At 49.0% G+C, this 121896-nt stretch overlaps 4 protein-coding genes and 1 long non-coding RNA gene across 17 annotated transcripts; 4 read left to right on the plus strand and 1 right to left on the minus strand.

Annotated features, from left to right (window-relative positions):
- Positions 1-4393: 4393 nt before the first annotated feature.
- Positions 4394-18043, plus strand: LOC138843207 (uncharacterized). The gene is made up of 3 exons (XR_011379570.1): positions 4394-4584; positions 12117-12267; positions 13521-18043. It is a non-coding gene; the product is annotated as an uncharacterized lncRNA (long non-coding RNA).
- A 2847-nt stretch (positions 18044-20890) lies between these two features.
- ZNF502 (zinc finger protein 502) lies at positions 20891-40859 on the plus strand. Of its 5 annotated transcripts, none has more exons than XR_011379569.1 (5): positions 20891-20965; positions 26982-27095; positions 27595-29323; positions 36436-36516; positions 39430-40859. XR_011379569.1 is itself a non-coding variant. In XM_008260503.4 (3 exons), the coding sequence occupies exons 2-3, from the start codon at positions 27041-27043 to the stop codon at positions 29163-29165; spliced, it is 1626 nt and encodes a 541-aa protein (XP_008258725.1). In that variant the 5' UTR covers positions 20891-20965; positions 26982-27040; the 3' UTR covers positions 29166-29709. The 5 variants fall into 5 exon arrangements, 2 of the variants coding, with proteins under 2 accessions (XP_008258725.1, XP_069907040.1); XR_007921585.2 differs by having other exon boundaries at positions 39562-40859; XR_001793849.3 differs by lacking the exons at positions 36436-36516; positions 39430-40859 and adding an exon at positions 32700-32830.
- KIF15 (kinesin family member 15) lies at positions 32705-115538 on the plus strand. 6 transcript variants are annotated; one of them, XM_070050937.1, is made up of 35 exons: positions 32705-32830; positions 55738-55780; positions 56266-56449; positions 57349-57425; positions 62468-62505; positions 68524-68621; positions 70102-70281; positions 76270-76479; positions 79053-79178; positions 79322-79444; positions 83380-83503; positions 84224-84300; positions 84583-84792; positions 85485-85659; positions 87535-87670; positions 88680-88821; positions 91268-91465; positions 92534-92641; positions 92818-92923; positions 94333-94498; positions 95462-95612; positions 95827-95912; positions 97101-97170; positions 99306-99392; positions 100999-101103; positions 101464-101586; positions 104383-104529; positions 106920-107021; positions 107310-107474; positions 108786-108895; positions 112527-112599; positions 112990-113027; positions 114247-114412; positions 114593-114724; positions 114940-115538. In XM_070050937.1, the coding sequence occupies exons 4-35, from the start codon at positions 57394-57396 to the stop codon at positions 115000-115002; spliced, it is 3867 nt and encodes a 1288-aa protein (XP_069907038.1). In that variant the 5' UTR covers positions 32705-32830; positions 55738-55780; positions 56266-56449; positions 57349-57393; the 3' UTR covers positions 115003-115538. The 6 variants fall into 6 exon arrangements, 4 of the variants coding, with proteins under 4 accessions (XP_069907038.1, XP_008258729.3, XP_002713252.4 ...); XM_008260507.4 differs by lacking the exon at positions 32705-32830 and adding an exon at positions 49740-49895 and having other exon boundaries at positions 112497-112599; XM_002713206.5 differs by lacking the exon at positions 32705-32830 and adding an exon at positions 49740-49895.
- Positions 42410-49710, minus strand: KIAA1143 (KIAA1143 ortholog). Of its 4 annotated transcripts, none has more exons than XM_051851688.2 (4): positions 49510-49710; positions 46465-46609; positions 45301-45542; positions 42410-42625 (listed from the first exon to the last, which is right to left on the minus strand). In XM_051851688.2, the coding sequence occupies exons 1-3, from the start codon at positions 49615-49617 to the stop codon at positions 45328-45330; spliced, it is 468 nt and encodes a 155-aa protein (XP_051707648.1). In that variant the 5' UTR covers positions 49618-49710; the 3' UTR covers positions 42410-42625; positions 45301-45327. The 4 variants fall into 4 exon arrangements, with proteins under 4 accessions (XP_051707648.1, XP_008258728.1, XP_008258727.1 ...); XM_008260505.4 differs by lacking the exon at positions 42410-42625 and adding an exon at positions 42955-43319; XM_008260506.4 differs by lacking the exon at positions 45301-45542 and having other exon boundaries at positions 49510-49704.
- A 521-nt stretch (positions 115539-116059) lies between the features above and the next one.
- On the plus strand, positions 116060-119027 carry TMEM42 (transmembrane protein 42). Its single transcript, XM_002713190.5, has 3 exons — positions 116060-116297; positions 117784-117930; positions 118429-119027. Exons 1-3 carry the CDS (start codon positions 116106-116108, stop codon positions 118567-118569), a joined length of 480 nt encoding a protein of 159 aa, XP_002713236.2. The 5' UTR covers positions 116060-116105; the 3' UTR covers positions 118570-119027.
- The last annotated feature ends 2869 nt before the right edge of the window (positions 119028-121896 follow it).

Consider the following 121896-nt stretch of genomic DNA (forward strand, 5'->3'; position numbering starts at 1 on the left):
TATTTGAAAGAGAGAGAAGTTGTCTATCCACTGGTTCACTTCCCAGATGTCTGCAACAGCTGGAGCTGGGCCAGGCCAAAGCCAGGAACCAGAAGCTTTTTCTGAGTCTCCCACATGGGTGCAGGGGCCCAGAGACTTGAACCATCCTCTGCTGTTCTCCCAGGCACATTAGCAGGGAGCTGGATAAGAAGTGGAGCAGCCGGGACTCAAACCAGCACCATATGAGATGCCAGCACTGCAGGCAGCGGCTTTACCAGCTACGCCACAGCGCCTCTCCTCCATTAGCTTTCTATCCCCTGTGCCTCTGCAGTCTCTTTATTGCTCATTGAACTTGGGGACATCTGTGACCTCAGGCCTAACTGGAGACCCGCCTAGATCGCTGCTTCAGTCTATGCCAGTGTGCTTTCTCTCTCAGGCTGAGCCCGGCTTGTTACAGTAACCCATGTGAGGGAATTTCATTCATCTTTTGACTTTCAAAATGTGTGCATAGCTAGCATTTGCCCAATCTGCCAGTTTCCCTGGCAGCTCTTTCTAAGCTGGAATGTAGTAGAAATCACCGGAGAGTCTTTCCTCTGTGACCAGTGGTTCCTATTTCAAGAGCAAGTCTTCATGTCTACCCTGCCACACTGTGGTGGTAATGCACATTGGCTCAGGGCTGGTGCTGTGGCATAGCGGGTAAAGCCCGCTGCCTGCAATGCCAGCATCCCATACGGGCGCTGGTTCGCGACCCGGCTACTCCTATTCTGATCCAGCCCTCTGCTGTGGCCTGGGAAAGCAGTAGAAGATGACCCAAGTCCTTGGGCCCCTGCACCCGCATGGGAGACCCAGAAGAACCTCCTGGATCCTGGCTTTGGATTAGTGCAGCTCTAGCCATTGCAGACATTTGGGGAGTGAACCGGCAAATGGAAGATATCTCTCTCCCTCTCTCCCTCTCTCCCTCCTTCCCTCCCTCCCTCCTGTAACTCTGCCTTTAAAATAAATTCACAAAAAACTTCAAAAAAATGCACATAGGCTCATCTGAAGAACCTACCGCTGGACCATCAGTACTAAAAATAGGAAGCAGTGAACACAAGAAAAAGTGATATCTAATTTAACAGTCAAGTCTCTGTTTTAAATAATTTTTCCCTTCCTACCCAGAGGAAAAACTGCTACAGGACATGAATTTCTAAAAATATTTTTATTAGAGAGTGCATTCCCAGTTGCTGCTTCACTCCCCAAATGTCCCCAACAACTGGGACTGGGCCAGGGCGGAAGCCCAGAACCAAGAACACAATTCAGGTCTCCCATGAGAGTGGCAGGAACCCAATTACTTGAGCCATCATCCCTACCTCTCAGGATGTGCATTGGCGGGAAGCTGGAGTCAGGAGCCAGAGCTGGGAGTGAAACTCAGGGACGCTAGTGTGGGAAACGGTCACCTTACCCACACTTAGGGTATGAATGTTGTGCAAGCAAATACAATCCTAACTGATGACAGATGGAGGAGGTAGAAAAGTTATTAGAAAATGAAATTCTAGGGCCTGGTTCTGTGGTGTAGCAGGTAAAGCTGCCGCCTGCAGTGCTGGCATCCTATGTGGGCGCTGGTTTGAGTCCCGGCTGCTCCACTTCTTATCCAGCTCTCTGCTATGGCCTGGGAAATCAGTGGAAGATGGCCCAAGTCCTTGGGCCCCTGCACCCATGTGGGAGACCTGGAAGAAGCTCCTGGCTCCTGGCTTCAGATCAGCGCAGCTCCAGCTGTCGCTGGGGAGTGAACCAGCGAATGGAAGATCTCTTTCTCTCTCTGTCTCTCTCTCTCTTTCTCTCTCTGTAAGTAAACAAACAAAAACTTTTAAAAAGAAAAGAAAATGAAATTCTAGCACTTAGGTCAGTAGCTTAAGTCAGTATTGAAGAACCAGCAATTGTACAAAGGTACATAGCAACACAATTCCTATTAGCAAATGTTAGCTACATAGTTACTTACAGCTAGAGATAACCAACATCAAAGTAAAACTACCCTGTCACTGTTGATCCCAAACTGGATTGCATTCAGTATCCTTTTGTGTGGTACAATGAATAGATTTAGTAGTTTTGAAAATACAAAGATACAGGTCCTTAGCTGTGTTTTAGATCAGTGTATTTCAGAATGTGCGTTACTGCTCATTTAGGTGATGAAATCAATTTAGGGTGGAACAGGATTATTAAAAAATGAGAGATGACAGAGAGTACAGTGTCATCAGGGTTAGTCTCCTTCTGTGGAGGAAGGTGTCCTGGATCATAACTTAAAATGCCTTTCTTATGGTGGGTTAAGGCCAAGGGTTTGAGGCTCCCTTTGAAATGATGCGGCAAAAGGACGGGTCGGAGTTCACATCTCTGAAGAAACCACGCAGCTTCTCCGCAGCACTGCTGACTCTGTGAGGTGTTCGCTTCGTAGGTGTGAAGAAAGCAAACCCCGCGGCAAGGACAGCTGCCAGGTGCTGTGGAAAGGTTAGTTTTGGCTTCTTGTCTCTCAGACCCAAAGCAAGGAGTTTTCTGCAGCCTGGAACAGTTGCAAGAGAATAGGAAGTGAGCTGGGAAAGTCTGGCTTTTCAGTAACCATTAGGCTTTTTACTATTATTATTATTATTTATTTGAAAGTCAGAGTTAGAGAGAGCAGGAGAGGCAGAGAGAGAAGAGAGAGAGAGAGAGAGAGAGAGAGAGAGAGAGAGAGGTCTTCCATCTGCTGGTTCACTCCCCAATTGGCCGCAATGGCCAGAGCTGTGCCAATCTGAAGCCAAGAGCCAGGAGCTTCTTTTAAGTTCAAGGAATCATTGTTGAAAATAAAATGCAATGGGGGCCAGTGCTGTGGCATAGTGGTTAAAGCCTCTGCCTGCAGTGCCAGCATCCCATATGTGTGCCAGTTTGTGTCCCGGCTGCTCCTCTTCTGATCCAGCTCTCTGCTATGGCCTGGGAAAGCAGTGGAAGATGGCCCAAGTGCTTGGGCTCCTGCACCTGTGTGGAAGACCCAGAAGAAGCTCCTGGCTTCTGATCAGCACAGCTCCAGCTGTGCAGCCACTTGGGAAGTGAACCAGTGGATGGAAGACCTCTCTGTCTCTCCCTCTCTCTGTCTATAACTCTGCCTCTCAAATAAATAAGTAAATCTTTAAGGAAAAAAAAAAGGCAATAAAATTAAAGACAGTTTTCACTATATTCAGCTTTTGCTCTTCATTCATATGAAGTAAGCTAATAGGTTTTCAAACTCTGAGAATTCTTATTGATATATTTGATAAGTAATGATTTCATCCCCACTGAAAAGCAATTTTTAAAATTTTGACTTTTTTCAGGACTTAAGTGTAATAAATATCCATTCTGAAATACAAAGCCAATGAGCATCACAGACTGAACACTGGGCAGCTCTCAGTAAGAGGGAAGCCATGCAGACAGGTAACTGGTGTTTCCAGAAAACTCTCAGGGGGCATGTAACAGTGTAGTCTCAGTCCAGTCTCTGAAGGTGTTCTCCATCCACAATCAAGAATAGCAAAATAGCATCAAAGAATGACTCAGACACCAAAATTCTAGAGTAGCTTCTGAATTATGTCAAAAGTTTAAATTACCTTCTGATCGGTTTTCCTTTAGTATTTCTTAGAACACTATTTTTGGAAATTTGTCGATTATGTATTGCTGCATTCGGGTATGAGTAAAGAAAACACTTTTAAATACAAGCTTCTAGAAGATAGATTTCGTATGGTTATATATTATATGTGTGTATATATTTATAAATTCCAGATGATAGCTTTTATGTGGTTCTGTATTATATATGTATACACACAGATTCTAGAGGGTAGATTTTGTGTATAAGGAGAACTCCTTGCAGACCATTTTAGGAAGCCAAACTCCTTTGCTGAAGTCACCCACAAAGTCCACATTCTCCAAGGTAGAAATCCCCACCCTGGATACTTCAACCAGAACTTAGAAGCGTTCTCAAAATAGGGCAACGGCACCTGCGCTGGTCTGCTCAGACGGGGACAGCTGCGTCCCCGCGCCCACGACTGCACTGCGGGGCGCCGGCTTCGCGAGCGGCTCACGGGGGCCCCCGGGCGCGAACGCACCGGGCACCGAGCACTGGGCACCGAGCACTGGGCACCGAGCACGGGGCACCGAGCCCCGGGCACCCGTAACCGCCGTGACCGACACGCTCGTCCGGGCAGACAGGCTGACGAGCGGAGGGCTGTGACGCTAGTCACTCCTCCAAGGGGTGACGGAGACCCCAAGAACAGGCTGACACCGGCGAAAGCTTACATGCTGGGGGCAAGCATGCAGGAGAGCGGGTGCCTGGGGAGGGAGACCCGCGCCTGACACTAAAATTCAGAGCCGCCCTGAGGCGGCAGCTCGGTGAGCCGGGCGGCCGCACGCCCGCCCGGCGCACGCGATCGAGGACCACGGGGACGGCGCGGCGCATGCGCGCGCCCGCCAGGCTCCGGCGCGTGCACGGTCGTCCGGCGTCCCTGGCCCTCACAAAACGGGCCCTCGAGCCGGGCGTCACCGACTAACGGTCAGCGGTTGTTCCAGCGCCCTCCGGCCTCGTCCCGCACTTTTCTGAAAAGCCTCCCCCGGAACCCCGCAGGGCGGCCGGTAAGGGGGCAGAGGGGCCAGGGCCGGGCTGGGCGGTGGCAGGGAGCGGTTGGACCCGCCTCGGACTGCGTGGAGGAGCCGGCACAGCTGCGGCCCGCCCCCTGTGCGGGCTCACCTGGAGCCCGCCTGCGGGCCCCGCTGCAACCTGGGGGTCCCGGCTGGACGAGCGCTATAGGAGGAGAGGGTCGGAGTGGGCCGAGTGGAGGAACAGGTGGACGGTGCCCTGGCCCGGACTCTTGCCAGAGCTGCCAGGCGCAAGAAGTGGGGGCTCCAGCAGAGCGCCCGGGGTGCTCTGAAGGGCGAAGGGGGGTTTTGGAACGAGAGGTTTCAGAACAAGGACGCCCTGAGGTCACGTCCACTCATCTAATTGGCTTTCCTGCTTTTGCTCCTTTTTCCTACCCTAAAAAGTATTCAACTAAAAAGCAACGAAAAGTTGCCTGCTCTTTACAATGCAAACCTTCGTGTTTTCCTTTTTTTTAAAGACTTACTTTATTTTAAAGACTTAATTCTTTATTTGAAAGAGTTATACAGAGAGGGCAAGACAGATTTCCGTCTGCTAGTTCACTCCCCGGATGGCCACAACTGGCCAGGGCTGGGCCAGGCTGAAGCCAGGAGCTTCATCAGGGTCTCCCACTTGGGTGCAGAGGCCCCAGCACTTGAGCCGTCTTCCACTGCCTCTCCCAGGCCATCAGCAGCAGAGCAGCCGGGACTCCATCAAGCGCCCATACAGGATGCTAGATCTGCAGGCATTGTCTCTGCGCACTAGGCCACAACACCACCCGGTGCAAACTTTGAAAAACCTCACCCAAGTCCTTGCCCTCACAGAGGTAAGAATCCAAAGCAGAGGCATAGATTCATGTGTGAGTGTGGGCCGCCTCGCATCATGAGTGGCCAGAGGGTTGCCCAGGAAAGAGAAAGAGCAGCTCCTCCAAGCATTGTCCGTGGTGAAGAGACTTCTCCATTCTCAGCCTCTTTTATGAGGTGGGGGCAGTACCTTAATCAGATAAGCACATGTGTGGGGTCTTGGCAGGCATCCTGGTCCGTGATGAGACACTGGTGCATCCCCAGAAGATAGATGTGTCGAACTGAAGGTTGAAGACAAAAGATTGCAAGAATTCCCGCTCTCCTGAAGGCATCTGCCTGCCTGGTTATACCATATCAGTTCCTAGTGACTTGTAAAAGAATTGGAACCCGGGGCCGGCATTGTGAAGTAGCTGGTAAAGCCACCGCCTGCAGTGCCAGCATTCCATATGGGCACCAGTTCGTGTCCTGGCTGTTCTACTTCTGATCCAGCTCTCTGCTATGACCTGGGAAAGCAGTGGAGGATGGCCCAAGTCCTTGGGCCCCTGCACCCACGTGGGAGACGAAAGAAGCTCTTGGCTCCTGGCTTCAGATTGGCCCAGCTCTGGCCATTGTGGCCATCTTGGGAAGTGAACCAGCAAATGGAGGACCTCTCTCTCTTTCTTTCTCTCTCTCTCTGCCTCTGCGTAACTCTTCCTTTCAAATAAATAAATCTTAAAAAAAAAAAAAAAAGAATTGCATCCTTCCCCAAAGATCTTCTGTCTTCTTTCCAGGGCATCCTCCCCACCCCTGCCCCCCATTCTAGGTGAGCATCTGGGAGTTTCCCATAATACCCTGTGCGTGTCTGTATCATTGCATTTCTGCCATTGTTTTATAATCATCCTCTATGTCTCTTTCCCACTTCTCCTTCCCTCTCTGCTAGACTGTAAGTTTTCCAAGGGCTGGAATTAATATTTTTCTCTTCCTGGTGCTTTAGACAGGACCTGGCACACGAGTGTTCCATAAACACCTCCTGATGTTAGTTAGGGCCTGGTGGGTTAGGGCCTGGTGAGCCTTTCCCATCTGGTAAGCCAGTGCAGCCTCTGTGGTTACTTGGTAACGGGCCATTATGTGAGCCAGCGGGCCAAGTGGAAAAAGGACAGCAGCCACTCATGTAAGAATTTTTTTTTTTTTGAGAGGTAGAGTTACAGACAGTGAGAGGGAGTAACAGAGAGAGAGAGAGGTCTTCCCTGCACTGGTTCACTCCCCAGATGACTGCGACGGCTAGAGCTGTGCCGATCCATAAGCCCGGAGCCAAGCGCCTCTTCATGGTCTCCTGTGAAGGTACAGGGGCCCAAGTGCTTGGGCCATCTTCCACTGCTTTCCCAGGCCATGGCAGAGAGCTGGATCGGAAGAGGAGCAGCCAGGACTCGAACCGGCATCCTCATGAGATGCCGGAGCCACAGGATTAACAGGATTAACCTGCCGTGCACCACTGTGGCCCCGTGCGCCAGGCTTTTGAAGTTGGTGTCACTAGCATATGCGCTCACTCCGCTCTGAAGCAGCGTCTTCAGTCTGCTGATGTGATGTGAGTTTCTGTGCAGCTAGTCCTGTAAGAGGAAGAAAGTTGGATCCAAATCTTCTAGTCTTTGTAGCGGTTATATTTCTGAAGTAAATTAAAAAGTTGGCATTCTGTAATCAGCCAGCCAGGCCCCTTCTAATTGAGCTTTTGCAGGGCCTGCTTGTTCCTGTGATAAAGTTGTGTGTTTTTTTTTTGAGATTTATTTATTTACTTAAAAGAGTTATGGTGGCGATTTGGGGGGCGGGGCAGGGGATCTTCCATCTGCTGATTTACGCCCCAAATGGTTGCAATGGCCAGGACTAGGCCAGGCTGAAGCCAGGAGCCAGGAGCTCTATTCTGGTCTTCCATGTGGGTGGCAAGTACCAAGCACTTGGGGCTCTCCTGCTGCTTTCCCAGTCCCATCCGCAGGGCGCTGCAATGAAAGCAGAGCAGCCAGGACCCAGCCAGCACTCAGGTACGGGATGGTGGCATCTCAGTAGCCCAACCTGCCGTGCCACAGCACCAGCCCCTCTTATGGCTGCCTTTTCCTGCCCCCGATCACTGTGTGGGCGTGGGCTTTCCAGTGTACGAGTCTGTCTGCCGTCCTCCACAGCGCAGGCTCCGGCCGTTCCTGAGCGCCACGTGCCGGGCTCCCCACCAGACACAGCAGTCATGCTCTGCAGAGAACATAAGGCTGGGGCTGGCCCTGGCTGCCGGCTGGAGCAAACCAAAGTCAAAGCTTATAGCCGTGGTCTTTTTTTTTTTTTTCATTTAATTTTTATTTATTTCATTTATTTGAAAAACAGATCATCCATCTGCTGGTTCACTCACCAAATGCCTGCTACAGCCACGCCTTAGCCGAGTCAAAGCCAGGAGCCCAGAACTCATCCAGGTCTCCCACATGGGTGGCAGGGATCCAAGTACTTGAGGCAGCACCTGCTGCCTCCCAGGTGCACGTTAGCAGAAAGCTGGATCAGAAGCTGAGGGGCCAGAACTCATACCAGGCACTCACTCCAATGTGGGGTACAGCTGTCCCTGTGGCATATGCCTGCCCTCCACCCTGTGCCCTGAACCTCTGTGGCACACGCTCATTCTCTGAGCAGGGACAACCCCTTTGGCTCTGAAGGGCTGCCTTCTTGGCTCCTGACCTGTCCTGTCCTGGCTGTGCCAGTCTGCCCCTCAGTGTCTGCATGGCTCAAACAGAGCCTCCTGGAGGTGAGGCAGGCTGGGCCCTGCCCCCTCTTAGTGGAAAGCCCACTCTTAATGGAAAGCTTGTTGGAAATACTCAGAACACTCGTAGAAGGATGTTAACTGAATGTCATTTTTAGGTATGTGGGCATTTTCATATAGAACTAGGACTCGGCCACCATCGTGAGAGAAGGGAGAATTTGGGAAAGGAGAAGTCATACTCTCTCTTTGCTCCTCTGTGCCCCAGAAAACACTGTCTTAAGACACATCTGTGTTAATTTCTACAAAGGCAATTCCCAAAGCACAAAACAAAGGGTCTTCCAGGGTTTGTGGGGAAAATTCATACTATGCGAAAACTACGCCTGGATTTCAAGAAGTGCTTGTGTTTTAATTTGGTGTTTCCATGGACACTCTGAAGTGCGCTCGTATGCAGCCTGGGCGAAGATCCGTGCTGCGTGGTGATTTTTAAGACTTTCAGACCTTGATCCCTTACCGCAGTAATTCTGAGTTTTCCACTCACAAAGTTTGTTTTCGGGTAAAATATTATTTCTAACTGCATGTTCCTTCTATATGGAAGCCCTCACTGGGTGGAAAAAAGAATCCTGCAGTTTTTTTGTGTGTCCTCCATTGTGTAACAACAATGGCTGCCACTTTTGTAAACTGTTTTTGCCAAAGGTTGCTAAGTCCCTGATTTACATTATTTTTATTACGTTTTTATTTATTAATAATTGTGCATATTTCTGGATTCTAATGCATATACTAGGCACTGGTCAAATGGGGTAACCGGCAGTTCCCCTTCTTTGACATTACTTTGTGCTCGGAGCTCCTGTCTTCCTCCTGCTCATAAAATGTGTGCTGGGTTGTTGTGAACGACCGTCTTCCCACTCTGCTGTCGCATCTCTGACTTGGTGGCCAGCTTCCTCCCTCCTCTGTCAGCCCCAGCCCTCCCGGCCCTGGTAGTCACTCTGGTGTTCAGATGGAGGTTATCCACCCTTGCGTAGGAAGGGCTGCATCCTGTACTGGTCTTTCCATGGCAGCACCGGGAACTGTGCTGGTGATGAGCCCGGTGAGGACACCGCAGGAACAGGACACGCAGGGAGCCACCTGGGGAAGAGATCTGCCCACAGAGATGACTGCAGGGGGCATTGAAACTGCCCAGCTCCTCCATGAAGCCCTCCCTGAGGCCCACGTCGCTGACCGAGGCTGCTGTGTGAGCGTGTGCAGGAGCTGGGCCAGGGCGCAGCAGGCTGGGGGGAGCAGGGCAGCAGGCAGAGGCCAGGGGACTGTACAGGGCACGCACTGTCAGCTGTCGCTCAAAGAAAGCAGAAGCTACGGGCACCTGGTGCTGGGCTTGTCTCCCCGCCCGTGTCCTGGCCGGTGGGGGACAAACAGGAGGAAGAGTGAGGAAGGAGACCAGTGCTGGCGTCCCCAGAGGGGAGCTAGCACCCTTGTCTTTTCCAAGAGAGCCGCCCGTCTGCTGCCCCCGCCCCCAGGGGAGAGTGCGGATGGGAACGCATTCGCCCCTGGGCTGTGGGTGACGCAGATGTGCAGGGGTCAACTTATAAGCATCATGTCATGAGGCCAGCGTCACTTCTAGGTGCCCCTTCAGGCCACCACGGGCAGCAGCAACTCCAGTAGGTCTTTACCCTCCATACGCCCAGGCCAGTGCTGGGAGAGAAGGAAGGAGCTAACGCTGGTCATACCAGCTGGCCGCTCTCTGGAAGCATCTCGACAGGGCCCTCAGCAAATCCCGCCTCACTCCTCAGGAAGTGAACGAGTGAGACTAGGCCGTTTCTGACATGGCCGTAAAGGGAGCAGTGATGAGGCTGGGGAAGTTTTAGTGCCATTGATCAAGTCTATAGCAGTGGCCTCAAGCAAGTCCCCTCTGCCTCTGGCCCTCAGGAGCTGGGAAGACCGGGGCTGAGCCATGTCTGAGGGCCACTGGTCAGGCCAAACTGCAAATGCTCCTCCACAGTGTGGGAATGTTGTCCACGGTGGGGATGCAAATGAGCCACAGGTTTCCAGGTTGGCCGAGTCTTGTGAATCCGGAGACCTGGTGACTCGTGGCAGGACCAGCTGCACTGCAGCGTGGCACTGCCTCACAGGGCCCGTCCTCACCGGGCTGCCACAGCCCGAGTCCCTCTGCTGCCAGGCAGTGCGGCTGAGCAGAAGGGTCAGAAACATCTGCCTGACAGAGACCTGGGGTCTCCATTGGACATAAGCGAAATGAAAGAGCAGCCACGTGGAGCCGATCAGATTAAAGTCAGAGCAGTGGTTGAGACTGGGTGGGGCGGGGAGGAGCCTGCTGCGGACTACACAGGTGCATCTCACAGACGTCTGAGCTGCACGGCTTTCTGAATCTCTGTGCTACACTTCAGTGAAACAAATAATGATTTTAAAACCAAAAGTGCCAGAAGAACCACCACCGCCTCGCAGGCATTGTGAACGCGATGCCCTGAGCAGAGCAGGCAGTGCCCCTCCCCGCCGGTGGGTGCCCCTGTCCCCGCGGCAGCAGCCCGCACCCCGCCACCGTCCGTTCACATCTGTTCATCCACATCTCGTTGCCTGCAATGTTTTCATCTTGCGTGGCATCCCAGATACTGCTCCCTTATTCTAGAGGCCCAGGGCACAAACGGACCACAGGAAGTAAACCATCTCGCCAGACGGAGACCCCGCGCCTCCCTCCCCCGGTCCTCAGGCAGGGCTCTCAATGTGGTCCTTCACCCGGGGGCTCTGAGAGGCGTGGCCATCACAGCTCTGCCTGGGCCAGAGAGTGCCTGTCAGCCCAGGGACTGCTGCACTCAGTCACCTGGTCCTCGGCACTGAGTGAGGCAGCGCCTTCATTGTCCTTAGAGAAGGGGAAACTGAGGCTGCTACACTACGGAAGCCTCTGAGCAGCAGACCCTGCCTCGGGTCCACAGCCCTGGGAAGGAAGCGGGTAGAGCCCCTGGGAAGATGGGGCTCCCGCAGCAAACCTTCAGGGGTCGTTGTGTGCGGACACGCGTTCACTTGGGAGCTCTCCGTGCATTCAGCACATGCTTGGTTCCTGCCAGGGCCTGGCTAGGCGTGCGTCTCCCTGGGAGACCCAGCGAGAGGTCCCCTCCTCCACGGAGCCCTGCTGGATCGCCAGCGTTCCGGCTTCAGCTGGGACCCTCTCGAGTACTGGGATCACACTTGGGTCACAGCCCGTGAGCTGTGTGAACACACTGGGTGAGACGTAAAAAGGGGCTCACAAAACACGCGGATGGATAAGTGACTGAGTCGTGAAATGATCCAGCCCAGCCACGTGGAGGTCAAGTTCACCAAAGTGAGACTCCTCCTCCCCTGCTTCCTGAAGTCCCTTCCCAAGACCCAAGTGACCTTGGCTCACCCTGGTCACATGGATCCCATGAACAGCTGGGTGGGGTAGGAGGAAGAAGCGAGTTTGGGGCTTCCATTCTCACCTTGTCACATCCTGACCCTGCAGCCTGCTGAGGGCTCCCCTCAGCTGAACGGAATGCCTGAGAGTCGTGCTCTTTGGGGAGAATTTTTGAGGCCAGCAGCCCTGGCTCTGAGGCCTCGGGGGGACCTTGGGAAGTTCCTGTCTCTTTGGAGCCTTGGCTTCCTCCAGAAATGGTGTGATTGTGGGCGCCTCACGGACGTGCTGGGCTAGGTGAGCTGAGAGCTGACGTGGGCGTTGGGCAGGTGCTGGCCCTCGGTCACTGTTTGATGCTGCTGCTGTCCCTGTGGACTTGGGATGCTGACTGTGTGCAGGGGACACAAGGAGGGGACAGAGCAAGGGTGGGGGCAGCAGTGGAGGACACGTGGGGACTCACCCGGCCTGGGGGGACACTGCCCAGCTGTGTCTTTTCAGTCTCGCAGCCTCCGGGTCCCCGGGCTCGCCCACCCTGGCCCTTCTCTGCTGCCCCTGTACCATCTAGAAATGATGGGGTTGAGGGCTGCATCTCAGCCCCTGGTACTCCCTCGGGGCAGAGCAGCGGGCTGACTCTCCACCCTCTCCCAGGTGACAGGAGTGACAGCCCCAGGCCGGCCTCACCACGTCTGTGGCCCACTGCTGACCCCACAGCCTGAGTCCTGACAGCTCAGTGGGCCCACGTCTGCCTCTGCTGAGACGCTGACCATGTGGTCCTGCTGGAGGTGTGGCAGAGAGGGAGGTGAGTGTGCTCCCAAGGGCCGGGTGGGGGCGGAGAGGAAGAAGGGGACGCCCGGGCTGGAATTCTGGGGAGGCTCTCATCAGAGGTGGGTGGGGAGAGGCTGTGCCTGGGCTGCCCCGATCTGGCCTCCATCACTTGCTCACCATGGAGGACTCTGGAGGACTTAGTCACGAGGCAGGGGCCCAGCTCAGCTTGGGATCTGCTGATCTTGACAAGCTCAGCACACCCGGGCAGACACATCTGTGAGGGGCAGGGCACAGGGGATGAAGGGTGAGGGGTCCTGGGGGGAGCTGGTGACAAGGTGGGGAGAGGTGTTTGAAAGACGCTAGAGGACGTGGAGGAAGCTCATGAACTGGTGCTACCCAGCTACACTGGGGGAAGATGTAGGTGAGACCCAGAGCCACAGGGAGCAACGGGAGGTTGTTCTAGAAACCAGGGGGCTGGGCCTCCTATCACATGGGCCTCCTGCTGCCTGGACGCCTCCATCCTGTACACACAGCCCTGTCTCATCTTCCCAGCTGGACATGGAGGCTTTCACATGCGGTCTGTGACTGATTGCTCTCAGGGAGCCCAAGTGAGCTCAGGCCCATGCCTGCCCTGTGGGCTCCCTGGAGAGGAAACCACATGCAAAGGCCCCGGGGGTGGCCCGGTATCTGCAGCAAACTGGACGGCTCAGTGTGCAGAGGGAACGGTGGGGGTGGGGGTGGGGTGGGGTGGGGAGGGGTTTGCAAGGGTCTGCAGGGGACAGGAGAGAGAGGTCGTGGAAGTCGGAGGGGACTGCTTCCTGCACTGAAGGGAGGGGTGCCAGGCATGGTGAGAAGCACAGCAACACTGGGGACCAACATTGGGCTGCTGGGCAGAGAGAAAACCCACACTGGGGACAGAGGGGAGCGACAAGCTGCCACCCCGTGCCCAGCCTGCTGGCTTCCCCTGGCCCTGCTCTCAGGCTGAAGGACAAGCTGACCTGAGCGGGGAGGCTCCAGGGCCATCCCTGGCTGCGATCACTGGCGGTCACGGCACATTAGAGGCTGTGCACAGGGCAGGCCAGGCCATGCCCGAGGGCCGGGGGCCTTCCTGGGTGCTCTCTGGGCTTCTGATGATCCCGGAGGGAGACCTGAGGGACTTCCCCTCCACATATTCATGCTCACATGGAAATAACGGTAACTGGGACCCGGAACCTGCCTGAGCCACGGCCCCCTGCCCGCCAGCCCTGTGGGATGCTCTTTCCCATTAATCCTCCTTCTGACCCTTAGGACCTCTGACCCACTGCCGAGCACCCCTTGGACGTGTGGACGGGCTGAAGGGCCGAGACCTGGGCCAGGCCTCCCGGAGGGACTGCTCCATGCCACAGCTCCCAGAAGGAAAACACAACAGCCTGAAAAGGCCCAAGATCCACATGACACAGTCAAGAAACAGCACAGACAAGCGACCCCTGAGCCTCGTGGGTGCCCAGCGCCGTGTGGTTCCCAGCACCTTGTCATCGTGTCGTGGACCTCGGGGCCACATAAGCACACACCCAGCAGGAGCTTCTGTTCCTGTGGGACTTCCTGAAAATGGCACCAGGTGGCGAGCGTGTCGGGAGGTCACCCACAGAGTCTGCATCTCTGCCCCGCATATGACGCAGGGCCTTGTCCCTGTGGGAAAGCCGTGAATCATTCCTGTGACCTTGCTAATTCTCTGAAGGCGCTTTTCCATGCAACTTTTCAGACGCACTCCAACTCAGTACTGAGCCCCAGCTCGGGCTGCAGCCCGCACAGGCTCAGTCCAGTGTCAGGAGGAGGCGGAGCAGCGAGAGCCGAGACCAGCTCAGGGGAGCAGTTTCACCATCAGATTTGGAAGACGGGGCCATCACTAAGAGCCCTCCCACCTCCCCAGAAACAGGGAAGAGGAGAACGAGGAGTGCAAGGGGAGGGGAAGGGCCTCATTCCTGCAGCTCGTCCAGGTGGGGCCAGAGGGTCCCCTCCTCTCCAGGCCGCCTGCAGCCCTCTTTCAGCTCACCCCGTGCTCTGCCCAGGAGGCTTTGGAAGGTCAGGGTGCTGCCAGTGTTACAGGAATTTCGAGAGATGGCTTTGTCTTACAGTGATGAGAAGTGATGACGCTGACAGGGTGGGTGAGCGGAAGGAAAAGCAGGCTTTGCTACTCCAGGGGTCTGCTTTGTTTCTCCTATGTCTCCCAGGCAGTGTTCATGCTTGCTAACCAAGAAGAAATGTTACCTAACTCATCACTTGAGAAATGTCACAGAAATTGTTACCGACCTGAGCAGTTAAGGAAGGTTATGGCTTGCTGAGCACTGGAGACATGCTGCTTCCTGGTCTGGTCTGGTCTGGTCTGGTCTGGTGTCAGAGCCCCGTTCCTCCTGTGGACCCGTTCTGTTCCCATCTCTGCCTGTTGTTTTTCTTACTGCCTTCTCACATTACCTCCTCCCAGACAGGAATCCCTGACTGCCTGTCAGCGCTTGTAACTACTCACATTCCCCCATCAGGGAGGGAGCCCTGAGTGCTGCGAGCTGATCTGGGGCCACGGCTGCTCAGCTCTGTGATCAGGGGCGTAGAGCTGGGTCGGCAGCCGCCCATCCCTCTGAGGCTGGGTCTGCAGGTGCCCGGTAGAATGAGGGTTCCAGCTGGGGCTCCAGTCGCAGCACCGTCTGCAGCTTGGCAGCCCCTAAATGAGCAGAGACAAATCTGACAAGAGGGTTAAATATACAGGGTCTTCAGGCCAGGATTTCTAGAAGTGACACATATCAGAGGCATGAGGGAGGCGGCTAAGCCGGAGTAAGAGTGTCACCAAGGCAATCACAGTGGAAAGGACGTGCAGTATTGGGACAGGGACTCGGGGACCTGGGTGCACATGAAGCAGGATGTAAGGGCTGTAAACAGAACCAGGAGAAGCAAGGTGGGTGGCATTCTGGCTGTCTCGCGACGTGCAAGGATGATTGGTAGAGCCTTTTTGTTAGCCAGTTTTTAATGACCCCTTTAAGTTTGTTTTTGGGCCATTATAAAGGCATTTCGAGTGCTTTAAGAAACTGTGTAAGCACAGTTATCATTCAGCCGTGCGTAAGAATCCTTGCTCTACAACCGCGGCTTTTGTTGTTGACAGAAGTCAATTCACCTTGATTTGTATTCTCTCCTTGTGCTCGAAATCCTCTTTTGAGCGCATGAGTGTATCGCTGATCAGTCATCTTGTAGCTGGCTTTTCCTTGGCCCTCATTGGCAGGTCAGATTAGACCTGGTTGCTGATCCAGTCTCACTTTGGAGGGAGAAGAAGTATGTGATGACCAGGAGTCAATGTCAGTATCCCATCTAGACACTTGTAAGTGACAAAGAGGTCTCAGAAGAAGTGGGCTCCATTGTTGAACTGAACTTGACCTTTCGTGTCGGTGTGGCACTTGGGCCAGCTTCTGCTTTTCCAGGCAGATTAGCAGGAGCTGGATCAGAAGTGGAGCGCCCAGGACTCAGCCCAGAGCCCACATGAGATGCCAGCTCCACGGACGGCAGCCCAGTCTGGGCCACAGTGCCGGTCTGTGGATGGACTAGGTGTGTAAGTATGGTGACAGCAGTTAGTGTATCATAGCGGGGCCAGTGTGTTCTCTGAGAACAGATTTTCACTGAACTCATGTGAACACAGTCACATTGCCCTGAGAATCTAAAATGCCTCAGAAAACTTTTGAATTTAGAGGAATTAAGCAGAAGGAAAGGGAAGCATTTTTATCTGTTTACAAAGCTGTCCCAAAGCACTGAGTACAATAGAAGTCACAGAAAAAAAAAAAAAAAGATCCTTTGGAATCTAGAAGAGGAAACATTTTTAAATACAGAACCAACAGTGTTTTAAACAAAAGACATAAAAATGCATGCTTTTTATTTATCTGGTTTATGCAACTAATTTTTTATTAATTTCCATAAGCAGATTTTTTTTTCAATTTTTAGAGTTTCAGAACTTCTTGTCTAGTCCATTATTTCCAAAGCTGTCAGAAAACCTGTATTTAAGAATATTTCTTAGAATGCAGATTTTTTTAGAGAAAAGAAAACTGGATGACAAAGAGAATTAACTAGTCATGGTTAAAATTAATTGACAAGAGGAGGCAGTTTATGTTTAGTTCACACAGCATTGTGGGAAGCACCTGAAGGATTTTATAAACACTGTGTGTGTCTGGGGCCTTTTTTTTTTTAAAATCAAGATAGCCATCATGACATCGAGCCCTGACAGCTAGGCCTCTGGGCAGCAGTGGGAGGGGGATGGGAGGCACACGTTCACAGGCACTGCTCCTGTGGTCCCATCCATCAGGGAGGTGTTGGAGAATGTGATAGCTTTGAAGGGAGGGGGCGGCCTGAGGTAGGGGCTACCCCCACAGCCTCCCTGTACCCCCAAGCCCTGTGTGGCCCTTCTGTCCTCTGCGAGTCGGGGAGTCTTCTTTACGGCCCAGCTGAGAGCCCGTGCCTGCCAGGCAGTTTTGAGCTTCAGGATCCTGACCAGAACCTGGAGGAACCACATCAGTTAGTTCGCTTGTTTCCACTCTGGGGTCGACCTTCATGTGGGATTTCTCCCAGCACGGCCTGGGGCAGAAGTGGCTGAAAGCCCAGGCCTGCAGCGGTTTGCGTATGTATTCCTGTTCCTGGGAAGAATCCCGAGGCTTCTCTGGAGTCCCTTGACTTGTTTCCTATTCTTTCTGTCCAGTGCTGAGCCGCTGGTGGCCCATTACGTCTGCCTCTGTGGGCTCTCCCTGGGGTCATAGGTCATTCACCTCTCATAACAAGTGCTCCAGCTCTAGGCTCATATAAGATGGGACCTGGTAATATTCAGACAGGATGTTGTCCTCCAGCTGCATCCAGTTCTTCCCAACAAAAGGCAGGGACCTGTCACCATGGCATACAGGACCACACCCAGGCTCCAGACATCGGCCTTATAACCACTGAGTTCCTCATCTGGTAATCTTCGAGGGCAGGGTGCTCTGGCACCCCACAAAATGTGTCCAGATGTTATCGCTTAAGTCAGTCTGCAGCTAAATTCAGTTAATATTCAGCCGGGCATCCCAAAGGAGGTTTTGTAATTTTAAGTTTCAGTGCCCTTCTTATGGCAGTAGAACACTGCTGATAATGTCTGGTTAAACATCTGACATGCCTCTTCCTCACACAAGTGGCCACACTCTGCCACGTCCTGGTCAAGGTCCCCCCTGCTCGCATAGGCCGTGAAAATGTATGCTCTGTCTGCTGTGTGCGTATATATAACAGCCTGAAATGTTTGGGAAATGCATCTCTTGCTAATGTCTGCTTCCACCCACACTTGCAGGAAGCTGGAGGAGGCCTGGTTGGCTCTGGCGTTTGTCATGGCCGCCTGGGTCTCGCTTTGCAGATGCTAGGTCAGCTTCCCTTGGCCAAGTTACTCTGGAGAGTGGTTCTGAGGACCTGGTATCCATCGAGGACCTCCTCGTCAGTGTGGGAGGCCGCACGGGGGCACCCACCTCCGAGCCTCTCTGATGCTGGTAGCACCCATGACAACTCTGACAACTGGGAAATGGAAAAGAAACAACACTGTCAGTGCCAGTGTTACAGGTAACACTACATATGAATGACACTAATCGCTAATTCTATCTCATTAAATATGAGAAGGCACAAAAAATGAGGAAAATCAATCAAGGAAACACCAACTAACATTACCTAAACAAGTTTAATCAGTAAGTCTAATAGTCTTATCTAAAGGATTAAAAATGTGGGGGAAATGGGAGAAACACATTAGAAAATGAAAACAAAATAAATACAAAAAGTGACAAATAAGTAAAAAATGGAGAGAGAAGAAAGTTAACAAAATAGAGAAAAAATAAAATATTAAAAAGAACAAACTGAGCAGACCGAATAGGGAAAACAGGTAGCTTTGTCCAAGTCCTATAGGTCACCATCAAAAAGCTTCCTGTACAAAACAAAAAAACCCCAGTGAGCCAGGGACTCATACAGGCAGTTGAAATTGTTAGGTTTGGAACAGCTCGGGGTTCTGGCCTCTTGTACTCCCAAAAAAGAGAGAAGGAAAAAGGAGATGGAGCCGAGCTCAACAGAGACAGGGGGCTTTATTGCAGCAAAGAGGGGCGACAGTCCGTTCTTGCGAGGATACTGTGCAGGGCGTGTGTAGGGCCAGGTTTTATCTGATTGAGGAGGGAATCTGCCGCTGGGGGCAGGCTGAGGGGGTTTTGCCTGCAGCTGGTGGGAAGCAGGGAGTAGGGGGCTCTTAGAGGCCGCTGACAGCTTTCCTCTTGGCTGTTTCACAAGCTGCCCTGTGCAGCTTATCTGTTTTTCCAGCTGCTTTGCAAGGAGTCTGGGGGAGTTGAGCCTGGTTCCTGCAACCAAGGGTCTCAACAAAAAGGAGGAGGGGAAGGGGCAGCATGCCCTTTAGCAATGACATTGATGTGAGAGGAAGAAATGGACCAGTCACAGCTGGCGATACTCCACGCTGGTTTTCCTGAAACCCTTTCCACTTAAATAGAAAGGACCCCGAAAGCTTTTTGCTTAGGTCGATGATAGACTTTGATCTGGTTGTGGCTAGCCCTGAGAGCCTCAGATCCAACAAAGCCACTGCTACAAAGAGGGAGGTGGACCAGGTTCGAGTCCTGGCTGCTCCACTTCAATGCTGCCCTCTGCTATGGCCTGGGAAAGCAGTGAAGGATGGCCCGAGTCTCCACGTGGGAGACCCAGAGGAAGCTCCTGGCTCCTGGCTTTGGATAAGTGCAGCTCTGGCCATTACAGCCATCTGGGAAGTGAACCAGTGGGTGGAAGCTCTTTCTCTTTCTACCTCTATCTCTAACTGTCTTTAAAATAAATAAATTAGAAAAAAAAAGAAATGAAGAAACAGATATGGGTAAGCAGCTGCAAATGCTACTAACCCCTGCATGTTGCGGAGAAAAGCAACAGACTTGGTTTTGGCCTGGTCTTCATGTGGTCTCTTGCAGGGGGTGGTGCTGGGCAAGTGTGACTGACTAGGAGTTTCATCTCCAGCGGGAGCAGTGTGCATTTCTGGAGTGTATGCTTTGGACGATCTGGGGAACAAAGACAACTTTCAGGCAGTTTTAACTCCGTATATAAGCAATATGCATCCGTGCGGTTACTTCACGTAACTTGTTGAAGCAAACTGTTGTCACCTATCATATCTACTGTGACCCTGAGGACGCTGAATTTAAGTGTCTCCCTTGGACCCGGTGTTGTGGCTCAGCGGGTTAAGCTGCTGTCTGTGATGCCTGCATCTCATGTGGGCGGTGGTTTGAGTCCCGGCTGCTCCACTTCCCACCCAACTCCCTGCTGATGTGCCTGGGAAGGCAGCAAAGGATGGCCCAAGCACTTGAGCTCCTGCCACCCATCTGGGAGACCTGGATGAAGCTGCTGGCTTCTGGCTTCTGCCTGGCCCAGCTGCTGCTGTTGTAGCCATTTAGACAGAGAACCAATGGATGGACGATCTCTCTTCCTGTCTCTCCCTCTCTCAGTAAATCTATGTTTCCAAATAAAATTAAAAAAAAAAAAAAGTCTCCTTCTGTCCCTCTACCACCCAACCCCCACATTTTCTCTATCTCGTTGGTGTTCCTGGGAAGTTTCATGATCTTTAGTCCTTAGAGATCTCTGAGACTTTCATTGAAATCCGTGTAGGTAATGAAAGAAGTTTCTCAGCTATAGAGAAGTCCGGTTCCTACTGCGTGCCTGGTCTGTGTCAGCCGGTGCTCCAGGTTCCCTGAGGGTACGGTGTGAACACCGCAGAGGAGGCGTCTGCCTCCAGAAAGCTTACTTACTAGCCGTACCAAGGAGACAGCCAATGTGTGGAGAGAGCCCAGGAGACAGGAGGACTCCTGCCTGGTGTGCAGGGAGCTCAGTTTCTGGATTTAATCTATCACAAATGCAAATCATCTAAACTTGACCTTTGCATATGGTTAGGGAATTCAACAAGTATTCATTGAGTACCATCTCTGCTGGAGACAGCAGAACACTGGGATAAAATGAGAATCAAAATAGGCCCATACAGCTGGGTAAAGTGGCACAGGGATGCACTGGGTCCCTCACAGTCACCCTTGGGTGGGAAATACCGGTATCTGTCTCACTAATAATGGACCCACGAAAGGGGTGTGTGTGTGTGTGTGTTCAGCGGCCCAGGACTAGAATTACCCCTAAAGAAGAGACCATGGAGTGAAAGCAAGAGTCGGGGTTGGCACTGAGTTTTGAATAAACAGTAGGATTTGGATGGCCAACTTAAGGGAGGGTAGGTGGAGGGGTTGGGGGCGAGAATATTCTAGAAAGCATTTTCTTGGAAAAAGACCTTGTGTCGGGATTTCTGGGGCCAATGGGGAATTAGCAGCGTTTGAACAGAAGGTGTGAGCTGTAGCTGTTGAGGTCAGTTTCGGGGGCCTCGCCTCAGAACTTGTCACTTAGTCTACTGCAACGGGGGGGTCACTCAGTGCATGTGAGGACCGCTGGAACACAAGTCCGAGGCCGGATGGCGCCTTCCACTCCTACGCGCCGCCCCCACAGCTTGGCTGAGGGAGCGGTGCCCCCGCCAGTTCCACCGGACTGCAGGCCCCATAGAGACGCTCCTCCCGCTGCCTAGAGAGGCCGCGAGGGCCGCGCGAGGCCGCCGTGACGCGCTTCCGGCGCCGCGGGGCGGGCCCTGGGCCGTGCGCGCCTGCGCGTCTCCGGGACCACAGACTCCGCCCTGCGGGGAGCTCCCGCGTCTCACGGTGAGCGGCGAGGGCCCCAGGGAGGGGAGAGGAGCAGTGTCTTGGCTGGGGCGGCGGCCGGAGGCTTTGCGGGGCAGTGTGTCCTGGCCTCGGTCGCCCCCAGGACCGACTTCCCGAACTGGGGGGCACTCCCGGCTCAGCTCACGGCGTCGGCACTGCAGATTCCGGGGCGCAGCCCGGAGCCCCGCACGAGGGAGGCGCTTCAGAGATGGCAGAGCGAGTAAATGCCGAGGGATGGACTGGGTGATGGAGAGCTAGGACCCGTGTGCAGCAAGGAAACCCCGAGGCTCAGAATTCGCGGCCCCTGCCCTGCGGACAGAAACTTAGGGTCTTCCCAGGGGAGGCAGCTAGTCGTGTACTGCGCTCGGGCCCCGGAGACCTGGGTTGCTGTATGGAGGGTGGGAACCCAGGGGCGAGGCCACAGGACGTTTGAGGGTGCAGCTGCTCGGAAGCAGTGTGCGTGATGCTATTTGAAACCGCGTTTGTGCCGCCATCCAGGACCTGTTGGCGGCTGTGGTGCTGACTTCTCCAATCTCCCCGACAGCCTGTTGTGGCATTTCTTAGTAAAGTGGGGCACAGGGAGAACAGCTTTCCAAGGGCAAGCACAGTGCTACCAAGTGGCCCGAGGCTGCAGAATAGAGAGCTGGGTGTGTGTGTGTGTAGAGAGAGAGAGGAGAGAGAATCTTCCATCCCCAAATGGCCGCAATGACTGGACTGGGACAGGCCAAAACCAGGAGCCAGGCGCCTCTTCTGGGTCTCCCATGAGGGTGTAGGGGCCCAAGGACTTGGGCCATCTTGTACTGCTTTCCCAGGCCATAGCAGAGAGCTGGATCGGAAGTGGAGCAGCCAGGACTTGAACTGGAGCCCATGTGGGCTGCTGGCACTAGAGGCAGCGGCTTTACCTGCTACGCCACAGTGCCGGCCCCATCCTTAAGCCAGTCTGAGAGATAAGGAGGTGGCAGTGCAGAGAAAGCTTACAAGTCCGCTGCCTGTTAGGTTAGCAGGATGAGGCTGTTCAGAGCCTCTTTCTTCCCTTTCACCCTTCACCGTAATACCCATCTCCCCCGACCCAGATCTGCAGACAGATCCATTTATCATCTTAAAATCACTAACAATTGGCCGGCGCCGCGGCTCACTAGGCTAATCCTCCTCCTAGCGGCGCCGGCACACCGGGTTCTAGTCCCGGTCGGGGCGCCGGATTCTGTCCCGGTTGCCCCTCTTCCAGGCCAGCCCTCTGCTGTGGCCAGGGAGTGCAGTGGAGGATGGCCCAGGTGCTTGGGCCCTGCACCCCATGGGAGACCAGGATAAGTACCTGGCTCCTGCCATCGGATCAGCGCGGTGCGCCGGCCGCAGCGCGCCGGCCGCGGAGGCCATTGGAGGGTGAACCAACGGCAAAGGAAGACCTTTCTCTCTGTCTCTCTCTCTCTCACTGTCCACTCTGCCTGTCAAAAAAATAAAAAAAAAAAAAATCACTAACAATCAGTTTATTCCACAGTACGCATTTGTGAAAGCCCCTGTACATTCCTTTTTTTTTATTTTTTTTTTTTTTTGAGATTGGTTTATTCATTTGAAAGAGTTACAGAGAGCAGGAGAGACAACAGGGAGATTTTCCATGCACTGGTTCAATCCCCAGATGGCCACAATGGCCAGGGCTCGGCCAGGCTGAAGCCAGGAACTGCATCTGAGTCTCCCACATGTGTGCCATTGGCCCAAACACTTGGGCCATCTTTCATTATTCTCAGGCCATTAGCAGGGAGGCAGATCGGAAGTGAAGCGGCTGAGACATGAACTGGCACCTGTATCGGATGCTGGCGTCACAGGCGGCAGCTTTACCTGCTGTGCCGCGGTGCCAGGCCCATCGTTCCGGGCAACTTGCAGACCATAGAAAACTCTGACCCATAGGCCAGATTTGTCCTACTTTTTTCCTGTAAAACCGTTGGGTTGAAACACGGGCTCATTCATTTACCTACTGTCTTTTTGTTTTCAAACTGTGAAGGCACAGTTGAACAGGTTGCAGCAGGTGCTGTAGCCCATGAAGGCTGAGATACTTTCTGGCCCTTTACAGAAAAAGCGTGCTAACCTTGGGTGTCGACAGACCACCTACGGCCTGGGTGACCCCCAACTGGAGGACGGTGGTCATGACCGAGACGTCTTTCCTCACCACAGGGTCTAGTATCAGAATACCATCTAACCCCTGCGGAGGGCCTGCTGTGGGCAGGTTGCTTCGTGAGTGCTTTGCAGGAGTCAAGGACTCCTGGAGGTGATCCAGTTTGTCAACTCTTCAATTAAACAGGCTGCCCTGAGCAAAGTCCCTGACCCCAGTCCAGTCCACTCTCATCTCCCTCTGAGTGGGAGGCCCCTAGCCTACCTAGGGGGTCGGGAAGGCTTTGCTTTGATTTCTCTTTTTGGAGCCAAAATCCATAAGTGAGCTCTGTCACTTCTCAAAATAACCATTTTTCTAACTATAAAAGACACCTGTCAGGGCAGCATTTGCCGTAGCAGTGCAGGTGCTTATTTTTCCTTCTTACTCAGGTGCATATTTCAGCAGATGTTTATGATGTTATGTTGTATTTAATTTTTTAGTATCTTGGGGCTTTTTCCCACTAATACGTTGGCATACATATTTTTCCAAATAGATAATTCCATTTTTAATTATCTTTGTGTCTAATTTCCACCAAGTGGAAGTACCATAATCCAAAAGTTGTAAGTCTCAGCGTCCAACAACAGAAAAGTTGTTATTTCCAGTTATTCCTTCACAAGTAACAAAAGAATTCTGTTTTCGTCATCTCTGGGACGTTACTTTTTTAGGAAAAATCTTGAATTACTAGGTCAAAGAAAGTAGACATTTATATGCTATCTTTGAGGAGTTACTATGATAACACTGCAGGATTCAGAATGAATATTCTGTTCTGAGTCCCTGTACCCACAGAATGGTGATAGCAATACCCCAGCTACAATTCAAGGTACAGCTTTTAAGGCTAGTTATATAAATATTGCCAAATTACCCCCCAGGAAGATGGTGCCAATTTATATCCCCACTAGTGTATGAGACTCTCCCCGTCAGTCTTGAGTTTAACATTAAAAATAGGTTTTGCAGGGGTGAGCATTTAGCCTGACAGTTAAGCCACGGGTTCAGATGCCCACACATGTTAGAGTACCTGACTCCAGATTCCTGCTGTAACAGACCCTGGCAGGCAGTGATGATGGCTCAAATGATTGGGTTCTTCCCTCTCAAGTGGGAGACCTGGATTGAGTTCTGGGCTTTGGCCTGGCCCAGTTCCAGCCATCAGGTGCATTTGGGAAGTGGGTCAACAGATAGGAGCGTTCTTTCTCTTTGTTTTTCTGTCTCTCAAATAAGTAAAGAAATATATTTTTAAATAGATCTTTTATTTTGCAAAGCAGAGAGAGACAGAGATCTTCCATCTGTTGGTTCACTCTCCAAATGCCCACTGTAACCGCTGGGGCTAGGCCAGGCCAAAGCTGGGAGCCAGGAGCTTCATCCGGGTTACCTACCGGGTGGCAGGGGCCCAAGCACTTAGGCCATCTTCTGCAGCTTTTCCCAGGACATTAGCAGGGAACTGGATCAGAAGTGGAGCAGCCAGGACAGGAACCAGCACCCATACAGGATGTGGAACATGGCTTTACCTGCTACACCACAAGGCCAGCCCCAGGTTTTGAGTTTTGTGTAATGATTGATTTCAGCCTCCATTTCTTTGATTACCACAGAAATGGAATTTGGTTTTAATATGTCTATTTGCCTCTTGTAATTCTTGGGGTATTTGTAATATTTTCCATTTTTCTCTTCATCTTTTTCCCTTATTCGTGTCTAAGAAGTCTATATAGCAGGTCTATCTACTCCTTGATATTTAAGTCAAAAATGCTTTTCCTAACTTGTCTTTTAATTTTATTTGTATTTTGGATATTCTGTGCCTAGATTTATCCATTTTTGTCTTCTGGGGCCTGTACTTTTATGTGTTTTGCTTAGAATTATTTATTCTAAGCCTAAGATCAGAAATTCATCAGTATTTTGTTATGTTGTGGTTTCATCTTTTGTAAGCGTATTCAACACTTCGGGAAGTTTAGGTTTATTTTGGTGTGTGATGTGATGCAGGAATCTCGCTTTTTTTCCCCCAAGCAGTGGCAGCATGCACAGTGTAATTGTTGAGTGCTGTGTTTGTGTTGATGATTACAAATGTTCTTACCAGATACCTGTATCTCCTGGGCACTTAGGAGTCTCAAATCAGCAGCCAGAGTCAGGCTTCCTGTAGACAGACTCCCCGTGGAGCTCCTCCCAGCCCTGCTCCTTTGATGATGTTTATCTGATATTCCTGTGACTTCAGTTGCTCTTTTTGTGTTAAAAACTAAGTAATGTGACTTCTGCCCACATCTCTCTGCTCTGTCCCAGGTATGTGTGCTGTGCTTTCCGCTTGGATAGGACAGCACTAAATGCATCCTCTCCCTGCGGGGCCCAGAGCTGCTGCTCTCACTAGAGGTCAGCGTACTCGCCCTTTGCCTTTCTGCTCCCCCAGTATTCATCCAGTCCCCGCACGAGGTGATGGAGACGGCTTCTCAAGGGGCATCCAGCCTTCGCCTGAATCCGCAACCCCGACCCCTCACACACTCCCTTTCTCTGCACCTGGACAGAGATCTGATCAGGTCTCCTCTGCTTATCAGACCTTGTCAAATCCTTTCCTGGCTTTCTGCTCGCTTCAGGGTAAAGTCGCTAAAATGGTTTGCCGGGTTCTGTTCGATGTGTTTTTTGCTTGCCTCAGGCTTTGTTTCTGGTGCCTGGTACTTGGGCCTTGTCGGTTCTCCGCCATTCCTGCAGAGCTTGGTTTGTGTGCTGTTCCCTGCCACTGATGTGTTCTGCTCCCGTTTGGCCTGTCTAGCTGCCGTTTGTTCTTCAGAGGGGTTTGATTTCCTAGAAGTTGGGGGCTAGATTAAGGTCTCCTCTGTACTACATTCCATAGCACCCCACATTCCCACATTTATAACTGCCACAGTGGAAATAACAGGTTTAATGTTTTTGTCTGGCTAAGACCTAAGCAGCAGGCAGGTGGAGGCGTTGACTGACTTTTCCTCAGTATCTGACACTGGTCACACCTAACCTCCTCTGCTGCACTCCCTGAAGAGGCTCCTTTAGAAAGGGAAGCTCACATAGTGTCTTCCTGAGCCTTTGAAAGTCGGTGCAGAGGCCCAGATGCAATGAGAAGCCCGTGAGATCCACCTTATTATGTACATTGGTCGGCTCATTCTACTCGTTCATCCGTCAGAGCTGTTGACTCTGGTAAAACCATTCCCTGTCTTCCCCTCCTCCTTGACATAATGCTGTCAGTTCTGCGTCTCTCCTCAGAGTGACGTGGAGAGAGAATGTTGGATGCACAGTTGCGATTTTGACGTTTCAGACAGCAGAGTATAAGGAAACTCTCCTGTACTATTTTGAAAGTCAAAAATTATTTCATAATGAAAGTTTTTTAACTGAAGCCTGTGCTTATGTAGGTTGTACATGAAGAAAAACTGGGTAGCTGATGTGACACATAGCAGAAAAGACATCCTTGTAGCTCTATCTTATATCCAATAGAAGGGATCCCTAAGCCGCCTCCACATTCCGCAACAAGGGTATTAGTGGGTGATTCAGACTTAGTGCACTAGCCTTGCTGCGAGGCCATCCCTTCGGGCACCTTTTGAGTGTAACTGACTGAGCACCCTAATTGACACGAATGTCCCTGTCCATTTAATCTTTATCATTATGAAGTGATAAGGAACATTCCGACCTGTTTATCAAGTACCCTGAGTGTCCAACAGTGTGTCAGTCTCCGTGAGACAGCTGGCAGCTGGAGTGTGTGAACCTCAAGGGCTGCAGGCCAGCTCTGACATTTGCCGATTTGGTCACTTACTGCGTCCTAAGAGGCTTGGTGGCAGTTACCTGATGGCAGCCGGCCCTAGGCAACATCTCTCTGAGTTTTCTGCTCACTGGGACGGTGATCTCTCTCCTACCTTTCCCCGCTATGCGCAGGGCTCCCAGTGTTTAAACCTGGAAGTGTTTTCCAGTCAAAGCACAGAGAAGATTCGTGGATGTTGAATATGCAAGGGGCTGAAGAGAGAGAGATCGGAGAAGAGGCTTGGCCAGGTGAGTGAACAAGGAACAACCAGTGGGAGACACAGGCTGGCAGATGGAAGATTTTAGATATTTTAGGAGGGAGGCTGAATGAAGCTTAGAAGAGCGAATTCCTGTCTTAGAGGGATGTCGGGGGCAGGTGTGGGTCCATTTTCCCAAGTGCTCATTTTATCCCTTCACCTCCAGCGTTTTCCCCTTTAGATTCTCCCAGTGTTCACTCTGCCTGCACACCCCCCGTGCTCCCTGCCCTGCCCTAGGCTGAGCCTGTGCTATCTCCAGTGTCTGGGGTCTCTCACCCCTGGGTGTCTGCAGTGCTCTTTCTGTGGGGGTTCCTCACTGGGGTGATCACATTACCCTGATGCGGCTCTTCCCAGCACTTACACCTGGTACTCTGACTTTCCCTGGATCCTACTCCTAGGCTGTCCCGAGACCTGTCAAAGCTGGGGTTCCCCACTGCAGGGCCTTCACTCTGCCCTGTACCAGACACATTCACTCTGCTGGCTTCTTTCAGGTTGGGTGAAAAAACCTGCCCCAGAGCAAGATGCCTCTGAAACTGACTCACCAGGGATAGTAGCAAGGAGATGCCAAGAGAGTTACCCAGATTCCACATCTGGAGAGAGAGACCCCTGTGAGGGCATGAGGGAAAACCCCCCTGGAAAGGTTCCTGGGCCGTGCCTTTTCCAGAATGGAGGTTTTGGAGGAATAGCTTTCATCCACAAGGAAGCACCCCTTGAAATGATTAGCCAAGAATTTAATTTTGAGAAAAACTTGCTTTTGACCTCAAGCCTTGTAACACACCTCAGGGTTTCTACGGAAGAAAAACAGCATCAACGGGAAACAAGTAACATACACACCAATGAGACTTTGGAACAAAGTCGATGCCCGGCTCTGTCCACACAAAAGAAATCTTGGAAATGCGGTGAATGTGGAAAAACCTTTACTCAGAGTTCATCCCTCGCCCAGCATCAGAGATCTCACACTGGAGAGAGACCATACGCGTGCGAGCAGTGTGGGAGAGCCTTCAGTCGTAGCTCATTCCTCGTTCAACATAAAAGAATTCACACTGGAGTGAAACCGTACATATGTGAGCAGTGTGGGAAAACATTCCGGTGCCGGTCATTTCTTACTCAGCATCAGAGAATCCACACTGGGGAGAGACCTTACAGGTGTCACGAGTGTGGGCATTCCTTCCGCAGTCAGTCTCATCTCACCGAGCACCAGAGGACCCACACTGGCGAGAAGCCTTACACGTGTCCCAGGTGTGGGAAGGCGTTCAGTCAGAACACACACCTTGTTCATCACCAGAGGATCCACACTGGCGAGAAGCCTTACTTATGCAGTGACTGTGGCTCTTCCTTTCGCAAACACTCAAACCTTCTACAGCATCAGAGAATCCACACCGGGGAGAAGCCCCATAAATGTGAGGAATGTGGGAAAACTTTCCAAACCAAGGCAAACCTCTCACAGCATCAGAGAATCCACACTGGCGAGAAACCCTACAAGTGTAAGGACTGCGGCAAAGCCTTCTGCCAGAGCCCGTCTCTCATTAAGCACCAGCGAATTCATACTGGAGAGAAACCCTATAAATGCAAAGAGTGTGGGAAAGCTTTTACTCAGAGCACTCCACTGACTAAACACCAGAGAATTCACACGGGGGAGCGCCCCTACAAATGCAGCGAGTGTGGGAAAGCCTTCATTCAAAGCATTTGCCTTATTCGGCATCAGAGAAGTCACACTGGAGAGAAACCCTATAAATGCAATGAATGCGGAAAGGGCTTCAACCAGAACACCTGCCTCACTCAGCACATGAGGATTCATACTGGAGAGAAGCCCTACAGATGTCAGGAGTGCGGGAAGGCCTTCGCTCACAGCTCCTCTCTCACTGAGCATCACAGGACCCACACTGGCGAGAAGCTGTACAAATGCAGCGAGTGTGAGAAAACCTTCCGCAAGTACGCCCACCTCAGTGAGCATTACAGGATCCACACTGGGGAGAAGCCGTACGAATGCATCGAGTGTGGGAAATTCTTCAGACACAGTTCAGTCCTTTTCAGGCATCAGAAACTTCACAGTGGTGAATGATGCTGTAGCTAGGTCACGCAGCGCCCGTGGAGAGGGCGGCCGGGAGGAGAGAGGCAGGTGGCATGCCCGCAGTGAAGGAAGAAGGAGCCACGTGACTGTGCTCTGGAGGAATTCTCCGGAAGTGGAACCGGGGGCTTGGAGAGTGGAGGCCGCGCCAGGTGGGCACACGGGAATACAGGGTGGGAAGGGAAGTTCCTGCTCTGCAGACAAACCTACTGGGCACCATCACACCCTCCGCATGTGCCTCTTACACCCGGGGGAGGCATTTGTTAGGTAGGCAGGGGGGTTTCCGTTACCCCATTCCTGCCCCCCCCCACCTGTCTCGTGTTCACCGGCTGGTAAATTGAGGTGCTTTTCCAAACACTGCTTGTCAGCCTGGGGGTGGTGTCGGGTCTGGGGTCACGTCCAGTTGTAAAGGTCTCCAGATGTTTGCGGTGACTCTGACCCTGCTGCTGTCGGGGAGGCTCCCCAACCAGTGGGAGTGTTCCTCTGAAGGGGAGACAGACAAAAATAAAGAGTCCATATTCATTCCTTTTTGACAAAATTTATGTATTCATTCATTTAAGGGCAAATGACAGGGAGGAAGAGCCAAAGACCTTCCATTGCTTGTTCAACCGCCAGATGGCCACAGCAGCTAGGTCTAGGTCTGCTCTCCCACGTGGATGGCAGGGGCTTAGGCCCAGCTGGACTGGAAGCAGGATAGCCAGGATTTGAACCAGTGTTCGCGTAGTATCACAGTATGTGTGTCACAGGCAGCAGCTTTACCCTGCACCACAGTGCTGGTCCAGTATTCATGCGCTGAGCAGAGGGCAGTGTGGCAGGACCTGGGCTGATTCCCACAGACATGCTGATGAGGAAGGTTTTATGAGGGTGAGGAAGATCTTTCCTTATTTTCAAGCTTGAGGGCGACAGGGGTTCTCTGAAGGAAATAGGAGAACCAGAGAGACTCTGTGAGGCCAGTTTGTGTGAAGGGAGGCAGATCTGAGAGGACTAGGGAGAGGGAGGCCCAGCGTCTGTCCCACAGGGGTCCCAGAGGGGTGCTGGCTTGCCCAGGAAGGAGTTGGTCTGTGCTGGGCGGCTGGCAGTGAGGGGCCTCGGACGTAACCTTGCCGCCGCATAACATTGCCCTGCCTCTGACATTGGGAAGAGTTCTGCAGAGTTACCTGGTGTTCACATCCCTGAAACGCGATTGTCCGTGTTGCCCCTAGCTGAGTGGTGTTTTATTCTGAGAAAGTCCCATAAGTTTCTCTTTATTTCCCCAGTGCCTGTCGTCTTCTTAATTGCTACCCAAAAATTGAGCTTCAGAGAATTAATGAAACCTTTGATTGGTGTTTGAAATAGCTTCTAAGCTCTGAAGGCTATATAGGCATTAAATTGTGACTGTTAAAAAGCCACTGAAGTACGTTGATTATGGGATGCTTTGTCCTTTGGAACTCTGCATGGCTGTTTGCAGAGCCAAGTGTCTTGTAAGCATTGATCTGGGCTGCTGTTTACCACTGATGGGAATGTGGTAGAATTGTCACTTTTCCCCGTAGCCATGAAGGTTATGTTCTCAATGCCTATCCCATGAAAATTCATAATTTATAAAAGGAATACCTTATGAGCAAAAATGAATATAAAACTAAATATTTTACAGTCATGAAAATATATATTATCCCAAAAGCAAGTGTCAATGTCTTTATACTTCCTAAATGAAAAATCACAATTATAAAGAAATTATGAAAATAGATTCAATCACTGGTACATAGTATATATTCAGTAAACATTTATTTAGTGAATTTTTCATGGATTTTAATCAACCTTTGGCCATCCAAAGTCTTTTTAGGAAATTACTGATGTGTAGGTATTTGGGGTAATATTTATGTATTGCTATATTTGGAATCTTTTCTTTGTAAGATTTATTTATTTAATTGAAAGAATTACAGAGACAGCTCTTCCATCCGCTAGTCACTCCCTCAAATGGCTGCAATGACCCAGCTGAAGTAGGACAAAGACAGGAGCCAAGAGATTCTTCCGGGTCTCCCACGTGGGTACAGGGGCCCAAGGACTTGGACCATCTTCTCCTGCTTTCCTAGGCGCATGAGCAGGGAGCTGGATCAGAAGTGGAGCAGCCAGTACTTGAATTGGCACCCATATGGGATACTAGTGCTACAGGGCACATATAACCAGCTGCACCACAGCACCGGCCCCTGTCTGGAATTTTGGGGAGAATAGTGTTTTCTTAAAGAAATGGGAGGGGACCGGCGCCTTGCTCACTTGGTTAATCCTCTGCCTGAGGCGCCAGCATCCCATATGGGCACTGGGTTCTAGTCCCGGCTGTTCCTCTTCCAGTCCAGCTCTCTGCTGTGGCCCAGGAGTGCAGTGGAGGATGGCCCAAGTGCTTGGGCCCTGCACCCGCATGGGAGACCAGGAGGAAGCACCTGGCTCCTGGCTTCGGATTGGCACAGAGCTCCGGCCATAGGGGCCATTTTGGGGGCTGAACCAACGGAAGGAAGGCCTTTCTCTCTGTCTCTCCCTCTCACTGTAACTCTACCTCTCAAATAAATAAATAAAAATCTTAAAAAAAAAAAAAATGGGAGAATCTTAAGGGTAAAATAAGCTCTGAGAAAGCTCTAGAATGAAGTGAATGTGACTGAAATTTTTTTGTTTTTTGTTTTTCTGATAGATAGGGCTCTTACCCACTGGCTTACTCACCAACTGGGTAGCCCAGAGCCAGGAGTCAGGAACTGGGAATGCAGTCCAGGTCTCCCACCTGGGTGGCAGGAACCCAAGCACTTTATTCCATCGCTGCTGCCACCCACCTTAAAAAAAAAAGTTATTCTGCCATTTATTTGAGAGAAACAGCCCTTCCATCTGCTGATGATGCCTCAGATGCCTGCAGTAGCCTTAGGCCAGGCTGGAGGCAAAACCTGAAGCCAGAATCCCAGAGCAGCTCTTGCATATGAGTGGCAGGAACCCAGTCACTTGAACCATCCCTGCTGCTTCCCAGGAACGACGCTAGCAGGAAGCTGGTGACAGGAGCCAGGGCATCAGACAGGTATCAAATACATACCCCACACCAGCGCCGTGGCTCACTAGGCTAATCCTCTGCCTGCGGTGCCAGCACCCCGAGTTCTAGTCCTGGTTGGGGTGCCGGATTCTGTCCCGGTTGCTCCTCTTTCGGTCCAGCTCTCTGCTGTGGCCCAGGAAGGCAGTGGAGGATGGCCCAAGTGCTTGGGCCCTGCACCTGCATGGGAGACCAGGAGAAGCACCTGGCTCCTGGCTTCGGATCAGCGCGCCGGCCTTAACAGCCACTTAGGGGGTGAACCAATGGAAGGAAGACTCCTCTCTCTCTCTCTCTCTCTCTCTCTCTCTCTCTCTCTCTAACTCTGCCTGTCAAAACAAAAACAAAAAACACGCACCCCAAAATGGGATACAGGTTGTTTAACTGCTAGGCCAAATTTCCACCCTAGTTTTTGTTTTCAGAGACAGAAAGAGACTGAATTTTTAATCCTTGGAGTGAGACGGTCTGTACATTTTCACTTCTTGAAACAGAGAAAGGAAAGGCCCTTGACTTTCTGCTGCCCTCCGCCGTGTTCTCACACTCAGACGTCTGCTCCTGCTGTTTCTGGCGGTTGCCAGCCTGCGAGGTGTCTGCCTAGTCATCCCACGTGGCCCCAAACCCAGTAAGTGCTCTGTCCCTCAGCCGTCCTCATTCTTCGTATCTGTGCTGTCCCCTGTTGTAGTTCCTAAAGCTGGAAGCTGCCTCTGCTGCCGTCGCTTTAGCTCAGCTCGTCAGTGTATTTCCCTGGTTTTTTTTCAGTAGTGTTCTGGACTCTTGCCCCACAGGGCCGCCTTTCACACGTGTGCATCATCTTTGTGGGGCCAGGGCAGTGCCGTCGCCCTGGGACTGGGGTCTGAGGAGCACATGCTAGTCCCCGCCCTTGGCCTTGGTAATTCACACGCACTGACTTCCCTTACTCCTCACAACCGCCCTTACTAGTGTTGTACCCAAAACGTCCGATTCCCACCAATTTAAGACCACCAGGAGCCGACACTGATGCAAACACAAGAGTTTTATTTCAAACTTGAGGCTGGTCCGACATGCGTACCAGGCACAGCTGGGCTGGACCGGCGGCCCCTACAGTAAGGTCGTTAGGGTTTTTATGCAGTTGAACATACAAGTCCGGCTATACAGTATCTGATAGGCTCCTGTTCTAAATTCATACTTGTCCTACAATTGGCTACTATTCGAGCGAGTAAGCAGTTTTTTTTTTTCTTTCTGTTCTAAGTTCAGCATAGGGTCTGTTCTTCCTGGCAAGTACTTAGCCAGTGAGTTCAGCACAGGGTTAGGGTTCTTGGTATTATCTTACACAAGCATCCCATAGGCCTTGCCACCTGGTCTTTATCTTGTTGGCAGGGCCATCCAGTCTTTTGAACCAGTTCTGGGATTTGAAGAAAATGGTAAGGGGAGGCTTGTTACTGTAAGATGCTAATTTTCAACATGACTGAGTTGAACTCCTTCACTAGCTCTGTTTTGTAAGTGAGGCAGCAAGCAGAGAGGTGGAGTAACCTCAGGTTCACACGCCGGGACCCTGGGAGTTAAGCCTGCCGCTGAGCGCTCAGCTCTGTTGACGCAGGCCCTGGGTCAGTAAGGTGTCTGGGGCTTCCCAGAAGAAGCTAACCTCCTGGGCTGTGGGGACGCGTGTGGGGAAGGCGGCAGCCAGCTTCCCCAAGGGACAAGAGAAATGCAGCGTGTCCCAACACAGTGTGGCACGCAGAAAGCCGTCCTCGGGCCAAGCCCATCCTCATGCCCATGCAGCCTGTTAGGTTTGGAATAGCTCGGGATTCTGGCCTTTCGTACCCCCAGAAAGGAGAGATGGGAAAAGGTTGACGGAGACCAACCTCAACAGAGACAGGTTGCTTTATTGAAGCAAAGAGGTTGGCGACAGTCTCCGAAGACACTGCCAGCAAAGCACAATTAGGGCTGAGGTTTCACCTGGTGAAGGAGGGCGTTTGCCGCTGGGAAGAGGCTTTGCAGCTGGTGGAAAGTAGGGAGTAAGGGGCCCTTTGAAACCGCTTCCCAGCGGCTTTTCCCGTCCGCGTTTCAGAAGCTGCCCTGTGTAGCTCATCGATTTTACTAGCTGTTTTTGCTAGGAGTCTAGGACGGGTGGCGCCTGGTTCCGCACCAAGGGTCTCAATTAGAAGGGAGGCAATGGTGGGGGGTAACATGCCCTTTGCAGCCCCCTTATCCAGGGAGGACAGGCGGGTTGGCTGCCTGTGGAGGAACACGGTCTCGGCGGCGGACCAATGAAGCACCTTCGGGAGGAGGCGTCGAGATGAACCCGCTCCCGCCTTCCTAGAGAGGAGACCCCGGCGGCGCAAGTTGGTGACGACACCCGGCGCGCCGGCGGCTGGATCCCGCGGCCTGCGGGGGCCCGGGAGCTGCTGGTGAGCGGTTTCGGTTGGCCTGGGCAGTCGTGTCCTCGGTGGGACCCGGGCGCCGCCGGTCGCAGCACAGCTTCCCTCCGGGAGAGCCTTCGCGCAGAGGCGGGAGCTGTGGGCAGGCGCGGTGGGAGAGCCCGGCCGGGCGTCCGGGGCCTTGGGTTCCGTCTGTGCCCACGCGAGTCGCCAACTCGAGAGCGCCTCGGGTTTCTGTTTCCAGAGGCAAATACTGGTCCTTCTCTTCCCAACTCGCAAAGATGTGCAGGTTACCGCCTTCCGTTCATTGAGGATTCTAGTCTAACGGCAGGGAAACACCCAGAGCTGCTCATTTAACAGCAGATACTGTTATTATTTACCAGCCGGCACGCTTGTGAATCCTCACCATTCACTAACTCATCTTTCGGCACCACTGCTTCTGTGAAGCAGTTACTGTTGTCCTCATCGCCACTGAACGGCTGAAAACCCGCGAGCACAGAGCGGTCAAATGATTTGCCCGAGACGTTGGAGAACGGTGGCGCAGGCGCTCAGACCCCGGGAGCCCCCGCCCTGTAGCCCGTGTCCCACTTGCCTTCTAGTTGAGAAGGAAGGCTGTAACGAGCCTTAGAGCAGCAGCTGCCGTGCTGTGAGCACGCAGAGCGGAAGCGCCTTGGAGCAGTCGTGTTCTGTGAAGAAGGCACGCGGTTCACGTTAGAGCTGATGTTCAAGTGTGACCGGAGTGTCAGATAAGAGGGGCTGGGGCCTGGCATCCATCCTCTCTGCTGGGGGCGCACTGCTCTCTGGGAGGGACTTTGGAGGTTGTCTGGCAGGCTCCTCTGTCTGTACACATTCTGCATCACACACTGGTCGTCCTCCACTATTTCCTAGACGTTTTTCTATCTGGTCGGTGGGAGGAAAACTCATGGGGGAAGCCCATTCTTAACCAGCACTAATCACCACCGCGTGGTCAGTGAGTGCTTTTCAAATGCCCGAGTAAACAGCTGCAACCACCTATGTACCGGAAGGGCTTGATTTGAGCTGTCTGCCCTTTTCCGGTCTGTTTTTTTGAATCCAGGGCTCATAGAATGTTGGTATAGAAGAAGCTGTAGGGCCGGCGCTGCGGCTTGCTTGGTTAATCCTCTGCCTGTGGTGCCGGCATCCCATATGGGCACTGGATTCTGTCGCGGTTGCTCCTCTTCCAGGCCAGCTCTCTGCTGTGGCCCGGGAGTGCAGTGGAGGATGGCCCAGGTCCTTGGGCCCTGCACCCCATGGGAGACCAGGAGAAGCACCTGGCTCCTGGCTTCGGGTCAGCGCAGTGCCGGCTGTAGCGGCCATTTGGGGGCTGAACCAACAGAAGGAAGACCTTTCCCTCTGTCTCTCACTCTGCCTGTCAGGAAAAAAAAAAAAAAAAGTAGATACTGTCTGTCTTTTCACTTTTATCTCGCAGATCAGAAAACAAATTGCAGATGAGAGTGAGCAACCTGCCTCAGGCCGCTGAGCAAGTTAGCGGTGGCGCCGAGGCTGGAATGCGGACTCCTCCGCTCAGCCTGCCGCGTGCCCCTCCGCCCCGTGTTGTAGCGCACACTCTGAGTTTGCAGTCCGTGGCTTGCTCAGCAGGCTTGGGGAGCCATTTTTGTCCCCAGGATATTGAGTCCTTAGGCATGTTTGCTCCTTGTGCGCTGTCACATCTCTGAATTCTGCCCACTCACCGACCTCTGTGAATGATGATACTTTGTAGGATAATAACGAAACTCTCTCATCTAGACGTAAAATAGCTGTTTGGCTAGGGAAGGGCGGGACTTGGGTTCCTGAGTCCAGACTGTGAAGGGAGCAGGCTGTGTAATTTGAGTGGCTCTTCTTCCTTCCCCAGTGCCTCCGACTCCTGCCTTTCCTCTAAAGAGCCCCAGGAGACAAAGCGGTGTCGCTTGTGATCCTAACAGCTTATTTCTGGGTAAGTGGACTCCAACTAGACAGCTCAGAATGGGTCGTCATTCAGAAGTAGCTGCAGATACAGTAGGTCCTACCAATGGCTGCTACCTCTGGACCCAGCAAACTGTAATCAGAACCACTAGTATATAGGGACCATTCTACTCAAACCAGTGACAGCCCACTGTGGAAGAGGGCTGTGGGTGCCTGGCTATAGGACAGATCAGAGAGTACACCCATGTCTTACATGTCTTACAACTCTTAAGTAGCAAGAGTAGTTGTCACCCCTGTAGTCACCTAGTGGCACATCTTGAGACCACTTCCTGAACTAAATGTGATAACCTAATGATGTAGTGATCAGACTTGAGAAAAGTCAGAGAAAAAAAATTTTTTTTTTTTTTTTTTTTTGGACAGGCAGAGTGGACAGTGAGAGAGAGACAGAGAGAAAGGTCTTCCTTTTGCTGTTGGTTCACCCTCCAATGGCCACTGCGGCTGGCGCGCCGCGCTGATCCGATGGCAGGAGCCAGGTACTTCTCCTGGTCTCCCATGCAGGTGCAGGGCCCAAGTACTCAGGCCATCCTTCACTGCACTCCCTGGCCACAGCAGAGAGCTGTCCTGGAAGAGGGGCAACCAGGACAGAATCCGGCGCCCCGACTGCAACTAGAACCCGCTGTGCCGGCGCTGCAAGGCGGAGGATTAGCCTAGTGAGCCATGGCGCTGGCCCAGAGAAATTTAATAAGTGAAACTGATGGGAAATCACCCATTGCAAAGGTGATTGTCTCCTTGGAGCAAGGAACACTTTTATTTCCTTGGAGCTCCACATTTGGAGCAAGAGTGAAAGTCATTTTGAAACTGCCATTGTGTTTGGCAACATAGAACCCGGGTTTCTGTCAAACTCAGTAAAAATTGTCCCGGGTGAACTGGGCTCTTAGGTTCTGGGCGCTGTGTGAACAGATCATGACCGTGCTCTGATGAATTTGGTACCGTCTGATATCCGTTAGAACCTGTGGTCTTGGAGCACCGTGTGTCCGTGTGCGTGTGCGTGTGCGTGTGCGTGCGTTGGGAGATGCCCAGAAGGATGTTCAGCAAAATACCAGAGCTCTTTCCTGTGAGTGGTAGGATTTCATGGGACTTTCTTTCCAACTGACTAATAGAACGAACACGCGTTCTCTGTATGATTTTTAAAATTGTTTTATTTGTGGAGGGTAAGAGAAGAGAAAACTGGTTAGAGTTTTGGTTTTACATTTAGGTGTTTAAACCATCTGGAGTTTGTTTCAATATATATTATATCCATATTGGAAGTGAATTATGCAGACAGAGATACAAAGGTTCAGGCAAGATATTCCGTTTCTCTAACAACCAGTGTAGCATTGGCACTGCCTGTCAGATCAGTCTCTGGCAGTAAACCATTTGTGCTGATACACCAGTGTGAACCAGTGTGAACCAGCTGACTCTCAGCCCCCATAAACCCACACGTGATGATGTGAAATGATCTCTAAGATATGTTCTTTAGTGGAGAAAAAAAGCAAACTGCAGAGCAGAACCTAGAAACAGTTTTATTTTTATTTTTATTTATATTTACAACTAAAGGCTAAATGTGTTAGAAGAATATGTGGGAAAAAGGATGAAAGAATTATTCTAAATGTAACGATAATATCTGAGGAAAGGAATGGGTTTATTAGAGTGACATGATGGGTATAAAAGTGAAGCATTTAATCCTGTATACTTCTACAGTGTCTAAGTACTTAAGAATGAGGATATATTCAGGTGTAACTTACTTGATTAGAAAGCTAACATAAAAACTGGCTCCAAGGAAGGGTGTTGGGGTGCAGTGGGTAAGTCGGTCAGGTCACCACTTGTGCGTCCCTTGTCAGCGTGCCTGGTTTAAGTCCCCAGACCCCAAGCTTCCAGTCTAGCTCCTGCTCCTTGCTTATGTGCCTGGAAGGCAACGAATGATGGTCAGAGTACCTGGTTCCTGCTACTCAGATGGGAGGACCGCGTGGAGTTCCTGGATCTTGGCTGCAGTCTGGCCTAGCCCCAGCTGTGCAGCATTTGGAGCGTGAATCAGCAGATGAGGCTCTCTTTGTCTCTCCCTGTAAGAAACGGGGCTCAGAGAATTAAATGGGTCAGGATCTCCAGCACCGTTCAGCGAAGAGCTTCCCCTGAGCAGGCACCTGAATATCCATTCTCCGATGCCATGCGCCATCTTAGTCAAGACATGAGTTTCAAATTTTGATGCTATTATAATCATCTAAGTGTTTTTTTTTTTTTTCTCCAGTTGGAGTGTCCTGATGACAACAATTTGGTACCTATTCAGTTTTTCTATAGTGGAGACTATTAATCAGCTGGACATTGAGCATAAATTTTTTCATTACAGATTAAAGTGACTTTGTTTTCTACATCATTCCCCTCCTAAGCTTGATTAGACACTTCAGATTCCGAAGCACACGTTCAGCTGCAAAGGGCAGGGCCCAGTCCTGGACCTGGTGCTACTCAGGTCACTGCCAATGGATGCTGCCCTGAAGAACACCTTCCTCTCACTCTTCTGAAACAAAGCAGTGACAGCCCCATTTCTATGAGTAAACAGGACTCTAGTTTTCAAAACTACGTATGTCCCTATAGATTGGATCTTGGGAGTGGGGGCTGGAGGGAGCTATAGGTGTTGAAAGTTTTGGAGAGAAACAGGTGCACAGAGCTCCCCCATCAAGGCCAATGAGTAAGGGAGAACTTGTGAGATGGGCCTATGGGAGATGAAAGTGAATCACCTTTGGGTCTTAGGATGGAAACCCTTTAGTTACCACTAGTCTGCCGAAATACTGCTAACACGCAGCCAAAGAAAATAGAATTACTATTCAGTTACTTTTAGAGGAGCAGAGGAACACTAAACTTCCCCTGAAACTTAACTTACTCAAATCCAGGACACTCACTTCTTTTACAGTTTACTGTTTATCACTAGAGATGCAAGTCTGGATGACCTGGATTCGCCTTCAGCACTGGTTGTTCCACAATCAGTTGTAACGAGGGATTTTATAGAATTTCTAACACCTGTCACCACTAAATCTTTCTTCAGAAACTGTTCCCCAGGGGCTCACTTTTGGAGGAGGTGAAGGTGCATGCTGAAGAAGGAAGAGGAGGGGCAGTCCTGCGGAATGACTGACAAGACAGCACGTGAAGGGCACGGGCACAGGCACCGTGTTCCCCGGGAGGAAGTGTTACTCCAGGGATGATCATGTTTAGGGAAACTGGGTGTGCGTATGACTTGGAGAGGTCTCATCTAAGTCACAGAAGTCTCTCCAGTGTGTGACAGGCAGTGTGAGTTGCAGCTGGTGGCACTGCGAATCAAACACCCGGAGCAGCATACAGAAGCAGCCTCCCGAGGGCAGTGCATGCGGAAATCCTTCACTCGGGGGCCATCTCTTACTCAGCGTCAGAGCGCCCACGTGGAGAGAGCCTGCGTGTGTGCTCACCGTGCAACTTGTTTCCGTAAACAGTAGGTCTCACTCAGCATCGGAGAATTCATCCGGGAGAGAAACCTGACAGGTGTCATGAGTGTGGGAAGCCTCTCAAAGCAAAGCAGTCCTCAACCAGCATCTGAGACTTCATACTGGAGAAAAGCCCTATAAATGCAAGGCATGTGGTGAGGCCTCTGTCAGAGCCCATCCCTTACTAAACACCAGCGAACTCGTACTGGGGAGAAACCCTACAAATGCACAAAATGTGACAAAGCCTTCAGTCAAGGCATATGCCTCCCTCGCCATCAGAGAAGTCACTCTGGAGATAGACCTCATGGGTGCAACGAGTGTGGGAAAGCTTAAATCAGAGCGTCTGCCCCTCCCAGCACCAGATAATCCATTCGGAGAGAAGCCCTACCTGTGCACTGAATGAGGGAGAGCCTTCACTCAGAACTCGCCTCGTTGAACATGAGCGAACTCACACTGGTGAGAAACTGTGACAGTGTAGTGAATGTGGACAGGCTTTTGCAAGCAGGCTTACCTTCGTGAGCATTGCAGGATTCACACTGCAGAGAAACCTTATGAGTGTGCTGATTGTGGCAAAGCCCCTAGGCACCGTTCAGCCCTGTGTGGCAGCAGAGGCTCCATGCTGCCAGGGTAACTAGCATGGGAAGGTCTGTAGGAGACTTACTCGCCGCTGCAGCCTCGGGGGTAAGACTCAGCCTGCAGCTGGGATGCAGACATTGTATTTTAAACAAACAGCACTGTGCCCACATGTTTAGAACCAGCTGGTCCAGTTTCATGCCCTCTCTTCCTCTTACTGGGAGTGAGTGTGTCCTGTCTGCGCCTCATTTCCCTCGAAGGATAATGAAGACACTTCTTGGGGTTATGCTGAGAATAAATGGGTTGGATTTGACACTTTATTGCTATTAGTTGGTTTATAGATATTCTAAAGTCTAACACAAAGACATCTTTAAAAATACATCTGTCCTATCTGCAGGTGAATTTTAAAGTATACCTGGTTCTATCTGGTTTTAGGTGGAAGTTGAGCACTGATAGTTTAAAAAAACATAAAACGTCCTTTACCAGAATATTACATTCAACCTTAATATGAGAAATAGGTGAGGTCTCTTCTTTACTGGATTTCCATCCAAAATCAGAAGAGGTGGCAAAAATGTGGGGCGCCAGAAGCTCTTACACACCTCTGCTGTAGCATCCAATCCAGAGTGTAGAAGGTTGGCTTTCTGCAGTAGACTACGAACTCTGGGTCAGTATAGCGCCAGGGCCAGAGCTGAGATGAGCAGGTGCTCAGTGTGTACTCTCTGTAATGGCATATTTAGGGTAAATCAGTTGGGAGAGGGACTGGCGGTCTAGAAACCTACAAGAAAAGTCAGTGTAGGGTTTCCTCAGACTTTCTCAGGTTTGGCAGTCAAAGTCTGACTTCCAGGTTAGTTCTGTAAGAGCCAGATGGTTGGTCATCCTATGTCAGCAAGACGTGGCTTCAGTGTCCACTTAGCTGGTCTTAACCACTTTAAGTTTATAAAATCAGAAGACAGGAGCCAGTCCATTGCTGCAGCCTTTCCATGGGCGGTGTGGATGCCTGTGTCCTCTTGGGGCTCTCCTAAGCTCACAGACCCTCTGACGTATGCGCAGGAGCCTGTCTGCTGCTTTCATCTCCCTCCGACAAGTGAGTCTCAACATGTCCTTCGCTGGGAGCAGTCCAAGGTCGGGCAGGTCCCATCAGTTGGGTATCTGTCTGGTGATAGCTCTTACTGGGTGCAATAGCTTGAATATTAGTGTGGGTGTCCCCCAAAGGCCTACACATTGAAAGCGTGATTCCCCTAGTCTTCTGTTAATGGACTAAGGGTGTGGACTGAAGTGGGCCCAGTGGGAAGTCTTTAGGTCACTGGGGGTGTGCCATCAGAGTTGATTATATAAGCCTGAGCCAGGCCCAGCTGCTCTCTGCTTCCTGATCCTTCCTCTGAATGCATTCTGCCATTGCTGTCTAACCCTGTCATCAGACCAGACAGATGGCAGCTAGCTCATCTTGGAATGTGACCCTCCAAACCATGAACCAAAATAAACTGTTTTCATAAGTAGCTTCTGAGGGATTTGCTATGGTAATGAAAAGCCAGTAATGCAGCATCCTTGCAGCCCACCTGCTTCAAGTACCTATTCCTTTGCTTGAAAGCAGTGTGAGCCCAGAGGCCTGTCCACTCTCTCGTACCAAACTCACCTCACTTAGTAAAATAGATCCTGCAGCCAACAGGACTCACTGTTCTTGGAAAGCAGTTTCCTAAATGATGCTCAGCACATCTCACATCCCACCACATTGTGGTCTTGGCCTTTCATTGTAAGACTTGTTTCCTCATGGATAGCTCTTACAGTTACATTGTTAGAAATAGCGCCTGCAGGAAAGGCTTCATCGGTACGATGTATTTCAAGATGTAAGTTTTGAATACAATGTTTTTCATAATGTCTGAATTTTTCATTTTATTGCAGTTCCAGTAGTCTTTACTAAAGGGTCTCAAACTTGAACAAACATCATCACCACCTGCAGACTTGCTAGAGATTGCTGAGCTGGGCCCAGTCCTCAGTAGGCAGGTTCATGAATATGTGTTTGAGGTTCCCAGAGGGTTCTGAAGCTGCCGGTCCAGAGTGCACACTTTGAGAACTGCTGGTCTGTAAAAGGGAATTTAGAGAACACACTCTCATCCATTCTAACTGTGTTTATTATGTTTAATATACCAGCTACTGTTGTGGGTCCTGAAGGTGGACATGGTGATGAATAAGACAATGTCCATGCCTTCAAGATTGCCATCTCCAGACAGAGACATAACAATTTACAGTAATTAAAGCACTATAATTTGACAAGAATGGATGTAGCAATGACCCAGATGGGGCAAGGAGGACCTCTGGCTTACATAACAAGTGAGCATACATTAAAGACAGTATTGCAGCATGAATTCAGGATGGTGTGATTTACATGGACTCTGGACCCACATGCAGCATTTTTTTTTTTTTTTAAGATTTTATTTATTTGAGAGGTAGAGTTACAGAAAGAAAGAAGGAGAGAAAGAAGGGTCTTCCATCTGCTGGTTCACTCCCCAAATAGCCCCAACGGCCGGAGGTGGGCCAATCTGAAGCCAGGAGCTAGGAGCTTCTTCCGGGTCTCCCATGTAGATGCAGGGGCTCAAGGACTTGGGCCATCTGCTGCTGCTTTCCAAGGCCATAGCAGAGAGCTGGATCAGAAGAGGAGCAGCTGGGACACGAACCAGTGGCCATGGATGCTGGCGCTGCAGGTGGAGGTTTAGCCTACTACACCATGGCGCTGGCCTGACGTGTACCACTTTTGAGTATTCTTTACATCAGGTACCTAAAGTAGAGAGATGGGGGCACTAAATTCATGATAGGATGCTCTGAGACTTAACTTCAGATGGATGTAGCCAGTGAAGGATGGGATCATAACAAGCCTCCAGTTTCGGTTGATTATTAATGAGAATTGTTAGGATTAATCAGGGTCTTGAGGAATCATAAGGAATGGCTCAGGCTTTATAAGGCTTCCCTCCCTTCTTTACCCCAAAACCCCAATCCTGCATTCTGATGTCTTTCAAATAGATGAGGAATAGATATGGTTCTAGGACAATTGATGATTTGAGGAAAAATAATTCTAAGTGGAATAAAGTTTAAAATGTAAAAAAAAAAAAAAAATGTATTCTTTATTTGACAAAGTGGCTGGGAGCCAGAACAAAAGATTGATAGATTACATAAGTTACAAATTAGTAAGAAAATAAGGACTATGATGGTAGAAAATGAACAAGAAGTTAATTGAAAAAAGAAATATAATGGAGCTGGTGCTGTGGCATAGCAGGTAAAGCTGCTGCCTGCAGTGCTGGCATCCCATATGGGTGCTGGTTTGAGTCCTGGCTGCTCCACTTCTAATCCAGCTCTCTGCCATGGCCTGGGAAAGCAGTGGAAGATGGCCCAAGCCCTTGGGCCCCTACACCCTCTTGGGAGACCCAGAAGAGGGTCCTGGCTCCTGGTTTTGGCCTGTCCCAGTCCAGTCACTGCAGCCATTTGGGGAGTGAACCAGTGGATGGAAGACCTCTCTTTCTCTCTGCCTTTCAAATAAATAAATAAATAAATCTTAAAAAAGAAACATAAAATGGTGTATTAATGTATGAAAGAGTTTAGTCTCTCCTGGTAGATCATAGTTTAACTATGTGAAATGCTACTCTCAATTTATCCAATTCACAAAACTTAAGGGCCTGGTACCAAAAAGGCTAGTGCACTACTAACATGGATAAGAAGTGGGCTCTTACAGATAGTGCATAAGATAGTAACAGCAAAATTCTCTGAAAGCAATATGGGAATAAATATCAACAGCTATACAAATATTTAAATTTGACCCAGTAGTTTAACTTCTAGCAATTCACTCTAAGGAAATCATTAGAAATACCCACGTCTCTACTCCAGACAGGATGGAGACCAAGGGAAAGGCTCAGGCCTGCCAGGTCAGTCCTGTGTGTACACCCCCAGAAGCTTTATAAAGCAGAGTCACACAGCCCACTTGGTATGAGTTGGGGGAGGTCTTTTTAACCAGGCACATAATCATCTCCCAACCCACAATGGAGCTCCACTAATGAGGAGCATACAATAGGGAAGCTGTCAATGAAATTCTCTAACTATTAATGTCAGGGTTTTGAAATTTACTGACATGACAAAATGTAATTTTTAATATACATTTTTAAAGATGTACTTATTCGAAAGAGTTACAAAGAGAGAGGGAGATACAGAGATCTTCCATCCACTGGTTCACTCCCCAGTTGGCCATAACGACCAGGACAAGGCCAGGCCGAAGCCAGGAACCAGGAGCTTTATCCACGTCTTCTACAAGGTGGCAGGGGCCCAAACACTCAGGCCATCTGCTGCTGCTTTTCCCAGGCCTTCAGCAGAGAGCTAGATCAGAGTGGAGCAGCTGGAACAGGATCCCGCATCCATCTGGGAGCTGGCGTCACAGGCGGTGCACCACTTTACCTGCTATGCCACAACGCCAGCCCCTTGAATTTACATTTTGAAAATGCTCACAATGTAATGTTAAATGAGAAGTAGGATAGAGAATGTTCATAACACAACATTAATTATGTTTCAAAAATATAATTTACATATAAACACACCCACATATGGGGAATAACAAAACATTAATAGGAGTTAACTTCCGCAGAGCTGGCATTTCCAGGCAGAGGTGTATTAATGGATGGACTTAGTTTTCATTTTACTAGTTTTTCCTGTATTTTCTAGAATGAACATATAGTATCTTTGTAATAGGAGAAAGTTATCTGAAAAGCACCTCATACTTTCAAAGGAGTCTGAGCTCAAAATGTTTACTCATCTTCATCTTCATTACCAAAAGAAAGGAGGCTGCTGTTTTTTATTTGCTTCTGTGAGTTCTTTTTAACTGAGTCCTGCTTATTGACTTCATCTTCATTTGTCTTCTTCTTTTTTGAGCTTGCTGTTAAACCTGAGTATTTTTCATCTGAGGGACGCTTAACTGGTTTTCGATACATAATTTTCCCATCGGCTGGAGGTGGTTCTTCATCTGAGCAAAAAACAAAGTAAAAAATACTTCTCATCTCTGTTTCAGAGTCAAATAGCAATAAAATCCCCTACTGTACGGAAAGATGTCCTTGAGTCCGTTCAGGCTGATTCTGTCTGCCTCTAGCTACCTGCCCATAGACACACAGTCACTCAACACAAACTCACTGAAGTATTCCATAACACTGCCAGCTCTGTACAAATGGGTTCTAACGACAGCATTTTCCCCTGATGCAGTATAATAAATGTTTAGGAATAATGAAAAATATACCATACAGCATACCACACTTTAAGCACAAATTAAATAGATTTTTGTTGACTGATTCATAAACCTCACTACATTTTTTTAGAAACAGGATGCTGGGGCAGGTGTTTGGCACAGTAGTTAAGATGCTGCTTGGGATACCCACATCCCATATCCAAGTACCTGGGTATGTGTACCGGCTCTGCTTCTGGTTCTGGCTACATGCTAATGTACACCACAGGAGGCAGCGAGTAATGACCCATGTACGTGGGTCCCTGCCACCCATGTGGGAGACTCAGAGTCAGCTTCTGCTTCCAGTCTGGCTCAGCGCTGGCTATTGCAGGCACTGGAGGAGTGAACTAGCAGATGGAAGATCTATGTGTGTGCATGTGTCAACCTTTCAAATAAAGTTTAAAAAATAATAAAATAAAAATAGGATTTTACTTAAATTCACTTAATCTTCATAACCTAATAAGGTAAGTACAGTTATTGTCCCCCTTTTTCTGATGAGAGAGGAAATAACTTGTTCAAATTTACACGTCTGGTAACTTAAAAAGCCAAGCCTTGAATCACAGACTGTCTCTCTCAAATGTTCCACACTATTAGATCAACTACAACAATTTCACATTCCTGGTTTCTGAACTTGTTTAACAAAAGAAAAAAAGATTCCTTTCAGACAAACCTGCTTTGGCAGCCTTTATTTCCGCTTTAATCTTCATGACTTCTTCAGCTGACAGGTGTCCCTTTTTTAAAACCACCACTTGGGGCTGTTCATCTTCTTTGTCACTGTGCTCATCATCTTCCTCAGGGAGCTGTGGCTGGATTCTCTGGGGGAAAATACAGAGACAGTGTGCAGGAAGCCTAACTTAACCACACTGGGTACAGGTCTACTTGGCAGCACTCTGGGGAGCCTGTGCAGAACTCATTTCATCTGAGCAGGGCCCCTGTGTGCCCTCACTAGTGTCAGGCCCTCCACTTTGGGCACTGTGGTCTTTCCTCGCCTGCTCAGGGCAGCACCACGCCACGTTGGTTCTCTTCGCTCCTCATCACTCTTCACCTCCCTCTATTTGAAAGTTAGACAGAAAATGTAACCACCACCAGAATACAAAAAGCAGCTGGTAAAAGATAACCTTCCTCCCTTCTCCCTCCTGCCAGTTTCAGCTGGGAGATTTCCTTCTGCTGTGTTCCAGGTGTGTGTAAGGGGCATCTTCAAAGAGTTCATGGAAAATATGTCTTCTGGAACAAAGTATGCATGGAATTTAAAGATTTTTGCACGAAACTAAACGTGTGCTAAGTTGTTACAGCATGTCTGAACAGGATCCAGTTTGAGGCATCTGTTTGAAAAGACACCTGTCAACAATATGAGTCCACCAAAAGTGAAGCAAGAACAAACATCCAGTCTATGTTGGAGCTTGGATAGAACAATGCTGAAATCACTGATGCTTTACAGAAAGTTTATGGGGATAAAACCCCCAAGAAATCAGCAGCTGACAAATGGGTACGTTGTTTGCAGAAAATGACAAGATCATGTGGAAAATGAAGCCCACAGTGGCAGACCACCCACATCAGTCTGCAGGGAAAAAATGACCTTGTTTGTGCCTTAATGGAAAGGAGCATGATTAATAGCAGAGTAACCTGCTATGGACATTTCAAGTGGCTCAGCATGAACAAAATTCTGACTTAAATAAATAAAAGTGGAGCCAACTTTTCTGCTCAATGGGTGCCAAAAACTACTGTATTCAAAGTGAAGGCAACAGGTTTTTGGATGCTCAAGGCATTCTGCTTATTGACTTTCTGGAAGGTCAAAAAGTGATAATATCTGCATATTGTAAGAATGTTTTGAGAAAGTTAAAGCTTTAATATTAAAAACACACAGGAAAGCTTCCTTAAAATGTCCTCTACTACAATGCTCCTTATTCCTCCTATCAACAAAGGGCATTCACTTTAGTCTTGATTTGGTTCATTCTGATTTTTTTTTTTTTAAAGATTTATTTGTTTATTTGAAAGAGTTACACAGAAAAGGAGAGGCAGAGAGAGAGAGAGAGAGGTCTTTCATCCACTGGTTCACTCCCCAATTGGCTGCAATGGCCAGAGCTGTGCCCATCCGAAGCCAGGAGCCAGGAGCTTCTGGGTCTCCCACGTGGGTGCAGGGGCCCAAGGACATGGGCCATCTTCACTGCTTTCCCAGGCTATAGCAGAGCACTGGATCAGAAGTGGAGCAGCTGGGACTCAAACCACCACCCATATGGGATGCTGGCACGCAGGCAGCGGCCTTACCCTACACCACGGTGCCAGCCCCCTCCATCATTTCTACATAGAGCCCATGACTCATCTCCATCTCTACCTGCTGACCTGTGTTCAAGACTCAACCTAATGAGCCTTCCGTGAGGCTTCATCTGATCACAAGCACAGTCATCCCACCAGCACAGCTGCTCAGTGCCCACGTCTTGTGTTGTCAGGGTCCTGGGAACACAGATAAGATGCTGAGAGACGGCAGGCACCGTGGCGCAGTGGAGTAAGCCACTATCTATAATGCTGGCATCCCATAAGAGCATTGGTGTGAGTCCCGGCTGCTTGACCTCCAATCCAGCTCCCTGCTAATGTGCGTGGGAAGGCAGCAAAAGGTATCCCAAGTGCTTGGGCTCCTGCCAGCATGTGGGAGACCCGATGGAGTTCCAGGCTGCAAGCTTAGTTACAGCCATTTTGGGAGTAAACCAACAGAACTCTTTGCCACTCCTTCTCTCTGTAACTCTGGCTTTCAAATAAGTAAATATTTAAGAAAAACAACAGATGCTTGGAGAGTTTGGTCTAGCGGTGGATACGTACAAGAGAACAAGTAGCTGCAATAAAAAATGAGCATTATATATGAGATACGGGTAAGGCAGAGGAGGAGTCACTGTTGCAGGAGCTTTGAAGGGCTGCGGCGAGGCAGTGGCCTGTGAAAGAGATGCGACAGGAAAGGCATTCTGAGGATCCATCTCTTCAAGTCTGGCACAGGCCTGTTGTACTGCATAACTGCAAGTCGGTCTTGTCTGTCAGTGAGTTCAAACTGAACTGAAGGCAGCGGATCTTTAGCAAGTACCAACCGCTCCTCCACACAGCCTCTAAACATACTAGTCTGTTCCTAATGCGGGCAGGTCTTGGTGTGAACCCGTCCCAGTGGAAGCCTGTGGAGGCCCAGAACTTGACTTCCACGGGGTTCCCATCCCATCAATCCTAACCTAGTCAGCTGCGGTTCTTTCTGAAGTTTCTTCTATTTAGGCCAGGATATTTAAGGCTTTTACCTACTCTTATTTTTTAACTCTTTTTTTTGTGCGTGACAACAAAGCATTCCAAAAAGAGATCCAGGACCGTCCTCCAAAGGGGTCCCAGAGTCCCGTCTTAGGACGTGGGGGCGTTTGATCGAGTGGCCTCCGTTCATCTGGAAACAGGGCGGCGTTGTCTCGCGCCCGTCTAGCTCACAGGTTTTGAGGTCCGCAACTGAGAGAGAAGAGACAGGAAAGTGATCTTTCTCAACCATCTCTCGAAGTCAAAGCGCTTTACCTGCGTCAGGTCATTCTTAAGAACAGCGCTTCCTGGGGCAAGAGGATGTAGCTGTTCGTGGAGGCCCAGCCTGGGTCGGAGGTCCACCCGAGGAGGGGGCCGGGTGCGGAGGAGAGGAGCGAGCTGTGGGCACTGGCCTCCCGGGTAAGGCAGAGGCCGGCAGGGGCGGGCGGCCGGGGCTCACCTTGGTCTCTACCGTAGGTCCTTCCTGGTAGCCGATCCGCTCCTTGAAGCGGGACAGGAACGCCGGCTCGGCCGGCCTCACGTAGGACACCTGGTTCCGCTTGCTCATGGTAGCTGTAGGGAAACACCAGTCCCCAGGGCCGACGCGCGACGGGGCAGAGGCGACGGCGCGCACATTTGACGTCCCTCAGGCCACGCCCCCGAGGCGGAGTCCGGCCCAGAGGGCGGCTGCCGAGCTGACGTCAACGTCCCGCCCAAGCGCCAAATTCAAATCCGTGGCCATCTTGAGCGGTCGGTATCCCGGCGCGGTGCGCGACTGGGAGGTGGGGTCCTGGGCCGCGGCCTCGGGATCGAGAGCTGAGGGTGCTATGGCGCCGGGCTGCAAAAGTAAGTCTGGAGCCCTGGCTTCGTGATCCCGTCCCCGCCCCCGAGCCCAGCCGTCAGCGCGCGCCCGCCGTCAGGGGTTCCCCGGAGGGGCGAAGGGTAGGAACTGTCCAAGCTCGCGCGGGCCTTTGGAATCTGTGGCCCTCAAAGACAATGGGGTCGCCCTCGTTTTTTCCTTCTGTGTACGGGGCGCGGTCTCATGCGCTCGGGCTGGCAGCGAGCAGAACCCGGAGTCGGCGCCCGGTGTCGCGCTCGTTCCGGCCGCTTTCTGCACGTCCCCGCCGGGTGGCCTGGCCTGGGGGCGGGCCCTTGCTCTCACGCCTTCTGCACTTCGCCGAAGCGTTTGTGTGTCCCTACCGCTTCTTCGCCGGGTGGCTTGCCTCCGCAGATTGCGGCACTGTCTTCAGTGTCCCTTCACCCAGGGCGCGCCAGGCCCCGCTGGAGGAGAGCCACTGGCCCTCGTATCAGCACTGTGTGTGCTTCTGCACTTGATGGCTTAGTAGCCATCCTGGGGGCCGGGTCACTGTGCACACAGCACCGTATCCCGTGGTAATACGGTGTTTCCTCTTTGTACGTAACCTGGGATACAGTTTAACTTGTAAATTATGCACAGTGAGAGGTTAAGAACAGTAATAAAGGAGAAGAGGTATCACAATTTGCTGCAATCCGATTGCCATTGTCACTGCTCCTGGGCTTTGGGGTCATTATTAAGCAAAGTAAGCGTTGTTTGCACACAGCACAGGGGTCTCCGCACAGTGATCTGGCCCCCAGGATGACTGCTGGTGACTCAGATGCTGGGAGCGCACGGCGCTGATGCGCCAGCCAGGTGGCCCCCCTCCCCAGGCAGGTTCCTGGGAGACTGACACGCTGCTCAGAACAGAGCTCTCTGAACCTTGGGGATTGTGTGTGTCTGAAATTTCCTATTTATTGTCTCGGAAAGCAGAAGTTGGCTAAGAGGACGCTGCTGTATATTCTCACAGTCTCTGGTTTCCCTTCAAGAAAAATCCATCGGATTTCTTCCCTTTTTTCCATAGAGGAGAGCACTGTTGTTTTTGTTTTTGATAGTCTCTTCACTAACTTTGGAGTCATTTGCCGTCTCTGTGAATGGGTGCAACTCTTCCCTTGTCTGGCTCCTCAAGGACGCTTAGGGAGTAAAGCTGGTGGTGAACTGATCTTATGGTAGCAATGGAGAGAGAGGCCCATGTTCGATGATTCTGAAGAAATTGTGAGCTTTCAGCATTTCAACTTCCCGGCGTCCTTACTGCTTGTAACTCGGTCAGTTGCCATTGTTTTCTGATGAGTCCGTTGCTTTATTAACTTTTCAGGGCAATCATGACGTTATCCAAACACCTGGTGGTACTCTCTTTGTCCATCTAAAATACTTCTTTTGCCCATTTTCAGTATTCAGATTGGAACTTCGCTGGCCAGACATGTTTATTCTGCTTTCTGCGCATTTGTAGTATTTGTTCTTTCCACCCTCTGCCGTAAGTTCAGTGAATGTGGGCTCAAGCAAGAGAACTAGTAGCGGTGCCGTAATTAGAGCACCTGCTTATTTAATGGAACGTGGTGTCTGTCCTGCCTATGAGCTGAACTCGAGCAGCTTTCTGAAAGTGATGGGACAGTGGGGATGCCTTGGGAATTTGTTAGCAGAATTGAGGTTGACAACGGCCTAGGTTAAGTCACCTTCCCTGCAGTCCAGAAGCCTTCCGCATGAAGTGGGAGCCCAGGAAGGAGAGAGCAGTGTGCTCTGTGTGCCCACAGGCCATCTCTAGTGACACCATTGACATCATGGGTTGCTGTCAACTCAGAAGTGAGAACGTGCAATATAACCCTTAAGCAACTGAGTTTAAGATTCTTTTTCTAAACTTAATCATATTTGGTCAAATGATTGATGAGTAAATATTTGTGCTGCAAAGTCAAGCATCGTAGGGCCATTTTAAAAGTGGGGGAAACTTAAAAATTCTCGTTTGTTGAGACATAACTTATACATAGTCAAGGGCAGGAACCTCAAGAGTACTGTTCAAGGCCGGCGCTGCGGCTCACTAGGCTAATCCTCTACCTTGCGGCGCCAGCACACCGGGTTCTAGTCCTGGTTGGGGCACCAGATTCTGTCCTGGTTACCCCTCTTCCAGGCCAGCTCCCTGTTGTGGCCCGGGAGTGCAGTGGAGGATGGCCCAAGTGCTTGGGCCCTGCACCCGCACGGGAGACCTGGAGGAAGCACCTGGTTCCCCGCTTTGGATCAGCGTGGTGCGCCGGCCGCAGCGCGCCAGCCGTGGTGGCCATTGGAGGGTGAACCAATGGCAAAGGAAGACCTTTCTCTCTGTCTCTCTCTCTCTCGTTGTCCACTCTGCCTGTCAAATAATAATAATAATAATAAAAAGTACTGTTGAAGAGATTTTTGTGTGAGTACACTCATGTAACCACTACTAGATCAAGAAATGGAACTGTTCCTGTACCCACAAAGTCCCCTGTGCACCTCGTGCTCTATTGCCACACACACACACACACACACCACTGCCTTGACTTTAGCACCACCGATTTGTCTGTTCTTGAACCTCTTACGAACTGTACAGAATGTATTCTTTCATCCTGGCTTCTTTTACTGGGGACGTGAGCGCTGTCGAACATAGCTGTGGTGAATTCTTTCTCGTTCCTGTGTAGTGTCCCAGTATGTGAGCATACCTCAGTTTGTTTAGTCTCATGTGGGTGGACATTTGAATAAAGCCGCTGAAAATAGTCTCCACTTATTTTTAGGCAGACATACAGGAGGCATCGAAGTTTAAAGGCTTTCATGAATGTCTACAGAGGACTCCCTTTCAATGTTAAAATCTTAAGGTAGCCACATGATGGACTTCTATGCTCCCTTTAACCTTCAATCAGGAGGTGGCATAATAGGGCAGTGAAGGGTAGAAGATGCTTCCAGCATGTATGTGTGTACATCTTAGCACTTCTCCAAGATATTCCCTCAGGTCCCAGTTAGAATCATGATAAACCTATCCAGGAGCCGGTGCTGTGGCACAGCGGTTTAAAGCCCTGGCCTGAAGCGCTGGCATCCCATATGGGCACCAGTTCTAGTCCTGGCTGCTCCTCTTCCAATTCAGCTCTCTGCTATGGCCTGTAGCAGTAGAAGATGGCCCAAGTCCTTGGGCCCCTGCACCCCTGTGGGAGACCCGGAAGAAGCTCCTGGCTCTTGGCTTCAGATCAGCACAGCTCCGACCATTGCGGCCATCTGGGGAGTGAACCAATGGATGGAAGACCGACCTCTGTGTCTCTGCCTCTCTCTGTAACTCTGTCCTTCAAATAAATAAAATCTTTAAAAAAATAAAATAAAAACCTATCCACCTCTGTAATTTAAAATTTTTGAATTTATTTTCATTTGTTATTTGAGGGAAAAAAAGTTCTGCTGGTTCACTCCCCAAATGTGTGTAGTAGCAGGGCTGGGCCAGGCCAAAGCCAAGAGCCAGGAACTCCATGTAGGTGTCAGAGACCCAATACTGGAGCCATCCCCTGTACCGTTCCAGGGTGTACACTAGCAGAAAGCTGGGACAGAAGCAGAACCAGGACTCCGACCAGGCACTTTGAGGGGGGATGCAGGGGTCCCGAGTGGTACCTTAACCACTGTGCCCAACACCCGCCCTTATGTAATTTTTAAACTCACTTTTTGTCACTATTACCTAATTAGCTTTGCTTCTTTTTTAAGTAAACATTTTATTTGGAATGCTGGAATTGCAGAGAAGTTGAACACGTATGCAGATCAGTATCCATCCTATTACAGAGAGTTCTGTAGAGACAGAGCTTCCTCCCTTTGTGAACCTCTCATCTAGTTTTTCACCCTGCCGACTCCGGACTGTTTATCCTCAAATCACCCTTGTTACCAAGCTGTTCTGCACTGCTCCGCCTGCACTACATCTAGAAACTCCAGGTAGCTAAATTGGAAGCAGTCTGAGGCTCATGGCCTCTTTCCTGTCTCTGAGGTCACTCTGCTGTGCTGTCTGTTGTCCAGTGCTGCATTATGGGTTCTGATTAATTCTCTGGAGCAGAGCACAGAAGTGAGTAGGCGTTTCCTTGCTGTTTGCTGGTTTGCTCTAAGAACCTTACAGAAGTTGAAGAGGCAGGGCATGAGCGAGAGGGGGTGGAGCCTCCACGCGCTGTCTGCATCTGCCAGCCTCCAGGAACCTCCACGTGCTTGGCTGTCTGGAAGCTCTTCCAGCCCTGGCCTGGGTGTCTGTGCAAGCTCCATGACAGGGCCGTCGCTGTCCATCAGCTTACCTTTGGGCCTCCTTCCTTTCTAATCTTGCCGTTTCCTTTCAGGTGGCCGGCCCTACCCTGAAGCTGCCTTAGGAGCTGCCAGCCGTTAGTCAGCTAATACTTGTATACCAGGGAGAGGAGCTGAAGACCAGATATATATATATATATATTTCTTTTATTACAGTATGTTTCTGGGTCTTGGATAACTGTATTAATCATTTAGGGAACCGCCAGGCTCTTTTTTTTTTTTTTCTTTTCTTTTCTTTAAATTTATTTGAAAGGCAGAGTTACAGAGAAGCAGAGAGAGAGAAGTCTTCCCTCCACTGGTTGACTCCCCAGATGGCTGCTGCAATGGCTGGAGCCTCACTGATCCAAAGCCAGGAGTCAGGAGCTTCTTCCAGGTCTCCCACGAGGGTGCAGGGGCCCAAGGACTTGGGCCATCTTCCACTGCTTTCCCAGGCCATAGCAGAGAGCACAGTCGGAAGTGGAGCAGCTGGGACTTGAACCGGCATCTGTATTGGATGCCAGCAGTGCAGGTGGTGGCTTTACCTGCTATGCCGCAGTGTTGGCCCACAAGCTCTCTTTCAAAGCGGCTACATCGTCTTACCTTCCTACCAGCAGTACCTGAGAGTTCTGATTTCTTCACATCCTTGCCCACCTGTATCAGACTTTTAGCTTCTATGAGATCACTTTTTTTAATTTCACATTCCACGTATGAGTGAGATCACGTGATACCTGTCCTTAAGTACTTGGCTTATTTCACTTAATGTAATAACCTCTAGTTCCAGCTGTGCTGCTGCGAATGACAAGGCTTCTTGCTTTCTTGGTGGCTGTGTGGTATTCCATTGTGTGTATACACCACATTTTCTTATCCATTTGTCAGGAGATGAACACTTCGGTGATTGCCATCTCTTAGCTACTGGGAACAGTGCTGCAGTAAACGTGAAATTGCGGCCATCTCATCTCATCTCATCTCATCTGCGGAGCGCTTTCATTTCCCAGGACGTACTCCCAGAAGTGGGGTTGCTGGATCCTATGGAAGCTGTAGTTCTTTTTGAGAATCCCCTGAGGCTGTTTTCCATAGTGGCTGCACACACAATGGTGTGCAGAGGTCCTCTTTTCTCCACATCCTCTCCAACACTTGTTATCTCTGGCCTGTGTGTTGACGATTGCTAACAGATTGGATACGAGCTCGGAAAAGCACAGGGTCTGAGCGACCGGAAAGCTGGCGTTGCTGTTCACTGAGCTGGAGGGGGAAGGGTGATGAGGCTCTTAGGTTTGGACGCATTAAATCTGAGACTTTGCCCGCTGCGGATACCAAGTAGGTGATCAGCTGGCCAAGCCCGGGGCTCAGAAGAACAGCCCGGGAGAAGGTTTTGATTTGGAAGTCCCCAATATCCCTAACATCTGAAACCGTGAGAGTGGACATCAATCGCCGATGTAAGGGGCTAGGGTGCAGCGTGGAAGGCGTGCTCCCCACCGGCAGTGTCAGGGATCGGAGGGACTGAGAGGGCGCGTCAGCTACTGAGGGGAACGGGATGGACTTTCTGTAGTGCAGCCGGGGCCACTTCTAATGACTTCATTATCTTTTTTCTAGCTGAGTTGCGCAATGTGACAAATTGTCAGTCTAACCAGCCAAGGTAAGAAAATTTTGCTGCTGAGCCCCAAAGAGTTAGGGATGTTGTATTTTTAAAGCAACCATTTAGCATAATAAGGGGTGCTTCTTTCAAAATGTAGCTTGGTCCCTGACAGCTGGCAGTAAGGAAAAACCACACCTCCCCTGCTCCCTGGCCTTCCAGGCAGACATGTAAGATCCATGGCATAACTTTCCCCTAGAGCAATGTACTTTATCATTGCTAGGAAGAGGGAGGTGAGAGCCGAGCAGTGCTGGGCGCCCCTGGAGAGGAGTTCCCTTTGATTGATTTCTGGGGAAGGTGCTGACCGTGCAGCGTAGTGGTACAGGTGCGGGGGCACGGGAGACCCTAGTGAGGTGCGTTTTAGAGGGGTCAGGCCTGGGCTTCGTTGAGGCCACTTTCCTTATAGAAGCAGAGGCCATATGAGACCAAGATCCTCTTCTGTTTGCTTTTCTCTCATAAGCTTAGCTGTTCTGCCACTTCTGTCTTAGTAATGAAGGTGATGCCATCAAAGTGTTCGTGCGACTCCGTCCCCCCGCAGAGGGCCCTCGGGCGGCCGAGGGAGAGCAGAGCCTGTGCCTGTCTGTGCTGTCCGCCACAACGCTGCGGCTGCACTCCAACCCTGAGCCCAAGACCTTCACGTTTGACCACGTCGCCGACGTGGACACCACTCAGGTAGTGAGCCCCTCCTCCCATGCGGCCGTACACTTGGTTTGCACGGATTTTATTTCTAGTCTCTTTAGTTTGGCAGATGTCAGTTAAGGCTGTTTGAATATTCCATAATTATTTTTTAAATTGTAATTGTATTAAAAGTTAGTTTCCTTCTTTCTTCATCAAACTTTGTACCCGAGTGGCACAAGGCCACTTTGCTTTCCCTTTGCACTCGGTGATGGTACAGTCGTGCTGTGCAGAGCCACTCACATGATGGGCACGTGGAGCTGAACTCCTGGTTCAAGGAGTCAGGATTATTATGTCGTCACCGGTGGCTTCTCTAGTTGAGGGAAATTTGGTGATGATCCAGTTAGTGCTAGCCCACACAACTTTCTGAGAACTCATACTCTGCCTTCCAAATATGTGTGTATTTCATACTTAACTGCATGTCTCAATTTAGTCAGCAATATTCCGGGTACTCAGTAAGCACATGTGGCTCATGACTACCATATTGAAGCAGGTAGGTTTGGTAGTTCTTGCATTGTTCGTAAGGCTGCATCTGCTTCTATGTAACATAAAAATCAGAGGTTGATTATTCAGTGCAAATTCATGGGAAAATTATTGAAAAATGTAGGGCTATGCATATTATGTTAATAATATTTGCATATAATATTCAATTCTGTGTAATGCTTAAGATGTGTATTTTAGGTCAGTGACTGTATAGGAAATTAATCAACCTAATTGTGTTTAAAGTCTTATTGTCTTAAACTTTTTGCCATTTTTCCGTAAAGGATATAATCTTCCTGTTATTACAACTGTAGAAAAAAATCCAAGCATTCAGTTTTTATTGTTTTTAAAATACAGGATGAATGTATGTGTGTGTTTTAATGAAATGCTAACAGGTTTGGTGCTTGTGTTTATAGGAATCTGTATTCTCAGCTGTGGCTAAAAGCATTGTGGAGTCCTGCATGAGTGGTTATAATGGGACCATCTTTGCATAGTAAGTGCTTATATTAGTTTCCTGTTGCTGGTTTTTGTTAAAAGATTTGTTTATTTCTTTGAAAGGCAGAGTTACAGAGAGAAAGGGATAGGGAGAGATAGAGAAACTTCATCTGCTGGTTCATTCCCCCTAGGTCTCCCACATGGGTGCAGGGGCCCAAATACTTGGGCCATCCTCTACTGCTTTCCCAGACACATTAGTAGGGAGCTAGATCAGAAGTGGAGCAGCCAGGACTCAAACCGGCACCATGTGGGATGCTAGCACCACAGGCAGCAGCTTTACATGCTGTGCCACAGCACTGGCCCCTTCCTGTTGCTGTTGTAACAAATTACTGCAAACTTAGTGGCTTAAAACAGCGCAGATGTACTATCCTCCTGTTCTATAAGTGAACAAGTCACCCTGGCTCTCACTGGGCTAAAATCACGGCCTCAGTCTGGCTGTGTTTTTTTTCTGGAAGCTCTGCTGGAAGATCTGTTTCCTTGCCTTTTTAGGGTCTAGAAGTGACCCGCCTTACTGGGCTTACAACCCCCTTTCTCTGTCTCAGAGCCAACAGCCTCTCTCTGGCTCCTCTGGCTCGCTCAGATTGCCCTGACTGCAGCCGGGAAAGGTTCTCTGATTGTAAGGGCTCTGCCGGTGAGGCCGCCCCACCCGGAGAATCAGTAGTAAGATGGGCTGGTTTCTGTGTCCCTTTGACATATCACGTCCTTCAGTGTTTGTGCACTTCTCACTTCATGGCTTACGGATGCTCCTGGATCATCTAGTATTGCCTCTGCTCTAGGCCTAGAATCAACCATGTACAAAGCACCTTGATTCCTTTTATTAGAGAGCGGTTTTTAAAAACCGGAATCTGGGCAACTGGGTTGTCTGTTGCTGTTGGCGTATCACTGCTCCTAGGCCTTCTCCGCAGAGCCGGGTAATGTATGTGTATCTGTCCCCAGTCATGTAGAGAGACACAGCCGTGCCTGTGCACTTGTGTACAGATGGAGTAGACGGGCGTTCCTGCTGCTGCCTGTGATGCTGCAGTACTGCGGGGGGATTCCTCGCCTTCCTTTCTGTTTAGCGCTGGCTTCCCCTGCGGACAGTGGTGCTCCCGGCTTCCTCCTGTCGCCCATTTTCTTGTTCAACGCCCCCATGCCCGTAAAGCAGCTTCAGAGCTGTGGCCCGTATCCCTGCAGAAGAATTTGCCCAGTTCGGTGTTCATGTACAGTTTCTTTCTCCTCTGTGTCTTACAGTTTGTAGTCAGAACCCGTTTTCTAGTTACCTAGTTAAGTTCCTTTCCCACCCACCCCCTTCCGTGAGTTATGGCATACGTTTGTGATATACTTAGATGCAGTCCACCCTGGGATCCCACACATCCTGGTTGGTATATTTTGTTTGTTCCGTTTGCATACTTGCCTTCGTGACGTGCAGTTATATTGGTTTTGAGCGATACATGGATCCAGATGTGCAGCGCCCAGTGCCATGGAAAACAGCTGCTTCACCTTCCGATTTCCCCTGTGCACCCCCTTTGCAGTCAGCCACTCCTCCCTCCTGCTAGCTCCTGGCTTCAGGGTACAATAATATTTTCCATTCCTCTGGTTTTGCCTTTTCCAGAGCGTTACATGGTTGGGATCTATCATCTTTCTCATAAAGTGCATTTAGGATTTGGCTACATTGGAGACTTAAGTAGTTTATTCCTTTGTTTTGATGATTCGTATTTTATGTTTGGGTATACCCCAGTTTGTTTATCCATTCACTCATTCAAGAACATTGTTTGCTTCTAGTTTTTATCAAGTGTGAATAAAACTGCCACTAATACTTACATATGAATTTTTGTGTGAACATGAGCTTGGGTAAATACTTAGGAATACAATTGCTGGATCGTATGGTAAGAAATGAGGGAGAGGGCCTCATTGTGGTGCACTGGATTAAGCTGCCATCTATAATGCTGGCATTCAATATGGGCAGTGGTTCGAGTCCCAGTTACCACCCACTTCTCTCTCTCTCTCTCTCTCTAATATTTATTTGAAAGGCAGAGTTAGAGAGAGAGAATCTTCTATCTGCTGGTTCACTCCTCAAATGGCTGCAACAGCTGGAAAGCTGGAACTGGGCTGGTCTGAAGCCTGGAGCTAGGAGTTTCTTCTGGGGCTTCCACAAGCGCCCGGGCCATCTTCTACTTTCCCGGGCACATTAGCAGGGAGAGCTGGGAGTTGGATTGGAAGTGGAGCAGCCGAGACTCAACTACTGGCTGACCCACTTTTTTTTTTTTTTTTTAAGATAATCTTTTTTTTTTTTTTTTTTTTTTAGATTTTATTTATTTATTTGAGAGGTAGAGTAACAGAGAGGCAGAGAGAGAAAAATTTGCCATCTGCTCTGCAAGTTCACTCCCCAGATGGCCACAATGGCTGGAGCACTTGGGCCATCTTCCACTGCTTTCCCAGGCCACAGCAGAGAGCTGGATCAGAAGAGGAGAAGCTGGGATTCAAACTGGCGCCCATGTGAGATTCTGGTGCTGAAGGCAAAGGCTTAGCCCAATATGCCACAGCGCTGGCTCCTTTTTTTTAAGGTTTACTTTTTTTTTTAATTTATTTGAAAGGCAGAGCTAAACAGAAAGAGAGAGAAGGGGGGAGAGAGAGAGAGAGAGAGGTCTTCCATTTGTTCACTCCCCAAATGACCGCAACAGCCAGGGCTGGGCCAGGAACCAGGAGCTTCTTCCAGGTCTCCCATGTAGGTACAGGGGCCCAAGGACTTAGGTTATCTTCCACTGCTTTCCCAGGCCATAGCAGAGAGCTGGATTGGAAGTGGAGTAGCCAGGACTTCAACTTGTCCCCATATGGGATGCCGGCCCTGCAAAATGGAGCTTTAACCCACTGCAATACAGCGCTGGCCCTGAGAGAGGACTTGGGTCCTGACTTTGTCTCAAGGAACACATCTGCCCTGCACTCAGTGGTGTGCGCACTGAGACTGAGTACCCCGCACATCCACATGGCTCAACATATGATGTCCTTGGGGTATCCGTTTCTACTGCAGCCGTGTAAGTGCTCCACACCATGAAGCACCCATAGTAACTGTCCTGTGACTAGAACAGTTACCCTTTTGTTCCCCACCAGGACAAACCAAAACGCAAGCAGTTGTAACACTGGCCCTTGTGATAACACAGTGTACCAAAAGTACTATGCCAAACCTTTGTAACGTATAAAAATTCCACATCCCCATATTGGCCACTTCAAGGTAAAAACTGATAACTCCCTAAGTGTCAACTGGCTCTACTTCCCTAGTATTAAACATAAAAACTACATGGGAAATATAGAAATTCAAATAGAAATAATATAAAGCTTTCATAAATCATAAAAGCGATTTGTGGGACAGCGTGGGTAACAGATGGTCTACTGTAAATTGTACTATGAGGCAGACCAATGTCAGCTTCATCTCCGTGGGTGTCCGATGTCCACAATGTCAAGTTGTCTCTCAGTGATTGCTTATTGGTGTTCTTGTGTGACTCTTCACTTAACCTATCAAGTCAGCAATTTTTCATCAAAAGCTCTTTTCCAAAGAGGAGGCTTTCTCTGGGGAATTCAGAATCTCATAATAGAAGAGAGAGGAGTTAAGAGCCAGACCCAAGCTGATAGGATGCGTTGGTTGCATTGCAGTGTTGCTGAGTTCCGTAGCTTCTTGGTATGCTTGTGACTGACCCACAGTGTAAAGCTGCCGCCCGCAGTGCCGGCATCCCATATGGGTGTCAGTTTGAGTCCCAGCTGCTCCACTTCTGATCCAGTGCTCTGCTATGGCCTGGGATAGCAGTGGAAGATGGCCCACGTCCTTGGGCACCCGCACTCGAGTGGGAGACCCAGAAGAAGTTCCTGGCTCCTGGCTTCAGATCAGCCCAGCTCCGGCCATTGTGACCATTTGGGGAGTGAACCAGATCTCTTTTTCTCTGTCTCTGTCTCTGTCTCTCTGTAATGCTGCCTTTCAAATAAATAAATAAATCTTTTTTTTTTTTTTTTAAAGAACTTTGTCGAAAAGAGACAGTAGTACATCATTGCAGATATCTCTTAGCTCTCAGTTTTCTCTCTGTATTCCTGAGCCATCTGCTGTTTTTTCTCAGGACCTCTGGTCTTTGGCTCAATACTTGAGACAAGTCTCAAAGAGGACCTACAGGCTCCTACAACATTTTTCTAGGCACCTGAGAGAAGATTCCTCTACTCTTAGATAATTGAGCTCCTTGCTCAGCCGGTTTGGCCCTCTGTACTAGCTCATTGTAATCTGTGACTGGATATTCGGTATAGTAGGTAAAGCTACCACCTGTGATGCTTGCATCCCATAAGGGCAACAAACAGTTCATGTCTTGGCTGCTCTACTTCTAATCCAGCTCCGTGCTAATGGCCTGGGAAAGCAGCGGAAGATGGCCCAGTGCTTGGGCCCCTGCACCCATGTAGGAGACCTGCAGGAAGCTTCTGGCTCCTGACTTTGGCCTGGCCCCGCCATTGTGGCCACTTGGAAAGTGAACTCGTGGATAGAAGATCTTCATCTCTCTGTCATTCATTCCCTCTCTGTAACTCTTTCAAAAAAATAAATAAGTCTTAAAAAAAAAAGAAAAGAATTTAGGAAAGGAATTGCTGCAGTGTTTCCAATAGCAAAAATTGGACACAAAAGTGTAATTGACTCTAGTTTAATAAATTGATACCACAAGATCCCATTTTTCAAGGAATACTATGTAGTTGTGAAAAATAATGACCTCTTATTTACTGAAATAGAAAGATATCTGAGATAAAATTAAAGGGAAGATAGGTTATAGAGCAATATGCAAAGTATCAGCCCAATTTTTGTAAATAAAAATTAAATGAAAATTTAAAGGCCAGCTTTATATAATCTAGAAGCATTTACCAACATTTAATAATGGTTAGTTCTTTGTAGTGAGATTGGAGGAAAATAAGATGAATTTTTACCTAATATAGTTGAAAAATGGAAAACAATTTTTATGTATTAGCAGACTGTATTAGAATCGGACAGTAGTCTTTTAAATTTTATGTATAAAAATAATATATAAAAATTCCTTTTTACAGTGGACAGACTGGCTCAGGGAAGACATTTACTATGATGGGTAAGTAAATCAAGACTTAATATTTGCTGGCCCTAATCAACACTCCATGATGACAGCACCTGGTAGTTTTCTATATGTGATGGGGATGTTATGAAATCAGGGAGGTCTCTGGGCTTCTGCCAGGCTGTGAGTCCCTTAATAGCAGTGTCCAAGTGTTAATCATGTGTGCAGCTGTGTGCCCTAGCCCAAGAAACAGTTTTTCAATAGAGTTGAATGTATTTTTATATATGTAGAATTTTCAAAAAGTTCATGAAAAAAATGTGTATTATCAAAAAACTTCATGAATTTCAGATTATGGGGCATCAAAATAAACTTATCAGGGGTGGTGTTGGTGTAGTGGTAGAGCTGCTACCTGCAATCCCATCTGGGCCCCAGTTTGTGTCCTGGCTGCTCCGCTTTCAATCCAGCTCCCTGCTAATGGCCTGGGGAAAGCTGTGGAAGATGACCCAAGTACCTAGGCTCCTGCCACCCATGTGGGAGACCCTAATGAAGCTCCTGGCTTCAGCCTGGCCTATCTGGGAGTGAACCAGTGGATGGAAGATTTCTGTTTGTCTGTCTGTCTGTCTCTCTCTGTAACTCTGACTTTCAAATAAATCTTTTTAAAAATGAATAAATAGCTTATCTTTTTATTCCATTTTCAATGAACTTCTATATCTGTATAAGCATTAGGCAGATTAAGATTCAGTAGCTGCCCCACCTGTGTCTCCTAATGTATCTGTTACTGGGACTTCTATTATTATTAGCTTTGCTTGGTTTTGAACTTATACAAATGATATTTTATAGTTTGTATTATTTTGTTTGTCTTTTCTTTCAGCACTGAGTTTCTAAGATTTATTCGTGTTGTTGTGTCTGGTAATGGATGTAGGCATGAGTGTCTTCATTTCTACTCCAAGTTCTTGCATCACACAGAGATAAAAATTCCAAGCAGAGACCCATAACATGTACAGGAAGGAACAGGACTGACTGAACAGAGAGGGAATAAACATAGATTCACACGCCAGTGTCGACAACTGACATGGAGAAATGCCATCACGGTGGACAAGTGGGTTGCCCTTAAGGAGGGAAAAAGAGAGCCTGCTCTGTGGCAGAGACCTCTCCCCCATTCTCAGTCTGCTTTTATGAAGTAGAGGGAGGTACTTTAATGGAGTATACAACAGGATGGGGTCTCAGCATGTGCCCTATTCTCAGATGAGACACAAGTGCTTCCTGGCAAGGTGGATATATCCAGCGAACAGTTAAAGAGAAAACACTGTATTGCAGGATTGTAAAAATTCTAGCTCACCTAGACTAAATAACTACCTAGTTTACAACGTGTCAATAGTAGTTTATTTCCATCACACTATAATATGAGTCAGTGAGCATTCCATTCTACTGTTGATGACATTTGGATTATTTCTAGTCTAGGGTCATGTGAATAATGCTGCTGTGATCACTCTTTCTTGTATGTGTCTTTTGACATCATTTCTCTTGGATCTGTTTCCAGGAGTAGAATTGCTGAACCCTAGGATATAAGCTTTAGTAGATACTGCCAGTTTTACAAAATTGTTATGCTTCAGCGGCATGTTCAAGTTCCATTTACTGCACATCTTTGTTTATACCTTATAATGTCAGCTTTTAAAACTAGCCGTCCGGCGCCGCAGCTCACTTGGCTAATCCTTTCCCTGTGGCGCTGGCACACTGGGTTCTAGTCCCGGTCAGGGCGCCAGATTCTGTCCTGGTTGCTCCTCTTCCGATCCAGCTCTCTGCTATGACCCGGGAAGGCAGTAGAGGATGACCCAAGTGCTTGGGCCCTGCACCCCATGGGAGACCAGGAAGAAGCACCTGGCTCCTGGCTTCGGATCAGCACAGTGCACCAGCCATAGCAGCCATTTGGGGGGTGAACCAACGGAAAGGAAGATCTTTCTCTCTGTCTCTCTCTCTCTCACTGTCTAACTCTGCCTGTCAAAAAGAAGAAAAAAAAAAACTGTAGCCATGTGTAGTATTCTGTTTGTTTAAACATACTTCTCTACTGTCTTTTGGTAACTGAGCACCTTTCTTGTGTTTACTGGATATTAGAATAGCCTCTCTGTTGAGATGCTCTTTGCAGTCTTTTTGCCATTTAAAACATCCCACAGGGTCGGCATTTCAGGTGGCTGTGAAGTGCTGCATGGGCCCTGCACATCCCATGCCGTTGTGCCTGGTTCCAGGCCTGGCTCCTCCACTTCTTTTTTTTTTTTTTTTTTTTTTTTTTTTTGATAGGCAGAGTGGACAGAGAGAGAGAGACAGAGAGAGAAAGGTCTTCCTTTGCAGTTGGTTCACCCTCCAATGGCCGCCGCTGCAGCCGGCGCACCGCGCTGATCCGATGGCAGGAGCCAGGATCCAGGTGCTTTTTCCTGGTCTCCCATGGGGTGCAGGGCCCAAGCACCTGGGCCATCCTCCACTGCACTCCCTGGCCATAGCAGAGGGCTGGCCTGGAAGAGGGGCAACCGGGACAGAATCCGGCGCCCCGACCGGGACTAGAACCCGGTGTGCCGGCGCCGCAAGGTGGAGGATTAGCCTGTTGAGCCACGGCGCCGGCTCCTCCACTTCTGATCCTGCTTCCTGCTAATGCACGCCCTGAGAGGCTGCAATGAGGACTCGGGTACTTGGTTCCCTGCCACCCAGGTGAGATGGAATTCCTGGTTCTTGGATTTGGCCTGGCCCAGCCCTGGGTGTTGCAGGCATTTGGGGAGTGAACTAGCAGGTGGAAGATCCTGCTGTCTCTGCCTTTCAGATAAAATGAAAATAAATAAGCAGTTTTAACATAAAAATCCCTTTATTGATGGGGATGTTTTATAGAATGGAGAGATTAGCCTTTTGTCTATGATGTAGAGTGCAGATTTTTCACTTCATTTTTTTTTATTTTTTAAAGATGTATTTATTTATTTAACAGAGTGACAGAAAGAAGGGGAGAGACATAGAGACATCTACCATCTACTGGTTCATTCCCAGATGGCCACAGTAGCCAAGGCTTGACCAGGCCAAGGCCAGGAGCCAGAGCTCCATCGTGGTCTCCCACTTGGGTGGCAGAGACCCAAGTACTTGGGCCATCTTCCACTGCTTTCCCAATCAAGAAGCTGGGTCGGAAGCAGAGTAACCAGGATTCAAAACTGGTGCTCTGATAGGGGATGCTGGTGTCACAGGTGGTGGTTTAACTTGCTGCCTCACTGCACCTTCCCCTTCATTGTCTTTTTTCTTTTAAGATTTATTTATTTATTTGAAAGAGTTACACAGAGAGAGGAGAGGCAGAGAGAGAGAGAGAGGTCTTCCATCCGATGGTTCACTCTCCAATTGGCTGCAACAGCCAGAACTGCGCTGATCCAAAGCCAGGAGCCAGGAGCTTCTTCCGGGTCTCCCACGTGGGTGCAGGGGCCCAAGGACTTAAGCCATCTTCTACTGCTTTCCCAGGCCATAGCAGAGAGCTGGATCGGAAGTGGAGCAGCCAGGTCTTGAACCAGTGCCCAAATGGGATGCCAGTGCTTTAGGCCAGGGCGTTAACCTGCTGTGCCACAGCACCAGCCCCTTCATTGTCTTTTGAATTGACATTTTTTTCTGAGCTGACAGTTTTTATTTTTCTTTGATGAAATTACAGGTTTGGTTTTTCTGGTGTTTTGTTTTTTTTAATAAACAGCTTCTGAATGTGCCAGATACTCTTCAGGGTGTTTTGGTCTGTTCAGATACAAAGCATTGTCCAGGACCTTGTGTGGCTGAGCATCTCAGGTAATAGGGATGGACAATCAGAAGCAAACAGCGGAGAAAGAAGAAGCAAATAGAGCTGGGTGTTGTGGTACAGCCAGTTCAGGTACTACGTGGGAGCCCACATGCCCGATCGGAGTGCCTGGGTCAACGTGGCTGCTCCATGTTGCTGATCGAGCTAATGCACATGGGAAGCAGCATGTGAGGCCCAAGTGCTTGAGTTCTGCCCTTCCACATGGGAGCCCAGATGGAGTTTCTGGCTCCTAGCTTCAAGCTGGCCTGGCCTCAGATGTTATGGGTATTTGGGGAGTGAGCCAGTGAACAGAAGATACCTCACTCTCTGTTGCTGCGCCTTTCAAATAAATCTTTTAAAGAAGTAGCAGCAGATAACTGCCAGAGGTAGGAGAACGGAACAGAGAGGAGCAGGGGTGCCGTTGTAGGTGGTGGGCCAGGAAGGGCCCTGCGGAGGTGGCAGCGGAAGAGTTACTAGTACAGGGTGGGAAAGGACCCTCCCGGCAGCGAGACCTCGGCTGCACAGGCCCTCAGGTGGCTGGGGTGAAGTTTTCCCAGTGGGGCCAGGAGGAAGAGAAGTTAGGGCTGCAGCTTGTGGCCACATCAGGTAGTCCTGGGTGAGGAGTTTGGATTTTGTTTTGTAATGGGAAGTCATTGAAAGGTTTTTTTAAAAGGGACTTGCATGATCTGATATACAATTAAAAGGATTACTCAGCTGAATGGAAAAAGATTAGAAGGGCTTATAGTGGAAGCCAGATTAAGAGCTACTGCAGTAGCCTAAGCAAGAAATGATAGAAACTAAAGTTAAATATCTTTGTGTGTTACTCAGCAGAAAAATGATATAATGTTATTTGCACACTCCAATATTATTTGTCTTCTTCATTCGTTTACATGGATTTTTCTCCCTCTGTTAAATATTTCTTCAATTACAGTTTTTACAAAGGCAATTTTAAATACTCCAGGTAGAGTGCAACAAGGTGTTTAAGACAACTATAATATTTTAGAGTTTATTCTCTGTACCTTTTCTTGTACATACCAGCATTTGGTCTCTATGGCATATTTAGCCAATGTTTATAGTACTTTTCAGGTCTTTTCTAGCCATGTGTTTATATTTTTTTGTTTTCTGGTAAATATTGCTACAGCTTGAAATGCTGTTCCTTAAAATCCTGTTACTTACGCATCAACTTGTTTCCTTCCCCCTGTGTAACAAAATAAAGACAGGAGTATTCCGCATTTTTCCATCTACATGGAAATCTTGTAAAATATTCCCAATGGTATCTTTCTTACCAGCTCTGCTTTTACTTCTCAATTTTAAAAGTATTACTTAATCTTAATTTTTCGTACTTAATGCTTTTGAAAATGTGCCCTAAGTGCTTTACGTTAATACTTCGTTAGCTCTTCCCAACAACCCTGTGCAGTAGTTATTACCATTATTATCTCCATTTTATAGTTGCTAAGAACTCTGAAACTTAAGAAAGATTGAGTAATTAGCCCATGTTACACAGTGTAGGGCCATGGCATGGAGCACAGCTCAGTATATGAGAAATAATGTCACATGTAATAAATAAAAACATAATTATTTGGTTTTTCTGCTGATTTTGGCTCTTGGAAGTTGAAAGAATTTCAAGCTTAGTACCTAGATGGACACCAGCTACTTTGTACAATTGGGTGGTGGCAACTCTGGGTCTTTACTTCCGTTCCATTCATGGCTGGGTTCTATTAACCTGTCTCTAACAGACTGAATTTAACTTGTTTGGAGGACAAGTGAAAAACTGATTATTTGGGGCCGGCACTGTGGCACAGCTGGTTAAAACCCTGGCCTGCAGTGCTGGCATGCCATATGGGCTCCAATTTGAGTACTGGCTGCTCCACTTTCCATCCAGCGCCCTGCTAATTCACCTGGGAAAGCAGTGGAGCGTGGCCCAAGTCCTTGGGTCCCTGCACCCACATGGGAGACCTGGAAAAAGCTCCTGGCTCCTGGCTTCCGGCTACTGGCTTCAGATTGGCTCAGCTCTGACCATTGTGGATATTTGGGGAGTGAACCAATGGATGGAAGACCTCTCTCTGTCTCTGTCTCTGTCTCTCTGTCTCTCTTTCTCTCTCTGTCTCTCTGTCTCTACCTTTCTCTGTAACTCTTCGAAATAAATAAAATAGATCTTTTTTAAAAAAGAAACTGATTATTCGATATGTCACCTTGTTTCTGTGTAAATTGCCTTGCATTTTTGCCATTTTCAAGTACTCTTGGGGCAGAATGAAAATCAGCAGGTTTTCTTTTCTTTTTTTTTTTTTTAGGGCCATCTGAATCTGATAATTTTTCTCATAACCTGAGAGGAGTAATCCCACGAAGTTTTGAATATTTGTTTTCCTTAATTGATCGTGAAAAAGAGAAGGTAAAATGTACTATAAAATTAAAGTGCTTCTATGAAATGCCTGGTTTTAAGTGCTTAGCTATTAATAATTAGTTCATGATGCATGGAGGGCCATGGATGAGATTCTCCAGTGTGGATGGGCTGGTGTAGTACAAAAACACCTTTTAATTCTTGTGGTGAAATTAAGGATTCTGAGTTTTTAGTTTATAAGCATGCATCGTGCTTGGACCTAGATTATGGGTTTATAAGGAAGGGAAGTATCACTTCTCAGGCTCTCCAAAGATTTCACAGCAGAGAAAGCATAAGAAAGTCTCAACCCAAGAAAACAGCTGTACTAATAATACCAAGCCTGTCAGCTGCCTGCACTAAGCTCATGACGTCTAGTAGTGATGGGCCTGTCCTTACTGCCTTTGTTGCACCTGCTACCCCCTTACCATGGTTTCCTGGCTCCACAGGAGGTGTGGCTCTATCATTCTGGGATGTGGTCTTTTCTTTTATTGACTCCCAGGTCAGGCCATTCTCGAAATATACAGTTCCAGCCCGTCTTTGCCTTGCTTCTGTTTCCTATAGTTGCTGTTTGATCATGGTCTTGGTTGGAGCTCTCAGAACCTGCTTTGATTCGGGGAGCCACCTGATTCACAAATCTCTTATGTTTTGCTTTACTCAGATAAACTCCACTAAGTTCAATTGGTCTAAGGAATTTTCTTTTTAACATCATTTGCTGAAATTATCTCTGACGTTGCAGTTAGACACAAAGGTTGCATGCCAATGAAATAGTTAAAGTTAGTGCCATGCATTTCTGTGGTTAAAAATCCTATAGAGGGGTGAATGTGAGGCCTGTGGTTAAGACACTGCTCAGGACTCCCTGCATCCCTTTCAGAGTGCTTGGCTCAAGTTCTGGCTTCTCCACTTTTGATCCAGCTTCCTGCTAATGTGCACCCTGCGAGGCAGCAGATGATGGCTCAATACTTGAGTCCCTTCCACACATGTGGGAGACCCGGATTGAGTTCCAGGCTCCTAGCTTCAGCCTGCCCAGCTCTGGCTGTTGGAGGCTTTTGGATTGTGAACCAGTAGATGGAAGATTCTTGTCTGACTCTGTCTCTTTCTCTCTCTGCTTTTCAAATGAAAATAAATAAATAAAAATTGGAATCCCTTTTTTAAAAAAAAAGAATCCTACAGTCTTTTGAAATAAATTATTTTTAGTCTTTTAAAGAGCACAACATTTCTTTCAAATAAAACTTTATAAAGAAATCCAATATATAAGACTTTTCAATTCCCATCTCCCTGTGTTGGCTCTGAGGGATCTCCGAAACCTTGAGGGCTCCTGGGACCACAGTTTGCTTTAAAATGTGATATGTTGAAAATAATTACCTGGATTTTAACTTCTGGCTATCTTATATTGTATCAAGGGATAATAGTATACAAAATGTATACTTTAGCTGTGCAAGCTAAGGATAAAGATGTGAACATAATGCATCTGAATGAAGTATCTCTTTTACAGGCTGGAGCTGGGAAGAGTTTCCTTTGCAAATGTTCCTTTATTGAAATCTACAATGAGCAGATCTATGACCTGCTGGACTCTGCATCTGCTGGCCTGTACTTAAGGGAGCACATCAAGAAGGGAGTCTTCGTCGTCGGTGCGGTGGAGCAGGTGGTAACGTCGGCTGCCGAGGCCTATCAGGTGCACTGCCAGAAACGTTTGTTGGATGCATGGGCAACAGACATGCTGTGCAAACATCCCAGTCACAAAAAGAGAACTGAGCTGTCAAAAACATTCCATAAAGGCATAATACAAAAGTGTTCATGAGAAGTAAAGCAAAAAAAAATGCTAGTATTTCATAGATCTCTCCTTAGCTAAAAAAGAACCTTGAACTGCTTGATTTTGAATTATTTTGGTGCTGTTCATTCTAATCAGGTAATTCTAAAGGCCACCCTGCAGGTAACAATCTGTAAGTATTTATATTACTTTAGTGGCTCCTCCTGGGAGCTGCCTATTTGCGGAGCCCTTAGGAACGCTGGCTTTAATCTGACTGTTCCTACTTTGCACCTCTGCTTGTTTAGTAGGGATCAAAAGCCAACTTCTTTGGAGCATCCAAAGATGTGAGTTATTCTCACATTTTTAAGGAATCTGATCTTGGCCAGTTGATTAAAGCAGTGTTTTAATATATCATATTTGATCTATATGAAATATTGGCACGTTGCATGTAAGTTACTAAACATGATGTGGGTGTGGTATGGTGGGGTGCAGATATTTGGCCCTGGGAGCACTCCGATCTCATATTGGAGTGGCTGGTTGAAGTCCTGGCTGCTCTGCTTCTGATCCAGGTTCCTGCTTAGACATTGCCTGGGAAGCACTGGATGATGGCTCAAGTACTTGGGTTCCTGCCACAGACATAGGAGACCTGGATTGAGTTCTGGGCTCTTGGCTTTAGCTGTCCCTTCCTGGTGTTGTGTGGACATTTGAGGAGTGAACTAGCGGATGGAAGATCTCTCTCTCTCTCTCTCTCTCTCTCTCTCTGTGTGTTTCTCTGCCTTTCAGATAAAATGAAAATAAATAAACTTTAAGCATGATATTAATGTGGACTTGCAGGAGCCCATTAGACAGTCTAACGTCATGAGTGCTGTCCTGTTTTCCTGGGTGCTCCTCCCTAGCCCGTGTCTCTGCTTCAGCAGTGTGCTGAATGTCACCGTTTTCTTTTACTTCCCAGTCACAGACTTGCATATGCAGACACAGACTGGTTTAGCCTGTTTTTGAGTTTTAAGCAATGTTTTTTTATCATTCTATGACTTTTTTACTTTAACATGGTTTACGGAATAAGTCCACATTGTGTTTATTTTCACAGCTTTATAACATTCCATTGATTTATTCTTCCATCTTCAACAAGTCTCCCATTTAACCTTCTGCATAAGCCTGTGTGCAGCCCAGATAAGGTTTGGGGGCGGTCGGAGGGAGGTTATGCTCCAACACAAGACAACAGCCTTGCAGGAAGTGGTTTCTGTGGGGTAGGCAGGCCTGGCACTCCACACAGCACTTTGGGTTCCTCCCGGCACAGTGTTCTGCACAGGCACACTTGTTCCTTTTGGGCACAATGCCAGTGTTGCTCACCACCACCGCCCTGGGAAGTGCATATGTCCTTTGTCTTGAGCGGTTCTGGGCATTCCTGCGGGTGGGGGCAGTCCCTGATGGCACAGTAAGGTGTCTTCTGCTATTATTATCTGGACACTGCTTACTTTTGATTGGTTGGGAGCTGGAAATGGATACCCATCCGGTCAAGAGAGGCTGATATAATGAATCCTTCTATCCTGTCTCAGGTATCGTCGAGTTTAGAGAGGCCTACGTCTTTATAAAACATTCAGTTTGTACTGGAATATTGCATGTCTCTTCACTTATTTAAGCTTTTAATGTCTGGGAATATAATTTTTGTAGTTTTCACTATAAAAGTCTTACCAATTTTTTTGGCTTTATTGCAATATATTGTATTTTTTGTTACTCTCATAATCTCCTTTCAGTTACATTTCCTGTTTGGTATGTGTAGAAGTGCAGTCAATGCTTACCAGACCACTTTTATAATCAGCCACCTTGCTAAAACTACCTTATAAAACCAAGAGTGTGTGATAGATGCTTTTTCTACCTCTGTTGACATGGTTACATGGCTTATCTCCTTTGCCATCCTAACATGATAAAATACTAAATTAGATTTAATGTTTTGTTGGGTATTTTTCACCAATGTTAAAGACTGGGATCAATCTATACTTTGCCTTTGTCCTACTCTTCTTAATTTTTTTAATCTTTATCTTTATCTATTTTCCAGAACTTTGTTGTTTAGAATAAGCTTAGAAAGTCTGGTAGAACACATCTGCAGAACCATCTGGGCCTTTTATTTTGTGTGAGTTTTACCTACATATAAAATAAAATAGAGCTATGCAAGCATTTTATTCCTTCTCGGGTTAGTTTTAGGAGAGTTATGTATTCCTAGAAAAATTTTGGTTTGCTCTCAGTTTTCAAATGTATTGGCATAAAGTTGAATACCTTTGCTGTAACTGCCGTTTTGCTGGGTTTTATGTAGTTGATGTTGTTGACACGTCCTGGCTCTTTGGCATTTTCTTTGCTTTTTCTTTTGTGGGTTTATCATCCTGCTCCTTACCTGCTGCATATGATGGACCCTCAGCTCATTTGGGCCTTTCTGTTGTGATAAAAGCATTTAATATAATCCTTGTATAGATCTCGATTCTTTTTCTGCTACTCATGAATTACTTATAAATGTTATTTTTCCATTCTCAACTATATGGAGATTTCTAATTTATTTTTCATGTTGATTCCTCAACTGCACTGGGGCCAGAGAATGTGGTTTGTGTAATGCCTCACTCTAGGATTCTTTGAGATAGAATTAATGGATTAATACAGTGAGCAATGGATGAACAGTGTGTGCTTGAGAAGAAGGTACAATGCATGGTGCTTCAAAGAGATATATTGATCCTGCACTGGAGGCTGAGGTGTGTCAATTTCCTTTAGTTTTCAAAATTATTTATTTTTATTTGAAAGGCAGACAGAGAGATCCTCCATCAGCTATTTACCCAACTGCTCACAACAGCTAGGGTTGGACAGGAGCTCAGAACTCAATCTGGGTCTCCCACGTGGGGCAAGGACCCAAGTACTTCAGCCATCAGTTTGTTGCTTCCCAAGGTACACATTAGAGAGAAGCTGGACCAGAAAGTGGGACAGTGCCTCACACCGTCATACAAGCGTGGCATGTGGGCATCTCAGACAGCATCTTTACCACTGTGCCAAGTACCTACCTTAATTATTTTATGTTTTGCTGCCTATGTTGATTATTATAGATTCTTGTCTGTTTTAATACATATGTATACATGTGGAATAGACTTTTATTATGTGCATGTACAAGTAGAGAATTACTTTATCCTTTGATTTTGATCTATAATCAGTGCTTTCCTGTCACATAGTTGCCTTACAAATCTGTTGCATCTGATGTTCACCTATCACTCAGCATCTTTAGATTAGTGTTTGCCCAGTGCATGTTTACCCTCAGTCCTTGTGCCTCTTAATGCTTTAGTTATTTCTTGTAAACCAGATCGCTACCAAAGTTTTGCCTTTTTTAAATTACTCTGACAGTTTTACCTTTCTTAATTTACAAATATTTGCATTGATGTGACTTTTGATATTGTTGGACTGGTCATTCTACCATCTACGTGTTCTTATCGGTTTTATTCAATACCTCTTTCTCTTTTCTGGCCTTTTTGTTGTTGCTCTAGAATGCAGTCCAACTTGCTAGGGAAAAAAGACTCTAATTGTTTTTGCACCTTTGCAGAAACATAAATTAACTAAACATGTATGAGTTTATATCTAACTGTATTCAGTTTCATTGGCCTTTTTTACCCAATACAAATCTGTTGATTATTATGGATTGTTGCTGAATAATAAATAGGTCTTGTGATAGGGCAGGGTAACTCTTCCATTTTGTTCTTTTTAACAATTATATTGGTTTTTCTTGGTGCATTGCAATTTACTTACAACCAGCTTATCTATTTCTACTAAAACATCTGCTAGGGTTTTGAATGGAATTATATTGAACCTAATGATTGTTTTGGTGGAAAATTGATATCTTAATAGTATCAGGCCTTCTGATCCAGGAGCATATGCCAAGCATTTTTGTTTATTATTCTTGGTATTTATATGATATCCAAGCAACATGCTTGTATTTGCTTCTCCCTTGTTGCTCTGGTCACGATGACAGATATAGTACTACTTTTACACTTTGCTTTTATTGATGATATTGCATGAGAATTTTCCCATGTTTGAGGAACTGTCTTTTGCTGTTTTGAAGTATATAAATATATAACTCATAATTTATTTAATATTTAATATATGCTAGTTAATGTTATATAAAAGAAGCATCCAGGAAATACGGAAAGTACAAATCTCATTTTTGCACTGTGTGTGGTTAGTGGAAGGAGTTGTAACAGCTAGCATTTATTGGGTATATGCCAGTACTGTGCGACCTCCTTTTAGGTAAAGTTACGAATTCCTATTTTGCCCTATACTTACACGTAGTATAGCCTCGCAGCTCCCAGTGGAGTCCTCTGACCCTTGGCATCACCAGAGAGCTGCTCAGGAATGCAGACTCGGGCGGAGCCTCACATTGAAGCTGAGTTTTAGCAGCTCCCCAGGTGATTCCTGCACACATTAGATTCAGATTTCTGCACTGTGGGGTGGATACCCCAGTCTCGTAAAAATATGGAGGCCATGCCTGAAAAGGTTCGGCTGGGCTTGATCACAAGACTTGAGCTCACGTCCCTCTGATTCCAGAGCCTTCCATCTGAACCTTTGCTTATACTGCTTGCCATGGGAATGGAGAGGGAAATAAAGATGTGTAGAACAGCCGGCGCCGCGGCTCAACAGGCTAATCCTCCGCCTAGCAGCGCCGGCACACCGGGTTCTAGTCCCGGTCGGGGCGCCGGGTTCTGTCCCGGTTGCCCCTCTTCCAGGCCAGCTCTCTGCTGTGGCCCAGGAGTGCAGTGGAGGATGGCCCAAGTGCTTGGGCCCTGCACCCCACAGGAGACCAGGATAAGCACCTGGCTCCTGCCTTTGGATCAGCGCGGCGCACCAGCCGCAACACGCCAGCCACGGTGGCCATTGGAGGGTGAACCAACAGCAAAAGGAAGACCTTTCTCTCTGTCTCTCTCTCTCTCACTGTCCACTCTGCCTGTAAAAAAAAAAAAAAAAAAAAAAAGATGTGTAGACCAGAAGAACTGATACAACTTTGGCTTTATGGTAACTTACAGTTGTTGTGGGGTTTTTTTGTTTGTTTGTTTGTTTGACAGAGATATAGACAGTGAGATAGAGAGACAGAGAGAAAGGTCTTCCTTCCGTTGGTTCACCCTCCAAATGGCCACTATGGCTGGAACTGCGCTGATCCCAAGCCAGGAGCCAGGTGCTTCTTCTTGGTCTCCCATGCAGGTGCAGGGCCCAAGCACTTGGGCCATCCTCCACTGCCTTCCTGGGCCACAGCAGAGAGCTGGACTGGAAGAGGAGTAGCCGGGACTAGAACTGGCACTCATATAGGATGCCAGTGCCACAGGCAGAGAATTAACCAAGTGAGCCATGTCGCCAACCCTATGTTTTTATTTTTTTTTTTTTTTTTTTTTCTTGTGGTCCATCATTTTCACAGAGTGTCAGAGAGATTTTATGATTTGCTTCAACACAGAGAATGGTAAAGCCAGTTCTGGATCTGTGCCTTCAGGTTTCCTGTTTGTTCTCTTTCCAGAATGTAGTGGGGGAACAAAGGGGAACGAGTGTATCCTTGAAGGACCGGCAGTCCTACTCACCACCCTGTGCAGATTTCCTGCTGATTTTGGTGACTGTTGTGTACCACCTGGAACTTGTGATAACGTGATTTCTTTTAGAAAAAATAATTTTTTTTAAGATGTATTTATTTATTTGAGAGGCAGAGGCAGAGAGAGAAAGAGGATCTTTGTGTTGGGCCATCTTCCACTGCCTTCCCAGGCCATAGCAGAGAGCTGGATCGGAGGAGCAGCCAGGACTAGAACTGGCACCCGTATGGGACGCCAGTGCCGCAGGCAGAGAATCAACCTACTGCGCCACAGCTCTGGCCCCCACTGTTGTTTTTAATACACTTTTCTTTTTGCACAGGTGTTGTCTGGAGGGTGGCGAAACAGACGTGTGGCATCAACGTCAATGAACAGGGAATCCTCGAGGTCTCATGCAGTCTTTACAATCACAGTTGAGTCAATGGAGAAAAGCAATGAGACTGTGAATATACGGACCTCCCTGCTCAACCTGGTGGACTTAGCAGGATCTGAGAGGCAAAAAGATACCCATGCAGAGGGGATGAGGCTGAAGGTAAAATGAAACTGTGGTCTTGAACTTGCATGTGAATTCGTACTAGACATCAGTATCATACTCAGAATTGTGAGGACTGCATAGAAATAAGAAATTGCTCCTATCTGAAAGGAACAGAGATCTTTGTTGTGGGGTTGGGCAGTAAGGGTAATGGATAGGTCAAGTCCATCAGTAGCAAGGGTGGTTGAACTCCTGCTGGGGGGATGGTGGTCAGAGGAAGAAGGGTGAGACACAGACTGCTGTGGAAGTATGAGAAGGAAGTCTTGAGTTGTCTCACAGCAGGCACAGGGACTGCTGCCCGGGGGGCACCCTCAGGGTCATTGCAGAGGCGGAGTGAGAGTGGCTTGCGCCATTTCAGCTGAGTTGAGGGGTTCATTGGTCAGACAGGCAGGCAGGTTCAGACCACTGAAGACCACAAATGCCAGGCCAAGTTGGTGCTCATTTTCTAGACACTGGGAAACACTCAAAGGTTTTGAGCCAGAGAAGAAAGCCTGTTTTATGAAATCTTGGTCATCTGACCTACTACTGCAGAATCAAGAGGAGAGAGCCTACAGAGAGAAGAGACCAGCTACACTGTTTAATAGTTCAAGTGTGAAGGGTGAAGGACCAACTCCTAGGCAAAGGTATCAGCAGTGGAACCAGAGGCTGGGGAAGAGGAGTTACACATAGAGGTCAGCTCTGGCATTAAAAGTGAGGATTTGAGCCTGCTGAGCTCGCAAGCAGTTTTAGGCAATCCAAGGTTTGTGTTTTCATTGAGATGAGAAGCATAATAAAATAGCTCATTTAAACAGACACTTCTCTACTTACATTTGAGTTACATCCCTATAAACGCATCTTAAATTGAAAATATCTTCAATTAAAATGCGTTTAAGGCCGGTGCCGTGGCTCACTTGGCTAATCCTCCGCCTGTGGCACCTGCATCCCGGATTCTAGTCCCTGTTGGATCGCCAGGTTCTGGTCCCGGTTGCTCCTCTTGCAGTCCAGCTCTCTGCTGTGGCCCGCGAGAGCAATGGAGGATGTCCCAAGCGCTTGGGCCCTGCAGCTGCGTGGGAGACCAAGAGGAAGCACCTGTCCTGGCTTTGGATTGGTGCAGCGCTAGCCATGGCAGCCATTAGGGTAGTGAACCAACGGAAGGAAGACATTTCTCTCTCTGTCTCTCTCTCTCTCACTGTCTAACTCTGCCTGGCCAACAACAACAAAAAATGCGTGTAAGACACTCTGCCTACCAGAAATCACAGATGAGCATGAAAAGTACCCTGTAGAGCATCAGTTCTTTCCCGTTGTGATTCCTGACTGCCAAGGAGCCCCTGCCCAGCATCCTGAGAGAGGATCCCGGAGAGAGGGATATGAGGGGTCTTAAAGTGGGCATTACGAAGACCTATGCATGATTTCATAATGCATTGCATCAAATAAACTTCCATTGGAGTATTACATTTCCACAAACTTTTTGAAGTACCATGTATCACTAACATGGGAAAAGATCAAAGTTCACAGTACAGTTTTACTGAGTGTGTGTTGTCTTTGCACCACACTAAAATTATACTGTGCATCAAATAGGAAAAGACCAAAGGATGGTTGAGCACATTTTATTTTCTAAATTTAGTTGTGAGGCCAGTGCTGTGGCATGGCAGATAAAGACGCTGCCTGCAGTGCTGGCATCCCATATGGGTGCTGGTTCAAGTCCTGGCTGTTCCACTTCCAACCCAGCTCTTTGCTATGGCCTGGGAATGCAGTAGAAGATGGCCTAAGTCCTTGGGCTCCTACACCTGTGTGGGAGAGCTGAAAGAAGCTCTTGACTCCTGGCTTCAGATCAGCTCAGCTCCGGCTGTTGCGACCATTTGGGGAGTAAACCAGTGGATGGAAGACCTCTCTCTCTGCCTCTGCCTCTCTGTAACTCTGCCTTTCAAATAAATAAATAATTTTTTTTTCAAAGATTTATTTTCTGAGCCATAACAGAGCTGGGTTGGAAGTGGAGCAACCGGGGCTTGAACCGTGCCCAGATGGGATGCTGGCACTGCAGGGGTCCCCTTTACCCACTACACCACAGCGCCAGCCCCAAATAAATATTTTAAAAATAAATAAATAAATACAGTTAGTTGTACTTAACTAATTTTGTCCTTGATTTTCCTTTCCATCCAGAATTGTCACCATAGTAGATATTTTTTTTAAAAAAGATTTATTTTATTTATTTGAAAGGCAGAGTTACAGAGAGAGATAGAGTGGGAGACACAGAAAGAGGTCTTCCATCTGCTGGTTCACTCCTCAAATGGCCACAATGGCTGGAGCTGGGCTAGGCCAAAGCCAGGAACCAGGAGCTTCTTCCAGGTCTCCCACGTGGGTGCAGGGGCCCAAGCGCTTGGGCCATCCTTCACTACTTTCCCAGGCACATTAGCAGGGAGCTGGATCAGAAGTGGAACAGCAGATGCAAACTGACGCCCATATGGGATGCTGGCTTTGCAGGAGGCAGCTTTACCCACTATGCCACAGTGCCGTCCCCTAGACATTTTTAATTCAAGACACCAAAAGAGTAACAAGGGCAACTGAATTTGTGTTCTTTTTCCCCAATACCGTAGGAAGCAGGGAACATAAATCGATCGTTGAGCTGCCTGGGCCAAGTCATTACAGCGCTTGTGGACGTGGGTAATGGAAAGCAGAGACATGTTTGCTACAGAGACTCCAAGCTTACCTTCTTACTGCGGGTACAGTAGGTGGTTGGGCCCTGGCTGCTTTGTGGTCATGTTCACTACGGCTGATAGTGGGACAGTATTGCAGAGTTGGTGGCAAGGGGATATCTTTGTTTAAAAAAGATCTTGTGGTTTCTCACCATTTGTTTCTTTAACAGGATTCCCTTGGGGGTAATGCCAAAACAGCCATCATTGCAAATGTTCATCCTGGATCCAGGTGTTTTGGGGAAACTCTGTCAACACTTAATTTTGCTCAAAGAGCCAAGCTGATTAAAAATAAGGTAAAATACTTTACTAAGTAAATTAGAAAAATACTGAAGCCAAAGAATGCGGTTTTTGTGAATTTAACATCAACTTTTTTTGTGTGAATTTAACATCAACTTTCAATTTAACATCAACTTCTACAAAGAAGCTTATCTTAACTGTATGCAAAATTTGTTTCATCTTTTCTAACCTATCTCATACAGAGAGACCTAGGCTAGGTCTTGTGGTGGCTTTTTTTCCCCCAAGATTTATTTATTTACTTATTTGAAAGTCAGAATTAAAAAGGAAGAAGAACAGAGATCTTCTATCGGCTGGTTCACTCCCCAGTAGCCACAAAGGAGCCAGGAGCTTCTTTGGGGTCTCCCATGTGGGTACCGGGGCCCAAGCAGGGAGCTGGAGTGGGAGCGGAGCAGCCAGGACTCTAACCGGTGCCTATATGGGATGCTGGCGCTGCAGACGGTGGCTTAACCTGCTGTACCACAGCGCTGGCCCCTTGTGGTTATTAATTTTTTTAAAGTTTTATTTATTTATCTGAAAGGCAGAGTTACAGAGGAAGAGAGAGAGGGAGAGATCCTCCATCTGCTGGTTATTCTCCAGATGGCCACAATGGCCAGAGCTGGGCCAATCTGAAGACAGGAGGCAGGAGCTTCTTCCAGGTCTCCCACATGGGTGCAGGGTCCCAAGGACTTGGACCATCTTCTGCTTTCCCAGGCCATAGCAGAGAGCTGGATAGGAAGTAGAGCAGCCAGGAGTCGAACTGGTGCCCATAAGGGATGCCAGCACTGCAGGTGGCGGCTTTACTCACTGTGCCACTGCACTGGCCCCATTTGGTTAACATTTTTTAAGGGGTGGCAAAGATTTTCTTTTGTCATTGGGTTGAAGAATACATTTATTTGCTGAACAGTGCTAGAGCAGAACTGTGTGTACTATGAACCAAAAATCACAAGAGGTTAAAAGTAAAGACTGTTTTGTTCAGGGGCAGAATCAAGTCAGGAGATAAAGGTTGAATTAGAGACCAAACCAGCATTCCACCAAGGGGAGGCAGGCCTGGGACTTCTATAACAAGAAAAGATGTGTGGGGAATTCAGAGCCCAGCGTTCTTGGGAGATGAGCAACTGAGTGAGTCCTGGGGTAGAAGCCCATGGAAATCAGGGTGGCTATAAGTTGTGCAACTCCATTGTCACACCCACGCCACAAGCCTTGCAGAATACTGATATATTGATAGGCTCCAGAAAATTGCTTTATTTTCAGTTCTCAATGTGATGTCAATGCTGCAACTTGTCCATGAGTAAGTCTCAAAGGATCACAAAGGGGTTTTGCTTTTTTTCTTCATCCACTGTGCAGCCATTTGGCTTTTATTTTATCAGTGCATGTGTGCAGGTGCATGGTAGGGGAGGCTGTTCTGTAAAAGGGATTTGATAACATTGCACACTTTGCCTTTTAAGCCATCTGCTCCTCCAGAGATGGCCCATTTTGCTTCTACACAACAAACTCCTTTGATGTTGGTGTGTACCAGGGACCACAGGCTTTTCTTATGAAGTGATAGATGATATGTGGGAGTTCTGGGTGAGGCTTCTGGCTCTTGGCTCCTGGCTTCAACTTAGCCCAGAGCTGGCCATTGTGGCTATCTGGGGAGTGAACCAGCAGACAGAAGATCTGTCTCTCTCTCTCTCTCTCTCTCTCTCTCTCTGAAACTCTTTCAAATAAATAATGATGGATATTTTGTGCTTGTTGGGCCACATGCCCTCTGTCCCAGCTACTTAGCTCCACCTTTGTGGTGAGAAGACTGCTGTAGACAGTCAATGTGCTGTGCTCCGATACAGCTTATCTGTAAAAACAGGCAGTGGCCTGTACTTGTATTTGGCCTGTGAACTGTACTTTGCTAGGCCCTGGTGCAGACTGTTAAAAGGCCAAGGAATCCCTCACCTATTTTGAGAGGTTGGAGACCACTTTGGTTTTAGATAGGAGGTTGTGCTTTAAATTAGTAGGTTCATCTCTCCTCTCTTTCAAGGAGGAATTTGGTCATTCTTTCCCCAAGGTCATGGTTGGACTGGAGAGGCCCTGTCACCCTTTCTCCTAGGTGAATCAAGGGTATCGGCCTGTTCACTCACTCCATTTCCTTGGGTTATGACCCTTAGTGGGGTGTGGGTAACATGAGGAGGAAAAGACTAGAGCTGCCTGACCTCTCTCTCGGGACTTATCAGACATCTTTGGAGAGTGTACAGCTGCCCTGATAATGAGAATTATGATGTCACCAGGGTGGCAGTGATGTCAGAAGAATTTATTAGTGAGGCACATCATAAGAATCAGCAGCTGGCCATGGTTTCCAAAACACAGAACAACAAAGCCAGGAGCTTTATACTGTCACTACCGATGGTGAGTCCCTGCCCCAGCCTGTCCGCACTAGGCTTGTTGAGACTTACTGAGGATGAGCTATTTAGAGCTTTCCCTTGGGGTGCGCTGGGCCTAGGACAGAGTTCAGGGGATCTTGGCATGTGGGAGGATGTTTTTTCCTCACTGAGGGATTGACTGTTTCCCAACTTTGGGTCTCTTTGCTCTGGTTTGCTCTGATTTGCACTTGGTATTGCCCTGTGGGTTTTGTGGGTCTTCTTAAATTTTAATGTTTTTAATTAATAAAGTATTTTTAGAGCAGTTTTAGGTTCACAGCAACATTGAATGGAAAGTACAGAGAGTTCTTGTGTAACCCCTCCCCTGCTACTGAAACTGAATACACCACAGAGTTGTATTCATTTGTGGGCCTTTTTAACATTTTAGAAGTCACCTTAAAATGATATTTCTTTAAGAAAATGAAGATGCCATTTAGTGTGCTAAGAAAACAGAAATGGAGCTGTCAAACCAAGCCCTTCTACCAGGAGGTCATGTAGCCAAAAAAGGGACTAGGGGCGGGCTTTAAAATATATATCTGAAAGGCGGAGTTACAGGAAGTGGGGAGAGATCTTCCATCCACTGGTTCACTCCCTCAGTGGCCTCAATGGCCAGAGCTTGGCCAGGGCAAAGCCAGCAGCTTACTCCTAGAACTCTATCCAGGTCTCCCATGTGGGTACAGGGGCATTTGGGCCATCTTCCACTGCTTTCCAGGTGCATTAGCAGGGAGCTAGATGGGAAGTGGAGCAGCCAGGACTTGAACTGGTGTTGGTGGAATGCTTGTGTCGCAGAGCGGGGGTTAACCCACTGCGCCACGATCAGCCCCTGGGGAAAGGCATTTTGTGCAGCAGTTAAGACGCCACTTGGGATGCGTGCATCCTGTATTGCAGTGTCTGGGTTCACGTCCCGCCTCTGCTTCGGATTCCAGATTGCTGCTAATGCACACCCTGGCAGGCAGCAGGTGAGGACTGACGTCCTTGGGTCCCTGCCACTCACAGAGGGGACCAGATTGAGCTCCAGGTTCTTGGCATTGGCCCCAGCTGTGATAGGCATTTGCAAAGTGAAAATAATTTTAAAAAGATTAGATTCCTCCAGAGAGGGTTGTCGCTGCCAGGCTGACCGCTTAGGCCAGCCTTGCAAAGCGTCCCAGCCGTCCAGGCTGGGCTCCTTCCCCAGAGCCAGGAGGGTACCCCTCAGCTGTGCTCTCTCTTCTCCATTGAGTGGGTGGGGTCAGGCCATCCTCCTTGAAGGAAGGTGTTGGGTGAACACACGAGATCCTAAGGTGGCCTAGCCTGGCAGCGCAGGGCCATAAGAGGGAGCCTCAGGCAGAGTGGTGAGAAGGGAGGCTGGCAGGCAGCCATCTCTCTCTGGCTCGAGATATGCAGGCACAGGTAGAGGGACTCCCTCTGTACACCCGGATCCTGGTGGCCATTCAACGGTTTGTGAGATGGAAATGCAGTTTTGTTTGAGGTCCATCACTCCAAGTCATACTAAGAAAACATAGGTAGGAGTATTCAACTCAAAAAGCATTGTTTTAATTGTTGTTGTTTTTTTAATTCTTAAATAGGCAGTGGTTAATGAAGACACACAAGGAAATGTGAGCCAGCTCCAAGCTGAAGTGAAGAGGCTCAAAGAACAGCTGGCCCAGCTCACGTCAGGGCACATGCCACCAGGAAGCCTTCTGAGCCGAGGTAGGCTGTGCACAGCGTCTCTCCCTGGGCACGACCTCTGAACACTGCTGTGAGAGCCCTCAGGCACAGTGCACAGCGAGGCACAGTGCCACAGACGAGGCTTCCCAGCGCTTCCCGCTAGTCTGGGCTCTGAGTTCCCTGAGATTCAGTGCGAAGGGGAAGTCAGGACGATTTTGAATAATTCACCCCTAGGAAGTGCTAAAAAGAGAACCTAGTGAATTTCATTTAGATCCGCTTCCAAGGTTTTATCCTAGCACATGTAGTGTCTATGTTCACTAAACCTACTTAGTGAAAGACTTATTTTTCTTCAGAGAAGAGCCGATGGAGAATGAATGACTTTGAAATCCATAAAACTAAGGAGGTGACTAAGATCTCGAGAGATGCCCAGCACTGATATTTTTTCCATTTTATTTTATTTTTACTTTTAGATCCATTTGATTTTATTTTACTTCTGCTCCTGTCCTGTGTATGATCTATATATGTTAACTAAATAAAGATCACTTCTATAATATATGTGAACTGAATAAAGACAAACTTATTTTTCACCAGAGGAACCAATGTGGGTGGGCTTATTTGAAACCTGTAATCTGAGGATGACAGCATGGCTCTTTCAGGTTAGCCGAGCGCTGTCGGCCCCCACTCTTTTACCTCATCTTTTGGTTGTAAAGGCAAATAACAGACTTTTTTTTTTCTCTTTCCTTCTTGCTGGTTCAATTGCAGACAAAGAGAAGACGGATTACATGAAGTATTTCCAGGAAGCAATGTTATTCTTTAAGAAATCTGAACAGGAAAAGAAGGTAGGGATCCGAATTTCTAGAAAGGACACTCCAGGAAACTTTCTCCAGAGACTGAAAGAGGAGAGTAAAGGAAGGCTGGGAAGAGTCTTATTTTTGCCTTTAAGATCAACTTTGAATTTGTTGATCAACTTAGTTTTTGTTGATGGGTTTATGAAAATTTAGAGAAGCTGAATTGCAAGAGTGCTTCAGAAAGTTTGTGGGAAATGTACATTGTCTTTTAATTCAGTTTTTCTGTGAACTTTTTGAACTATTCATGTTTTATCAAATCATACATTTCTTAAGTCCCTGGTAGAAAAAATTACCCAGTTAGAAGACCTCACCCTGAAGAAGGAAAGATTTATTCAGTCCAACAAAATGATTGTTAAGTTCCGGGAGGACCAAATCACGCGCCTGGAGAAGCTGCACAAGGAGTCCCGGGGCTGCTTTCTCCCCGAGGAGCAGGACCGTTTGCTCTCGGAGCTCAGGGATGAGATCCAGACTCTGCGCGATCAGGTGAGTCCACGGTGCTTCTGCTCTTTGTAAAGATGCCAGACATTCCAAGCAAATAGCACTGGTCACCAAGGACGCATTCTTTAATACAGTGGAAATGGTTTTTAAATGAGTTCAGCTGACAGCCTGGTGGCACAGTGCCTTTTCCCAAGTGCTTTACCCTGGACAAGGGGGCAAGCTGTGTTGGTGCCACTACCTAGTGTCAGCTGCAGCAGGTCACGCAGGACTTCGCCCACTGGTCTGCTTCACGTGGACCTTAGGGAGCGTGGCTGGGGGATAGAGCCCTACCATTAAACAAACAGAATAATTAGTGATCAGCTTTTTGTGTATCCTTCCAGAGTTTTTAATACATGTTCAAACATATGAATAGATATTTTTACTTTTATTCTGTACACTGTTTTGCGCTTTGCCTGTCGATGTATCTTGGAGGGAAGTTCAGTCTTGTTGGACAGAGGCTTCCTTGTTCTTTCCAGTCTGTGGGCCTAACCACTCTGCTTGTGTGCACACAGTCTGACATGGTGTCCCCCTTGTGCCTGTCTGTGTTCCAAGGGGTCAGACCCCAGTGCAGAGTCACAGAGCTGCAGGATGTGCATGTTTTCAGGGTGATCCCAGGGCGCCTTGCACAGTGGTTGCCCTGGGCGTCCCGAACGTTGTCTAATGGCTGCCCACACACCTGTGTGACTCTTCTGTCGCAGATCGAGCACCACCCGAGAGTTGCCAAGTATGCCATGGAAAATCACTCCCTCAGGGAAGAGAACAGAAGACTCAGGCTGTCAGAGCCTGTGAAAAGAGCCCAGGAAATGGATGCTCAGACCATTGCAAAACTAGAAAAAGTGTTCTCTGAAGTATGTGGCGCAGAGAACAACAAAGGTAGGGTGTGCTTGTGACCGCCTGGGAAGGGGGCTGTTGTAAGGAGCGTGCGCAGGGCCTTGTCCTTAGGGTCTTTGAGCCCCGAGACCTGCCTGCTCATTGCTCTGCACATAGTTTTTTTTTTCCCCCTATACATATTCACTTGATCTTAGCCTGAAGGCCAAGAAGTAATTCACACTTATTCATTCGTGTTATAGAAAGGCATTTACTAACTTTTCTTCTCAAAAATCAATAATCAGGGGCTGGCGCTGTAGTGTGGTAGTCTAAGCCCTCTGCCTACAAAGTCAGCATCCCATATGGGCACCAGTTTAAGTCCCAGTTGCTCCTCTTCCAATCCAGCTCTCTGCTGGTGACCTGGGAAGGCAGTGGAGGATGGCCCAAATGCTTGGGCCCTTGCACCCATGTGGGAGACCTGGAAGAAGCTCCTGGCTTTGGATCAGCCCAGTTCCAGCCATTGTGGTCATTTGGGGAGTGAACCAGCAGATGGAAACCTTCCTTTGTCTTGCTCTCTCTATCTGTAACTCTGCCTCTCAAATAAATAAATAAACCTCTAAAAAATCAAAAATTAATAAATTATGTAGGTTAAGAGATATAGCAAGGAAATACCCATTATATTTCTCTTTTATTGATACATGTATTCAGATATTCTTGTTTTAATAAATAGAATGCTCCTGTTTAGAATATTTGAGACAGAAAGTGCTGACTAATCAAACATGAATACATAGGAGTGTGAGTGTTTATCAGCCTGGAGGAGGTCTGTGGCGTGTAAGAGATGCCAGAGGGGCAGCCTGTGGTCCTGGTGATGTGGCTCCCAGTGTACACACCTTGGGGTCGCACTCAGCGTCCACCTGTGTTTCTTTCTGGGTTGAACGTGCCTTTTGTATCCTGCGTTCTTAAAGAAAACTGTCCCTTGGCTTTTAAACTTTGCCTGTGGTGAGCCTTCTGTTGTGTCACAGCTGAAACGAGTAAGAGCCGCAGTGCTGGGATTGCGGATAGACTCAGATTTTAGATGCAAAGTTCAAATCAGTCCTGTTTTATTTCAGTGATTTTTCTTTATAATGCCGTGTATTTTGTCAGATATTTTGGCCTTAACAATACTCTTAATTCCCTTACAAGATAGTAATGGCAGTTTCTGGTCCCGACCAGTTCTGCAACATCCTTGCATCCTGAACGACTTTCACATGACATTTTATACACCGATCTCAGTCCATTCTTTCCCCCATATTCATCCTTGAACGTTCAGATTTTCTGCCTGGTACATGATGCCATGTTCTTGCCATTTGCTGTCCTGCAGTTTGCTTCCTGAATAATTTGTTTCTAAGCAATTCATTTTTTTAAAAGATCTATTTATTTATTTGAAAGTCAGAGTTAAACAGAGAGAGGAGAGGCAGAGAGAGAGAGAGAGAGAGAGAGAGAGAAAGGTCTTCCATCTGCTGGTTCACTCCCCAATTGGCTGCAATGGCTGGAGCTGCACCTATCCAAAGCCAGGAGCCAGGAGCTTCTTCCAGGTCTCCCACGTGGGTGCAGGGGCCCAAGGACTTGGGCCATCCTCTGTTGCCTTCCCAGGCACATTACCAGAAAGCTGGATTGGAAGCAGAGCACTCAAGTCTTGAACCGGTGCCAATATAGGATGTTGGCGTCACAGGTGTCCGCCTAACCCGCTATGCCACAGCACTGGCCCCTGAGCACAACTTCTAATTCTCTTTGGCAACTGTGTCTGCTGCTAAGTTGCAGGCTTCTGTGTTTTAGGAGCCACCTGCTGACCCATGTTCTGGTTGTCCTCCTTGTGCCTCAAAATTGGTACCTCTCAGAGTACTTAAAAAAGTACTTTGTTACTTTAACCTTCAAAAACTGAGATGGCTTCCTTTGTATCAGGTCAGCCGGGATTGTCTCCGAAAGCTCAGAAAGAGCCATTTGCAAACACTGAGAAGTTAAAGTCGCACCTCCTGCAAGTCCAGACAGAGCTGAATAATTCAAAGCAAGAATACGAAGAATTCAAGGAACTGACGAGGTAAAGTGTGGTGCGCACGCGTGCTTGCCTGTCTGCCTACAGTCTGACTCGCTGTAGTGTCGCTGCGGATGGTTCAGTTGATCAGCTCTCATCCGGGCAGCCAGCTTGTGTGGACAGAGAAGGAGCTCGCTTTCCGCTCTGGCGTGTATTTGGGGTGAGCTGGGCGGGACAGACGTCGTGGGCAGCGCTCTCCCGTTGGGATGAGCATCCAGCACTTGCAGAGTCAGGTCTCTGTCAGGTTACCACATGTAAACCACAGTTGTCGCGAACTAATGCTTTTAGAAATTTGAAGTTTTGGCTGACGCCGTGGCTCACTAGGCTAATCCTCCACCTGCAACGCCAGCACACCGGGTTCTAGTCCCAGTCGGGGCGCCAGATTCTATCCCGGTTGCTCCTCTTCCAGGCCAGCTCTCTGCTGTGGCCCGGGAGTGCAGTGGAGGATGGCCCAGGTCCTGGGGCCCTGCACCTGCATGGGAGACCAGGAGAAGCACCTGGCACCTGGCTTCAGATAAGCGTGGTGCGCCGGCCACAGAAGCCACTGGGGGGTGAACCAACGGAAAAGGAAAAGGAAAAGGAAGACCTTTCTCTCTGTCTCTCTCTCTCACTGTCCACTCTGCCTTTCAAAAAAAAAAAAAAAGGAATTTGAAGTTTTATGATATTCTTACCTGATGCTCATTGTGTAAAAAGAAAAATGATAAACCACATTCACATTATAACTCACATGAATGCGGTCCTAAAATATAAAGATGGGTTCATTTTAGAAGTAACACCACGCAGGGTATCATCATGGACAACTTGGGCTTTTGAAGTTGATCTCTACCATTTACTACTTGTGTACCTTAAGCAGCCATCCATCTCTGAGCTGTGTTTTCCCCAATAGCAACATCAGAGTATTATCTGAGAAAATATCTCTAAATGAGAAAACTATAGTTATGTGAGAGTTCAAGCTGTAAAATATTCTGCAAATACTTGACTACCTGAAATAACTCAGTTTTACAATATCTGTTAGGAAACGGCAGCTAGAAATGGAATCAGAGCTTCAGTCTTTGCAGAAAGCCAACCTTAATCTTGAAAACCTTTTGGAAGCGACCAAAGCCTGCAAGCGACAGGAAGTTTCCCAGCTGAATAAAATCCATGCTGAAACGCTGAAGGTGGGTAATCTGAAACAGTGCTCGCTCTTAGGTCCGTGCTACTCTTTTTATTCCTAGTAGAGTCTGATGGCTTAGCTGCATGCAAGATGGAATCCCTTGTAGACAGGTCAGCCCCGGTCCTACTGGGCCTAGTATTGGATGTTTACCCCAGGACAAGATGGGACCCACATTCTAATGTGCCTACAGCCCTACGCAGGGTTTCCTGGTATGGGAACCTTAGCTTTCCTTATCCATCATAAGCTTAAAACACCAGTAAGTCGGCGTCCGTAATGATTAGTTTAGCAGTGATGCTTTTTGTGTCTCTTAATGGAAGACTGCTTTTCCTTTGTGGAAGTGATGCACATGGCAGTGGCAAGTCTCACCCTGTAGCTTTCCAGCAGACCAGCACTGGCTGTGGACGCAGCTGATGTCGCTAAGTCAATCAGTGTCACCTCTGTTTTCTTGATTTTGCACAAATTGATAGCATGTGTTGCTGTCATTCTGCCCAGTGTGTTGTTGTTATTGTTGTTGTTGAAAGTAATATTTTAGAGTTTACCCCATGCCAGAAAGGGAAAAACCTCTCCTGTTTTGTTTTTGCTTTGCAACTGCACAAGAGTCCATTAAATGGATTGGTCAGCTTTTCATCATATCAGGGAGTCAGTGAGGCAGACTGCTCTGTAGAGAAGAGGTTTGCTGGGCTCATGGTTCTGGAGGTGCGAGGTCTGGAAGCCCCATCTGACGTGGATCTTCTCTCTGGCAGAGCGTTACATGGCAGGAGACCGCATGTGTGTCTCTGCCTATAAAGCCGCTGGGATTCAGTCAAGGGCCCCACCCTACTGAGGTTATCTATTCCTAATTGCCTGGCAAAAGATAGAGTTTCCACCCTCTCAGTACCTCACAATGGGGAGTAAATTTCAACACATGAAGCCTTAGGGGACACCCAGACTGTCTGCAGACCACAGCAGTGTATCATGATGTATTTAACCTGCTCTGACTATATAGGAAAAAACGAAACTCACACTCAGTTTCCAGTGTGTTTGAATATTTTTCATATGTTCATATCCATTTGTATGAGGAGGTTTCAAAAAGTTAGTGGAAAACATGAAATTAAAAGATGATGTAGGGGCTGGCACTGTGGCGCAGTGAGTAAAGCAGCTGTCTGTGGTGCCAGCATCCCGTGTGGGCACTGGGTTCAAATCCCGGCTGCTCCACTTCCTATCCAGTTCCCTGCTAATGTGCCTGAAAAGGCAGTGGAAGATGGCCCAAGTCCTTGGACCCCTACACCCATGTTGGAGACCTGAATGAAGCTCTTGGCTCCTGGCCACTGTGGGGAGTGACCCAGCAGATAGAAGAACTCTGTGTGTGTGCTCTCTCTGTGGCTGACTTTCGAATAAGTAATTAAATCTTTAAAACAAAAAGAAAAATGATGTGAGTTTTCTATGAACTTTTTGAAGACCGCTCCCCTATCCTTTTCCATGGAAAGGCGTGTTTTCCCGTTGGTTGTCTTTTTCTTCTGGTCTGTAGGAGGATTTGTGAATTGATGTTTAATGTTTCTTCCATACACTGCCACCGTGTTGCTTGTCCTTCATCTTTGCATGTGGTCGTTTTGTTATACAGAAGTTTTATGGTTGTGATACTGCTAGGTTTCTTGAGCTTTTAGCCTTGTGACTTTTATGCCTTTAACTTTATTTTTATATTGAGGTGCTTGTGCATCTGCTATTTTATTTTTGAATGATATAGAAAAGGAATTTTTTTAGTAATTCATGTTTTTCTCATCACTTCTATTCCTGGACTTTGTATTTTTCACCAATGTTCTATATGAGTATAAATGTGCATATAAGATACTGTTTGTGATTTGTTAATTTCTTTTTTTTTTTTTTTTTTTTTTTTTTTTAAGAGACAAATAGAGAAGGATCTTCCACGTGCTGGTTCGTTGTCCAGATTCCCTCAACAGCTTTTCTGGGCCAAATCCAGGAGCTGCTAACTCATTTTGGGTCTCCCACATGATGGGCATGGACACAAGTACTGCTGCCTCCCAAGGTGCAGGTTAGCAGGAAGCAGGACTCAAACCAGCCACGCTGTTAGGGAATGCAGGTGTCCCAAGCAGTGACTTATCCATGGTGCCAAGCATCCACCCAGTTTTAATGACTAGTCCCTTATAATGCATTTTTATGTAAGTGTTTTTTATTGTACATTTACTCATTGTAGGAAGTTAGATGTCAGCTTTTCAGGCTTTGCTTCTTTTTAATTATATTAGAATTTTGCTTGGACTATGCTGAACTACTAGATTCATTTCCACATGGGCATTTCTGTGCTGTTTCACAGGGATATTTTATTCCTTTCTTTTGATGAATAGAACTTTAATTTTATTCTATGATAAAACTACTGAGTATGCTGGGTTTTAGTTTGTTTTTTTTTTTTTTTCATGTGTGCTAATGTTGTTTTCCATAATCATTTTCTGCTGCAGATTATAACTACACCAACCAAGGCTTATCAGCTTCGTTCTCTGCTGGTGCCAAAAATGAGCCCTGAAATAGGGAGCTTTACTCCTGCGCACACTGAGGAGTCCAGCAAAGTAGATAATGACATCGCAAATGAGCCCATTCCCCCTGAGATGAGCGAGCAAGCATTTGAGGCCATTTCAGAAGAGCTGAGAACAGTGCAGGTAATGCTTAGTTTTAGAAATAGTAAATAATTGAACACTTATTTAAATAAAGTTGCTTTATCTGCCATTTTACCTCCCTGTAATTTGTGCTGTTCAAACCTGCTTAGTGCTGTAATTGTCTTGCTAAGTCTGCGTATGTAAAGGTCCCTGGCTAGGAAATCAGCCTGCCCTTCTCTTTTAATTCACTTTGCAGTCTTTAGCAAGTCATTTTCCAACCTCTGTGGATTTAGTTCCTTCATGCATAAAATGACCAGACTGCCACAAGCAAACCAGTTCCAGAACTGACGTGTATGGCATGATGCTGAGTCTTGTACAGAGAGTGAAAATAATTTGAAAAACTGTTACACATGAGATGTTTGACAGCTTTTAGAGTATTTGAAATAACATGTGAAATTTGATTATTTCAGAATTTAGTCATTTGGCGATTTTTTCACAAAGCTGTCCAATAAAACTTGGAATGGACCAGACTGCTCCCCATCCCAAGTCTGCCCCTCCCAGGCCTTGGACGTCCTTGGATGAGGTTATCTCTTGCAACCTGAGGAAGCTTCTTAGAAGTCTCAGGTGGCATTTGGTTTAACCCAGGATATAAAATTGTTTTAAAGTTTTTACTTATTTTATTTAATTGAAAGATAGCGCTCTTACCTGCTTGTGCACTTAAATGCCCATAACAGCTGGGTCTGGGCCAGGCCAAAGGGAGGAGCCTGGAACTCAGTCTAGGTCTCCCACATGGGTGGCAAGGACCCCAGTACTTGCCCCAGCCTCTTCAGTATGGGATGAGGGAATCTCAAATGACATGTTAACTGCAGCCCCAAATGCCCACCCCAGGATGTCAGTTTTAATCACTCTGTCCTCTGTGTTTCACTTGTTACCTTTGATGGAGGGTGTTCTGAAGCATGAGACACTCTATAGCCTTTTGAAATGGTTTTCTACCCCCAGTCAGGCCTTGGATACCTTTTTTCAGTGAAACTTTGAGTTTGCTTTGTGTGTGGTCTCTAATGCAGAAGAAAAGGTGGGGTGGTTGAGAATTCCATTGGGAGAACTTTGGTGACTGAAGTCTCTGTGTTGCAGGAACAAATGAGTTCTCTTCAAGTCAAGTTGGACGAAGAAGAGCACAAAAACCTGAAGCTGCAGCAGCATGTCGACAGACTGGAGCATCACTCCACACAGATGCAGGAGGTGAGACAGGCGCCATGTGCCCCATGGCCTCAAAGACAGAGCCCATGGGAGGCCATGATGTCAGCTGCACGTTCTGCCCTGAGAAGGAGACAGAGAGCACAAAACAGGTTAAGGATCTGCAGCGTGTCGTGGCTGACCAGTGTTCCTTTTCCAATAAATGCATGTTTTTCCCAAAGCTTTTCTCATCAGAAAGAACTGATTGGGCCAAACAGCAGCAGGAGCATCTCTCACAGTTGAACATCCTTGACAAGCAGCTGCGAGACACTCAAACCAAGAATGACTGTAAGTGAGAGCGCCGACGGGCTTTGTGGCTCTGTTCATTTACATAATGCTGCCCTGGCTTTTGCTTGGTTCCATTTCACTGTTACTTGTCGTGAGATGACTAGACATAAGCTGTGTGTGTGGTAGCTGAGTAGTATATCATAAAAGGTAGTAATTACCTTCAGCATTGTCAACACATAAATGATTCAATTGTTTGCTTAAAGTTTTAAGTAAACTGCTTTGAGAATGAAGTCTCTTCAATTCATAAGATGAATATTTTGCTATTGACAACAACACATAAATTAGAGACTTGTAGATATTTGTAGATGTGAGAATCTTATTTGATGGCTAGTTTTTTATTTCTCCCTTCATCAGAGTATGTGCAAGTAGTTTATAATACAGCTAAAATGAAAGCCGATCTGTTTCCTTTAGAGTTATTTATTTATTTGAAAGGTAGAGTTAGAGAGAAAGAAGGAGAAGCAGAGATCTTCTATCTACTGGGACTCCCCAGATGGTCACAATGGAAGGGCTGGGCCAGGCCGAAGCCAGGAAGAGCCTGAACTCCATCCTGATCTCCCACGTGGGTGGCAGGGACCCGAGCACTTGGGCCATCTTCTGCCGCTTTCCCAAGTGCATTATCAGGGAGCTGGATCAGAAGTGAAACAGCTAGGACATACATCAGCACCCCATGTGGAAAGCTGGTGTCGCAGGCAGCGACATAACACTACACCAGGGTGCCAGCCCCATTTTTGTTTAATTACCTAATTATATTTGCAAGTGGAGTCTCATTAGGACACCAGAAATGCTTAACCTGTATTGTGAAGTTCTGATACATTTCCAAGGGATTTGTAATTCATGAGATTATATTGGGGCCGCCGCTGTGGCGCAGCAGGTTAACGCCCTGGCACGAAGCGCCAGCATCCCATATGGGCGCCGGTTCTATTCCTGGCTGCTCCTCTTCCCATCCAGCTCTCTGCTGTGGCCTGGGAAAGCAGTAGAAGATGGCCCGAGTCCTTGGACCCCTGCACCCATGCGGGAGACCCAGAAGAAGCTCCTGGCTCCTGGCTTTGGCCTGGCCCAGTCCAGTTGTTGCAGCCATTTGGGGAGTAAACCAACAGATGAGAAACCTTTTTCTCCAACTCTGCCTTTCTAATAAATAAGTCTTTAAAAAAATTTTTTTTGATGCACATTCTGTGGGAGAAATCTGCAGAAGTCTAGTTACCTGTGAGCTGACTCTTCCTTTTTGATAGAAATGTTTCAAAAAGCATAAGCAGGGAAGAAGAAAATGAGAAGAGACAGGCCCCTCTCTGAAAGAGGTCCCTTACCTTGAATGTGCGGATTTGGCAAGGGGACCTCCCGAGTTCATTTGCCTACTTTATGAAACACACTGGTGAAGATCGCCGTTGAGGATTTGTTTTGTTTCTGCTTAGTCCTGAGGAGCGAGGTGCATGACCTGCGGGTGGTGCTTCACTCTGCCGACAAGGAGCTGTCCTCTGTGAAACTGGAGTACAGCGCGTTCAGAGCGCGCCAGGAGGAGGAGCTCAGCCAGCTTTCCGAGAGGCACGTGCACGTCCAGCTGCAGCTCGACAGCGTCAGGTACCCAGCTTCCTCTGCGGCTCCAGGCTGTTGCTTGGCTGTGACCTAGGACTGCTGGAAATACACGTGTTGTAAGTCCAGCGCACGCTGGGGAGTGCAGAGGGGATAAACTAGCCTGCAGCTCAGGATCGTCGGTCTCTCTCTGTCTCAGCCCCGCTTCCCTCTGTGGGGTGTGCTTGTTTTCTGCTGCACTGAGGACCAGCCTCGAGGTGACAAGGAGCAGTATGCCTCAGACAGATAGCTCCAGACTTTGGCTTTTGCCCTAACAGTTGCCAAGAAATGTGCTCTCCTATTAGCCAGATGTTGTTCTCGAACAATTGGAGCCGGTTCTGCTTGAGTCACCCGCCAGCCTTTACACCGTTTCCTTACCGAGAGTTTGGGGTGGTTGTTTGCTAGTTCTTGCCTGAGCTCTGAATGTTTGGGTGGGCAGCAGCATGCTAGGGAGGAGAACGAGAGCATGAAAATCAAAAACAGCAGTAAACCATTCTTTGCCAAGGGAATTTTTCATTTCTGTCTTGCTCAGATTAAAGTCACATTGGCCATCTCAAGAAAAAAAAAAACACCTTTCTAGAATTGAGAAAGTAAGTGATAAATGGCTGGAGTTGAGCTGTCAATAAAACTTGGAAATTAATAGCCAGTAGCCTAGCTTATGGCTAAGTCTAGAAACCCCTAAATGAGACTGATCTCCCTACCTTGCCACCAGGTAAGCATGTCTGATTGAAACCACGGAGGAGATGATAGAAGAGATGCCCATAGGCTCACTCCCCACACACACTGATGCAGCGGGCCCCGCACGGGCACTTACGGCAGACATTTCACACAGGTCTGCGCGGGGCCTTGGCATTGGTCAGGGCCATGCAAATTGGGCATGGCCTGTGGATGGCAGAAATGGAAGTGCAGGTGATCCGACTGGCAGAGATGCACGCAATGGTACACTCACGTTGTCTGTGTTTTCTGATAAAGATTAGAAAAGGAAAAGCTGCTTGAGAACCAAGCCTGCCTGCAGGACTCCTACGAAAACTTACAAGAGGTGATGAAATTTGAAATCGACCAACTGTCGAAAAACCTCCAGAACTGCAAAAAAGAGAATGAAACTCTGAAGTCTGATCTGCACGTGAGTTGTTAGAGGTGTTGGTAACTGAGTCACTGGTGCTGGCTCTGCAGCTGTCCCCTGTGTACAGGGCGGAGACCATCCTAGCCTCCCCCCTGCCCTGCCCCAGTTCCACTGCGGGCCCCAGGGCCTCCCACAGACAAGGTGCCAGACCTGTTTGTTGATTCCACGTTGCCGGTGACAGTTACCTCACATCTGACATTGTGCTGTCTTGTAGAATTTGATGGAGCTTTTGGAAGCGGAAAAGGAGCGCAATAACAAGTTATCGATAAAGTTTGAAGAAGATAAAGAAAACAGTTCTAAGTGAGTGCTGTGAGTCTCTGTGAGTTACGTGTCACAGTGGTCACTGCCACGTTCCTCATCCTGTGTGGGCTTTATTGCTGATGTCTTATAAAGTGTTCCAAAGTGGACATCAGAATCTTTTGTATAACTGGCTGTGTGGAGACGCGAACGTTCTCCGGGCATTCGATGCTAACTCGAGTCTTTTTTTTTTTTTGGACAGGCAGAGTGGACAGTGAGAGAGAGAGACAGAGAGAAAGGTCTCCCTTTGCCGTTGGTTCACCCTCCAATGGCCGCCGCAGCCAGCACGCTGCGGCTGGCGCACCGCACTGATCCGATGGCAGGAGCCAGGTGCTTCTCCTGGTCTCCCATGGGGTGCAGGGCCCAAGTACTTGGGCCATCCTCCACTGCACTCCCTGGCCACAGCAGAGAGCTGGCCTGGAAGAGGGGCAACCGGGACAGAATCCAGTGCCCCAACCGGGACTAGAACCCGGTGTGCTGGCGCTGCAAGGTGGAGGATTAGCCTAGTGAGCTGCGGCACCGGCCTAACTCGTGTCCTTTTAAGTGAACAGCAGCTGGTGGTGATCAAGCTCAGAAGCTGGTCTCAGGATAGAGAATGACCTCTATTTGTTCCTTTTGTTGGAACATGGGGAGATTTGGTTTCTCTGCCTACTGTTTTTCTGGCTGTTCTGTGTTTCGTGGCCTCTCGGTATGAGTGCTGTCGTCTTTGTTCCCTCTCTCCAAGTCCTTTGCCTTGGTGCCGTCAGGCCATCTCTTGGCCTCAGCCACTAGCTGATTATCCGTCAGTGAGAAGAACGTGCTGTTCAGTAGACGCTTCCAGAGCTCTCCCAAGGTGTCAGGTTCTCTCCTGGGCCCTGGGTTACCTGGTGCACACGGAGCAGGTCACTAGTTGGGAGGCAGACGGTTATCACTTAGCCACTCAGACACTTTGCGATGTCCAGCATGCTGACACTGTTCTGGTAAATGCCGGAACATGGACAGGTAAGACATCAAACAAGGTGGCCCTGTCCTCACAGATCTTACACTCCAGCATACAGATAAATACCTACTGCCTGTTAGCCGATATGTCAGGCAGCAGTAAACACTGAAGAGAGAAACAGGGTGGGGTGTTCTGTGTCTTCTGTACTAACAGATTCAGTAACCCTTTCCACTGAATGAGATTAGGGCTAAAAGATAATTCTTCTCTTCCAGAGAAATCCTGAAGGTTCTTGAGGCTGTGCGTCAGGAGAAACAGAAGGAAATGACCAAGTGTGAGCAGCAGGTGAGTCTCCTACACCTGTAGGATTTGGCATTTGTAACTTTTTTTTTTTAAGATTTATTTTTATTTGTTTGAAAGACAGAGTTACAGAGAGAGGTAGAGACAGAGAGAGAGGTCTTCCATCCGCTGGTTCACTCCCCAGATGGCCACAACAGCTGGAGATGTGCTGATCCAAAGCCAGGAGCTTCTTCCGGGTCTCCCATGTGGGTGCAGGGGCCCAAGCACCTGGGCCATCCTCCACTGCTTTCCCAGGCCATAGCAGAGAGCTGGATTCGGAGTGGAGCAGCCGGGTCTGGAACCACCACCTATAAGGGATCCCGGCGCTTCAGGCCTGGCTTTAACCCACTGCGCCACAGCACCGGCCCCAGCATTTGTAACTTTTATTCCTGATGCCTCAAAAACTTTATTATAAACTTTCAAATATTGGAAACTGGTAGTAAAGTAGTGAGTGTTTGACATAGCAGTTAAGACCTTCCTCAGAACAGCCATCTCCAACAACACCGACATCCGTAACATGGCAGGGACCCCTCCCATAAACGCATGAAAATGAGAGGTTGAGTTGTCAAGGGGCCTGGCTAGGGCAGATGCAGCAGGGGCATTCCAAAAAGGGCCTTCTGGGAACAAGAAGGTGACGGGGACTTTCTGAGAAAAGCCACCTTGCAACTTGAACATTTTTAATAAACACATGTGCAGCCTTGTAACAGTTATGTAAGCAGTGCTACAGCTCTAAAATATACAATCCAGATTTGTGTAACTGGGGCCGGCGCTGTGGCATAGCAGGTAAAACCACCGCCTGCAGTGCCGGCATCCCATATGGGCACTGGTTAGAGTCCCAGCTATTCCACTTCCGATCCAGCTCTCTGCTGTGGCCTGGGAAAGCAGTGGAAGATGGCCTAAGTCCTTGGGCCCCTGCACCCACTTGGGAGACCTGGCATTGGATCAGCTCAGCTCCAGCCATTGCAGCCAATGTGACCAATTGGGGAGTGAACCAGCAGATGGGAGACCTGTCTTTCTATCTCTGCCTCTCCTCTCTCTGTGAAATTCTGCCTTTCAAATAAATAAATAAATCTTTAAAAAAAAAAAAAAAGCTTGAAACAGGATAGTGATACTAAAAAAAAAAAAAAAAGCTGTGTGACCAAATACATAAAGGAAAAGCAGAGTTGTTTGTTATCGGGTGTTATCTTATCGGGTTGTAAGGCAATGCCCTGCTTTATTCAGTGGCCTGCCAGCGTAAAAATGAAGCTGCTAGGGCTGGCCTTCCAGCATAGAAGGTTAAGCCTCCGCCTGCAGACCCGGCATCCGTGTGGCTGCAAGTGAGTTCCAGCTGTTCCACTTCCAGTCCAGTTCCCACTAATGCACCTGGGAAAGCAGCTGGGGATGGCCCACGTCCTTGGGCCCCGTCCCCACGTGGGAAACCTGGAAGAAGCTGGCTCCTGGCTTCGGTCTGGTCCAGCCCTGGCCATTGCAGTCAGTCAGCAGATGGACAATCTCTCTTTCTCTTTCATTCTCTGGAACTCTGCCTTTCACGTAAATAAAATAAATCTTTAAAAAAAAAAAATCTGAGCCAGTGTTGTTGGCATAGTGGGCTGAGCTTCCAGCTGCAGCACTGGCATCTCATATGGGCGCTGGTTCTAGTCCCGGCTGCTCCTCTTCCCATCCAGCTCTCTTTTATGGCCTGGGATAGCAGTAGAAAGCAGTACTTGGGCCCCTGAATCCACGTGGGAGACCTGGAAGAGGCTCCTGGCTTCAGATCAGCTCAGCTCCCTCCATTGTAGCCATTTGGGGAGTGAATCAGTGGATGGAAGACCTCTCTCTGTCTCTCCCTCTCACTGTCTGTAACTCTACCTCTCAAATAAATAAACAAAATCTTAAAAAAAAATCAGTGATAAAAAGGTAGATTTTTTGACTGATTCTGTTATTTTTCCTCACTTATATCTCTTAACTCTCAAATTGCTGTAGTCGTAATTTGTTGACAGAGATCCTAAAAAAGTATTTTCTTTCAGCCTAGTTCATCATTTTCAAGTATTTTTCCTAGTATAGATTCTATCATATCAAAAGCAGATTTCCACATTTTTTCTCTATGTGTTATTCACTTTGTAATTTATTTCTTTTTCTAAAAATATGTGGTTTTCCCATAGATGACAAAAATACAGAAACTGGAAGAGAGCTTGCTTACTACTGAAAAAGTGATCAGTTCTCTGGAGAAGTCTAGAGATGCAGACAAGGTAAGTGGAGTTTGAAGCGTCATCCCTCTGCGCATTTTCCCTATAAATGCATGTTTACCGCTCTGTCTTCTGCCGCATCTGACTCCTCCGGAGTTTCTGGTGGCTAGCATGTCTGTATGCAGCTCTGCCTTGTTCGTCCTGCAAGGGTGCCAGAAAGCACAAACCACCCTGTCACCTTGCACGACAGTGTTTCTAAAACATCTTTACCTGTACACCAGGGTGCTGGTAGTAGTGTTACCCATTCTTGTGGACTGTTAAGTACCATGATACAAACTCTCAACTCTCGTGTTGACTTTAACTAGACTAACAAAAAAAATACTGGGGCCGGCGCTGTGGCATAGCGGGTTAAAGGGCGGCCTGCAGCGCCAGCTTCCCATATGAGCGCCACTTTGAGTCCCAGGTGCTCCATTTCCAACCTAGCTCCCTGCTAATGCACCTGGGAAAGGAGCAGAGGATGGCCCAAGTGCTTGGGCCTCTGCACCTACGTCTGAGTCCCAGAAGAAGCTCCTGGCTTCCGGCTTCAGCCTGGCCCAGACCTTGCTGTTGCAGCTATTTGGGGAATGAAACAGTGGATGAAAGACCTTTCTGTCTCTCCCTCTCTTTGTAACCCTGCCTTTCAAATAAATAAATAAATCTTTTAGAAAATGTATACCCAAGCATAAGATTAAATATAAAATCCTTTCTACATTTAGCTTTTATTTATTCATGAAACCAAAGCAAATAATTACAGAAAATAATGCAAAGCCGTTAAAATATACATTGATAACATTAACAGGTTGTGAGACATGTATTGTTTCTGCTGAAATAAAAATGACTCCTGGAGCCGAGTGTTTGGCCTCGCAGTTAAGCCTCCCTCTCAGAGTACCTGGGCTCAGTCCCTGGCTCTGCTCCCGTCCCTGGCTTCCCAGTACAGCCTCGAGAGGCAGCAGTGATGCTTCAGTGATGGGATCCCTGCCCTGGCTCAGCCCAGGCCAGCTGCAGCTGTTGCAGGCTTTTAGGGAGCAAACCAGTGCTGAGAATGCACTTGTGCACTCTTTTTCTTTCTTTTTTTTTTAAGATTTACTTATTTATTTGAAAGGCAGAATTACAGAGAGGCAGAGGTAGAGAGAGAGAGAGGTCTTCCATCCGATGGTTCACTCCCCAGATGGCTGAAAAGGCCAGAGCTGCGCTGATCCGGAGCCAGGAACTTCCTCCAGATCTGCTACACTGCTGCAGGGGCCCAAGGACTTGGGCTTTTACTGCTTTCCCAGGCCATAGCAGAGAGCTGGATTGGAAGTGGAGCAGCTGGGAGTTGAACCAGCAACCATAACGGGATGCAGGCACTGCAGGTCTACCCGCTGTGCGACAGTGCCGGCCCCATTTTTTTGTATTTACTTGTTCTTGTAACTGCTCTCTGTCTTCATTTCCAGCTCTTTCCCTCTCCTCCCACCCTCCCCGCCCCCGCCTCCTCTCCCTTTCCCTCTCCCCCTCCCTTCCCTTTCTCTCACTGTCTCCTTGCTTCTCAACCGTTTATTTGCTGTTGCTCTTAGAAAAAAAAAATGCCATCACTTAAAATTGACCTCCGTAATGTCATGGAGAATGAAGATACTGTTTGTGTCCTTCTTAGGAAGTTGTAGCTGACCTCATGAACCAGATCCAGGAGCTGAGAACATCTGTCTGTGAGAAGACGGAAACCATAGACACCCTGAGACAGGAGCTGCAGGACATCAACGTAAGTCCAGGCAGCAGCACGATGCCACGCTGGCGCACGAGACGCACATCACACACTCCTCGCAGTGTTCTAGTCGCAAGAAGATACCAGGGTCACAGCGGTCTGGGGAAGCCAGTTAACCTTGGTGGCGGCCGCAGCTGTAGGCCGCCGACAGCACCAGACAGTTTTCCACTGACACCTGTGGGATTTTTTTTTCCATTTCTCTTTGCCATTCATTTGTTCTTCCACAAGTATTTCTTGAATTCACCTGTGTTAATCTGGTCATTACCCTGAAACTCAGGCTCATCCTTAAGGTATTTCAATCTACAAATAAGCAGGGAATACAGTAGCCAGCTTATATCATGACTCTCTAATCTGCAGTGCAAATACAACTCTGCCTTGGCTGACAGAGAAGAGAGCAAAGCACTGATCAAGCGACAGGAAGTGGATATCACGGATCTGAAAGAAACCCTGAGGCTGAGAATACTCTCTGAGGACATAGAAGTAAGTGTTAACATGTCATGATCTTTTTAAAAAAAATTATGTATTTATTTGAATAGGACAGAGAGAGAGGGAGACGCTTGGGACGCCCACATGACCCATCTGACTCCAGCTTTCTGCTGAGAGGCAGCAGGTGATCGTCCCAGAACTTGGGTCCCAGCCAGCCGTGTGGGGCCCCAGATGGAGTTCTTAGGTTTGGCTCAGACCTGGCCCCGCCCCTGCTATTGTATGCACTTTAGGAGCAAACCGGTGGGTAGAAGATCTGTCTGTCTCTGTTTGTCTGCCCTTCAAATAAATAAGTAGATAATATTTTAAGTAGGGTTTTCTTGCTAAAGTATGCTACCCACAAAGCACATTCAACAAATAGGTACTGAATGCACCTGCTCTCAGCCTGTCCCCGCCCGGCATTCGGGAATGGAGGAGTGACTGCCAGCATGTTGCTTACATCAAAGTGTGCACTCCAGCTTCAGAGATGTGTGTATGATGATAAAGTCAGCAATGCAGGAGCACAGAAAAGAGGGAGATTGTGCCCGAGGAAGCTCCCAGGAGCCCCTCAGAGAAGGCTTTGCCAGGGAGGGAGGCTGGGCACTGGGATATGCGTGGGAGTGCCCAGCACAGTGGGAACCAGGGCGAGCAGCGTGGAGCTCGGAAGCTGGGGACAGATGGGACCTGTGGAAAGTGCCTCAGGGAGCTTAGCTGTGACGTTTAGGAACCCAGTGCATAGACTTTGCACCCATGCAGAAGGTGAGGTGTGAGCTGAGAAGAGAAGTGGACACCGAGCTGGGGTGGGGAGAGGACTGGCAAGCGTTTGAGAACCACAGAGCTCGGGTGTTGGCATCCGGCTGCCTGTGGGCTGCGCAGAGGGGATGCAGGCAGGCAGAGTGGGCCCCAGGGCTTGCTAACTTGAGCACATCTAAGATGGAGAGAATAGAGGCCACAGAAAGTTACTGAGTTGTGTTTTATGGATTCCAGTTCTAAACTTGAAGAACGCATAGGGCCAGCTGTCCAAGAGGACATTGAGTCTGAAGCAGCTAACATAGGACGATATAAGTCGATTTAAAGAGATCGCTGAAATCCTGAGTGAAGGGAAACTGAGTAGAATAGCAGCAAGTCATTGAGAGCCTCGAGTTGGAATTCTGGCGGTGTGACCTTAGGGGGGTGCCTTTCTCTGGGCCTCCTTTGTCCCGTCTGTCGTGACGGCACTGCCTGTTGCACAGGGCCTTGTGAACATGAAACAAAGCAGGAAGTGGACAGCACTTAGAATGCCGTCTGGCACCGCACAGCTGCTCGGGACCTGCTGGCTGGGAACTGTCTCAGGGGCCGGCTGGAAGTTGCACCCAGTAGCCACAACCTAAGGCCTCACACAAAGTCTAGCGGGCTAAAAATTCAGTTCCACACTGCCTAGTGCCAAAGCAGAAAGGGAAGTGGAGCTGCCCCAGGGGGAGTCCTGAGTGATGGAAGTCCAAGGCCATGTGTCGAGAAGCTCTGCCTCCCTCCCCTCCTCCCTCCTTCTGTTTTTCCTTAAGAACAGTATGTCTGGATACTGAAGTATCTCAGGTTCCAGACCCTTCGTGTTCCTCTTATGCTTCCCACTTTATTGTCTAAAAAGCCATTTTATGACTAGAGTTTGTGAACTGTCAAATCATCTACATGTCACTGTTGTAATGATACATGTTGCAAAGTTGCAAACCGATGCAATAACATGGGAACAGTGAGTGAGATATAAATACTGTAAAAACTGAGTGAAGGAGACTGTTATTTGCAGTGGGTATGAATGTCACCATTGCCTGATTATCTGTTAGAGTAAGTTTAGTAATGGGTTACAAATTAATTGTTAAAAATATGTTTACTATACACCATCAATAATCATTTTAACAGTTTAAAGAGACTAAAAGAATTCCATTCACAAAGACCACCAAAAGTATAAAAACCTTAAGGAAGGATATATAGCTATTTTTTTTAAAGATTTATTTTATTTATTTATTTGAAGGACAGAGTTACAGAGAGAGGTAGAGAGAGAGGTCTCCCATCCGCTGGTTCACTCCCCAGATGGCCGTAACGGCCGGAGCTGAGCTGATCTGAAATCAGGAGCCAGGAGCTTCTTCCAGATCTCCCATGTGGACTTAGGGGCCCAAGAAGTTGGGCCATCTTCTACTGCTTTCCCAGGCCATAGCAGAGAGCTGGATCAGAAGGGGAGCAGCTGGGACTAGAACCAGTGCCCATATGGGATGCCAGCATTTCAGGCCAGGGCTTTAACCCACTGTGCCACAGCGCTGGCCCCTGTAACAACTCTTAAAGGCATTATTCCTTAGGGATGGGAGAAAAATTAAGTATAAAGAAACCCAGCATGTAGTGTAGTAGGTTAAGCCTCCTCGTGTGGCACCAACATCCCATCTGGCCACTGTTTCAAGTCCTGGCTGCTTCACTTCTGATCCAGCTCCCTGCTAATGGCCTAGAAAAGTAGTAGAAGATTGACGAGGTGTTTGGGCCCCTGCACCTGCGTGGGAGACCTGGAGGAAGCTCCTGGCTCCTGCCTTCAGATCAGCCCAACGCCAGCTGTCACAGCCATTTGGGTAGTGAACCAGCAGATTTAGGATCTCTCTCTCTCTTTCTGTCTCTCTCTCTCTGCCTCTCTGTAGTTCTGCCTTTCAAATAAATAGCTAAATCTAGATAAATCTTTAATATAAAAAAAGGAAACATCACAAAATTATTTTAAAGAATTGTGCATAGTAGTGGTTTGCAAATCTCCATTGGACTAGCTCCATTAAATGTTTCCTTTGTGTGGTTGTCTCCTAACAGAGGGATATGCTTTGTGAGGACCTGGCTCACGCCACTGAGCAACTGAACATGCTCACAGAGGCTTCAAAGAAACACTCGGGGCTGCTGCAGTCTGCCCAGGAAGAGCTGAGCAGGAAAGAGGCCCTGATCCAGGAGCTGCAGCACGAGGTGAGATGCAGAGGTGTCCTCCAGGCCGGGGGTGGCCACGGCCGGGTTGTCAGGACTTGCCTGCCTTGGCTGACTTTCCCATGTTCCAGAGGTGAGCTGACGGGGTGTGTCAGTCACCAGCAGACTCGTCAGGGATCCTGAGCCTGGAGCCTAAGCGAAACAATGTGGGCTTGCTCCCGTGAGTGGAGATGTGCTTGGCTGCCTCTGCTCCTGCTCTGGGCTCTTGCCACAAAGCACGAGTCCTGCCCCGGCGGTGTAGGCATAGCCGATGGCTCTGTCAGCTGTTGGCTGCGGCTCTTGTTTTATGTCTTGCGTTTTTCTAAAACGACTCTTATTGCTTGTCAAATGTAATCTTTAAAAAGTCTAAATACTGTGAGAGAAAGGGTACTGAATGGATTATAGTAATGGCAAAATTAGGTACAAGAAACCACTCCAGACTTTGCAATGTATTACTTTAAAAAATGTTCCACTTTTATAATTTCATCTTACTGCTTTTCAAACTGTTAATCGAGTTCTGAAAAAATGTCAAAGAAATATTTCTGCATACCTTAGGAAAGTTGTCTTTTTGTATATACAAAGATACTTCTGAAAGTTGATGGAAAATGGAATTAATTTGGGAGCAAACTTTTTTTAAACCCATAGTATTTCACAACATGCATTTTCCACAGACATCCTGGAAGCCCCGATTTGAGTAGAATTCTAAGAAACACCTTTAAAAAAAACTGAAAATGGTTGTATATTTATGGGGTACAGTGTGACACTTTGATATATGTATGCATTATGGGATGATTAAATCGACATGTCCATCACCTTGCATTTGGTTTATGTGCAAACATTTGAAATCTCTCTCAGCAAATTTGAAATATACATTACCAATGTATTCAGTTGCCATGTAATAAATCTCAAGAATTTATTTGTTCGTTCTACCTGAAACTTTGTAACCTTTAACCAACATCGCCCCACCTAGTCCAGCCTCTGTGAGTTGGGAGTCTTTCTGGGTCTGGCTTATTCCATTCAGCAGGATGTGCTCCAGGTTCGTCTGCATTGTTGCAGATGATAAAGTTTGATTTTTTCCAGGCTGAGTAGTGTTCCATTACGTGTATGTACTATATTTTCTTTGTCATCAGCTCCTTTGTCAGCTGATGGACACTAAAGTTGATTGCAGATCTGGGCTGTTGTGAATTGTGCTGCAGTAAACGTAGGAGTGAAAATGTCTCTTTAGCATATTATTTCAGTTCCGGTGGATGTGCACCCAGAACCAGGGTTGCTGGGCCATGGGATAGTACTATTTTTAGTGTAGTTTTTTTTGTTGTTTTTTAAGATTTTATTTATTTGCGAGGCAGAGAGGACTTCCATCTGCCAGTTCACTCCTCAAATGGCCGCAACATCTGGAGCTTGGCAGATCTGAAACCAGGAGCCAGGATACTCTCTGGGTCTCCTACGAAGGTGCAGGGGCCCAGACACTTTGGCCGTCCTCCACTGCTTTCCCAGGCCATGTCAGGGAGCTGGATCAGAAGAGGAGCAGTCAGGAAGTGAACCAGCACCCATATGGGATGCTGGCACCACAGATGTAGACTAAGCCTACTACCCCACCACGTCAGCCCCTGTTTTTTAAAATGTATTTTATTTCTTTGAAAAGCAGAGTTACAAAGAGAGAGGGACAGACAGAAATATTAAGAGAAGAAATAGGGCAAGGGATACAGGTAAGCAGACAGATGGGGTATGAGCCCCTGTTTTTTTGTCAGAGTAGCTAAATGTAGAAAACTGCATGCCAAGCCATTTCATTTTTTTGTTTGTTTGTTTTTTAATGTATTTGAAAGGCAGAGTTACAAAGAGAGGGAGAGACAGAAATCTTCCATCTGTTGATTCACTCCCTAAATGGCCGCAACAGCCGGGCCTGAGCCAGGCCAGAGCCAGGAGTCAAGAGCTTCTGGGTCTCCCATGTGGGTGCAGGGGCCCAAGCATTTGGGCCATCTTCAACTGCTTTCCCAGGCCCTAAGCAGAGAGGAGGATTGGAAGTAGAGCAGCCAAGACTGGAACCTGAACTCATATGGACTGCTGAAGTCGCAGACAGTGGTGTAATCTGCTGCCCCAAGACACGGGCCCCCTATTTTTAGTTTTTTAAAGAACCTCTATACTGTTTTTCATCATAACTTACACTCTGTAGATAGTAATTGACATGCCCACCAGGAGTGTTCAAGCGTTCCCTTTCTCCCCCTCATTGCCTGCCCCGACCTTTGATCTGTTCCAACACGTGTGAGGTGGTGCCTCGCTGTGGCTTTGATTTCCATGGCCCTGGGATTGGTACGGTGGAGCGCGCCCTTTTCCCCGGACCACAGGCCCCACATTGTTTTCTGACTTGTAACCTTTCGTCTGCTCAATCCTCCCAGCTCAACCAAAAGAAAGAGGAAGTAGAACAGAAGAAGAACGAATATAACTTCAAGATGAGACAGCTGGAGCATGTGATGGATTCTGCTGCCGCGTCTCCCCAGGTACTTGCCAGAAAACCAGTGCGCGCCCGGAGGAATAAACAGCTTTGTGAACGATAAGACTTTGGAAATTACTAAGGCCAGAGCTGTGTCTTCCTGAAAGACAGAGATTACCCTGCCCGCTTTTCACGTGATGAAGGCACCAGTCTTTGTTCCGCTGGGACACAGCTGGAATAATTAGCGGCATAGCCTGCGTATTTCCTGTGTGCTTGGCATATATACTTAAAATGAGATTGTCATAGCAACACTTAGTCGGCTATTTGAACATGATGTCATTTTATTTTATTTTAGAGTCCTAAAACACCACCGCACTTTCCAACGCATCTGACAAAACTTCTGGAAACACAGGAGCAAGAGATGGAAGACGAAAGGGCCACTAAGACTTCCTTGCAGTACCTCGTGTCGAAGCTCACAGAAGACAGGGAAGTCAAAAATGCAGAGATCCTCAGAATGAAGGTAACGGGGTCTTTTCTCAGCACACTTAAGTTTTAAAACAAGCAGCGTCCTTATGGTTCCTGAGGGTACGGATTGCAAGAGGCACAGAACTGAACGTAAGCAAAAAAGTCCACACTTCCCCCCCACGCAGGCCCCAAGCTCCCTAGCCTGCTGTTCTGGAGGCTCCCGGGGCAGCAGGTTTTGATGGTTGGGGTCTTCAGAGCCTGTCAGTGCATCTGTACCCCCATGGGGTCCTCTCAGCTCGCGGCAGCGCACTGCACTGTGCGGGCAGGGGAGAGCCGGCTGCCGCACGCCTCGCCGCATGGTGCTGACCCGCCTTCCAGCTCTCAGCCGGTCGACTGGCACGTTACCTCCGGGCAGTTGCTCAAAAGTTGAGCAGCTTTTGTTTTTCTCCGACTGATATCCTCCGCTCATTTTTCTGTCACTGAGCTTTTTCTTACTGACTTACATCCATTCTTTATCTGTTGGTGAGGTTTGCTTTTATCTGTTGTAAATCTGAAGCTTTCTTGTTTCCATTCCTGTTAGCTTCGAGGTTGCGTTGTTGGCCCAGTCACTCGGGAGCCTAGTGTTTGTGAGTGGAGGGCATGTGTCTGGTTAGGGTGAGGGTGCGTGGGAGTGCAGAGGGGGTAGGGAGGACGTGACGCCCCCCAAAGGTGGCAGTGCTCGTCACTGTGAGCGACTTCCTGTGTAGAAATGTACGTAGCTCACTTTAACCATGGGCTGCACGTGGGTAGAACAGTGTCATGCCTCAGCCGGGCTCCTCGCGGAGGAGATGGCCTTCGTAATGAGGACAGTTGTCAGTGCTGTCTCAGGAACATGGTTGCTCTCCAGATTGGAATGATCTTGAAACTTAGAAGAAACTGGGTCACGTTACAAGAAATCAGACATAAGAAGACAGAAATGGCTACGGACACCCCTTGCCAACCAGTATTTGTTTCTTGGATCCATGATTTTCAAGTCAGGATCCGAGTAAGCGTTCTTGAGAGATGTGCCTTGGCATCAGTTTTGTTTGCTTTCACTGTAGTCTATCAGATAGAATCTTTCCCAGAGTAGAGACTTTTGGCCATCTTTTCTCATGAGGAATTTCGATGAGTTCTGGGAAACCGTGTCCAGGACACCGTGGACTTGATCATGAATCACAGGCCCAGGCTCCCAGTGCTCATCCTGGCCTGTTTGTGCAGTGTCCCCAGGGCGGTGTGTGCCTATAGGAGGAGCTTGGCAGAAGGATGCCAGTCTCACTGCTGGCCTTGGGGAGGAAGTAATGCCTGTCACACTGTGTTTTCTGAAGAGATGTGATCTGTGTGTTACCAGGAGCAGCTGTGTGAAATGGAAAACCTGCGCCTGGAGTCTCAGCAGTTACGAGAGAACACCTGGCTCCTGCAAGGTCAGCTGGATGCCATGAAAAGGCAGAAGGACAGCAGGTGAGATGGCGCCCCCAGAACTCTGCCCTCCATCTTGGCCAGCCTGCGCACAGCTCGGAGAGAGAGGTTGGAATTGAGTTCACGTGGGCCCCGTGTTCCCGGTGACTCAGGAGAGGCCCACTGGTTGGTTCTGAGTCCAGTCTGAGGAAGATGTGCCTTTTCCAGAGTGGGAAGATCAGGCCTCCATAAGCTCACCCATCTGTTAACTTTTGCACTGTTATCAAGGTATTGAAATGACTAAGGGCCAGCACTGTTGCTTAGTAGGTTAATCCCCCGCGTGCAGTGCTGGCATCCCATATGGGTGCCAGTTCGAGTCCCAGCTGCTTCTCTTCCAATCCAGCTCTCTGCTATGGCCTGGAAAGCAGCAGCAGATGGCCCAAGTCCTTGGGCCTCTGCGTGGGAGTCTTGGTTCTATGCTTTGTGTCAGTGCAGCTCTGTCCATCGTGGCCATTTGGGGAGTGAACCAGGAGATGAAGACCTTTCTCTCTGTCTCTCCCTCTCACCCCCTGTAACTCTACCTCTCAAATAAATAAATAAAATCTTAAAAAAAAAAAAAAAAATGAATTTAAAACAAATACTTGATCCAATCTTCTACTAGGGGGTTTGTTTTTTAATTTTAATTTACATAGTTTTTTAAGATTTATTTATTTAAAAGGAAGAGTTACAGAGAGAGGAGAGAGGAAAATTTTCCATCTACTGATTCACTCCCTGGGGCTGGGCCAGGCTGAAGCCAGAAGCCAGGAAGTCCATTGGAGTCTCCCACGTGGGTGGCAGAGACCAAGCACTTGGACCATCCTCTGCTGCCCTCCCAGGCCACAGCAGGGAACTGGGTTGGAAGTGAAGCAACTAGGACTAGAACCAGTGCCATTATGGGATGCTGTCATTGTAGGCAGCAGCCCGGCCCACTGTGCCAAACAGAAGCCCATTGTTTTCCAAAGTTTAAAGAAGAAAGTTCAAGAAGTTCAAGAAGAAAGAGTTCTAGAAGCCCTGCAGAAAAAGGGAGAATTCCCTACAACTTGGCTTTGCTTTGTGACTCGTGTTCTAGCACTTCATAGGGGAGCAGTTCCTGAGTTCAGACTTGTGTGTGTGTGTCTGTCTGTGTTGGCTTCAGCTAAGGCAGTCTTCTGTTTGTGTTTGCTGATGGCACAGCACAGTGTCACAGGGGCAGCCATATCGGGACTTCTGTGTCTGACACTTAAAAGTCATGTGATTTTGGACACATTTTTTCACCATCTTAGTGCCTCAGCTTCCTTAGCAGGAACGTGAGCAGAATGACACCCTCTTCACAGGTGTTTTGTTGATGAATGGAAGCAGACAGAAAGTGCTGGTGACCGTGCCCGGCAGACGTGTGTCACTCCGTGCTACGAAGTTTTTAAGTGCACAAGGTAGAATCAGGATATGGCCCATTGCTAACTCAGGTGAGGGCTTGGAGATGGATCTGGCCTCTAAAATTACACAGGGGATAGAACAGAATGGAAGGGGCCCTGTATGAGGGGTGTTTGCTGTCCTTGCTACTGCCACAAAGTCTTGGACAGAAACTTGCCCACCCCGCTGCTCCCCAGCCCTTCCCAGAGCAACAGAGATGCACTGTCCAAACCTAAACGTGGCCACAGAGACATGAGGATGGTAGTGGTGGCCGTGCTAACAATCCCTTCCCAAGTGGCTCTCCTCACGTTTAGTGAGATTCTGAGGTCTGATCTGGTAGGGCTGGAGTGAAGCCAGAGATCTGCATTTTCGTAAACGGCTGCTCTCCCATTGCAGGTGCCTCTAACGCAGGTAGTGCAGTCTGCGGGTCTGGTTTCTGTGCTGCACCTGCATGCTCCATCACACTAGGGAAAAGCCTAGTAGTTGGCATACTGGCCTTTCAAGAGTTATTCTGAGGGGCTGGTGCTGTGGCACAGTGAGTTAGGCCTCCTGCAGCACTGGCATGCCTTCTGGGCACCAGTTCAAGTCCTGATTGCTCCACTTCCATCCACCTCCTTGCTAATATGCCGGGGAAAGCAGCAGAAGATGGATCAGGTGTTCGGGTCCTACGCCCACATGGGAGATCCAAAAGACGCTTCTGGCTCCTGGCTTTGGTTGGTCCCAGTCCTGTCCATTGCAGCTATTTGGGGAACCAGTTGGTAGAAGATCTCTCCCTCCCTCTCTCACTCTATAACTCTGCCTTTCAAATAAATAAATAAGTTTGGTTAAGTTATTATGACATGGAACATCAAACGTCTCTGGAATGTTAATTTTTCAAGATTTAGTTTTATTTGAGAGGCAGAGTTACAGACAGAAGAGAGGGAGACGCAGTGAGAGAGGTCTTCCATCCACTGGTTCATGACAGCCAGAGTTGAGCAGATCCGAAGTCAGGAGACAAGAGCTGCTTCGGGGTCTCCAGCGTGGCTGCAGGGGCCCCAGCACTTGGGCCATTTTCCACTGCTTTCCCAGGCACATTAGCAGGGAGCTGGATCAGAAGCGAAGCAGCCAGGACTCAAACCTGTACTCATATAGGATGCCTGTGCCGCAGGCAGAGACTTAGCCTACTATGCCACAGCACCAGCCCCTGGAATGTTAATTTTAAACTATAACTTCATAAATGTTAAACCATAAACTTCATAGCCTCACGTCCCTCATAGGAGGAGCGGTGCAGAACCCTCTTGGTGAAACATCAGTACAGGAGTGAACTGTAGTCCCAGCCCCAAATCCAGCTCAGAGCCTGTTTTGTAGACTCGTTTGGGGGTCATGTGGCTGCATTTGCCCTCGAGCAGCCCAGCTGAATTGCTGTGGCAGGGTCACGTAGTTCCCAAAGCCCAAGGTATGCACCGTGTGCTTCCTAATAGAAAGCTTGCCCACCCCGATTAGTGTCCAGAAAATATATTCCCCGATGATTTAGAGGGTTTCCTCACTGTGTTCTTGTTACCACTTTTGTCCAGGCTGCCAGATCCCTTAAGGGAAAGAAGCTTCACTGAAGCTTCTGTTTTCCTTCAAGAAACGGTCTGTTACTCACCAGTGAGACAGCTGCTCCTAGGGAAGCCCGAGGCAGGTGCTGCCGGGGGACCTCCCTGGTCCAGGCTGCCCACGGAAATGCCCGTGCCGTGCTGACCTGACCGTGCTCCCAGAGATGGATCAGTCTTACCTGCGCTGTGGGAGGCTGGTGCTCAGGGAATCCCTTCCCTGCGTCTGCACACACAGTGATCATCAGAAAATGCCAGCTGCTGTGGCACCCAAACAAAGGCAGCCTGGGCTCGGGCCAGCCTGAGGCCCGGGCGGCCCTCCCCAGCTGATCCCATTCGTACCACGCTGCCCGCCTACCTGCCTTTCCCTCCACCCCCTTTAGTTCACATTTGATCTGCCGACGTTACCACTTTTAACTAAAGTTTGTAGTTTGTGTGACTCTCCACCAAGCCTTGGTTGAATTTCCCCTTCTGCTCATCTTGCTTTTGGACTGGGAGAAGTCCTGCGTTCTGGGGAGGGGCCCCATTTCTTCCACCTGTGTCAGTCATGTTTATCAACTGTGCTAACTTGACCTCATCGCCTTAGCGTCAGCTTTCCTTCGCACAGCTCAGCACTGGTACCCGTGATTGACTGGAAATTGATCCTTGAATGTGCTTGACAGTGTTTGCCTGTCCCCACCCAATCTGTACAGTGGTCAGCATCCAGACCATCAGCAGCTGAAGAATGAACAAGAAGAGGAAATCATCAAAGAAAGGCTTGCTAAAGTACGGGTTTGTTTTTACATGTTTCTTGTCTGAGAAATGCCTTTATAGTCGGCATTTATAGGTGTATATTTCAGAAACCATCTTGTTTCTTTTCTGCATTCCCCCTGGTTAGCATGATATTTACCATCCATATAGCTGAGAGTTAGGAGTGAAGTTGTCTTCATGCCTGGATAATGAGCCTTGCTGCTCAGGATCCTCGCAGCTGTCCACTTACAAGAATCGGCAGGACCTCCCAGAGCCCTCAGGGCACAGGGCGTGTGTGCAGGCGGGACTGTGGGAAAGGACACTGGTTATTAGCGCAAGGGAGAGCGGGCTGGTTCCTTTGGGTCTTTTCTCAGCAACGTTGCTTAAGTGCCTAAGCCATCTTTTGCTTTTTTTATCTTATTCTAGAGTAAACTAGTGGAAGAAATGCTGAAAATGAAAGCAGAGTAAGTGTACTGTTTTGTGATTCTGATTCTTGATCATTTTTATTCTCAAAAGAGAAGAAATCTACAAAGTAAGTGCCTTTCTGCCTCCTGCACTAAGAGGGGAACATAAGAGATGTTTACAAAATGCTTTCCTAATACCACTTAGTAAAGGGGTTCCTCGTGTGACGCCGCCCCTACAACAGTCCGGGTAATGAGCTCCCCCGCAGGAGTGGGGCTCCAGTTCCCTCTGATGGCAAACCTTGAGCTGGCCTGGAGCTTTGGGATCAGCACTGGCTCCTCCTGGTCCCGACGTGGCTCTCATTATACAGTGGTTCCTGAAGCCAGGATTTGAACTGACTCATGCAGTTTTCATGCTGATGATGCAGCCTTACAAAGTGCCTTGCTCTTCAATGAGTCAAGCATAGAGCGTGTTCTGTGTGGTTCAGCATTGGTGGACTGCTCGGTTACCCCACCCCCAGCGTCGAGGCAGCATCAGGAAGGTACTGGACTTTCCTCATAGGGTTTCCTTGTCATTTTCACTTCCTACACTTCTTAAGAGACTCTTCGAGCACTAGATTAGAGCCAGTTTCGTGAAGAAATAATAGGTCAATTATAACAAGGGCTGCAAAAGCTTGGCGTCTGGCATGGTAAAAACTTGACATTGTAAAGAAAGCCTATTAAGGGCCGGCGCCGCGGCTCACTAGGCTAATCCTCCGCCTTGCGGCGCCAGCACACCAGGTTCTAGTCCTGGTCGGGGCGCCGGATTCTGTCCTGGTTGCCCCTCTTCCAGGCCAGCTCTCTGCTGTGGCCTGGGAGTGCAGTGGAGGATGGCCCAAGTGCTTGGGCCCTGCACCCCATGGGAGACCAGGATAAGTACCTGGCTCCTGCCTTCGGATCAGCGCGGTGCGCCGGCCGTGGTGGCCATTGGAGGGTGAACCAACGGCAAAAGGAAGACCTTTCTCTCTGTCTCTCTCTCTCACTGTCCACTCTGCCTGTCAAAAAAAAATGAAAGAAACAAAGCCTATTAAGTGGCGTGCGCTGCCTCCTCAAATGTCTTGGGTTAAAAAGAGAGCAGCGAGCCTGTTCTGTCGTGTAGTGCGGTCTTCCCGTGCTCACAGCGGGGTCACCGGAGACGAGTGAGGCTTGAAGGAGGCCTTCTGGGCCCGGGACACCCGCCTCGTGTGCGTGCCGCTCCGTGCCCGCGTTCCCTGGGAGACCGTGAGGGCGTGTGTTCCTGCAGCCTCGGCGAAGTTCAGAGTGCCCTTCACAGCAGCGAGGCGGACTGCCTCAGGATGACTGCCGAGGTGGAGCGCACCAGGACGCTGGAGGCCAGGGCGTTCCAGGAGAAGGAGGAGCTGCGCTCCAAGCTGGAGGAGATGTACGAGGAACGGGAGAGGGCGCTGCAGGTGCGTGCGTGCGTGCGCCTCCAAGCCGCCCTTGGGCGAGCCGGACTGAACGGCCGAGGGCAGGGGCGTGGGCGGGGCGTGGGCGTGGGGCTCCCTCGCCGGCTCCCTTCAGTGGCCCGCAAGGCTGCGAGGGATGTGATGTCAACAGAGACTGAGGCTGCCTCGCTGCCCCGCCTGCAGGAGATGGGGCTGCTGAGGAAGCAGGTGGAGTGTCTGGCTGAGGAGAACGGGCGGCTGCTGGGCCACCAGAACCTCCATCAGAAGATTCAGTACGTGGTGCGGCTCAAGAAGGAGAACGTGAGGCTGCTCGAGGTAACCGCCGGCCGTGGGGGGGGCAGCGGGACGGGCCCTGAATCCCACCGCAGATTTTTGGTCGTTGCAATTCAGATTCTCGTAGGTCACACATGCTAAGTGGTTCACGAGCTGAAAATTCGAGTCTTAATTTGAAATAAAAACAATGAATGCCAAGTAACTGTCCCTTTAAGAATTGGAGGCATGATGTTCTTTCTTTTTTAATATCTTGCCAGGACATAGAAAAATTGCGTGCTGAAAATGTATTTTTAAAGGAGAAGAAAAAGAACGAATCCTAAGGATCCTCATCTCATCTCTAGGCATCACGATATTTGGAGACTTCTTTTTTTTTTCTCTCTCTTCTAACAGTAAGACCTACTCCTGCCCTCTTGGGAGAGCTGAGTTTAAAAGCCTTCATTCTCTGCCGTGCTGTGGCGGTGGGAGCCGGCTCAAGTTGCTAGTGACGATTCTGCTTCTGTCCCCGTGAGGCCAGCAGTGCCAGCCACGGCCCCCTTTCACGGTGTAATTCAACCCGAAGTTCTCACTGGGAAGACCTTTTGGGATTTGTGAAATAAAGTCCTGTAGCTGGGGCTTGCAGTGGACGCTGGTGCGGTCATGTCCTTCTTAGATAATCAATAACCTCGTGACTGGTGCCGAAGTTCTAACAGTGTGGGGTAGAACTTACCGTGAGTTCGAGGACTGATTTTGTAGCATGAATGAGAAGCAGAATTTGTTAATAGAGATTATTTTTTATATTCTTTTAAGTATTTTCATGAGCATTTTCTATGACTGTAAATATGGACATTTTTTCAAATAAAATCGTGAAAAAGGAAAACAGTTGACTGGCGTGGTTTCACCGTTCACTCAGCACGTGCTCCGTGCACACCTGCCGTGTGTCGGGTGCTGGTCACCCGTGACCTCCACGGGTGAGAAAGAACGCCTATGTTATGGAACTGTCGTGCGTCCTGACCTCACCGGCTTTTACTGTGCGCACGTGGTGTCTCCGTCTCCGAGCAGACACCGACTTGTGCAGTGCCGGGTCTCTAGGAAGCACGTGGTGAAGGTTCAGGACGGTGCACCGTGCGGCCGCGCCCCCGAGGAGCCCAGCAGCGGTGCGTTCCAGGCGCTGCACTCCCTTCCCGGCACGGGCTACCGTCTGCTGTCTCTGCAGCCCCTCTCCCGGTAGTGCTTGGCCACCGCGTGCACCTGACGGCCCACGTGTTCATCGTTCTCCCGCTGGTGGGGGACTGCGGGGCAATCAGAAAGCGAGCCCGCCCCAGGCCGGGGCGGGGCTGGAGCCCAGGTACGCCCAGTGGTCAGGTCTCGGGTTGGTCCGCCCGCTCACGTGAGCGCTGCGTCACGTGACGCCGCCGGCGGGCGCCGAGCAGCGGCGGCCGGCACCATGGCCGAGAGGCCGCGACTCCCGGGCGGCGCCGTGTCGGCCGCCGCCTACCCCGACGCCCCCGCCGAGTTCCCCCCGCACCTCCAGGCGGGCGCGATGCGGCGCCGCTTCTGGGGCGTGTTCAACTGCCTGTGCGCCGGCGCGTTCGGGGCCCTGGCCGCCGCCTCCGCCAAGCTGGCCTTCGGCAGCGAGGTCGAGCCCGGGGCGCGCTGCTGCGGGGCGGGCGGCGGGCGGAGGAGGAGGAGGGGCGCCGGGGGGCGCGGGGCCGGGCCGGGAGCGCAGCCTTTGATCCCCAGTCACGCCACCCCCTCGGCCCGCGTGGCCGGTAGACACCTTGGGGACTTGCGGCCTCCTGCTTGGCGGGGCACGCGGACCTTCCCTGTGGCCGGGCTCAGTCACTGGTTCCGCTCGGGCAGGCCCTCCACTCCTGCGTCCGCCCTCTAATTCGTGGTAAAAGCCCCTGGGCCCGAGCGTTTCTCTCCGCGGGACTGGCAAGGTGAGAAGCCTGTTGTCCATCTCCCGACCCCGTGGCCGCTGGCCCCTGCTGCCAGGACGAGGGGCCCGGAGGGGACGGCTGAGAGCTGCCCCGCGCCCCTCGTGGAGTTCTGGGCCGGTCGCAGGGGCACAAGGCTTGTTTAGAGCGCCCTCTCACGCAGTGGGTGCGGATTGTATCCGTTGCCTGTCATTCTTGGGGGCACTCGGGCCCGTGAGGGGTTTGGTGCTGTCAGCTGCGTATCTGGCCCCCTGGAACCCGCGCTAGCCCGGCGCACATCAGCACATCCGTGCATCCGGGGCTATGTTGTTAGAAGCCTCCTCTTCCTCCGCAGGGAAACGGGGAGGTGTCTTGGACCTGCGTAGGAAGCCTGGGGCACCCAGACCCACACTCAACAGCTGCTGCCTCGGGAAAGGATGCTGCTGGCATACAGAGGCTTTTGCCTTAAAAAAAAGATTTTATATACTAATACATATACACACATACACAAACATACGTACCTACATGTATGTATCTGCGTGTTCTCCGAGTGAGGCTTGGCCTCGCCAGTCAGAGTCAAGGGCTGTGTCCTGGTGGAGAGCAAGGAGTGACCCTGCCCAGGTTTGAGCCCCAGCCCTGTCACCTCTGTCACCCTTAGGCAGGTGGCTTTCTGCCTCTGGTTTCCTATCTAAAATGGAGATAAGGAATGGAGAAGGCAGGGAAAACCCTCAGGGCTAGTGCGTGGGCAGAGGTGAGTAAAGCCCCCGGATTGCGGATTGCGGTGGCTGGGGCATGGCTTGCACAGGGTCGAGGGCCTGGGGGAGGCAGACAGGGTGAGTTCAGCCTGAGCCGGGGCAGTGGGTGCTCCAGCCCTGCTCTGTTCATCCACTGTGTGGAGCAGCTGCTTGGCCCTCTGGGACTGGTCTGAAAGCCTTGGTCCCTGTGGGATCCAAAAAAAAAAAAAAAAGAAAATAACTGCTATTTTCAATAGAAAACGCTGGTTCTGGATTAGCATTTGGCTTGTGCCCAAGGTCACGCAGCCTGAAGAGTGTCTCCTGAGTGTTTGCTCTGTAGGATGCGTCCCGCGGGCGGTGGTGAGATCCCAGAGCTCTCTGGCTCCAGGCAGCTGCGACCGTAAGCACCGTGGTGCCGTCCCGGGGGCGCTGTCTGGGCTGGGCATGGCTGCAGTGGCACTTTGTCCTGCAGGTGCACATGCTCACGTGCGTGGTGGGCATCGTGGTGATGGCGACCACCAATTCTCTGATGTGGACCTTCTTCAGCCGGGGTCTCAGCTTCTCCATGTCCTCAGCCATCGCGTCTGTCACCGTGACTTTTGCAAACATCCTCAGCTCAGTGAGTAGCCCGAGGGAGTGGTGCTGAGTGCGTTGGCCCAGGGGGCTCCGGCTTTGACCCCCAGACGTCGTGAGAAGCCCGCTGCTGGCTGAGCCCACGGGGAGGGGCCCTTGTTTTGAGGTCCTGTGCAGCCTGGCTGTGACTCAGGGAGACTCTAGGGTCCGGCGTGAGCCCCGGAGCATGGAGGTGGCGGGGGGCCTTGCTGGTCTGGTCGGCCAGGCAGAGCCTTGAAGGGGGTGAGGAGGACTTGGGAGCCCAGGCTGGGTCAGGCAACGCGGAGGTGGCAGCTGTGTGCCAGGCGCACCTGCTGGCATCTGCCGGGTCCCTCTCGGGTACTTTGCTGAGGCTGATGCCGTGAGGGAGGGAGACCAGCCGCATCTATGGCACAGACAAGTGGGTGGGGTGACTTTACGGTGTCCCTAACACGAGGCTGCTGGCCCCCTGTAGGGAGGGAGGCTGTGTCCACCTGAGGCCCTCACAGCTGTCTCTGGCCCGCAGGCCTTCCTGGGCTACGCGCTGTACGGAGAGTGCCAGGAGGTCCTGTGGTGGGGAGGAGTCTTCCTCATCCTGTGCGGGCTCACGCTCATCCACAGGAGGCTGCCGCCCACCTGGAAGGCGCCGCCACGCAAGCAGCAGTAGCGCCACTCGAGCCCCACGCACCAGCCAGGACGGGTCAACGGCGCCCAGGGCAGCCGCGCCGCACAGCCCTCCGACCGCCAGCTGTGGGGGGACGCTGGGCGTTCGGGCCAGGCCCGGGACCCTGCAGCCCGGAGGGTGCCCAGCCCCGGCCCCTGCAGGAGGAGCTGCAGCCGCATTGGCAGTGTGCCCCGGATGCTGCCCGTTGTCTGTGTCACCCTTTCCATCCACACAAGCCCAGCCGTGCCCAGGCCTAGCCGACTCTGGAGGCCCTGGGCGTGGTTTGCTTCATGTATGGCACCGGAAACCACACGTATTCTGAGTCTCGTTGCCTAACCAGGGCCGGTCACACAGCAGAGTGCACGCCCGAGGGGCTGATGGCCCAGGCCATTCTGTGTCATGCTGTTGTGTTACAGCAAGAGGAGGGAAATGGTTAATAAATACTTTTTTGTAAGCTAAAACTCTCACGTGTGGAGTCTTAATTCTTTTCTCCCGTGGGGAGGCAGAAGGGGCAGCCAGAGTTGGGGCTGGAGAGGCAGGCAGAGGGGCAGGCCCAGGGGTGCTGCCCAGTAGCTACCCTCACAGGCTGGTCCCCAGCTGCCCTGCCTGCAGGGGCCTGCAGTCACCCAGACTAGGGGGCTCCTGGTCTCCACACCAGATCACCCGCCGTTCCCCGCAGGGGAGAGGGCCTTGGTGGCCAGGAGGCTGGAAAGGGGAAAGGGCTGGTCCCAGCTGGGCCTGCCCCGCTCTCTTCCTCACCCGTCCACATGAGACAGAACGAGCTCACTACTCAAGTTCTCGCTCTAGAGAGCTGCTTCATCCCCACCCCCGCCCTAGCCGCACACGCTGGACTCAGTTCCCAAATCCAGCTCGCCCCGTCCTGCCATTGTGCTGTTCTTTAGGTTTGGTTTGTTTGTTTGTTTGTTTGTTTGTTTTTTATTTATTTATTTGAAAGAGTTACACAGAGAGAGGAGAGGCGGGAGGAGGGGGGGAGTCTTCCATCCACTGGTTCACTCCCCAATTGGCCACAACGGCCGGAGCTGTGCCGATCTGAAGCCAGGAGCCAGGAGCTTCTTCCGGGTCTCCCTTGTGGGTGCAGGGGCCCAAGGACTTGGGCCATCTTCTACTGCTTTCCCAGGCCATAGCAGAGAGCTGGATCGGAAGTGGAGCAGCCGGGACGTGAACTGGCACCTATATGGGATGCCAGTGCTTTGGGCCAAGGCGTTAACCCACTGTGCCACAGCTCCAGTCCCATGGTTTGGTATTTCTAAGATTTATTTCTTTGAAAGAGTCGCAGAGAGTGAAAGACAGAGATTGTCCATCTGCTGGTTCATCCCCCAGGTGGCCGCAACAGCCAGGGCCGGGCCCGGTCAAAGCCAGGAACAGGGAACTGGTTCCAGGTCTCCTACGTGAGTAGCAGGGGCCCAAGCACTCGGGCCGTCCTCTGCTGCTTTCCCAAATTATCGGGGAGCTGGATGGGAAGTGGAGCAGCTGAGACTTGAACCGGTGCCTATATGGGATGCCAGCATCACAGGCAGTAGCTTTACCCACTACGCCACAGCGCCGGCCACATTGTGCTTTTTTAAAATAAGGCAGGAAGACATAGACATGCAGACAGAGATGTCCTGTCCCTTGTTTACTGCTGAGATGCCCATGACACTGGGGCTGGGCCCGGCTGAAGCCCAGGCCCTAGAACTTGAACCCCCGCTGCCTCTCAGGTCCATGTTCCCGGGAAGCAGGAATCAGGAGCAGAGCGGGGCTTGAACCCCAGCACTCAGCGCCGGGTGCATCCTGACCTCTGCACCGCGCCTGCCACGTGCGCTCTCCTTTGCCGCGGATCCCCTTCCCTCACACCTCTCCCCGGCAAACTCCTGCTTCTACTTCAAAATCCCTTTGACTGAGCTCCCGTGAGGACCAAGGCAGAGCTGTGGCCCTGGACCGCTCCCGATGAGCTGCCCACAGCAACGCTACGTCCCCAGTCCCAGAACCCACCCGCCAGCCCTGCCTTCTCTGTGGTGTCTAGTGCTGCATCTCCCTGCTCTGGTCTGCCCCCACATTCTACCAGCGAGGAAGAGGAAGGCCCCCACATGGGTCGGACACCCAGCCAAGGCCAGCGATGACGGCTGCTGAGGGTCGGGGCTTGGCCCTGCTGGGCAGCCAACAACAAGGGCGGGGAGGCGTGTGCTCGGGAGCCCAGATAGGAAATGTGAAATTGGATCTTATAATTTTTTTTATTTTTGGTATTTTCACAAGGTTTTCATTCCCACTTTAAATGCCAGAACATTCCTGTCGCTCACAGTTCCCCCACCCTCCTGGCAGCTCCTGGCCGTCACTGACGTGCTTTCCCTGTGCACTGGCCGGTTGGACATTTCGTGTAGATGCACTCACTCGCCCTGTGGCCTTAGGTGTCTGATTTTTCTACTTGGCATCGTGTTTTCAAGACTCGTTCCTGCTGTGGCATTCACCTTTGTGTTGAGAGCCAACTACAGCAAGAACAGACACAGTAAGTAGAAATGGAAGTAGCATCCCCATAAGCCCGAAGCAGAGTAGAAGGAACTGCCTCAGTCTGTCACTCCTTCCTTTTCTTGGCTGCATAGTATTCCTTTGTGTGCATCAGTCACGTGATGGACACATGAGGTATTCCCACTTTTTTGCCATTAAGAATGTGGCTATGAACATTTATAGACAAATAGCATGGATGTGTGTTTTCAGCTCCACTGGGTATATATCTAGAAATGGCATCACTGGGTTATATGATAATTCTATTTTTTTTAAATTGTCTTTTATTTATTTGAAAGAGTGACGGAGCTCTTCCATCTCTGGTTCACTCCCCAGATGGCCACAATGGCCAGGGCTGGGCCAGGCCAAAGCCAGGAGCTGCTTCTGGGTCGCCCACATGGGTGCAGGGGCCGAAGCCCTTGGGCCATCATCCACTGCTTTCCCAGGTGCATTAGCGGGAGCTGGATCAGAAGCAGAACAGCCGAGACTAGAACCCAATAACTCAACTCAGGAACTACCAGACGTTTGCCAACGCAGCCACACCACGTCACTTACCCACCGTCAAAACGTGAGTGTCCCAGCTTCTGCAGACCCTCGCCGAGTGCTGTCTGGCTGTGGTTTGGCATTGCCTTGCCACAGTGACCCGTGCTGCAGGCGCCTTCGCTGTGCTGTGTGGTCGCGTGCGTGTCGTCTTGGCGGAAATGTCTGCGTAGAGCTTTCGCCCACTTTAAAACCCGGCTGTTAATAGTTTCGCTGCCGTCCATTCCCTCTTAACGTTTCAGTACTCACTCTGGAACCTGTGATTTCCTGGCCTGGAAGGCACCGGAGGAA

The sequence above is a fragment of the Oryctolagus cuniculus genome, chromosome 10, assembly GCF_964237555.1.
Source record: "Oryctolagus cuniculus chromosome 10, mOryCun1.1, whole genome shotgun sequence".
Taxonomy (NCBI): domain Eukaryota; kingdom Metazoa; phylum Chordata; class Mammalia; order Lagomorpha; family Leporidae; genus Oryctolagus; species Oryctolagus cuniculus.

What these genes read in the sequence shown, in the direction of transcription:
- TMEM42 (XM_002713190.5), top strand. Translation starts at nt 116,106, where the DNA reads ATGGCCGAGAGGCCGCGACTCCCGGGCGGCGCCGTGTCGGCCGCCGCC. An exon ending in AGCTGGCCTTCGGCAGCGAG is followed by an intron (nt 116,298 to 117,783) that starts GTCGAGCCCGGG and finishes TTTGTCCTGCAG; the next exon opens with GTGCACATGCTCACGTGCGT. An exon ending in TTGCAAACATCCTCAGCTCA is followed by an intron (nt 117,931 to 118,428) that starts GTGAGTAGCCCG and finishes TCTGGCCCGCAG; the next exon opens with GCCTTCCTGGGCTACGCGCT.
- KIAA1143 (XM_051851688.2), bottom strand. Translation starts at nt 49,617, where the DNA reads ATGAGCAAGCGGAACCAGGTGTCCTACGTGAGGCCGGCCGAGCCGGCG. An exon ending in GACCTACGGTAGAGACCAAG is followed by an intron (nt 46,610 to 49,509) that starts GTGAGCCCCGGC and finishes ATTTTCCCCCAG; the next exon opens with AGAATCCAGCCACAGCTCCC. An exon ending in AATAAAGGCTGCCAAAGCAG is followed by an intron (nt 45,543 to 46,464) that starts GTTTGTCTGAAA and finishes TTTTTTGCTCAG; the next exon opens with ATGAAGAACCACCTCCAGCC.
- ZNF502 (XM_008260503.4), top strand. Translation starts at nt 27,041, where the DNA reads ATGTTGAATATGCAAGGGGCTGAAGAGAGAGAGATCGGAGAAGAGGCT. An exon ending in CGGAGAAGAGGCTTGGCCAG is followed by an intron (nt 27,096 to 27,594) that starts GTGAGTGAACAA and finishes GGCTTCTTTCAG; the next exon opens with GTTGGGTGAAAAAACCTGCC.
- KIF15 (XM_008260507.4), top strand. An exon ending in CCAAGCTGATTAAAAATAAG is followed by an intron (nt 79,445 to 83,379) that starts GTAAAATACTTT and finishes ATTCTTAAATAG; the next exon opens with GCAGTGGTTAATGAAGACAC. An exon ending in CTGCAGCTCGACAGCGTCAG is followed by an intron (nt 94,499 to 95,461) that starts GTACCCAGCTTC and finishes TTTCTGATAAAG; the next exon opens with ATTAGAAAAGGAAAAGCTGC.